This window comes from Panthera leo, chromosome A1, assembly GCF_018350215.1.
Source record: "Panthera leo isolate Ple1 chromosome A1, P.leo_Ple1_pat1.1, whole genome shotgun sequence".
NCBI lineage: Eukaryota > Metazoa > Chordata > Mammalia > Carnivora > Felidae > Panthera > Panthera leo.
Window position 1 is genome coordinate 26,587,617 of NC_056679.1, and position 144,179 is coordinate 26,731,795.

General features: G+C 37.8%; 2 protein-coding genes and 1 pseudogene across 16 annotated transcripts; 1 reads left to right on the top strand and 2 right to left on the bottom strand.

Moving 5' to 3' along the window:
- Nucleotides 1-12,106: 12,106 nt before the first annotated feature.
- Nucleotides 12,107-46,207, bottom strand: LACC1 (laccase domain containing 1). Of its 5 annotated transcripts, XR_006198741.1 has the most exons (8): nt 45,701-46,014; nt 44,370-45,006; nt 43,293-43,471; nt 42,389-42,554; nt 39,393-39,618; nt 37,841-38,002; nt 36,735-36,854; nt 12,107-12,177 (listed from the first exon to the last, which is right to left on the bottom strand). XR_006198741.1 is itself a non-coding variant. In XM_042924817.1 (7 exons), exons 2-6 carry the CDS (start codon nt 44,950-44,952, stop codon nt 37,882-37,884), a joined length of 1,275 nt encoding a protein of 424 aa, XP_042780751.1. In that variant the 5' UTR covers nt 44,953-45,006; nt 46,117-46,207; the 3' UTR covers nt 35,540-36,854; nt 37,841-37,881. The 5 variants fall into 5 exon arrangements, 4 of the variants coding, with proteins under 4 accessions (XP_042780751.1, XP_042780861.1, XP_042780938.1 ...); XM_042924817.1 differs by lacking the exons at nt 12,107-12,177; nt 45,701-46,014 and adding an exon at nt 46,117-46,207 and having other exon boundaries at nt 35,540-36,854; XM_042924927.1 differs by lacking the exons at nt 12,107-12,177; nt 45,701-46,014 and adding an exon at nt 46,108-46,205 and having other exon boundaries at nt 35,540-36,854.
- LOC122212316 lies at nt 14,292-14,650 on the bottom strand (annotated as a pseudogene).
- On the top strand, nt 46,128-78,076 carry CCDC122 (coiled-coil domain containing 122). Of its 11 annotated transcripts, none has more exons than XM_042925131.1 (8): nt 46,666-46,730; nt 48,375-48,707; nt 51,540-51,625; nt 55,509-55,597; nt 56,112-56,227; nt 65,717-66,115; nt 66,878-66,994; nt 77,596-77,745. In XM_042925131.1, exons 4-8 carry the CDS (start codon nt 55,552-55,554, stop codon nt 77,743-77,745), a joined length of 828 nt encoding a protein of 275 aa, XP_042781065.1. In that variant the 5' UTR covers nt 46,666-46,730; nt 48,375-48,707; nt 51,540-51,625; nt 55,509-55,551. The 11 variants fall into 11 exon arrangements, with proteins under 11 accessions (XP_042781664.1, XP_042781427.1, XP_042781351.1 ...); XM_042925263.1 differs by having other exon boundaries at nt 48,618-48,707; XM_042925493.1 differs by lacking the exons at nt 46,666-46,730; nt 48,375-48,707 and adding an exon at nt 46,373-46,427.
- Nucleotides 78,077-144,179: the final 66,103 nt, after the last annotated feature.

Here is a 144,179-nt window from a genome sequence, read left to right on the forward strand (position 1 = left end):
CTTTTTAAAGAGCAGTTTTAGGTTTATAACAAAATTGAGAGGAAGGTACAGAGATTTCCCATATGTCTCCTGCACTCACACATATATAACCTCCTCCATTATCACTCACCAGAGTAGCACATTTTTTTTTCACCAGGGATGAACCTACACTGACCCATCATAATCCCCCGAAGTCCATAGTTTACCTTATGGTTCACTCATGGTGTTGTACATTTGATAGATTTGGACAAATGTATAATGACATGTATCTATCACTATAATATCACATATAGTATTTTTATTGCCCAAAAAGCTGTGCTCTATTCATTCCCTAATGCTGGCAACTGATCTTTTTTGTTTGTTTGTTTGTTTTTGTTCAGTTTATTTATTTTGAGAGAGAGAGCACAAACAAGGGATGGGCAGAGAGAGAGGGACAGAGAGAATCCCAAGCAGACTCCATACTGTCAGCACAGAGCCCAATCTGGGGCTTGAACTCATGAACCATGAGATCATGACCTGAGCTGAAACCAAGAGCTGCAAACACATGTTTTACAAATGTACATGGAACATTTACCAGAGGTATTAGTTTCCTAGGGTTACCATAATAAAATATCATTTTATTTATACAAACTAAGTAACTCAAAAATGACAGAAATTTATTCTCTCACAGATATTGAAAGATAGGCACCCTAATCCACTATGACCTTATTAGATCTGCAAAGACCCTCTTTACAAATAAGGTTGCATTCACAGGTACCAGGGTTAGGTCCTGAACTATTTTTTGGGGGGACACAAGTCAACCCATAACACCAGATTAGACCACACTATGGACAAATAAAAAAGTCTTAATAAATTTAAAAAGAATGAAATAATGTAATATATGTACTCTAACTTCAATGGAATTAAATTAAAAATCAACAACAAAAATGTATTCAGAAAATCTCCAAGTGTTTGGCAGCTAAACAACACACTTTTAAATAACCCATAGGCCAAAGAAGAAATCATAATTGAAATCAGAAATTAAGCTGAGTGAAAGTGAAAACAAGATATTTAAAAATCTGTTGGATCCAGCTGAAGAGTGCTTAAGGAGTATCATATATTTGTATTAAGTGCTTATAGTATAATAGTCAAGTAGAAAGACTCAAAATTCATGACTGAAGTCTGTACCTCAAGAAAGTAGAAACAGTATATTAAGACCAAAATAGGGATAAAAAAGGACTTAAAATGGATACAAACAGAAATTAATGAAATAGAAAACAGAAAAGCAATAGAGAAAAATCAATGAGACAACAACCAAAAAACCTTGACTTCTTTAAACAAAATTTAATACAATTAATAAATTCTAGCTGGACTGATCAGGTAAAGAAAATACATAAATCACCAATATCAAGAGTGAAAGATCCTTGCTAAAGATCGTATAGTCATTAAAAGAAAAATTGGGAACAAGTTTATGCCTATAAATTCTACAACTTGGATGAAACCAAAAAATTCCTTGAAATACACAAATAACCAAAGCTCACCTAAGAATAGCTAGCCTAGATTACCCTTATATATTTTAAGGAAATTGAATTCATAGTTAAAATTCCAAACACATACAGCATTTTAAGAGTTACCTTTTATAACTGATTTATATATTTTAATTTTTTCCCCCAGCTGCTTTTAACAATCTATTTTTGGTGTTCTGTAGTCTCACTATAATGTTGTCTCCTATGTTTTTTGGCATGGGACTCATTATGTTTCCTAAATCTGAGGATTTATAGCCTTCCTGAATTCTGGAAAATTCTCAGCCATCCTGCCGGAAGTGGAACCTCCACCATTCACTCCTTACTTAAGTAGAGTTAGGCTATTTTTGGCCTATTAACTGCAGACCATATTAAGGCATAGGGCTCTTAACTTGCTCAAATTCCAGTTCTCCTAGGTATTCAATTATTGCGACTCTTTTAAATTTAGACAGACTCTTTCATAAACCACCAATGCCTTGTCTCTTATTAGTGGATTATTGAAAACCCGCAATCCTGAAGGAGACACATTCAGGGAACCTGCTGAGTCCCCGCCTCTTCTTTGTGACTGGCCTTTCACCTTCAACCCCTGCTGTTATATTTGTACTGCATTACCTCTTCTCCATTAATTAAGCAAATTGAAACAAAGATGGGTACCTCACCCAAAATGAGTTCCTTTCTTAGAATTTAGAATGAGAACACATGAGAGGGAGTCACTTAATGGAAGGCAAAAAGAAAAAGAAACCAAAACAAATGAAGCAGAGGCTTTTTGAAGGAAGGGCACTATAGCAAGGACCAGAAACTCCAACTAGTAGCATCCCTAGAACTGACACTCTTCCTAAAAGGATTAAATTCCAATAGATTTGAATCCTAAAATCAAACAAACAAAAAAACCCACCCAATTTACTTAGATAGGTGGGGTGGAGATATTCTGACTAAATCAGAAAGTCAGTATTCTCACAGCAATCCATTTTCCGGTCACAGGCCCTCAATCTTTGAGCCTGACCACGGGAAAGAAATAAAATAAATATATTTTTCACACGATGTTAACAATTTGAGTATTATTAGTGGCTGGTATATTTTTGTCAATTCTACCCTTTATTGATGTGTTACAGAAAGTGGAAATGGTTCCATGGGAGATTACTATCTTGACATCCTCTTTCCATAACACCAATATTCACTTTTATCAAATAAAACTGTTAATAATGCTGATTATCTGGACTCTGACTTTTCCACTGCCATAAATAAACTCTTTCAAAATAAATTTATTTTTAACAAAAAATATCTAGCTGCATAGATTTCAAGAACACAAACCACACACATTTTTATCTCTTTTAAGTCACTCACTAATTAAATTATTAGTTATTTCCAATTAGTTATACTATCTATACTTTTCATTATATATATATGTGTGTATATATATATATATATACATATATATGTATATATATGTGTGTATATATATATATATATATATATATATTTTTTTTTTTTTTTTTTTTTTTTAAGAGAGTGCAAGCAGGGGAGAGAGGCAAAGAGAGAGGGAGAGAAAGAATCTTAGGCAGGTTCCACACCAGTGTGGAGCTGACATGGGGCTCAATCTTCCAATCATGAGATCATGACCTGAGCTGAAATCAAGAGTCAGATGCTTAACCAACTAGGCCACCCAGGCACCCCATCATTATATTTTTATAATAAGATTTGATCCCTTCTTCTGGCAGAAATGCCCCTGAAAAAGTATCAAATAAAAACTAGTACTTGTAGTTGTAAAAGTGTGATTAGCATGGTCATAAGATATTAGAGAATTTCATTCAGAGAATTCACTGGAAGGATAATAATTATACATGCTCCTTTTGCCTCCTTTAGATACTAAATGGTCAAGTGCCCTATAGTACTACTGAGACCCATTCCTGGCTCCCAGGTTGATTTGCTCAGTGACCACAATAATGATTTCATTTCCTGTTCTTCAGTCTCAATAAGTAGAAATAATAATTTCACTTCCTATATGGGCAAGAGTTTTAATAAGAATGTGTTGGTGAGGCAATTTGAGGTCTCAAATAATTAAGAAGCAATTGCTAGGAGTCCTAGAAGAAAAAGGAAGGGTATTCTTACTATGAGACATTGAGGAATCTCTGCTTCCACTTCTCTTCAGTGTTGTTGAAATATCAGAAAGGGATGCCCAAACACTGCTGTCAATTTCTAATTATTTCTCGAATGCAGGAGCAGTTAGGCAAAGATGTGCACACTGATGTTGGAATTAGGGAAAATGAACTAGTTTATATGTGCAAACAAAACTCATACTAAATTCATATAATCTAACTGCAGATGAGCACTACATGCTAGGACCACAGTAGGGAGGAGGGAGAAGGCAAAGAAAACACCTTGGTATGGGTGCTTAGAGCCCCAAAGAATTCTCTTAGCTAAAGAAAATTACAGTGAGTGCATGCTGGTATTATTCCTACACACATCTGATTCCATCACCCCTTATACTGAAGTCCAACATTCTCGTAAATGGTTATACATAAAAGAAAACTAAGTAATTGCTTTGCTTTCTTAGGAAGAAAAAACATAAAAAGTTTAATTCATCACATTTTAAGAGAGTAATAAGATCAAATCATACTCAATACACAAAATATGTTCTAAATTATCTTTATAAATTACCCTTTAGTCCCAAGTATGGTCCAGTAAGGGGGAAAGGGGAAAAAGGGAGTGAGGAAGAGGCAAAAAGGGAGGGAGAGAGAGAGAGAGAGAGAGACGAGAAGGAAAAGGAGAAAGGCAGATAGAAAATGAAGGAGGTAAAGAGTAACAAAAAGACAACTATACCAATAAAAATAAAAGAGAAATAAGTGAAATGAGTATGGATAACAAACTTAATTTTGGGGGGTAAAAACTGAAGTAATTATAAAATACCTCTTCCTTCCATTCCTTTTACCCACTTATTTACTGAATTTGGGATGACCTTTTAATTTAAATGTTGATGATAGGGAACATATAAACATTTGAATTTTTTAATGTTTTAATTTTTAAGTTACAAAGGATAATAAAAACATAGTTACCTAGAAATTTTCAAATTTTAACAAGGTCTTTTTTGACAAAATATACTAACTTTGCTTCTTGCATTATTTGGAAAGGCATCATGACACAACAGTTCACAGTTGAAACATAGAAGGAGATGGGGGAAAACTTAGTATATTTTTTTTTAACTTTCAAAGTGCCTATATCTTTTTGACCAGAAAATGGACCCTGAGTTTATATTCAAGGTCATGTCAATTGTAGTCTCTCTGAAACAAAGAAAGGAAAAAAGATTACTACTTCCCAATGCCTGTGATTTAAAATACCATGAAATTCTTCTTCTTCCTTTTTTTCCTTCCATCCTTTCTTCCTTCCTTCCTTCCTTCCTTCCTTCGTTTTCCTTCCATTTTCTTTCTCTTTCTTTCTTTCTTTCTTTCTTTCTTTCTTTCTTTCTTTCTTTCTTTCTTTCAAGGGTTAAATTATCAGCCAATCTTTTTTTTGCCAAATCAGTCTGTTAGAATGTTAAATCAAATGAGTAGACAAGGGGTAAAAGTTGCTGGATATTTGGCCATTCATTTCCTATGTTACTCATAGCAGTGATTAGAGCAATACTATTTCTAAAGAAAGTTTGAAGTCATCAAATAAAATCTATATCAAAGGTTCCATCCTACATTAAGATCATGCCTAGTGACTACTCAAAATGGTTCGACTATCTAAATTTTCGTTTCTTTTTTTTTTTTTAATTTTTTTTAACCTTTGTTTATTTTTGAGAGAGAGACAGAGCATGAATGGGGGAGGGTCAGAGAGAGGGAGATACAGAATCTGAAACAGGCTCCAGGCTCCGAGCTGTCAGCACAGAGCCCGACGCGGGGCTCGAACTCACGGACTGCGAGATCATGACCTGAGCCGAAGTCGGACGCTTAACCAACTGAGCCACCCAGGCGCCCCTAAATTTTCGTTTCTTAACAGGTCAGATTTTCCTGATTTTGTGTTTGTATTAACAAACTATGATATTCTTATTTTGTTACTGTATAAAAATTCTACTATAATGTAGTGGTACTGAGATTTAGGTACAGATTCTCAGCTCTGCAGAACAGGACACTCAGAGGAGTCTTCCCTTGTAGAGAATGGGGCTCCCCAGGTCAAGTTTGGAAGAGGCACTGATTAATATTCTATCTCCTGGACTAATATTTCTCACTTATTTAAATTATGAACTCCCTTTACATTGAAATTTTTAAAATAATCCATATTATTTTATTTTTTTAATAAAAGCATACAACTAGATATAAATTCTTTATACTTTAAACACTTATGCAAATATGAAACCTAAAGAAATGTATACTTATATACTATACATATTAAAACAAAATCAGGAAAAATCAAGTTAGCAACATTAATTTAGCTTAATGTATGGTGTTTCTTTGCTGAAAGTAGAATTCTGATGTAGAAAAATCTCAACTCAGATCCAATTTTAAAATATACGCTCTCTAGATTGGTGGGTTACCAGGGGTTTGGAGGTAGAGGAGATGGGGTGATACCAATCAAAGAGTATAAGCCTTCCGGTATTTGATGAGTAAGTCTGGGTATCTAAGTCCAGCACTGTGCCTATAGTTAATAATACTGCATTATGCACTTGAAATTTGCTAAAGAATAGATCTTAAGCATTCTTATCACACTCAAATAAAAAATAGTAACCATGTGAGGTGATGGATATGTGGTAATCACTTCACATAGTATATGAATGTCAAATCATCACTTTGTATACTATAAATATATGCAATGTTGTCAATTATATCCCAATAAACTGAAAATTTTTTTTAAGTAAAATATACTCTCTCCCACCATGAAGAAGATCAGAGTGTACAGGATGAAGCCTAACTTCTTGGCATAGCATTCAAGACCCTCCACATAGACCCCTTTCCAATCTCATTTCTTTCTGTGTCCCCCCACTCACTGTTCACACACTTCCAACTGGACGACTTCCCATGATCTGCCACCCAGAACCTTGTCCTTTCACCTACCTGTGACTTTGCCCGTGCTGTCTTCTCAGCCTCTACCCTCAGTTGCCCACTACCATTCTAATTTTGCTCTCACATTCAGCTCCAATACACCTACTTCATAAAGCCATCTTCCAGCTCCCTGGACCTAACAACTACACCTTCCCCTGAGTTTCCAGACTGCATTGTTCATGCTGTTTCCCATTGCCTGGTATCCTGTTAGCTGTTTATAAATCCGTCTTCTATACTATATTGTTAACCTTATGAAAAATAACAGCTTTATTGAGATTAGTTCACAGATCATATGATTCACCCATTTGAAGTGTGCAGTTGAATGATTCTTAGTATGGTCACAGAGTCGTGCAACAATTACCACAAACAATTTTAGAACATTTTCATTACTGCAAAAAGAAACCCTATACCATTAGCAGTCACTCTGCACTCTGCACTCCCCTACCCTCAGCAAACCTTAATTTTCCTTCTTGCCTCTATAGATTTACCTATTCTGCACGTTTCATATAAATGGAACCATCTGATATATGATCTTTTACATACTTGTAAGTCTTTTAAAGGCAGAGACAAAGTCTTATTCTTGGAAGAAAGAGTTAATGAGCAGAATATGTGATATAATAGAAAGAGAATGAGTGTGGAGTTAGACAGACTGGAGTTAAAATCTCAGTTCAGCCATTTACTTGTGTAACTTTGGACAAGTCACCTCATCTCTCTGGGTCTCAGTTTACACATCTGCAAAAGGAGGACAACTCCTCTCTTGAAAGATCCTTGTGAGGATTAGAAAGAGGATATGCAAAGTTCCCTGAAAAGAATTCGCTCAATAAATGGAAGCCATTATCTGTAATTATCTCTGCATATCTACAGTAACTGGCATAGTAAACAGTAACGCAAATTGATGTGTTAATTAATGGATGAGTGATGAAAAATTCTGATGTCTTTCCTTCAGAGTGTCAATGAACTTTCAACAGCATGGGGGAAGGACATAGAGTTCCCAGGGCCAAATCTGTCCTGGAAGATCTAAACTAGCTTCCTGATATTTCTCAGTCATTGTTTTGCCTCGCAGACTGGTCAATGAAGAGAGACAACAGAGCCAATAAACAAATCTAGGATCTGAAATCAGAGAGGAAGAAGTTGGGTTCTGGCCCTGATACTGGCGTTCTGAAGGCACTTTGAAAAACAGCTCATCCATCTCAACCTCTAGTTTTCATTTGTTATACGCTTCTTCATTAAATAATCATTTCTGCTTTCCCTATTACAGGACAAAAGAAATGTGAGTCACACCTGATTACTTAACTCCTCCTAAAGGTAGACCAGGGGTACCATCTGAATCATGAGTAGAAAAAAGTACAGAAAGGGAAAGGCACAGAACAGGTGTCAATCCAAAGGAAAGATAAGTCCCATTACCATAAAATCTAGAGATATCCAAATAAATTAAATTGAATTAAATCTAGAAATATCCAAATAAAATAGGAACCTACATAACAGCAATAAGGCTCCCTCACAAGAAAGAAAGACACTAACGTATCTATCCAATTCTCAAAATAAAAGAAAGATATTTTTATCAAAAAATTATAATAATAATTTTAGTTGAATCATAGTTATATAGAGGATAATGACTGAATCAATGGCCTGAAAGAAATTGAATACTGTGCCTTAAAACAAAAAGGATATGTAAGTTATTCAATCTTTACGAGAGAGAAAAATGGTAGGATTTTTTTTTAAAGAAAGGATCTAATTTCTAAAAGATGCTAGGGTGAGTTACATGATTTTTCTGTAGGACGTACTTTTTAAAACCATAATCCTGAAAGTCATGGGGATAATTAAGGACATAATCACTTCATTGGGCAAACGACTATTGAAGCAATGTAGTTTTACCAAAAAAAGACCAAAAAAAAAAAAAAAAGTAGAAATGCCCTTGGAAACTTTTGCCATTTAAAAATTTTTTAAATATATATAAGGAGCCAGAAAAATTACCTTCAGCTAGATGCAACTATGTGAAATTCAGATAGAGACATCCAATTTTTGTCATGGAAATGCTTGAATTGATAAATTCCAGCCCTTACAGGCAGGCTGAGGAAAATTTGAAGTGTTGCCATGAGGTAATATCTATTACTGACATAAAGACAAGCTAAAGCATTCTCATTTCAAATTGCTCTAACTCTTTAATTTACCCTTTCTCAATAATTTATCCCATGCTGAGAGAATGTTTAACTTCTGATCCAAATAAAGAGGGCCAACAAGCCTTTTTATCCACTTATCTTTTTAAGAATAAGACAAAAAGAAAGATAACGAAAAGAAAATATATTGATTCTTAATAGGTCTAGTTCTTTATACCAGCGGCCTGCTCACGTATGTTCATAAACAAGTCATTATAAAACCTCAGGCCATCACCTCACCTCCTTTTTGTGTAATCAAATATTCTCTTAGGAGATAGAGGCAACCTGAACCCTCGTTTCTATATCAAATGTACACAGACAGGAATAGCTCCTAAAACTCTCTAAGGATATTTGCCCACTGTAAATAAGAAATTCTTTTGAGTATCTAGAGCTGAAGTTAAGAGTGATGTATATTTTTTTTTCTCACTATTTTCCAGATTCTATTAGAGGTCTACTGAAGTGTTTTCTAACAGATTTAATAGTGGGAACTCCCTGAAGAACAGGTCCAACTCAGCTCCAAAGCTCATTCATCAAGAAGGGGAAACAATGTCTGCAGCTTTCACTGGACTTCTGTTTGTGTAAGAAACTCTCAATACTGAGATGGACTTTCAGAACGAAGCATCCATGGAAGGGATCCCTCTGGTGCTGACAAGCTTGGGAATTGGGAAAGAAGAGGGTAAATTGAAGCAATAAAATGTTGGCATTTATCATTACATTAACTATAACTGAAGTGAACTAACATCCAGACCCCAAAGAACCAACATGAAACTCACTGCAAGAAACAAACACAACACAAACATCCTCCAGTATAAAATGATGGCACAGAAAAATTGTTCTGATTCAAGCTTCCTTATCCTTTCTAACATTCGTAATTATCCTGGTTCTTGCCTAAGCATTAAATGTGCTAGTTTCTGACAGGTCACATAAAATTAAGACTTAGTGGCTGGGTTTGTGTTTGTGCCCTTAACATTCCCCAAAAGTTTTCAAGAGCCAAAAGTCTACTATCCAAGCTAGTAGTTGCTAGACTCAAGTCCTGGATTCTTTCAGTGACTTGTTACTTTACCCAAGTGAAGAGCTGGTTTCCATCTGTCTTTTTTTTCTTTTAAGTTTCTTTTTTGTTTGATTTTTGAGAGAGAGAGAGAGAGAGAGAGAGAGCACATGAGTAGAGGAGGGCCGAAGAGGGAAGGAGAGAGAGAATCCCAAGCAGGATCTCTACTGTCAGCACAGAGCCCAACAAGCAGCTGGAACCCACAAACCGGGAGATCATAACCTGAGTTGAAACCAAGAATCGGATGCTTAACTGACTGAGCCACACTGGTGCCCTAGTTTCTCTCTCTCTCTCTCTCTCTCTTTTAACATGGTAACAAAACATGGTACCTATAATTTGCCTTAACAGGGTTATGGTGAATGTTCTGCAAACATTAGCTCATGGATATTCTTCTGCACAAATATGAAGAGCCATTTCATACTAAAACGGTTATTACACACTAGTATTGATATTGAACATTATACCAATAGCTTATGGTGGCTAACAGAGCTGAAAGTCATAATTATACATACCCTCTAGCCCTCAGGATACTTTATTGATGCCCATAATCCTTTTTACTTCTCAAGAATAGAAGCCCCAGTAGTCCATTTAGTTCTTCCCTTTATCATCACAATAGTTTATATTTACAAAAACTCCATCCACTAAAAGCCTATGGCCTGTGACTCAGATATTTTTAAAACTGACCAAAGTATCCTCAAGCATCTCAGATCTCTATTATCTCAGAAAGGTTAGTTTGATGGGGAATCTAAGACAAATAGTAGAAATGGCAGATTTACAAAGCAGGGGAAAGCATATGTAATCCACTCTGTACCCTTTATCATGGGATTCAATTCACTGAGATGTTGGCTTTTTGCTGTCTTAAGGAGACAAGGATTCCGGCGTCACATGAGGTATTACACGGAATCACTTTTGTGCTCATTTTCTGAGGAAGGTTGTACGGAATGACAGGTAGAGTTTAGGGTTTTAACCCTCTGCCCTAAAAAGAGGTGGGATTTCAGTTTTTTGGGTTTTTTAAAAAAAGTATATTTATTTTGAGAGAAGGAGCATGAGCAGGGAAGGAGAAGAGATGGAGAGAGAGAGAATCAGCACAGAGCCTGACAAGGATCTCGATATCATGAACTGTGAGATCATGACCTGAGCCAAAATCAAGAGTCAGACACTTAACTGACTGAGCCACTCAGGCACTTTGGGATTTCAGTTTTGATTGTTATATGATATTGGACATTTATCATTTAATCCTTCTTAGACTCAGTTTCTTATGTATAAAATGAAAATAATAACACTAACCCTAGAGAGTTGTAAATGCTTTTGCTGCATTCATCACATTAATTTTTTTCATGTTTATTTATTTTGAGAGAGAGAAAGAGATAACGGTCATGAGCAGAGGAGGGGCAGCGGTGGGGGAGAGAATTCCAAGTAGGTTCCATGCCCAGTGTGGATTCCAACTCAGGCTCAATCTCATGCTTGTGAGATCGTGACCCGAGACCAGAGACAAAATCAAAAGACAGTTAACCAACTGAGACACCCAGACGCCCTCATCACACTAAATTCTGATTTGCTTATAAATCTGTCTCTGAGCTTCTTGAGGGCAGAGACTGTCTCACCCATCTCTGTACCTTGAACGCCTAACACACACCAACAAATAAAAGTCACTCATTATACTGTACCGAGTCAGCAATTTGCACTGCTTTTGCTAACAACATACTGAGTATTGTTTTTGTAAAGAAGAAAATACCAGTTTTAAATTCAGATGGTAGATTAGATCACTGCTTAAGAAATATTCACCCTCATCCCTCTCCTTAATGAGAAGAGTATATTTTCTCACCCCTTAAACTTAGGCTTGATCATTTGTTTTGCTTTGGCTAACAGGATGTTTGGATGTGACATAAACAGAAGTTTGAACTGTGCTTGCACAATTGGTCTTGCTCTCTTAACTCCTGCCTTTTACCATAAGACAAGCGTGTCTTGAGTAGCCACTAGTCCAAAGAGGATGAGAGACACTTGCTATCAAGCCTTGGAGTCTGGGTATGTTTTTTTAAACAAGTCCCCAAGTGATACTGACACCAATGTAGATTATGCCTACAGATAGATTACAGATTAGATAAGTAGAAAGAAATTTTTGAAAGAAACTTACTAGCCTCAAGTATTCATCATGGCACCTGCATCAATCAGTTATTTAAAGAGAAGGTAATGGAGATAAGTAGTGAATTTGGTAAGTCAATTAAGTAGCAGTTAAGAAATCTCCTACTTTCCACCTCGTATAGTGCTGTATAACCGTTGCTGTAAATTTTAATTGAGATTATCACTGTAAAGTAGTCAGCACGGCGCCTGGTATATGAAAGCACTCAATAAATGTTATCATCATTATTTTAGTTTTCTTTGTGTTAATTCTAAAACTCACCCAACACAGCCACTAATCACCTCTGCATCTTCGTATTAAGTAATTTAATCACTCGGTCACGGAGTTTATTCATCTGTAAAATAAAGTGGTTGGAATAGATGATCTTTATTGTCTTTCTCTAAATCTAAAAGTCTCTAATTTTACACTGACAGGAATCCATCACATCTGTCTTAAGGTTTTATATTCACTGAGAGTGCTCCCCTTTCTGATCACAACTGTGATGTCCTGAAAATCTTGTTTCTTATTTATCTCATCGAAATTCCTCATCCTGTAGAATTTGTTTTTTTAAGTACATTGGACTTTAGGTCAGTTTCTACCCCTATTTATGCCTGGGAACTAAGAACTGAAGTACTATAAAGAGAAAAATCCAAACAGGAAAGGTTGTATTTTCTGTTGGTAGGGTCATACTTTTCCCATTTGGGTTTTCTCTGAGGCTTTCCTCAAGAAAACCAAACCTCCATTAGCAGACATGCTACAAAAAGGAAGCTGCTATTACTTTAATGATATGGGTCTAATTGCAAGGATGTGATAGTTTATTTACCATACACTGAAGAGTGTACATTTCAAGTTGTTCTAGGATTCGAAACCACAAATAATTCATTCAGATACCATTAATTTCACTGAAGGGTCACTGTCTAAAATTCTGTATATCAACATTCTTACTATCAGTATAACTTCACTTATATTATGCATAGTAACTTAATGATGAGAGAGCAAAATGGAGCAGAAATGAAATACACACTCGCCAAAATGGTTAATTTACCATTGCCCGTTTGCCTTCTTTTGCAATGCCTTAACTCTTTGGCTGAAAGTTAGGCTTTTACTGGAGGAAATGTGGTCTGCACGCACACTGAATCTCACCACAACTTGCCTATACGATAACCCCTCTCTCTTGCATCATCAGCTTTCTTTCTGCTGTATCTTTGTTCTCTGCACACAAAAGTGATGTTCTTTCTCCCATTTTAGAAAAATCAAAGCTTCTCTTAGTCACAGCCCTCTCTAGGTACTGCCTATCTTCTGCTTCCTTTCGTAGCAATGTAGTGCAAAGGTAGTGTGCACATTCACCCTCCCTTTCTTCTCCTTTCATTCTCTCTAGAACTTACTCCTATCAGGGTCTCACTATTTCAACAAAACTGTGTCCTTGATCACCAATTAACTTCTAATTGTCAAATTCTAAAGTTGATTTCTGGTCTAAGTTGATTGTCCTCCTTTTTGAAGTACTTTCTCAATTTGACTTCCAAGAACACTACACTCTCCTGCCTGTCCTTCTACCTCAGTGGCTGTTCCTTCTTGACCTTCTTTCCTGAATCCTCTTCAGTTCCCTACCTCTCATGCTGGAATGCCTCAGGGTTGAGCCCTCAGACGTCTCCTCACTAAGTACATTTCTTCCTTACATGATCTCACTTGTCCGATGACTTTCAATACCATCTGCGCAAATGATTCCAAAATGTCTCTAGCCTAGGCCTTCCCTGATCATTCTTTCTAAAACAGCACTCCCTCCTGTCATTTTTTTTTTCTATTTTTTTATCACTTTAAAAATCTACTCTCTCAGCAACTTTCAAATATACATTATAGTGTTACTAATGATAGTCACCATTATTACATTAAATCCTCAGGACTTCTTTACTTTATAACAGGAAGTTTAAACCTTTTGACTTCCTTCACTCATTTGCCCACCCCACCCCCACCTCTGGCAACCACCAATCTATTCTCTGTATCTATGGACTTGATTTTTTTTTGGGGGGGGGGGAGGAGTTTATTTTTATATATATTTTTTTAGATTCCACATATAAGTGAGATCATATGGTATTTGTCTTTCTGTATCTGACTTATTTCACTTAGCATAATGCTCTTGAAGTCCATCCACGTCATTGTAAATGGTAGGATTTCCTTCCTTTTATGGCTGAGTAATATTCCATTGTGTATGTGGATCTTCTTTATCCAGTCATACATTGATAGACACTTAGGTTGTTTCTGCATCTTGGCTATCATAAATAATGCTGCAATGAATATAGGGGTACATTTATCTTTTCAAATCAGTGGTTTTGTTGTCTTCAGATAAATATCCAGAAGTTGAATTTGTGGATCATATGGTGGCTCTTATTTAACTACTCAAAACCTTTTATTATAGTATGTGAGCTGGGACTGATGGGAAGGAGTAGCTGTAGTGGGCAACCACTGCCCTGATTAGCATTGGATGCCCATCCCGATGGCCATGAATGTGCCAAAGGTGCTGCCACCCTGCATCATGGTTTTCCTGATCCCACCATCAACTCCTGACCCCACACTTTAATCCTTTTCCTGAGGAAAAGGTGCCAGAAAGTGCCTCAGCCACCACACCCACTGCACAGCCCATCACAAAAGCCCATCTTCACGGGGTCGAAGCAGTTCATCTGCGGCTGTCTATAGGGCCCCGTCACCACCAGCATCTCATTCATGTCTTCAGTTACCCAGTTTTGGTTGCTCTATTTTTAATTTTTTGCGGAATCTCCATCCTGTTTTCCACAGTGGCTGCACCAATTCCCACCAAGTGTGCACAAGGCTCTCTTTCTTCACATTCTTGCCAGTACTTGTTATCTCTTGTCTTTTTGATAATAGCCATGCAAACAGGTATGAGGTGATGTCTCATTGTGGTTTTGATTTGCATTCCTTCACATTAGTGATTTTGATTAGTGATGTCACTTTCTATTCCTTTTCCCTGCTTTATGTTCCTTCACAGCACTTACTTTTTAGCAATAACTTTATATTATATGTCTATTCATTTGTTTGTTTTTCATGTTTCTTCTGGACTAGGATGTCAACTCCATGAGGGCAGGGATTTGGTCTTGTTCCCTGTTGTATCTCTAGCACATGCAACATCATGCAGTATTCGTATATATTAGGTACTCAATAAATACTTGTCAAGTGAATAATTGACAAAATCTTTTCTTTCAAATTGTTCAACACCAATTTCATTTGTGTAATAGTGACAGGTAATCAATAGTTTAAGCTCTCAAAGAGTGGGATTACAGCAGGCTGCCTGTGTTATACTCAGCATGGCAGGAAGGAGGATGAACTGAGGGGCACAAGGAAGGTGGCCCCATACAGTGGTAACAATTCTAATTTGTATCCAAACTGGGGAATGGTAAATTCGGTCCAGTCCAAATCAGGTGTTGGTTTTGGGGTGGGGAAACAATGGGATGGGAGGGCCCGAATGCAGAGACGCAGCTTTATAATATCAGGTGAAGACTGTCAACTTAGGTTTCTTTTTCTCTTTTCTTTTTTTTAACTTGTTTTCTTTCTTTTTTTTTTTTTTTATTTACATCCAAATTGGCTAGCATATAGTGCAACAATGATTTCAGGAGTAGATTCCTTAGTGCCCCTTACCCATTTAGCCCATCCCCCCTCCCACAACCCCTCCAGTAACCCTCAGTTTGTTCTCCATATTCATGAGTCTCTTCTGTTTTGTCCCCCTCCCTGTTTTTATATTATTATTATTTTTTAATATGAAATATATTGTCAAATTGGTTAGGTTTCTATCAGCAAACAAGGTCTAGGGAAACTATCAGATGTTCTGAAGCAAAAGAAAATGTGCAAAACTCACAAGAGACCTACCACCTTAAGGCCTGTTTCCTTAATTTCAGTGTAGGATCATGGCTGCCTACAGATGGCTTAATGTTCAGTCCAGTATCAGATGCGGGATGAAGCAGGTATTGTGTAAAATGCAAAATAAATACAACAAAATCTCTACTTTCAAAGTGCCTGTAGACTTACAGACGATGATAAGACACAGCTAATAAAAATAAGAGCATTATGTAACATGTAACCTGCTCCAGAGTCATGGAATCGTAGCAAATTATGTCTTTAAAGAGGCTATTTCTGGATTGTGTTTAAATATAGAACTAGTCTCTTGAGTCCAAGAAAAAAGAATAATTTACCAGTCACAGATCTCTTCATCGGTAAAATGTAAGCTTTAAACAGAACTCTTCTGTATGTTTCCTCCCAGTTCTAAATTGCTATCATTCTTAATTCATACACATGTAACCCTATATACATATACATACATACATAATAAAAATCTCATTAATTTGGACGTTGCTAAATGAAATTTGTGATTAACCATCAAAGTGAGCCTAGATGAATTTTAATTTTGCTCTAACAGAGACATTAGTAGCTTATTCAACAAAGAGTATAAACATATTATAAAAGGAATGCTCACAAAGTTTAAAGAACAAACTGTTTCCAAAGCATTCAGAACTCCTATTTGTGAACAAATAGCTAAAGTGGACATTAGCCATTTGGACGAGTGTTTTGATATACTTCATACAGATCTCTGGGCTAGGGCCCGCTGGACAGAAGGGGGTTGGCATACCAGTTCCCTGTCCCTCACCTCCACTCAGAGCATAGGAGTCAGCTTGACTTGACTGAAGGAGATGCCAGAGGAAATTGTACCCAGAAGAACCATGGCCTAACTGCTTATCCTTTGAGCCTCCTACTGTATTTCTTGTTCTGATAGTAAAAAGTGCTCTGCAAAGCATACGCCAGAAAAGATGCATTCTTTTCCTTATGAACAGGTTATTATATAAAACCAATTCATTTGAAAAGATTTATCAAATGCCTACCATGCAGGAGGCACTGATACATATCCTTGTCACATTACGGATGTTTCACTTCCACATTTATTTGTCCACAGCTCTTGAAAATATGTTGGACGTCGCTCCTTATCAGGGAAATACAAATCAAAACCACACTCAGATACCACCTCACGCCAGTCAGAGTGGCCAAAATGAAGAAATCAGGAGACTATAGATGCTGGAGAGGATGTGGAGAAACAGGAACCCTCTTGCACTGTTGGTGGGAATGCAAATTGGTGCAGCCGCTCTGGAAAGCAGTGTGGAGGTTCCTCAGAAAATTAAAAATAGACCTACCCTATGACCCAGCAATAGCACTGCTAGGAATTTATCCAAGGGATACAGGAGTACTGATGCATAGGGGCACCTGTACCCCAATGTTTATAGCGGCACTCTCAACAATAGCCAAATTATGGAAAGAGCCTAAATGTCCATCAACTGATGAATGGATAAAGAAATTGTGGTTTATATACACAATGGAATACTACGTGGCAATGAGAAAAAATGAAATATGGCCTTTTGTAGCAACATGGATGGAACTGGAGAGTGTGATGCTAAGTGAAATAAGCCATACAGAGAAAGACGGATACCATATGGTTTCACTCTTATGCGGATCCTGAGAAACATAACAGAAACCCATGGGGGAGGGGAAGGAAAAAAAAAAAAAAAAGAGGTTAGAGTGGGAGAGAGCCAAAGCATAAGAGACTGTTAAAAACTGAGAACAAACTGAGGGTTGATGGGGGGTGGGAGGGAGGGCAGGGTGGGAGGGAGGGCAGGGTGGGTGATGGGTATTGAGGAGGGCACCTTTTGGGATGAGCACTGGGTGTTGTATGGAAACCAATTTGACAGTAAATTTCATATATTAAAAAATAAAAATAAAATAAAATAAAATTTTATGCTCAACAGACATTGAAAATTCTAAAAAAAAAAAAAAAAAAAAAAAAAAGAAAATATGTTGGAAGAAGATCCCATTATTACACAGTTAGTTCTAATGGGAATTTCAGTTACATTGCCTCAAAAGGCTGCATGTGGACCTCATAGGCAAATGGGATGTTACCAAACATAGAAACTAAGGTGATTAGGGAATATAAAATTTAGCAAACTTTTAGGATGTAGGTCAGAAAAGTGGAAATTCACAATGAGATGAAAATTTTAAAAAGACAGCAAGGGAATGGAAAAAGAGATCATGGAAACTGCATCGCTAGAAATCTTCATTATACCTTAGAAAAATAATCACAAAGTGAACACTAAAGAGGAGGTAGGTGTGGGAAAGCAGGAATAGGAGTCAAACAACCTATCAGCCACTCTCTGTGGCTGAATCAAAAGACTAATCAAGATAGGCAGGCCATGGTCCTCAGTCTCCATTGAACACACTGAGGCCATGTCCAACTTAAGTGTTTTTCCTAATGCTGCTTTCCTCACCCATTGTCTGCTTTTCCAGATACTTTTTCAGATTCCTTATTGGAGCACTGCTGCAATTCCAGCTTCACCTTAGCCCTGATTCCTCCTTCCAAAAATGACAGCCACTTTCTGGATGCCCCACAATATCAAAATTTAGCACTAAATGGTTCTTTAATAGATGTTGAGTTCTTCCAGATTAGACTACAGATTTCTTATTGGTAGGACTCAGGCCTTATTAAACCTCTTAAAACTTATGCTTTTGAACTTATGAGCAAAGGCTTACAAGACATAAAAATTAAATCACATTAATTATACATTTAATGAATTGCCTCTATTGAAAAGAATAATATGAAAATGAAACTACTGTGGAAAACTTGGGATGTGTGGTCCACATACCTAGTGCACTTGACTCCTTATAAGACATAAAAGAAGCACTAAAATATTTTTGACAGACATGTTAATTGATGGATGTTTATAAGGGAGTTTTTCTTTACTGAGATCTTTCATTCTAACCTATATGTTCATAATGTATGAAGTTGATTAGTGAAAATAATCAGACAATATGTCCTAAGGTAAACTCAAGACATTCACCACCATCCTCTAAGGCTGTCTGGCCTCCTGCATCCTCTATCATATTTGATGACATCATCATTCACCCAGTGACCTAAGCCAGGAACCTGGCGGCCACCTAGCATTTTGTCCTTACTCTCATATTTTATTCCTCATCTGAATGTTCTGTAACCAATTCCAATTTGTGGGGAGAAATTTTCCCACACATCACCAAGCAATTCTCCAACACCAGATGGTGTCCTACAATTCAACTCAGTGAAGACAGTACCTGGAGATAGCATCCAATTCCACAGCCTAAAGGCTCAGTCTCACAGGACTGTGTTCATCCCCCATACCCATTCTTACCCTCACCCCCCTCCACTTTATTTGCCAATCCCAAATCCAGGTTGTCACAATCAGCTATAGATTGGAGGGTCCCAAGACTCCCTCCTCAAGTTTGAAAATTTGCTAGAATGGCTCACAAAACTCAGAGCAACATTTTACTCAGTGGATTACTGGTTTATTATAAAAGGATAGGACTCAGGAACAGCCAGATGGAAGAAATGCATAGGGCAAGGTATGGGGAAAGGGCAGGGAGCTTCCATACTATCTCTGTGTGTTCACACTGTGTGTTCACCAACCTGGAAGCTCTCAGAAACCCATCATTTTGGGTTCATTACATAGACACAATGGATTAAACCACTGGTCACTGACCGTTGGTGACTGATTCAACCTCTAGTCCTGGCTCTTTCTCCCTTTCCTTCAGGGAACTTTCAGTCCGAAACCTTTCAGTATTACCTCAGTTCTCCTGGCAACCAGACCCCATCCTTTGGTTACAAAGGAGTTTTCCAAAAGTCATCTCATTAACGTAAAAAAAGACACCTTTATGGTTCTCTGCTGTTAGGAAATTCCTTGAGTTTTAGCAGCTCCCTGCCAGGAAAGGGGAAAAAGACCAAATACATATTTCTTATTATAAATCACAATATCATATTGTCAAATTCTGTTGATGCTCTCAGATCCATCCCTGACTCTCTTTCAGCACAGTTTTTACCTTGGTTCAGGCCTTAATACCCCCCACCAGGTTCTATGGTCATTTCCTAACTGCTGGCCTTGTATCTGGTCTCACCTCTTTCCAATTCATGCCACATACACCTAGGGATGATCTTTCTAAAATACAAATCTGTTTGTGTCACCCTCCTTCCTAAATATTGTAATGACTTTTAATGCCTAAAGGACAAAGTCCTAACTTCTTTGCATGTCATTCAAGGACCCTCATAAACTGTCCCTTTCTTTTTAATTTCAACTTTGACCATTTACCTATACACATCATACCTTCTACCCATGCTAAAATTGTCAAACTTTGAAATACCATGCCATTTCATCTCACTATTCTTTTTTTTTTTTATTTAAAAAAAATTTTTTTTTCAACGTTTTTTATTTATTTTTGGGACAGAGAGAGACAGAGCATGAACGGGGGAGGGGCAGAGAGAGAGGGAGATACAGAATCGGAAACAGGCTCCAGGCTCCAAGCCATCAGCCCAGAGCCTGACGCGGGCTCGAACTCACGGACTGCAAGATCGTGACCTGGCTGAAGCCAGACGCTTAACCAACTGCGCCACCCAGGCGCCCCTCATCTCACTATTCTAAAACCACCTTTGACTCTACCCATTTATATTATCTGAGTTACCTTCAAGCCTAACTCAAGGACCAATTTCTTTCTCGACCACCACTGCAAGACTGATACTATGGTCTGGTAATTGCCTTCAATCTATTTTCATATACCCATTTTACCGACTAGATCTTCTTTACTCTCAAAAGGGTAGAGAGGGACATCGCAAATTCTGGTATGGAAACAGAGTATGTGGTTTGGCATTTCATATATTACCATCACCATAATTACCATTCAAATATTTGTTGGATACTGGTAAGTCAAGGATGAGTTTAAAAGAGAAGAAATTTTAGGGAAGGGAACAGCAGGAACAAAGGCTCAGAAGTAGCAGTGAACTCGCAGTAGGCTGAGACTAGCCCAAGGTATTTTTTTTTTCCTGACATTTCCTGACATTGCTAAATTGAAGGTTTTTATAAAGAAGCTAAAGGTGAGGGAAGGAACAGTGACTCAATCAGCAAAACATGAAACAGAAAAATAACTCAAAGACTTGTACCTGGGAGACTGGCAGATTGGCAGCACCTCAACAGAAAAGAAGTCTGGATTACACATTCAGACTAGTTCTCACCATCTCAGTTTGAAAAAAAAAAAAAAATGTCTACGAAGGAAAACTGAATGGTTACCTATAAACTGCCTAATAAATGTCCTTGCCAATTTGAGGACTTATGCCACCTGGTGGCAGTTTACCCAATTTTAGATTCAATTTTTTAAAGTGGTGTAAAGTATCCAAATTTGTACCTACAAACCTTAGCACAGTGCCAGGAACAGAGCCGCTACTCAAACAATTTTTGTTGAATGGGTGAATTAGTTAAGTGTATAAATCGATGATTAAACGAGGCAAAGCTCTGTGGTGAAAAGAGCTCTGGCCTGCAGGTCAAGAGAGTAAATGTGTGGTTCCACATCACTACTTGTGGGATGACCCTAAGAAAGTCACTAGGTCTCTGGGTCTCAACACTGGTATATGTAGAATCTCTAAGTAGATGATTTCTAATCTCCCATCCAGCACTAACATTATTGACTTTATATTGGGATTTCAGTTGGCTCATCTGGAAAAAAAATTAGGTAGTCAAAGTTAATGATATGTAAAAATCTCTTAACATTATATTATTTGATTTTTTGAATAAATGTGTATGGAAAAAGGGAAGGGTCCATTGTCAGGCAAGAGCTACAGAAATAAGATAATAAGAGTATTGGAGTTGGAAAAATAGGTTAGGGGAATTTAAAAAGGGCATGTGTATGTTTCAAGGAGTGACATATGAATCCATAAAATGCTGAGAGATGGGAAGAGCATGAAGAATCACTTATTTTGCAAATGTGTGTTTGTGGACATATTGGGAGGAGAGCCAACGTGGTTGTCAGTAAGTGGCAGGAAGTATTAACATTAAAATGTCTGTAGTCACTTCTAGTTAGGGGCTTGAGTTCTGACAATACTCTTTCTTATTATTTGATACAATGGCTATTTTCCACATAAAAATGTTTGACATCTTAAATTCAGTTAGATGGGGGGGGGGGGGTGGGTAGGTAATGACAAGAAACAGTATACATTCTTGAGTACATATCGCCACCCAGTGGATGCATGTGCATGATACACAAAGCATTTGCAAAGGGAAAGACAAAGGAAGATGACAGTAAGAGGTTAATTATGACCATGTTAGTGTTAAAGCTATGTTTATGCTCAGTGAAGGTCAGATATCATAGGTGACCCAAACCTGCATTACCACTCATTTAGAATGCCAGACTAGATCTTAATATACATTTTCGAAGTATTCTGATAAACATTATCAGAGGCTTTCAGCAATGAGAGAAAAATATTGAGCGTTCTTACCTCTGCTTTAGATACTAAAGTCTCATTAATGCCAATGAAACTTAATGTCCATGGATTTCCAATAAAACAAGTCAGGCGTATTTAACTTACAATAAGGCAGAAAGGGTTCTCAAGGCAGAGACTAGACATTTAAACCTTGACTCCCCAGGGTGCTAACAGTTTTGATCAATTACATTTTTGGCATAATAATCTTGAGTTTCCCTTCATCTGAAAGCAAATAAAGATTTATTAGAGTAGGGATATATAGAGACAATGGATGGAAGCTGGGTCATTTATGTATTGATGTCATGTTTATGGAGAGATTTCCTAGTGGTTCAACTTGAAGGGGCACAACAAATATACTTCTCATGGAATAACTCCATAAGATTCTTCTGGTATTCTGTAGACAAGTCTAAACCTATGTACTATGTTTTCTAAAAAGAATAATAAAATTCACGCAATTGGAAGGACATTGAAAGTCCAAGGAAAACTAGTTTGGGGTTTTATATCTTGCTATGTTTATGCAGTATCCTCATGAAGAGATTTATCCATCCACTTTTGAACAACTCTAGATAGGGAGTCAAGTAACTAGGGTGCCTGTTCTTTGCTGGGTCTGGGATTTATTCATCTAATCCTACTTATAAGCTAGTAAGTTAGCCTATCACTGTTTCATGAATGTTGACAGAAGACATGAGATGCCTGAGTCAGGCACAAATGACTTCATTATTCACAATTAGCAAGTAGGATGAAATTACATTTGAGTGAGTTTCCCTTACCGCCAAGTCCCATAGGCGCACTGGAGAGGGACCCAGGTGCACTCTTTGTACATCTATTTGTGTCCTATGTTAAAAATCTTTAACTCGGGGAATCCACCACTTTTACAATAAGTGGTAAGTAAGTATGCCTTTTGCCAATGGGATCAAACAATGCCTGTCTGGTCCAAGTTGGGAAGAGAAGAAGTTTTAAATTTAGATCAGATTGGACTCAATATTCCCAAATTTACTACGAGTTGGAAACAAGCAAGTCTAATGATGGGTAAAACAAAGCAAAACAAAACAAAAAACATGGCTGAAAGCCCTAAAATAGATCTCTATTGCAAAAGTTCTTTCTTTATAGTGCCTTTAATATATCATTATTTAAATAAGTTCAGCTAAACATTGAAGATATAAAAGTACCCAGTGAGCAGTGGTCCTCAACATTGGCTACACATTAAAATCATCAAGAAAGCTTTCAAGTACACTGATGTTACTGTGTAACACTCGTACCCACCATTCTAACTGAATTGATTTGGGGTGATTTTTAAAGCTTAACAGGTAAGTCTATTAATGCAGCCTATGTTGAGAACTATTGCTCTAGAAATAGAGTCTACCAAAACAAAACAAAATACTTTTACTACTTTACTTTCAAATATCAACAGAACTATTGACAAGCTATTGAATTTTCATGGAAGAGACCTACCTATTTGATCTTCACTCTATGGATCCCTGTCATAGTGATTTGATTAAATGAATGTATTCCTTTCATTAATGGGATGTAAGTAAGTTCATTCCATGGGGTCAGGGACCAAGGCTCTTGTGTAATATAAGATAAATACTAGAATATATTATTACAGGAGTGGAGAGAAATCAACAGTTTTGAAAACACATATTGATCTCTAACATACATCATTCCCATAGAAGACATGTTTTTTAAAGCAATAATTTAAAGTTTATATTGTTACATGAATTGGAAACTGGAAATTCTAATGTTTTAAAGAAACATGGATGAACACTTTAAAACAGATCTCCATCTTAGATATTCTTTCCTTAAAATGACATTAATGTATTGTTATAATTTATATTTAAATAAATTCAACTAAATATTGAAGATAGAAAACTACTTGGCAGAAAATGACAATACACACACACAACAACGCCCCAAATGGTTTATTATCTTTATCCTTTCAGACTTTGTGCTAATCAATACAGAATTCCTCCCCTTTTCCCTCCCTTTTTTCTTTCTATAGATATAGGTGATTACAATGTGTTAATCTTCGCTAGATATTTAAAAAATGAAGATGAGTTAAGACCTGGTCTTTACTCTGATAGAGCTGACATATACCAGTAGACAAGTAAACAGACCAACACTTAAAAATCAGTACACTGAGGACTATAAAAAAAAATGATACACAAGATAGTACTCAAGAAAATGACCAACAAAAATGTTCTGGAAAAGATGACCCCTGGTCTGAGTCTTAGAGAATGGCTATGAGTTGGAGGAGTCAACATGGCAGAGAAGTAGGGGGCCCGAAGTTCCTTCATCTCTCAAACACAGCAGTATGGAGGCCAGAAGACGGGCTACAGGGTGACAAAAATATCTCCAGGGGCCCACGGGGACAGCTTGGTGGGCCATAGGCATGTGATTGTGAATTGGGAGAGATAGAATGGGCCGCGTAGGCCAGGAGGGGAGGGATCCCCCTCTGTGGAGAGACAAAAGAAAGAGAGGGCTGATGGCTCGGAGCCTGGAGCCTGTTTCCGATTCTGTGTCTCCCTCGCTCTCTGCCCCTCCCCCGTTCATGCTCTGTCTCTCTCTGTCCCAAAAATAAATAAAAAAATGTTGAAAAAAAAATTTAAAAAAAAAAAAAAAAAAAGAAAGAGAAAGAGAGGCTGTGGAAGTGTAGGATTATATTTGGACAAGAGAAAAACCTCTCTGGGCCACATACCGGGGAATGGAAAAAATGGAGAAAGAACCAATTTCTAACTTGCAAACAGCCTTAGGAGTGACAAACCAGGGTTGTGGGACTTCCTCTGGACTGGGGCCAGCCGCCCTGTGCGTGCGCCTGGGGAGGAGGGGATCGAACCCTGGCTTGGTAGCGAGCTCAGAGGCGCAGTCAGAGAGCACAGTCCCCTCCCTTGAGTGCTGTGGGAAGAAGGCATATAGCCTCTCCAAGGACAAAAGATCCTGCAGGTGCCGGCCAGCCTGAGGCCCTTTGTCCCCTGGCTGGGTGGAGTGGCACTACCCTGGAACAGGGGCAGGTGAAGAGGAATTTAAGACATCAGGGTTTGAATCCCAGACAAGCACATGGGAGGCACGAATGACTGTAGAGCAAGAGAAGCCAGCCCATTCGCGACCACCCAGCACTGTGACAAACGCCTGAACACAGTGATTTGGGACACCCAGTCCAGGGAAAAGAGACTGGGTGTGCCATTTTTCTCTCCATCACCAACAAGGTGGGGCTTCAGGGAATAGGACAGAGGGCCACAGTGGAGGCGGGACCCACCTACACCAAACCGCGCCCCTCCATGCCTGGTAACTGCTACCTGCCAACCAAGATTGACACTGACTGAACCAGACGGCCCCTCCTCCAAACCAGCACAGCCACTGGTTCCAAGGCAGCATCAGATATCCTCCCAGCGTTTTTGCATTTTCTGGTTTGATTCTTGGTCAATTCTTATTTTGTGTGTGTGTGTGTGTGTGTGTGTGTGTGTGTGTGTATGTATATGTTTACGTGTATATGTATATGTATACACATACACACATATATATAACTTTTTTCTTTCTTTTCTTCCTCTTATTTCTTCTCTTCTCTATTCTAGTTGGTGGTTTGTTTAATGGGACATTTTAAATCTATTCTTTTTACACCTCTTCTGTATCTCCTTCTTCTTTATTTTCCTCTTTCTCTCTGGATTAAGCCATATAGTATAGTTTCTCTGATTCTCTGGTCATTTTTTTTTCTTTTCTTTTTCCCCACTCTTGTCATTTCTCCCTTTGTATGGAATAAGGCTTCTTCTACCACCCCCCCCCCCCCGTTTTGAATTTTTTCCAGGGTTACTTCAATGAACAAATCAAAGCACAAGTGGAAGAAGGTCCAAACCACCGCTATGAGTAGGGAGATAAAGCAACTAGAGTCAAAATAACAGAGAGCACACAACACACTCCAAAAACACCTCCTGAAGGGCCAGGCCCTGGACAGTGTATGACCCCTTTTTAATATGCGTAGTTCTCACAGTTGCAGGACACATAACAAGCTATTAAAACACGTAAAGGACAGAAAACCAAACAAAATGATGAAATGGAAGAATTCTCCTCAAAAGAAATTCCAGGAAATGACAGCTAGAGAATTGCTCAAAACAGATATAAACAATATATCTCATTAAGAATTTGGAATAATAGTCTTAAGATTAATAGCTGGGCTTTAAAAAAGCATAGAAGATACCAGAAAATCTATTGCTGCAAAGATCAAGGAAATAAGAATAGTCATGACAAATTAAGAAATGCTGTTAATGAGGTACAAAATAAACTAGTTGCAGTGACAGCAAGGATGGAGAAAGCAGAGGGGAGAATAAGTGAAAAAGAAGATAAAATTACGGAAAATGATAAAGCTGAGAAAAAGATAAGAAAATACTAGACCATGAGGGGAGAATTAGAGATCTAAGTGATTCAATGAAACATAATATCTGTATCACAGAAGTTCCAGAAGAAGAGAGAGAGAAAGAGGCAGAAGGTTTACTTGAAAAATTATAGCTGAGAACTTCCCTAATCCGGGGAAGGAAGCAGACACTTATATCCAGGAGGCACAGAGAACTCCCTTAAGAATCAATAAGAATAGATCTTAACCACACTATATCATAGCAAAACTAGCAAAATACAAAGATAAAGGGAATTCTGAAAGCATCTAGGGACAAATGGGCCTTAACCTACAAGGGTAGACACGTAAGGGTAGTAGCAGACCTGTCCACTGAAACTTGGCAGGCCAGAAGGGTGTGGCAGGAAATATTTAATGTGTTAAGAACAATATGCAGCCAAGAATCCTTTATCCTTCAAGGTTGTCATTCATAATAGAAGGAGAGATAAAGGCTTTCCCAGATAAAGGAGTGCATGATCACCAAACCAGCCCTGCAAATGATCCTAAGGGGGACTCTGTGAGTGGAATGCTGCAAAGACGACAAAGGACAAGACATCACCACTAGCATGGAACCTACAGATAACACAATGACACTAAATCCATATCTTTCAAAAATCACTCTGAATGTAAATGGACTAAATGCTCCAATGAAAAGACATAGGGTATCAGAATGGATAAAAAAACAAGACCCATCTTTTTGCTGTCTACAAGAAACCCATTTTAGACTTGAGGACACCTTCGGATTGAAAGTGAGGGGATGGAGAACCATCTATCATGCTACTGGAAGTCAAAAGAAAACTGGAGTAGCCATACTTACATCAGACAAACTAGATTTTAAACTAAAGACCGTAAGAGATGAAGAAGCGAATTATATCATAATTACAAGGTCTATCCATCAAGAAGAGCTGACAATTGTAAATGTTTATGCCCCCTAATTGATAGCACCCAAATATATAAATCAATTAATCACAAACATAAGCAATCTTATTGATAAGAAAACAGTAATCGCAGGTGACTTTAATACTCCACTTACAACAATGGACAAATCATCTAGGCAGAAAATCAATAAAGAAACAACGGCCCTGAATGATACACTGGAACAGATGGACTTGACAGATATATTCAGAACTTTTCATCCAAAAGCAACAGAATACACATTCTTCTTGAGTGCACATAGGACATTCTCCAAGATAGATCACATACTGGGTCACAAAACAGCCCTCAATAAATACAAAAGAATTGAGATCATACCATGCATATTTTCAGATCACAAGGCTATGAAACTTGAAATGAACCACAAGAAAAATTTGGAAAGCCTCAAAATGCATGGAGGTTAAAGAACATCCAACTAAAGAATGAATGGATCAACCAGGCAATTAAAGAAGAAATTAAAAAATATATGGAAGAAAATGAAAATGAAAACACAACAGTCCAAACCCTTTGGGATGTAGCAAAGGCAGTCCTAAGAGGAAAATACATTGCAATCCAGGCCGATCTCAAAAAACAAGAAAAATCCCAAATACAAAACCTAACCTCACACCTAAAGGAACTAGAAGCAGAGCTGCAAAGAAAACCAAAACTCAGCAGAAGAACAGAAATAACAAAGACTAGAGTAGAAATGAACAATATAGAATCCAAAAAAAAAAAAAAGAGTAGAACCGATCCATAAATCTAAGAGTTGGTTTTTGAAAGAATACGCAAAACTGATAACCCACTAGCCAGACTTCTCAAGAAAAGAGAGAAAACCCAAATAGATAAAATCACGAATGAAAGAGGAGAGATCACAACACCACAGAAATAAGAACAATTAAGAGAATACTATGAAAAATTATATGTCAAAAACTGGACAACCTGGAAGAAATGGACAAATTCCTAGACACCCACACACTACCAAAACTCAAACAGAAAGAAACAGAAAATTTGAACAGATCCATAACCAATGAAGAATTTGAATTGGTTATCAAAACTCTCCCAACAAATAAGAGTCCTGGGCCAGATGGCTTCCCAGGGGAATTCTATCAGACATTTAAAGCAGAGTTAATAGCTGTTCCAAAAAATAGAAACGGAAGGAAAGCTTCTGTGAGACCCTACAAAAAAGGAGAATTATAGGCCATATCCCTAATGAACATGGATGCAAAAATTCTCAACAAGATACTAGCAAATTGAATTCGACAGTATATCAAAAGAATTATTCACCATGATCAAGTGGGATTCATTCCTGGGCTGCAGGGCTGGTTCAATATTCACAAATCATTCAGTGTGATCCATCCCATTAACAGAAGAAAAGATAAGAAACATGATCCTATCAATAGATGCAGAAAAAGCCTTTGATAAAATACAACATCCTTTCTTAATAAAAACCCTCAAGAAAGTCAGGATAGAAGGAACATACTTAAACATCATAGAAGTCATATATGAAAAGCCCACAGCTAGTATTATCCTCAGTGGGAAAGACTGAAAGCTTTTCCCCTGAGATCAGGAACATGACAGGGATGTCCACTCTAACCACTGTTGTTTAACATAGTGTTGGAAGTCCTAGCCACAGCAATCAGACAACAAAATGAAATAAAAGGCATCCAAACTGGCAAAGGAATCAAACTTTCACTTTTTGCATGATACTCTACATGGAAAACCCAAAAGACTCCACCAAAAGACTCCTAGAAGTGATACATGAATTCAGCAAAGTCGCAGGATACAAAATCAATGTCCAGAAATCAGTTGCATTTGTATACACCAATAACGAAGCAACAGAAAGAAATAAAGAAACTGATCTCATTTACAATTTCACCAAGAACCATAAAATACATAGGAATAAACCTAACCAAAGATGTAAAAGGTCTGTATGCTGAAAACTATAGAAAGCTTACAAAGGACTGAAGAAGACACAAAGAAATGGGAAAACATTCCATGCTCTAGGATTGGAAGAATAAACATTGTTAAGATGTCAGTACTACCCAAAGCAATCTACCCATTCAATGCAATCCCAGTCAGAGTGCACAGAGCTAGAATAAACACCCTAAAATTTGTATGGAACCACAAAAGACCCCAAATAGCCAAAGTAATGTTGAAAAAGAAAACCAAAGCAGGACGCATCACAATCCCGGACTTCAGCCTCTATTACAAAGCTGTAATCATCAAGACAGTATATGGTATTGGCACAAAAACAGACACATAGACCAATGGAATAGCATATAGAACCCAGAATTGGACCCACACATGTATGGCCGACTAATCTTTGACAAAGCAGGGAAGAGGATCCAATGGAAAAAAGACAGTCTCTTTAGCAAATAGTGCTGACAGAACTGGACAGCAACATGCAGAAGAATGAAACTGGACAACTTTCTTACACCATACACAAAAATAAACTCAAACTGGATGAAAGACCTAAATGTGAGGCAGGAAACCATCAAAACCCTCGAGGAGAAAACAGGCAACAATCTCTTTGACCTCAGCCACAGCAACTTCTTAATCGACACATCTCTGAAGGCAAGGGAAATAAAAGCAAAAATGAACTATTGGGGCCTCATCAAGATAAAAAGCTTCTGCACAGCAAAGCAAACAATCAACAAGACGAAAAGGCAACCAATGGAATGGGAAAGATGTTTGCAGATGACATACCAGTTAAAGGACTAGTATGCAAAATCTATAAAGAAATTATCAAACTCCACACCCAAAAAGCAAATAATCCAGTGAAGAAATGGGCAGAAGACGTGAATAGACACTTTTCCAAAGAAGACACCCAGATGGCCAACAAGCACATGAAAAGATGCTTAATGTCATGCATTATCAGGGAAATACAAATCAAAGCCACACTGAGATGCCACCTCACACCTGCCAGCATGGCTAAAATTAACAAATCAGGAAACAACAGATGTTGGCAAGGATGTGGAGAAATGGGAACCCTCTTGCACTGTTGGTGGAAATGCAAACTGGTGCAGCCACTCTGGAAAAGTGTGGAGGTTCCTCACAAAGTTAAAAATAGACCTACCCCACCACCCAGCAATAGCACTACCAGGAATTTATCCAAAGGATATAGGAGTACTGATACATAGGGGCACAGGTACCCCAATGTTTATAGCAGGGCTATCAATAACAGCCAAATTATGGAAAGAGCCCAAATGTTCATCAACTGATGAATGGATAAAGATGTGGTTTATATATACAATAGAATACTATTTTGCAATGAGAAAGAATGAAATCTTGCCATTTGCAAACAATGTGAATGTAAGTAGAGGGTATTATGCTAAGTGAAATAAGTCAGTCAGAGAAAGACAGATATCATATGTTTTCACTCATATGTGGAATTTGAGAAACTTAACCGAAGACCATGGGGGAAGGGAAGGGGAAAAAATAGTTTCAAACAGAGAGGGAGGCAAAGCATAAGAGACTCTTAAATACAGAGAACAAAGTGAGGGTTGATGGCAGGGCCTGGGGGAGAAGGGAAAACGAGTGGTGAGCATTGAGGAGGGCACTTGTTGGGATGAGCACTGGATGTCGTATGTAAGTGATGAATCATGGGAATCTACTCCCAAAGCCAAGAGCACACCGTATACGATACTGCTTAGATATGGCAAAATTTTGTTATATTTTGTTGAAGGTAGACCTTTGAACATTAACATAGCCCCTCACCCTGCCTAATGGAACAAAAACTACTATTCTTCTATATATGACCTGGCATATTGCTGAGTATACACTACATTGACAACTGAATTTTGGTCAAATGTCTCCATGGAATTGGGGGGGGGGGCACTCCAGTGCTGTATCCATTCACTTAGATGTTTATATTATGTATGTCCTCGGTGCTGCTTGTTTTCTCAGGAGAAAACCTAAGTAAAAGTAACCTTGAGGCTAATTTGAGTTCTAGTCAGTCTTTGAATACAAACCAACCTCTGTGGTCTGACTGAGCTTAATGGTATATTCCAGGAAATGAAAAAAAAAAAAGCACAGAATGGATGGAATATGCAATAGAGAGTGGGGAGTGGTAGAAATAGAAAAGGTAACAAAGGGGTGAGATCATAATAGCTCCTATAAAAGTTAGTGAGTAGGGCTTCATCTTGGAGATAGCAGAAACATCATATAGTACAGAAGGATGTAATATGACCAGATTTGCATTTTAGAACAAAAATGGCAGTAAAAGAAGAGATTCAATGAAGGCGGACTAGTTAGAAGGCTGGTCAAATAATGCACCTGAGAGATGATGATCTGAATGTCTGGCAGTTAAGATAGAGAGACTTGGGAACAGATGATAGATTTATAAAGGCAGAGGTATAGGGGAAGAAGAGGTGAAGGAAAGGGAGACATTCAGAAACACTCTTAAGATTTTTGGATGAACAACTTCATGAAAAATGGTTTCATTCTGAAATAGAACATCAGAGGGGAAAAATTTTGGAGGGGAAATGGTGAGTTAAGTTTGAAGGATATTGTTTTGAGGGGCCCATAGGATATGTCCAATAAGCAACACTATACCCAAGTCTGAATATGTACTTGAAAGTATAAAAATTAAAGAATTAGGTTACCTTATGTAGAGGAAACATCAATTATAAACACGAGGATGATGGGGTGGGATAGAAAATAAACTCTAAAACATGTGCTTAAGGAAAGTAAAGGAATAGGGAAGTACTGATAATATGTAAATTGAAGCAATGTATAACGCAAAACTAGGAATTAAGAAAATGGAGGATAGGGGCACCTAGGTGGTTCAGTTGGTTGAGGGTCCAGCTCTTGATTTTGGGTTGGGTCATGATCTCATGGTTTGTGAGATCAAGCCCCACATCTGGCTCTGTGCTGATGGAATGCAGCCTGCTTGGAATTCTCTTTCCCTCTCTCTTGCTCTCAAAATAAAGAAATAAACATTTAAAAAAAAAAAAAGAGAAAAGAAAATGGAGGATATTAAAAACTCAAAACTCAATTGTCATGAACACATCTATTTTCCACAAATGCTTCTCATTAAATGAGAGAACTCTTTTTGTTGTTGTTAGAAAGGAATGTGACATTTTGAGCTAAAGAGTCTGCTGGAAGCTTTAATTATTTAATAGAATACAGTAACTGGACACCCCAGCCTTCTGAGAATTAAATAAAACAAAAAGCCTGCTCCAGATTTAGAAGGGACATAGTTTACCACAGGCACTTGGCACAAGGACACAGGAAATACGATGTAAGCATTTATTTCTCTAGAAAGAAAATCTATTTAAGGAGAGTAAGAAAAGTTTGTCTCTACACAATTGATACGTGATCATCATGAGTCCAAACTAAATGTGTTAATCTGGAAAAAGTAGTAGTGACAGATTCTATTTCCTTCACTAAGCAAATAGCTAGCACAGAATAACTCATTACTTGTAGCAGCCGCCCCATCTCTGATATCACAAGTTTAAAAACATTGCCTACGATGGAAACACATGTGCTCTAGACCACAGTTCACATAAACACATACAGTAAGCATATAAACTATGATTCCCATTCTTTACTGCACAAGTTACAAAAACTTTATAAAAAGAAATCCATAATTCCACTGCATCCAACATGTTGTGTGTGAATTTACATTATTTAGGGCAAACAGGCTATATATAATACATACACATTTCTTGCTTGCCATTTAGCACAAACACTCAGATCCACACACACACACACACACAAACACATAGATAACTGAGCAGTGCTTTCTTGAAAGTGATGGACTTCCATAGATTGGTGGCATCTAAGAGTTCACATAACAATTAGGATGTTGGGACACCAGGGTTGCTTAGTCGGTCGAGCGTCCGGCTCATGATATGGCTCAGGTCATGATCCCAGGGTTGTGGGATCAAGCCCCATGTCAGACTGAGTGTGAACCCTGCTTAAGATTCTCTCTCTCTTTCTCTCCCTCTGCCCCTCTCCCCTGTTCTTGCTCTCTATTAAAAAAAAAAGTAGGATGGATATATTTTAAGTATAACTTTAATACAACCAAGTAAAAACAATTATTAAATCTACTTTGAAATATAAAATGATATAATTCACATGTAATTGACATCTTATCCTCCAGCTTTTGAATCCATGGGTGTTATGCTTTTGTCATGTGTCATAGAATAAGCTTCTCTGAATTTCTCCCCCAAAATTCTACTTACAGAAAAGGAATTACTGGAGATTCTGTAGAAGTGAGATAGATCCAGGTGGGTGAGGGTTCCTAAATGCTTTTATATACTTGAACTACAAGATGGTCCATATATAAAGTAAGAGCAATACATTCATTAACTTTAAAAGCACCTCTTTTTTTTTTTTTTTTCTTTCCTGGTACAAATAAATACAGAGAGTAAGGTTGGTTCAACTTTATACCAAGGAAAAGAGCAAAGCTACTTGTAGAAATACTGCCTCCTAGTGGAAAGTTCACTTTTTCATTTGTTTTATAAAGCACTGGAGTACAGCACATTTATTTGGTCACTATACTACTATTCACAATTTAAAACTACAGTTAGACAAAGTTTAGTTTGATACTTAGTACCTTCAAAAGAATCATGTCATGAACTCTCATGTGATTTACAAACGTGATTCCTCTTCTTAATAAAATGACAACCAGTATTTCATATGCGCAGTTAGTAGCAGAGCTTAGATTGAAAACTAAACTTATTAAAAATAAAAATCATCATTGTGGTTTTACCCTCAAAGTACCAGAAACCTATACATAAATGCTTGAGAGTGACAAAGATCTTATAGAAACAGTAAGACATGATTATTTAACAACCTAGTCATTCTGTCTCTGAGTTAATCAAAACTTTTTCACTGAGTAAAACAGCAAGGAGACTTTTCATTAAATGCTTTGGAACAGATAATCCAAAATCATAGTCAAATATAATTTTATTTTGTTTTAGAATATTCTGGTACATAAAGTGAAATATGGTCACCTAATCCTCTTGGAAGTTTATAAATTTCCATTATAATTTATAAATAATGCATAGTGAAGAACTGGAAAATGATCAACCTTTCTTAATGTGTGAAATTATTCTTAATCTTCATTGTTATCATTAAACAAAAGTATTTTTCCTGAGTTTGAAATTGTTGTCCTATGTCTAATGCCTTCCCTGAACTGGAAGAGACGAGGTATTTAAATTTTACACTGTCTTACGAGTTGCATAGAAGAATTCAACTGAACAAGGTATCAGGTTGTGACGACTTAACAACACATATCACAGTATTGCAATTGCTGGTTTATTGACTGCCACCTTTCAGTAGACATTAAACCTCCTAAAGGCTACAAGTGTATTTTTTTTTAACCTATCCTAGTGCCTCAACAAAATTTTGACTGAATATATGAATGGATGATATTAACAGAACGTTGAAAATAAAAATTTAACTTAGATAGCTTTGATTAACTGTAAAATCTAAAATGAGATTTGAAGTCATAAGATGTGGGTTCAAGTCCTGCTTTATCACAAAGTATATGATTTTAAACCTCAATGAGACTTAAGTTTCCTCATCTGAATAAAAAGAATAACAACTGGCCTATGTATTTCAGAATAGCTGTCAAGATAAAATGAGGTAACGTATATAAAAGCCCTTTGTAAATACCCAACAAATGTAATTTTCCATTATTCTACTACCTGTTCATAGAAGACACATATGAATAAAATAAAAAAGTTGAAGATGTAATGAACTACTCACTTTAAAAATACACGCCACATATACCATTTTGCCCCATGTACACATAGCTTGACTCCTCTCTTCAGCCTACAAATATATTTAAAACTCCTGATCAAAAGAAAAAAAATACCCCTTCCTTTGAGATACACAGCCCCCAGTGCTTTCTCTTCTCTAGTAAATACTATCAAAGAAGAGTGGACACCTACGCATCCTCTTCCACAGTGTGCTGAAATCCGACTCTGCCACCATTGCCTATGGAACAGCTTCAATATGGTTAATCCACTGGTTTCTTCTCAGTTCTCATTTTCTTCCATCTCTGAAAATTTCTTGTACGCTGTGTCTCTGAAAATTCTGAGTTCCTCTCACATCCACACTGACTTCTTTCTTCAAAATGGGAATACTCTGGTTTTCTTCCCTTATTTCTAATTATTAATCTTTTTTTTTTTTTTTTTTTTACTGGTTCAGCTTCTTGGTTCTTCAAACCCAGGTGTTGTATGAGGTTTCACCCTCAAACCTCCTTTTCACTCATCGTGTAATTCTGCCTAGATGATTCAGTCTACTCCAATGGCCTCAGGCCTCATTTCTGCAAAGCCAACTTCTAAAGCTCTATCTTTCTCCCAGCTCCCACCAATGTGACAGGGCTGTATTTCTAGTCATTGACCAAATATTTCCATCTGGATATACTTTGGTCTGCGTGTCAAACTCATTATCCTTCTCCCTTTACCCAAACTTCTTTCTTCCTCTTGTTGCCACTCTTGGTAGTCAACCAACCAGAAATCTTGGAGTCATCAATGACTTCCCCACTCTTCCTCACCTGTCCTCTTCATTATCTATTAAGAGGATCTACTGATTCTATATCTGAAACGTCTCTCCATCTATTCTCCTCCATCTTAATTTCCATGGTCTTCATTTAGGCTTCATTATTTCTTTTTTAAAGTATCTCGCCTCTTAACTAATTCTCTCTGGCCTGGTCTCTTGCAATTTAAATCCATCCTGTTACAGATGTTGAGAAAATAAAAACACTCCCCTACTTTTTATGCCTACTCTTTAACTGAAAAATCAACTCTAAACTCTCTGACATGGCATGTGAGACCTTAACTGATCTCTTTCCGAACCTGTTTTTCCAGTAACTCCTGCCTACACACTTCTCTCTCTAGAACATGTTACACACTCAATTTCATGCCCTAGTTCATGGTGTTCCCTCTACCTGTTATGGTTGTTCTTCATTTGCCAAAAGCCTGTACATCTTTTGGGCCCATGTGATATATCATTTTCTATATAGCACTTTCCCTATCCTGCCTTCCAGAGAGAATTAATCCTCTCTTCTTCAGTACTCTTCCACGGCTATCAAAATTAAATTTAAGTATTATAAGTGTTTATCTCCTCCATTGCATTAGACTCAAGGGGAAAAATTATTACTTATTTTGACTCACCTATGCTTCACCAGTGCCTGACAAAGAGGGTACCCAATATATACTGAAATGAACAGACCTATTCCTGATTCATGCAACACAGAAAATAGACCACACTTTATGAATAATCCTCATCTAGATTTTGTTAGAATCAAATAAAAATCATTTGTTTTTGGATAATAGTGAAAATATACCTAAAGATGAATTATCCATTATAATCCTTTTGGTTTTAAGTAAATCAAACAGCTAAATTTGTCTCTTGTCATTGGTTTAGGAGGAGGCAGGAAACAGCTGTGTAAAAATCCAGTCAATATCTGTAAAAATACATTGAAATCAAATAAGAGACCCTTACTAATGTTATTGTAATATCAAGGTAAAAATCACTAAGTATACTAAAGTCTTTTGTATATTAAAGAATTAAAGACATTGTGAAGATTAAAAATAATATTAATTCAGTTAAAAGTAAACTTAAGGAAAATTAGATATGTGCTAAAGGGTCAGCACTAAATCGCTGTCATGAAATATTTTTTTATAACTCTGAGAAAATTATCTGAAATAAATACTAACTTAATGAAATTATACTCTGTCTCGCTCTATGACTATAGATCAGGTATCAGCAAATTATGGCCTGTGGGCTAAACCTGCCTGGCGCCTGTTTTTTTCATAAAGACAGTTTTATTGAAATACAGTCGTACTCTTTTGTTTCTGTGTCTTTCCTGTCTGCTTTTGCTGTACAATGGCAAAGCTGAGTAGAGACAGAGACTGCACATACTACAAAGTCTATTTATTATTTATCCTTTAAAGAAAACTAGCAAATTCCTGCTATAATCAGTTGGAAATCTAGTTGAAAACCAAGCCAGTTTGTGTATGTGAGGATTTTTTATTATTCTAGAATTTAGAATCTTTATGCAAAGATTTCTTCTCAAAAATCAAAAGAATAAAAAAAGAAAGGTATGAGGATGTTATGATAGGAAGTATACTGATATGAAATACAAAGAAGATAAATGGTATTCATACCGGATTTTTTAAAAAGAATAAATGATTTAATTTTATACTTATATGCTAGACTGATTATTCTTCATTAACTAGGAAAAGGAGTGGCTATTCTTTATATTATAGCATGTCACTAAAAATTAACTTTTCTACCTCTATTGCTTCAATAAAAAGTAGAAACTTAATTCTTCCTACAAGAACAAAGGGGTAAAGTTCAATATGATTAATTATTTTTAAAAATGAGGGGAGGGAAAGGTGGAAAGAGGAAGAAGGAGAGAAGGGAAAGACGAGAGAGAACCTACTGTACCTCATTCTCTAATTGATATGAAGCCAATCTGTGTACCAAAATTAAGGCCATCTCGGACGTGGGAAAAAAAACTTGTCAGGATGGCAGGATGTACAGATGTTGAGATCTTGGTTCAGGTCCTGAATATTCTGTGGTAGAATTCCTCCCCGTTCTAGAAGAATCCTTGGGATAAAGATTTTTTAAAAGATAGCAAGAGTTTATTTTACCAATAGACAAAGCAGTAATGTGTGTGTGTGTGTGTGTGTGTGTGTGTGTGTGTATTGGATATTGGTATAAAAGAATTCTGGGAAAGATCTGCTTCCCATGCAAGTTGATTTTCAGATACAAAACATGAACAAGTCCAGGAAATGGTAGATTTTATCACCATTAATCACTTAAATTCATATATAAACTGTAAAACCTTCCATATTGTTCTGCAGACATGACCTGGGAATTTTATAATCAAAATCAAGTACTTATTCAGAAGAAACTTCTAAAGTTACCAGGGTATTGGCAGACAAGATTTATTTGATTCAGAACATGCTTTTTAGTCATTTGGCCCTCCCTTCTCCTGTCCTCCTCTTAACCAGATTTTTCACAGAGAAGTTGTTTCTTCATAAACACTTTATGATATGAAATATGACTATAAATTAGTGACACTAATTCCACAAGTCACATTTAAGAATCAATTTCAATCCTTTCTACTTATGTGCTAAATGAAGCAGAATCTCAGCAAGGTTTTGTTGGCTGGAACAGAAACACAATTCAAATCAGACAATTTTCCTTTATAGGAATGATAATGGCTATTAACAGCAACACTTTGTAACTCAAAATTGTAAGAGGCCATAAAAAACCTTGAAAGTGACTATGTGCTTATATTATCTAACATTTTTTCTAAGAAATATATTCCTCTAGTTATAGAATAAAATAATTTTAAAATATCAGCTTTCTGATAGTTTATTGTATTTAGGACATTTTAGCTGAGGAATGTCTATTAAGTACATGGCAACTTTTCTACATGAAGTCTAAGTAGGTCTCTCAAAACTACATGGTAAATATATCCTCCTTCACTTTTAAATCAGTAAGAGGTACCAGACAGGAAAATTTCATTATTCAAACTTAAATGACAATGTATTTCATAATTAAAATAAGTTTTTATATATATGTGTATGTCAGCTACTTAAATACCTGCCACCTGAATTTTTCTTGGAGTTACTAATTGTTGTCTAAAGTACTTTTCATTTTAGAAACAGGGGCAGCTGGGTGGTTCAGTCAGTTGAGCATCCGACTTGGGCTCAGGTCATGATCTCATGGTTCATGAGTTTGAGCCCCACACTGGGCTCACTACTCTCAGCACAGAACCCAATGTCCTCCTCTCTCTGGCCTTCCCCCGTTTGTGCATTCTCTCTCTCTCTCTCTCTCTCAAAAATAAATAAATATTTAAAAATAAAATAAAATAAAATACACTGAGGCACTCATGCCATAGAAACTGTACATTAAAAAAAAAAAGAGAGAGAGAAAGAAACAATAAGCAATAACCAAACTTGCAGTTCTGTAATGAAGTCAAACCTACCTAGTGGCTTTACGAATGTCAACATAGGGATTTGGTGAATCAAATAACCGTACACATTCAGGATCAAGATTATGAAATCCCTTTGCTGATTCCCTTGGCAGAGTAAAACAGCAAGGTCCTACTGAAGGTCCCAGTACAACAATAATGTCTTCCAAACTACAGCCGTATTCTGTGATCAGAGCATGCACTGTAGCCATAGCAACACCTAACAAAGTACCTCTCCAACCTGGTAAATAGGAAGAAAAAAAGGTAAGGGAAGTTAAAATGTAACATTGCACCTTAATTTATATCTAACTTAAAAATGAACAGTTTGTGTATTTTTCAGTCCAGAAACAGCAAATAAATCACAAAATTCATTAAGCTAAATAATCAATTAACTAAAATACTGGTTTTTAAATAAGGTATGTTATGCAAAGCACCTGACACAGAAAACATATTTAATGAGGGGTCCCGTCCACTTTCTTTAAAAATATTCTACAGCTTCAGTTTCCACTGGGATTATATATAACTTGTTAGTATTCTCTCTCCTTCACTTTTTTCAAATTTTTTTAAATTGTGGGGAAAAATATGTAAAATAAAATTTACCATTTTAACTCTTTTTAAGTGTATACTTCAGCAGTGTTAAATACGTTCATCTTGCAAAACTGAAACTCTATACCCATTAAATAACAACTCCCCCTCACCACTTTCCCCTCGCCCTGGTACCCACCATTCTACTTTGTTTCTATGAATTTGCCGACTATAGATAAGCCATGTAAGTGGAATCTTAAAAGTGTCTCTTTGTGACTTATTACACTTAGCATGATGTCCTCAAACCCCTCATTCGGGTGTCAGGATTTCCTTCCTTTTTAATGCTAAATAATATTCCATTGTCTGTATATATCGCATTGTGTTTATCTATTCATCCATCTGTGGACTCTTGGATTGCTTCCACCTCTTTGCCATTGTGAATCATTCTGCCACGAGTATGGGTGTGCAAGTATCTTGTCAAGATCCTGCTTTTAATTCTTTTGGATATACCCAGAAGTACTGGATACCAGGACTTCTACCTAGAAGTAGAATTGCTGGATCATATGGTAATTCTATTTAAAAATTTCTGAGGAACCATCACATTATTTTCTATAGCAGCTGCACCATTTTACATTCCCACTATTCCCACCAATAGTACATCAGGGTTCCAGTTTCTCCACATCCTTACCAAAATTTGGTATTTTCGTTTGTTTTCAATATCAGCTATCCTAAGGAGTGTGAGGTGGTATCTCATCGTGGTTTTGATTTGCATTTCCCTAATTATTAGTGACATTAAGCATATTTCACATGCTTGTTGGCCATTTGCTTATCATATTTGGAGAAATGTCTAGTCAAGTCCTTTGCCTATTTTTCCTGGGTTGTTGTTTGTTGTTGAATTATAGGAGTTCTTTATACATTCTGGACATTAATCCCTTTTCGGATATGTGAATTGCAAACATTTTCTCCCATTCTATGGGTTGCCTTTTACCTGTGTTGATGCTGTTTGTAATTCTGATGAAATCCAATTTATCTATTTATACTTCTGTTCCTTGTGCTTTCGGTATCACATCTATAAAGCCACTGCCTCATCCAAGTTCATAAGGATTTACACTGTTTTCTTTGATGAATTTTATAGATTTAGGTCTTACATGTAGGTCTTTAACCCAATTTGAGTTAATTTTTATATATGATGTGAGATAAGGGTCTAATATCATTCTTTTCTATGTGAATATCCAGTTTTCTCAGCACTATTTGTTGAAGAGACTATCCTTTCCCCACTGTATAGTCTAGGCACCTTGTTAAAAATCTTTTGACCATATGCAAGGGTTTATTTCTGGGACCTCTGTTCTGCTCCATTGGTCGATATGTCTGTCTTATGCCAGTACCATACTGTTTTGATTACTGTGGCTTTATAATAAGTTTTGAAATCAGAGAGTGTCAGACCTCTAACTTTGTTCAAGAGTGTTTCATTTTGACAGCTTTAATCTTTGATATTTAAAAATAATGTTTCAAAACCTAAGAAGTAACAAATAAGATTTTTTTTATATCCAGGAACTAAGACTCAAACATTAAATAACATTTTGATAATGGCAAATCAAAATTTGACTTCTAGTCATCCAATCCCATAACTCTAGCTAGATCAAAAGAAAAATATGCCATTTTCTTATTTATCTTTTGTCTAAAAAGCAAAGTAGTCCTAGATTTACAAGCAGAAGGAAATCTGAAAGATCATCCCTTATTTCACATAGAGTAGTAACCAAAAGATAATTTAAATAGCATTTTAAAATACCTTTAGAAAACAAAATTCCATAACCTTAACACAGCATCTAAAAATCCTTTGTTCTTATCTTTAGATAATAAAGGCACTAGACTATAACGTATTAAACTAAACGACTTTTTCCAAACATATCTTGCTTTTTCTTACCTCCATACCTTTTACACATGCTGTTGTACCTTCCCCTTCATGAATACCTTTCTGCAGCATGCTTAACCTTCCTATTCCCCATTGCCCGGACTTCAAGGGTTCTCAACCAGAGGCAGTACCACTCCCTTTGGAATGTTCTGAAAAGCATGAAGGCTTTCTTTTTGTTGCTGCTTTTCTTACAACAACTGGGGGGGGGGGGGGGGGGGGGTTGCTACTGGCATTAAGAATTTTGGAAGCCAAGCAAACTGCAATATAAGATTATCTTGCCCAAAATGTTAACATTTTGGCACCCCTGCTGAGAAACATTGGTACCTAATCAGGTCTTGCAAATTCCTCAGAAATCAGCCTGGTTACTGCTTCCTTTGGGAATTCTACTCTGATTCATATAATTTGACTTAGGTACTGCCCTCACCTACTCCTATAATAAGAGTATGCTGGTTCTACCCCTTTATACTTAATACCATGTAATTAACTGTCTTGTAATGTGCGCCATAAAGAAATTATAATTTTGCCTATACTACAAAATTGGTAAAACCTTAAATGCTTCATTAAGGATACTTACCAGAGTGAGCAACCCCACATGCTTTTTTGACAGGATCAGCAAAAACTATTGGTATACAGTCAGCACCAAGAGCTGCTATTGTGACTCCCCTCTGATTTGTGGTGATTCCATCGTAAGATTCAGGCTCCTTCCTTCCCATAATCCAGACGTCATTGGCATGATCAGTCTAATACCAAAGATGTGTGATAAAAATATTTTGAAAGTAGGATTTCTCATACCATAAGCTTTTCTGAAAATACTCTTTTTGTACAAAATTAAACAATCAGTTTACTATTACCAGCAAGCATTAAGTATATCACTTCTGTATGTGGTAAAATACCAAATTTACTTATCACTTAACTTTTGGTATTATAATCTCTGCATATTTTAGTCAAAGGAAAACACACTTTAACACTTAAAAATTTAATACAGTACATCACAAACATCTCCTACCAGAGATGAGTAAATCTCTACTTGCAGCACTTTCCAAAGAGTATTATTTAAGGAATGAAGTTAATTACCAAATCAATGATATTTTTACTTTTCCTGATTCAAATAAACCTAGCATTCTGTAAGGAACAAGGCATCCATTGTGACCCTAGTTCCTCCTAATGTTGATTTAGAAAATAATAGCCTTTTTCTCCCATCATTCTGGAATCTTCCTTCTGAATCAAAAAGGGCAGTGATACCATACCCTGAGAATTAAAAGTACTTTTGGACATGAGTAGCTTCAGGTGAAATCTATCACAGAATTGATATTTAAGCTATAGAGTACAGATCTAAGAAAAACAACCATAAGCATTATCCTAACATTTTCAGTAAAACACCAGATGCAAAAGTTAAACAGCTTGATTAAAGTCCATGAAGTCATTAGCAGAGTCAAGAATATACTTTGCATCTTCTGAAACATGAAACAAAACTTTACCTTTATTTGGTAAAATTTCTCCACATTAAATCCTGCGGCATTCCCCAACCTACGCAGATTTTCTTGGACAACAACCTTGGGATCCCTCCGTTTGGAACTACTGAAGAGATTGAATGAGCTAAGAGTTGGTATGTAAGATATTCCACCTGTCCTCGTAGTAAATCCATGCAAGAAAATATCTATCGAATAGAAGTAGTGAAGATTAAAAATATGCTATACAAAGACTATAGAGCATTACCAACCCAGTCTCACAGTAAGACTTTCCCTGATCACCTCAAGCTGCATGTTTTTCTGGCTTCCAATTTCTACAGCACTGTGTACCTCCATGTATTCTTGTTATACACGATTTGTGTTTGCTCTACCTTCCCCATGGGACTATTGCTTTTCAAAGGGTATCTTCTGTCCCATTTGTCTTTGGTATTCCTCATAGCATACAGCTCACAGTAAATATCATTTAACCAAGAGTAAGATGGACTCTTAAATTTCATTCTTCTGTCTAAACGCCAATGAGTTAAGGTTCCAGAATTTCTAAATAGGAGATGCTTAGGGTCATAAATCTCATTTTAAAGGAAGCCTGGGATGGGGCGCCTGGGTGGCTTAGTCGGTTAAGCGGCCAACTTCGGCCCAGGTCATGATCTCGCGGTCCGTGAGTTCGAGCCCCGTGTCGGGCTCTGTGCTGACAGCTCAGAGCCTGGAGCCTGTTTCAGATTCTGTGTCTCCCTCTCTCTGACCCTCCCCCGTTCATGCTTTGTCTCTCTCTGTCTCAAAAATAAATAAACGCTAAAAAAAAAAAAAGTTAAAAAAAAAATAAAGGAAGCCTGGGGGATTTGTCTTAAATCACACACACAATTGCACAAAGCAAATTTATTTATTTAGGGTGGCTCTGAAGGGACTGTCCCTTGACACTGCTGACACTACAAGGCCATTCCTGATACTCCCATGTTGCAGCTGATGCCAATGAGCTTATAAACCCTACAGTCTACAAAAGAGAGGAGGGGGAAAAAGGTGACCAGCCTCCAAAGAAAGACTGTTTTTTTTTTCATGTATACAGTAAGAACAACACAGTGTTTAATATACCTGAGATTAATGGAGATGTGATAATGGTTAATTCTCCTTTCAGAGCTGGCAGACTTCTCAAATATGTTTTTATTTCATTCTGGATTGCTTCTTGTTCTTGATCTGTGATCATGTTTATTTCTTGTTCTTGATCTGTGATCATGATCATGGACTGTTTCACAAGACCTCCCCTCAAAGTCACCTGTAAATCTTCAAACTCAAAATTGTAAACGTTGGTGAAGAGTTGATCAATAAAAGCTTTCAGCAATGTCTTCCGGTGCTTGGGTACAATTACCTTAATGCTGCTCAAGTTTTTTTCATCAATTTTTTGTTTAATGGTATACAAAGAGGCAGCCATACTAGGATTGCTAACAGTCTCAAACTCTCTCAAGACAGCTGATAATCCATTGCTTGCTTCCAATTCAAAGTTATGTTCCCCATCCCTTTCACAGCTGATGCTATTACAACACATTATGCAAAGAAACTTGGCCTTGGCAGCATGATGGTATCGGACAGCATTCAGTGTCTTCAGTAATACCTGGTGACTGTTTTTCTGAGAGTTAAATTTCAAACCAAAGAAATCAATCAACACTGCTTCTGCCATCCTTCAGTAGGGTACGCAGCCCTTCAAACACTTCTGTGCCTCCTAAGAAATTACCTATAAAGAAAAATTAGCCTAAGAATGCAAAATTATATCACCTTCTTAGGGTTACAACAGAAATTTGTGCCTACATCAAAAAAAAAAAAAAAAAAAAAGGTTCACGGATCTAAAAATGTAGTAAAATAGTAAATCTAGACTTCTCCCATTAAAGCCAGTCCACTATCTGTCCTACGTGAACCATGAGAGGAGAACCATCTTTTAATTTGTTTTGTGAAAGTATCTGTACATCTTTTCAGCAGGACTACAGTTCCTCTGTGTGTGTGTGTGTGTGTTTGCACACAGCAAGTTTTAAGTAGGGAATTACTTGTTGACTTAGACGAAGTCTTGTTTTTTAATTACAGGGTGTCAGTTTATGTTATATACATCATTAATCTTGATGTGACTGGCATATTACGTCACACCTCTTCATGACACATTGGGGCCTTAAATTCAACAGACTAAAATGGAGCTGCACTAAAATTCACGCTTTTAAGGGGATAAAAGCTGAGACGATCCAGGATTTACAAAGCACTCCAAGTAGGGCAATGGGCACAAAGACTACCACGATTTGGATCAGACGCGCTGCCTACCCTCTTGCTTACTCAGGGCCCAGGCCCCGCCCAGAGTGGATCTTCACCCCTCCAGCCCCAGCACTCCCACCCCAGGGCCTTCGCTTTCTCTTCAGGGGCCGCTCCCAACCTCCACTCCATACCGTACTGGGCTCCCGCTGAAGTTCACCTCTCCAGTTTTGAAAAACATTGAGAGAAGCTAGGAGGGTGACGGCCTCCTTCCCCTCTGCCTTGGGAAATGCCACAAAAAGCGTCTGTCCCGGCCCGGTCCCACGCTCGGTCTCCACCTGCCCGAGCTCCACCACCGCCTCTTCCCCGCCCCTTTGGCACTTCCTGACATACGGACGTGCACCGTAGGCAGTTTTCCCCGTGCCGCCTGCCCACGCTCGGCTTAGACCTATACTCCCAGTCTGCTGCGAGCTCGGAAGCGCTCAGCAGCCACCGCCACCACCCCAGCCCCGAGCCAGGACGGAACCCGGAAGCCGCGAGCTGGGCACCTGGAATCCTAAGCCCCGCCCCGCGGCCCCGCCCACTGCGGCGCCCGCCCCACCTCACCCACCTCACGGCCGACCAGCCGCGGGGTGGTGTGCCGGCTTTGCGTGGACTCGACGGCCGGGGGGTCCCGCTGTTGCAGAGGCCCGGGCCCGGCCAGGCCGGCGAGCGGCACGGGGGCACGAGCGAGTTCGAGGGAGAGGGCTGGGCACCGAGCGGCCAAGGCGGGACGAGCCCCGGCACGGGGAAAGCCCGGGAAGAGCCGAGAGGCGGCCACCTCAGTAGTTCCGGGTCAGCGCGGCCCGTCGAGGCCGTCCTCCGCCGCCCTGTCTAGGCAAGAGAAACAGGAACCGGGGCCCTTTGGCCGGAGCCAGGCGGGTCACAGGGCGGGGGCCAGGGCGGCCGGCCGTGAGGGGGAGCGGGCGGGCGGGCAGCTAGACTGGAGGGCCCGTGTGAGGAGCTGGCCGGCGGGAGGCCGGACCCGTGAGGGGAGCGGGTCGGCGGGGAGGAGGAGGGTCCGGGAAGGGGCGGGCTGGCGGGCTGGGCCCTGTGCGGGGTAAGGCGGGAGAACGTCGTGGGGAACCAATCGCAGACGCCGTTCTGTGAATGGATTCCGTCTCCGGGAGTGGGCTTCCCCAAATCGGCACCCCCCTCCCGCCCAAGCAGTCCCGGACCAGCTGTGTGAGCCAGAGTTTTGGTTTCATCCCTAGAGCCCAACCCTGAGAACCTCCTATGGTTCAAGTAACAGGCCTTCCCGGGGCGGGGATTTGGTTTGTTGTTCTTACTTTTTGTTTGTTTGTTTGTTTGTTTATTTTTGAGAGACAATGTGCCAGCAGGGGAGGGGCAGAAGGGGGGCGCGGAACAGGATCCAAGGCTGGCTCTGGTCTAACAGCGGAGGGCATGATCTGGGCTGGAACTCACCAACCCGGAGAGCAAGACCTGAGCCAAGGTCAGATGCTTATCCCACGGAGCCACCCAGGCGGCCGCTTGCTGTTGTTTTTTACAGTGTGTTGTTTGTTCCCGGAAACAACTTGGTTGAACCTTCCTTTGCCTTTTTGCTGATTCCGCCTTACTTGCTGACGGGACCAAAACTCCATACAGCCCCTTGTACTGACTTTTTTTGTATGCCCGTTTAAAAATATGAGCCCCTTGTAGAACATTAGAAGGCAGTGACTCTTAGAAATGTAATAAATTAGCATCCCTTATCTAACCTCGAAGAGGGTAACACTCATTTAAAAATATTGAACAGCTGCTACATGGAAGGCAGATGCCATGGTAAAGGGAGAGTCAATCCGACCTTCACTGAGTAGGAGAAAGGGTGCTTCCTGTGGAACTGGTTATGATGGAAGGAGAGGTCCCTTTTGTCTTCATTGTTGCTTAGATGATAAATGCTGAAGAAATTTAACCTGAAAGAGAGAGCCTTACATATCTGGGAGTTTAGAAGAGCATTTGGAAGTGGGCAAGTGCTTCCATTCTATTTAACTCGGTGATGGGATCACCAGCCCAGAACAGGAACTTGCTGTTTAGTGTCCCTGGCAGGTGTTCTGTCCAAATTTGTATTTTCATGATTTTTGTTGGACATTTGTTAAAAACTCTGAGTGGTAGATGGTACACTTGATCAGAAGGTGCACTCTGCTCTCTGAGTTTTATGTTAAGTATTACCTTAAGTAAAATAGAAATCTTTGAGTTACAAAGCTGGTTTAAAACGTTTATCCCTGTTTTTATAGACAATGGTGGGAATTTATTTTCTTTTCCTGAAACAGTAGTGGCAGTAAAAAGTTTAAAAATATTTCAGGGGCGTGTGGGTGGCTCAGTCGGTTAAGCAGCCGACTTGGGCTCAGGTCATGATCTCCCCCTTGGAAGGTTGGAGAGTCGAGAGCCTGCATCAGGCTCTGTGCTGACAACTCAAGCCTGGAGCCTGCTTCAGATTCTGTCTCTCTCTCTCTCTCCGCCCCTCCCCTGCTCGTGCTCTGTTTCTCTCTTAAAAATAAATAAAGGTTAAAAAATTTTTTTTAATGTTTCAAAATAGGGAAGCTACCAGGAAAGTGATAGTTTGTCATCTTGTTGTATTTACATACTATTTCCTTTCACCAGTTGTTCCTAGACTACTATCTAGCCTCATCTCCTAACTCTCTCTTCCCTCATCCCGGTTTACCCCACTCCGGTGGTTCTTAATCCTGGCTGCATCTCAGAACTACAAGTAGAACCTACAAAAAAAATAAATAGATCTAGGGACTCCACTCCATATACATTTAAATCAGAATCTCTGGGAGTCAAGTCTGGGCTTGTTTTTCCCTGCTGTTTGTTTTCTTTTAATCTGTACAGATGATTCAGATACATAATTAGGTTTGAAAAAACAAATGCCTTATTCCCAAGCCATTTAAACTAAAGGCTGTTCCTTGGATGAACTACAAGATTTTTATCCTTTACATTTGCTATTCCTTTTTACTTAGAACGCCCTTCTCTTTTTACGCTTATTTGCTGCTTATTTAAGATCTTTAAAGCCAATCATAACTTTCCTTGAATCCCCATCCCCTCACCAGACAGAATTAATTGCTTCTTCCTTAGCATTTTGTTCACACAGAAGAAGCCCTCTCATTGATGTACTCTGGACCCATAACCTACTAATAAATTGAAAAAGTCAATTAAACATTGAAGGTATTATTCATATTTTTTTATTTTTTTAATATTTTTAATATTTGTTTATTTTTGAGTGAGACAGAGAGTGGGCAGGGGAGGGGCAGAAAGAGAGAGAGAGAGGGAGACACAGAATCCAAAGCTGGCTCCAAGCTCCGAGCTGTTAGCACAGAGCCTGACTCAGGGCTTGAACCCATGAACCATGAGATCATGACCTAAGCCAAAGTCAGATACTCAACCTACTGAGCCACCTAGGTGCCCTGAAGTGTAAACTTTATAAGAATGAACTTGATCGTATATGACTTTTCTCTAAATAAAGCTTTTTTAAAAAGTTTATTTATTTTGAGAGAGAGAGAGAGACAAAGAGCACATGCAAGTGGGGGAGGGGCAGAGAAAGAGGGAGACAAACAATCCCAAGCAGGCTCCCAGCTGAGTTCAATGTGGGGCTCTAACTCACCAATCCTGAGATCCCCACCTGAGCTACATGATCTGAGATGAAGTTGGATACTTAACCCACTGAACCACCCAGGCACCCCAAAGCTATTTTTTGTTTGTTTGTTTGTTTTTTGTTTTTGTTTTATGTGTTTTGGTCAGTTTAACCCCGAGAGTCGTGATAGAAATATAACATAAATATCTTAAACATTTTGTTTTAGCCTAAAACAACTATATGCTCATTTGCCAATCTACTGAGAAAGCCATGGCGTTTTCTTTGCACAAGTTCTGCTGATTAGAGTTTTGTGTGGCATTTCTTGCATAAACTACACCTCTAAACCATCAGCAAAGATTTCCTAAGATTTTATTCCTTTAAGAGGAAAATAATTTAAAGGCACTTGCAGAGCTGTCTGAGTGCAGATTTCTCCTTTATAATCTTTTATTGTGATCTCACACATTCAAACAACTCACAGTTTGGGGGTCTTTCCAGAATATTAAACTTTAGATTTTAAAGAAACAATGAAATTTATTTCCACACTATTTCATCACTTTACATATTACTAAATTATGAAAGCACAATAACAAGTACAACTGGCATAAACAGGTTTGGGAACAAACACAGGTAACTCGGTGTCAGATTGTACTGATAGGAGCAGAAGTAGACAGATTCACGGGAGAGTAGTTTCCTAACCAGTCAGCATGATGTGGGAATTAGCAGGTTATGATTTATAAAGGAAATAGAATGAGTTAATTGGTTAGAGTTTTTAGTGTAAGTAGACTAAGAGAGCAACTACTATACCTCTACATTTTAATTATTTTACTGTGTGTCTATCGCCTTCATAGAGACGTAGAGCATTCTGAGGGCAGAGATAGTGCCTGGCTATTAAAGGAAACTTTGGGGGAATCCCTAAAAGTTCTTCTGTCACCATATAAATCTTTAATCTTCTTATGAAAACAAATGAAATTCTGAAAAACGAACAGTTGTTTTTAAGACATTTACATTAATTCATGGGTCCCTCAAGAAAAGTAAATGTAATATTGCACATTTCCTTGTTAAAAGCTTATATTAATTTCCTAAGGCTGCCATAACAAATTACCACAAACTGGATAGCTAAAAGCGACAAAAATGTATTCTCTCGTAGTTATGGAAGCAGAAGTCCCAAATCTAGGTGTTCTCATGACCATGTTTCTTTCAAAGTGTCTCATTTTCGTTGCCTCTTCAGCTTCTGGTAGCTCCAGGTGTTTCATTCCTTGGCTTGGAGCTCCATGTCTTGAGCCTCCTATGGACTTCTTAATGTGCATCTGAATCTCAAATCTCCCTCTACCTTTCTGCTGTAAGAACACTTGTGTGGAAATAATGGCCAACCGTATGAGAATAAGCAAAGATTATTTACTCAGAGTTTGCTATGGCAAGGAAGTCAGCCACCATCACTTGTGGGTTGGCGAAGTAGGAAAGCTTTATAGTGGAAAAAAAGGAAATCTTCAAGTATACCCTGATTAGAGGCAATTGGCATGGGGAAGCTGTAAGTGGGCTAACTAGAAGCAAGGCATCCTATGCGATTGGTTAAGTGTGCATATTTGGCTTTCTCTGATTGATCCCAAGATAGAAGTGGTGACAAAAATTAGGGAAGCTGTCAGTTATTCAGCAAACCAGCAAACACTGGTCATTTGGGGCCAGTTGTTACAGAAGTTTTTGTTTGGCTTCTAGAATTGTTATTAGAGATAGTGATCTGGCTTCCTACAAGCCTGGCTTATAGACAGCAGGATGGTTTTCTGGTCTGGTTACTGTAGGAAACAGGTTGGTTTCCTGAGTTGGTTGCTGCCAATTGTAGGTCAGAATTCTGTATTTATATATGGTCTGCCCACTGTTTGCATAGCCCATCTCTCACCTGTCATTGGATTCAGGGCTAATCCTAAATCCAGGATGATCTCATTTCAAGATCCTTAACTACAACTGCAAACACCATTTTTCCAAATTAGCACATTCACAGATTCTGGAGTTTGGGACATGGACATATAGGTGTGGGGGCACCATTCAACCTACAAGCTCCTCTTGGTTTAGAAATCATGCTTACTTGTACACAGAGTAAAAACAAAAAACAAAAAACCTTGCTTCTTACTGTCCTGAATGAAACACGTAGGTAGGTTGTGACTGGATTTCATCATACACCTATCATTTCTATTTGAAACAGTTGCCTAGCTATCCCTTAAAACTTGGATTCAAGCTGCGGATCAATCTTTGTATGTTTACACTTTAAAACAAGACATCTTGGTAGTCTATTACTAGTGGACATTCAGAGAAATCTCACCTTTTGTAGAAAGCTAGAAGCAGGGTGGTTAATGTATTAATGTTGCCTGTATTGTCTTTGATAGGAAGTTAAGGAACACTGCAAATCCTGGTTTTTTTCTTTCTGTTTTCAGCATCCTGAAACCTTAATCACATTGCCTAGTCAAAGAAGAGAGTAATGACTACTCTTAGCAGATCCCAACACACTAGTATATAATAGGTATGAATACATTTTTAATGATCCAATTAATTAGTTCCTTTGGATGATGTTATAACTTCTCTTAAAAACATGTGGTTGAAAAGACTTATAGTCTTTTTTACCTGAAAAGTGTGTATTCTTACTTATTTGTGTGGTGGGTGACATTTTCCCCACTATTATCTTTATTTGTTAGAATTGAACCACCCAGATCTGAGTTCATCATGTTTATGGCAAATAAAGACCATAATTTAAAATTTGCTTGATTCCAGGGAACTCTTTAATCTCATCTTTCCCCAGGTTAATTTTCTTTAGCTTTCCCAGCTAAATATCAGCTTTAGATATTAAACTCCCCCACCCACTTAGAAAGCAAAAATAGTTTCACACAAAAATTATGTTTCTGGTAATATTTTCTGTTTTCTGAAAAGTCGCTATTTTAAAAGGGTAGGATGAAATTATAAGCTACTTTAACTGCCTAGCTGTCACATGACAGCTTTTCCCATTCAGAATGAAAACCGGTGCTTATATGACATGGTTGCACATACACAATTACCTCCTCGTAGTGCTTCTAAGCCAAAAGCTCTCAAAAGCCCAGAGGAGTTTGACAGTCTTGCTTTATTTTGCTCATTAACTTGGAAGAGGTACCAGATGATGAGTTTCCAAAAGCTGGAACCATGGCCTTTTAAAAATATCCCAAGGGTCAAATAGAGGGGCTTGCCTCTTCAATGCAAAAGAGATAATGCACAAATTATGCTTATCACAGTGCTTTCATACATGTTAAGTGCCTAATAAATGTGAATTTGAATCCTAATTGTTTCAAATTCCATCCTTCCTACTTGTTGGATATGTGACCTTTGGCTAATTTCTTAATTTCTCCAAGTCTTAGTTTACTCATCTATAGAATATAGGTAAAAATAGTATCTAGCTTATAGGATTGTTCTGAGGGAAAATACAGATAATTCATGTAAAAGCACTTAGAACAATGTCAGTTACTTGTAAGTACTCAATCAATGTTGATTATAGTTAATATAGAAAAATGATTATTATAGTATTTTTATTAACTTATTTTCTGTAAAGCTAATTTTTTAGTTGAAAGTATATTTTCTAAATGATTGTGTTTTATATATAGTTTGAACATTTACTATCAAATACTGCAGTTTTTTTTTTTAAATCAGAGTCACTTAATTTGTCTTTATATTCCTCAAAATACCTTACGTATTATATGTACCCACATATGTGGTTTGAATGAAAGAGTAATTGAGGGGCACTTGGGTGGCTCAGTTGGTTGAGCCTCTGACTTTGGCTCAGGTCATGATCTCACAGTTCGTGAGTTCAAACCCCGCGTCGGGCTCTGTGCTGACAGCTCAGAGCCTAGAGCCTGCTTCAGATTCTGTCTCTCTCTCTCTCTCTCTCTCTCTCTCTCTCTCTCTCACCTTCCCCTGCTCACACTCTGTCTTCTCTGTCTCTCAAAAATAAATGTTAAAAAAAAAAGAAATAAATTGATACTGTCTAGTCTCTAAACTCTTGTTTTCATTGATTTAAATGATTGTAATGAATTATCAGTAGATGGCAGTAGTTTGTTTTCTTTTTTATCTTTTGTCCTTTTTGCAATAGAGACCAGAAAAAACTACAATTTTCCCAATTTTAAAGCATATATCCTTTCACAAATAGTTGGTTTAAATAAATGTCACCCAAGGGTTTTTCAATTTATGTTGCTTTAGAAATAGAGATCAAGAAGTTATGTTATTTTTTATTATTTTTATGTTATTTTTTATTATTATAAATCTAATGTTTTCCATTTTTTGAGATTTCTCCAACAAATTTTTAGGGAATACAAAAATGAGTAAGACACTGTATGTGTCTTCCTGGAGCTTATAGTCTAGTGGGGAAATATGTATAAAATGATGGAAATAATAAGAATAAAAATTGTAGGGGCGCCTGGGTGGCTCAGTCGGTTAAGCATCTGACTTCAGCTCAGGTCATGATCTCACAGTCCGTGAGTTCCAGCCCTGCGTCGGGCTCTGTGCTGACAGCTCGGAGCCTGGAGCCTGCTTCAGATTCTGTGTCTCCCTCTCTCTGACCCTCCCCTGTTCATTCTCTCTCTCTCTCTCTCTCTCTCAAAAATAAATAAACATTAAAAAAATTTTTTTAATAAAAAAAGAAAAATTGTTAAGTAGCAGGAATTTGCTAAATGTTGTCATGCACTATTTGAGTCCTCACAATAATTCTAATGAAACAGGCATTACTGTTGTTTCTGTTTTATAGATAAAGAATCTGACGCCCAGGTTGGGCCTAATAAACTAGTAAGTGGTACAATCTGAATTCAAATCTGGCTGTGTCTTACTTTATGACCTAAACTGTCATCACAGGATAACAGATATAGAAAAAATTGCACCAGAAAGAGGGAGGGATTATATCTACCCAAAAAGATCAAAAAAGACTTCTTAAAGAAGATGCCATCTGTGATGAAGTTGAAAGATTGGTTGTGATGTTGACATGGCAGGAACAGTATTTTAGGAGATTCTATCAGTAGAACAGGGTAAATTGGAATGAAGATAGACTACAAACAGACACCTAGAAAGTGCCAGGCACTGTTTCAGGTCTCTACCTTTGTGGACCTTATATTAGTAAAGGGAGATGGGAAGAAACAAATGTATATAAAATATCAGTAGTGACAAATGCTATTAAGAAAAATGAGGCAGGGTCAGAAAATGGAGAATGAAGAAGGGGAGGTCATGTTTTAAAGAAGGTTATCAGGGAAGTCTTCTCTACTAAGATAGTATTTGGAAGTGCTAAGTAGTGAGTGAATCCTAATATAATTTAAAGAGGGAACTTCCAGGTTTTGCTAAAAGAATTGCATGCAGCATGTAAAAGAAAAGTCAAGATTCTGGCTTGTCCTTCGGGTAGATAATTGAGACAGAAGTCCTGGGCCACATATTTGGAGAGTATCTTAAGGGATTTCCCAAAGGGCCTATGAAACATCCACAATGAACTCTTATTTATGATTATCTTGAAGAAGTCTTGTTGAATTGCTGAGTGTTCTTTCTTTCTTTCTTTCTTTCTTTCTTTCTTTCTTTCTTTCTTTCTTGGAGAGGGAGCTGCCATTTATTTAGCTTTGCTCCCTCCTGTTCTATACTTTTTTAGAGAACTCCTTACTAATGTCTCCAGGGTTTGGGGCCTAAACAGGAAAAACTTCATTTATTGAGATGGAGGAGACTGCGAAGGAGCAGGTTTAGTGGTGGTGGTAGAGTGAACAGAGAAATCCATAGTTCAGTTTGGACTATATTAAATTGAAATGCCTGTAAAAACCCAAGTGAAGATATCAGGTAGGCAATTTTGGTATGAGTCTGGAGGTCAAGAAGGATGTTCAGATTAGAGATATGAATAGGATAAAACCTGTAAGTGGGTTTTAAGGCTGTGCAACTAGGTGACATCAGTTGAAGAGTGAGTATGGAGAAGATGCCTGAGGACTTAGCATTGGGACACTGACATAGATGAGAAAGCTGAAGAGGAACTAGCAAAGGAAACCCTAGACAAAGTCCATAATAATTACTCACTATATATGTCAGGTACTATGCTAAGCATGCTACCTATATTACGTTAATTATTATGACAGCACTGTGAGGCTTTATAGATGAGGACCCTGATGGTCAAAGAAGTTAAATTGTCTCAAGGTCATAACAGCTAAAGAGCAGGAGAACCAAGATTCAAATACAGTTCAGTTTTCCTCCAAAGCTTTTTCACTTAACCATTGTGTTTTAATTTTAGGAACTAATGATGAAATATCCTTGCCATCCCTTTGAGGTTTTTGACAATTAATTTGCTTTCAGGATCACCAGGATATATGACAGGAAAAAAAAAAAAAACAAAGAAAAGTGAGAAATTATCAATATTGATTATTTTATAGGCACAAAAAAGGTGAATCAAAAAGGGGGAAGAGACACAGAAGAATGTCAGGCAACAGAGAAATGAAGAGTCAAGGAGTTCCTGAAGAAGGTAATGAAGCAATCTTAAGAAATAAATAAAAGATAGGCAACAACAAAAAGGTAGTATGATAGGATAATTGTGTTAAAATTTATAGCCAAATAGAACAGAAGGGAACTGTTAAATTTCTCGAAGAAGGAACTTATATGTTGTTTAGAAAAGGCATAACAACCTGGAAATACAGGCCTATAATGAAAATTCATCAACTATAATCGCTATATAGTTGTTACGGTAGCACTGTATGTATATGTATAAATGGTCTGGATAAAATAGATAGGACAATCAAAATATTTCTACCGTTCCATACAGGAACAGGTATAACATTACAGTAGGTGATTCTGAATTGTGTATTATTATGGCATTTGATTTTGGTTTTGTTTATGGTCAGAAAGGGAATATTATCAACCCTAAATCTATTTTATTGATGACAAACATCACATTTTTCATGACTTTGAGTAAAGAAACACTAATTTTCTTTGAGTGTTTACACTTAAATTTGTATTACGTACTTTATTCTTTTGTCTAGCTCTGGCTAACCGAAGCACATCTTCATTAACTGCTGCTGTAGAGCAAGTTGCAAAGCAACAACAATCACAAACATCAGAGATAGAAAAAAATAAAAAAGTTCTATTCCATTTGCAGGTAACCTATTTCATATAGTTTTTAAATGAGCCTTTACTGTCTTCAAAACTATATTAAATTATTAATAGAGAAGTTATTGAGGATACTTAATTTGGGGAGGCAATTTCTAAACTTCTATTTTTCATGTTTACTCCTTCTTAATTATTCTTTTATCCCTAAATGAAGTGTATACAAGTATTCCAGTGTCATGGAACATTTTGCACACCCAATATACAAGGATTCAGCAATGTCATTGCAACTGTAGTATGTACATATGAAACCCATCTATCACACAGAATTATTTTAAATTCACTGCTATTTGATAGTTTTTTTCTAAAATGTTAAATTGAAGAAAAGTTAAGTTTTTAAGCTAGTGGGTTTTTAAAATTTTTTTGTTTTTGTTTATTTTTGAGAGAGAGAGAGAGAGAGAGAGAGAGAGCAACCAGGGGAGAGGCAGAGAAAGAAGGAGACACAGAATCTGAAGCAGGCTCCAGGCTCTGAGCTGTCAGCACAGAGCCTGACATGGGGCTCGAATTCACAAGCCGTGAGATCATGACCTGAGCCAAACTCAGATGCTTAACCGACTGAGCCAACCAGGAGCCCCTAAGCTAGTATTTTTAAAGCCATGGCTTGTGAGTTATAGTTGTCAGTGAACATTTCAAGTTGATAAGAAACATTTTTGTGTTCCTTATATTTCATAATCATAATTCCACTGCAAGGAATCTGGAAGCCATATTTGTTTTTTGTTTTGTTGTTATTGTTGTTGTTGTTTAGCATGCAGCACATTTAGATGAACTATACTCTGTTAATATAGCTAAAGAAGCAAAAATGGAAACCATATCTTTACTATCTGCTTTGTAAAGGTTATTATTAAATATATATGGAGGGGCGCCTGGGTGGCTCAGTCGGTTAAGCGTCCGACTTCAGCTCAGGTCACGATCTCTCGGTCCGTGAGTTCGAGCCCCGCGTGGGGCTCTGGGCTGATGGCTCAGAGCCTGGAGCCTGCTTCCGATTCTGTGTCTCCCTCTTTCTCTGCCCCTCCCCCGTTCATGCTCTGTCTCTCTCTGTCTCAAAAATAAATAAAACGTTAAAAAAATATATATATATGGAAATGAAAAGAATAGGCTCTAGAGCTCAGCTGCCTAGTTTGAAAGACAAAGTTTGCTACCTTTAGCTCCATGGTTTAATTTCTTTGTGCTTCCATTTTCCTATTTATAAAATGGAGATAATCATATGACCTACTTAGAAGTTTCATAAGGATTAAATGAATTAATATTTGTAAATACGTGTAAAGTATCCTGCTGGGGCCCTGGTGGACAGTATAGCGCTGGATTTTGATATTGCCTTTAGGTATTCGTTCATCATTAATATGATGATGATAATTATACTCTCAAGGTAATACGGATCTCCTACAAATATCTGCATTGCATTAGTCACTTTTAGAAAAGAATATATTTTTTGCAATAGAATATAATACAAAAATAATAATGTCTTAGCAGTTTATAAAGAAATTATCCGTAAAACTTCTCAATCTTCAATAAGTTGCACAGATGTTATTTCACTTATATTCAGGGCTTACTTTCTATTAAGCATTTTGCCAAGAATTGTCCTCACTCTTAAGTTGCTCATCATCTATTTATGAGGGAGACAAATAAATACATAATTATATGCAGGGAAGTAATGTCAACAGTATAGGCAGATTTAACACTGAAAAAGGAGTGATCACAAAGTGATTTTTCAGTTGAATTTAAAAGAAGTCAGCTGAAGGGACGTCTGGGTGGCTATGTCACTTGAGCATCTGACTCTTTGATTTTTGGCTCAGGTCATGATCCCAGGGTTGTGGTATTTATTGAGCCCCTTGTCAGTGCTGAGCATGAAACCTGTTTGGGATTCTCTCCCTCTTTCCCTCTGCCCCTCTCCCCTGTTTGCGCGCGCTCTCTCTCTCTCTCTCTCTCTCTCTCTCTCTCTCTCTCTCAAATAAAATAAAAACAATTTTTAAGTCTTAAAAAAAAAGAAGATAGTTGGAATTCACTTGGATAATTGGGTATCTGGGACAGGTTTAAGGGTTAGATGCTAAGGAGGATGGTATTCCAGACATCCAGACAAGATCCTAAGAAAATCCACAGGTGCATGTAGCATTGATACACTGATACATTCGTAGACCTACAGTTGACCCTTGAATAACAGAGTGTTAGAGGCGCCCACCCCTAACATATATAACTTTTGACTCCTCAAAAACTTAACTATTAATAGCCTATTGTTGACGAGAAGACTTAACCAATAACATAAACAATCTATTAACACATATTTTGTAAGTTATACGTATTAATTACTGTGTTCTTACAATAAAGTAAGCTAGAGAAAAAATGTCATTAAAATCACAAGAAAGAGAAAATACGTTTCCAGTACTGTACTGTGTGTGTGTGTATGTGTGTGTGTGTGTGTGTAAATCTTCCTATAGTGGACAGTACTGTGTGTGTATCTTCCTATAAGTGGACCCATGCAGTGCAAATCTGTGTGGTTCAAGGGTCAACTGTACATGTAGTTTGGTGGCAGTATAGCATAGGGTGTGTTTTGAGACATGGTGGGAGATATATACTGTGATCAGAAACCTGGATGTATTCTAAAGGTGATAGGAAGGTTTTGATGGGTTTGCAAATGATTACCTTTATATTTTAGAAAGAGAATTATAGATGCATAAAAAACACTTTTCATAACCCAACATCCATTCATGAAAAAAACTCTCAGCAAATTAGGAGTAGAACTTCCTTAATCTAAAAGGGGCATATATGTCCATTTATGAATCTTACAGCCAACTTCATACCTAATGGCAAAAGACTGTTTCTCCCTTAAGATCAGGAACAAGGCAAGGATGTATGCTCTTACCACTTCTTTTCTTTCTGTCATACTGCTGGTTCAAGCAAGTGCAATCATGAAAGGAAAATAAATAAAAGGCATCCATATCGGAAAGGAGGAAGTAAACCACTTTTATTCACAGGTAGCATGATTATCTTTAGAAAATCCTAAGGAATCTTTAAAAAAAACAGATTAGGACTAATAAGTGAGTTTATGAAGGTTGCAGGGTACAAGATTAGTATATAAATATCAATTGTATTTCTGTATATGAAAGAAACAACCAGAAATCAAAATTTAAATAGCAATATCATTTACAGTAGCATTATCATTTACTTATAGGTAAATGTGACAAAAGATTTGTGTTATGGACTGAATGTTTGTGTCCCCCTCACCCAAATTCATATGTTGTAGCCCTAACCCCCAATGTGATTGTATCTGGAGATGGGGGGTTTAGGAGGTAATTAGGCCTAGATGAAGTCATCCTCATGACATGAGTAGTGCCATTATAAGAAGAAACACCAGAGAGCTTACTCTCTCTCTTTTTCTGCTCTGAGGTTACAGTGAGAGGGTGGCTGTCTGCAAGCCAAGAAGAGAGCTCTCACCAGAACCTAACCATGCTGACACACTTTCAGCCTTTAGAACCATGAGAAATAAATGTCTGTTATTTAAGCTACTGAGTCTATGGTATTTTGCTATGGCAGCCCAAGCAGACTAAGACAATTTGTCTTAAGACTGGTATGCTGAAAACACTGATGAGAGAAAATAAAGACCTAAATAAATAGACAGATATACCATTTTCAAGAGTCAGAAGAGTCAGTATTGTTAACATGTAAGTTCTTTCAATTTTATCTATAGTTTAAAAGCAATTCTAATCAAAATCCCAGCAGGCTTTTTTTTTTTTTTTTTTTTTGGAGAAATTGCTGATTCTAAAACTCATATGAAAATGGAAAGGACCTAGAATAGCCAAAACAATTTTGAAAAAGAAAAACAGTGTAGAAGTTCATATGTTACCTGACTTAAAGATTTATTATAGAGCAATCAGGACAGTATGATAAGGAATAAAGATAGACCTACAGATCCATTGAACAGAACAGAGTATGCAGTAATAGCCCCACACATATCAATTGATTTCAAAGGTGCTATTATGGATTGAATGTTTGTGTTTCCTCTAGTGTGATGAAATTTTGAGGTAAGGTCTTTGGAAAGTAAGATGTGGGTGACTTTATGAGGGTTGTGCCACTATAATAGAGTTACTGTCCTTATAAGAAGAGGAGGAAAAGGGGCGCCTGGGTGGCTCAGTCGGTTAAGCATCTGACTTCAGGTCATGATCTCCCAGTTCATGAGTTTGAACCCGTGTCAGGCTCTATACTGACAGCTCAGAGTCTGGAGCCTGCTTCGGATTCTGTGTGTGTTTCTCTCTCTCTCTGTTCCTCCCCTACCAGAACTTTCTCTCTCTCTCAAAAATAAATAAGCCTTAAAAAAAAAAAAGATTAAAAAAAAAAAAAAGAAGAGGAAGAGAAACCAGAACTCTGTTTTCCACATGAGGACACAGGAAGAAGGCAACCATCGGCAAACCAGAAACAAGGTCATCACCAGGAACTGAATCTGCTGGCACCTTGATTTCTCAGAATTGTAGAAATAAATGCTTGTTATTTAAGCCACCTAATCTATGATGGCTTAACAGCCAAGCTGGCTAAGGCAGGTGCAAAGACCATCCTTTAGGGAAAGAATAATCTTTCAACAATGGTAGAGGACAGCCGCATGCAAAAAAAGGTGAACCTCAATTTTCACCTCATACCACATGGAAAAATTAACTCAAAATGGATTAGCAGCCTAAGTGTAAGAATTAAAGCTATAAAATGTCTAGAAAAAAACAGGAGAAAAGTTTAGTGACACTGAGTTTGGTAAAGATGTCTTAAATAGGACACAAAAATTTAAAAATTGGACTTCATCGGAAATATTTTTTAATTTCTACTCAAGAGACACTTTTAAAAATGAATATATGGTATATTTGTTGGGGCCCTATGGACATTTGGATTGTCATAGACTAGGAAAATTATTTGAAAACACATATGACAATGTGCTTATATTTACAGTATATAAACAAATCCTACAACTCAGGAAGGCAAACAACCCAATTAAAACCTGGACAAAATATTTGAATAGTCATTTTATTAAAGAAGATACCACAAAAGACAAGCAAATGAAAAGATAATATAAATATCATTCATCATTAAGGAAATGTAAGTTATAACCATCATAAGATACTACTCTATACCACTGGAATGACTAAATTTAAGAAGACTGACCATACCAAGTATTGTAAAGAAGATGCAAGATATGGAAGAATTGGAACTCTCAGATCCTGTTATTCGGAATGTAAATACAACCACTTAGGAAACAGTTCACAGTTTCTTAAAAGGTTAAAATATATTTACTGTATAACTCAGCCATTCAGCTTCTAGATATTTGTTTACCCAAGAGAAATGAAAGTGTATACTCACTGGAAAACTGCATACAACTAAAATACCCATCAGAACAAAGTGTGGTATACCCATACAATGGAATGCTACTCATCAATAAAAAGGAAGAGCTAATGGTGTATATAACAATACAGTGGTATCTAAAAGTAATTATGCTGAAAGAAGTAAGACTTAAAAAGTATATATTGTGATAATTTATTTATAAAAAATTCTTGAAAATGCAAACTTATCTTTAGTAAGAGACAGAAAATAAATGGTTGTCTGAGAATGGAAAGATGGGGAGGAAGGATGGATTGCAAAGCAGCAGGAGGAAGCTCGTTGGTAATGGATATGTTTATTATCTTAATTGTGGTGGTCTCAAGAGCATAAAAATAAATCAAAACTCATCAAATTGTAAAGTTTAAATATGTGCAGTTTATGTAAATTCTACCTCAATAAATCTATAAACAGAAAAAAAGAGAAGAGGGAGAGGGGAAGAAGAAGGGACAGAAGAAGAAAGAGGAGAAGTAAAAGGAGGAGGCATTGGGCATGAAGAAGAAGGGGAGGAGAGGGAGGAGAACAAAAAATATAGTTCTAGTGAAAGGATAGAAATGGATTGAAGGAGGAATTGACTAAAGCCAGGGAGAAACATTAATAACCTATTATATTAGTCCAGGAGAGAGAAGAAGTGATTACCAAATCAGTGGAAATATCTTTCCCCATATTGATCAATAGTGTTAATAGCCTCATCTAGCTGGCAGTGCATGTGTCCCTGTGCATCATTCATTCAATCATTTAATATTTATTGAGCACCTTCTTCGTACTAGGTACAATTTTAAGAACTGAGAACATAATACTAAAGAAAATAGACAAGGTTACTGCACCCAGGGGGCTTACTTTCTAGTCAGGGGAGGCAGGCAATAAAGAAATAAAATAAAAAAGGTAATTCCATTAATTGATGTGTTTCAAAGGAAATACAATAATGTATAGAGAGTAATGCAAGGAGAAGGATGGATGGTTAATCTATATTTTAATTCAGAGAAGACTATTTGAAGAGTAATAATAAAACTGAATTGTGGAAGACAGAGACCCCAATAGGTAATAACTAAAGGTAGACAAATCTAAGGTTGAGATCACAATTACTCTCCAATAGAAAGTCATTAGGCACATTTAATAAACAGAAAGGAAGGTGGAGGAGGGGAGAGTAGCATGTGAGAGGGATGGCACAGTAAATAGTGGCTAGAGGATATATGGCTTTGTAAGCCACATTAAGGAATTTGAATTTTATTATTAATGGAATAGGAAACCACTGGAAGGTTCTGAGCTGGGAAGTAACATGATATGATTTATGTTTTTGAAAGATTCTTCTGCCTGATATATGGAGCCCAGATGTGGGAGAGGGGGTGCGGAATGGAAATAGGGAGACCAGGCAGGAGTCCGGCCACATTAAAGAAATTGGTCAGAAGTGAATGTGGGATTTTATTTTGGAGGCCCAACCATCAAGTTCTGCTGAATTAGGCTGTGGGGAGTTAGGTAAAGGGAAGAATCAAGAATGAATTGTAGGTCTTGAGTATCTAGGTATAAGGTGGTGCAATTTATTGAAATCGGGAAGACTAGGGGAGGAACACATTGGGTGTGTCGATTATTTTCTGAACATGTATAATTGAGATGTCTATTGGGTATCCAAATAAAAAAATCAAGTGGGTATTTGAAATATCAGAACTGGAGATAAAAATAGAGGTTCCTCAACATATTGTATTTTTCTCTTTCTTGTCTCTGCCAGGAAAACGATAACTTGGTCTGACTTTTTAATGCATTGCCCCTTCCCAAAATTAAAAATTTATTTAAAGAGAATGGCCATACTAGACAAAAAAAGAAAAGGATGGATGATGGTCTGCAGAGTTGTTTTGGAGGGAGGATCTATAAAATTTGATTAACAGATATAGATAATAAGGAGGAGGAAATAATTAGGGATGGCTCCCAAAGTAGTACCATTCGTTAATTAGTTTGGGAATCCAGGGGTATGGTAATTCACATTTTTGGTCCCAATTCTTCATCCTTGTCTGTATTCATACCCTTCCCCATGTATCATTACCACGGGTGGGCATACTGTTACCCTTTGACTGTGAATTGCATCATATGACTAGCTGGGATGTTAACAGATGTTATGAATAGAAGCTTGAAAAAGCTCTTCCATAATTCCATAAAAAGGATGCTTCCATTCTTTTGCATCTGCTATCATCATGGGAAGGATATGCCTGGTCTGGCCCACTAGAGGGTAAGATATATATGAAGCAAAGCCAAGACATCACAGCCAGCCCAGTCAGCCAAGCCAAACCATCTTACAGCCAGTCAATTCTCAGACATTTGAGCAAATCTAACCAATGTCAGCATCTAGCCAATTCCAGCTGTGAGCAATAAGTATGTATTGTTGTATGTCACTAAGGTTTTGTGGTCCTGACAATAGATAAGTAATGCAAGGAAGAACACTATGGGAAGGGGAGAAAGATTAGTCTGATTTGGGGACGTGGTGAATTTGAAATGGCCAGTGATACCTGGGTATAGGACTTAACAGCCAGTTATGTTCTGTGAATCATTGGCATACATGTAGCTCTAGATGTAAGTATGGGTAAGATTACCCAAGGAATATACATAGAATGAGAGGAGGAGATGACGATGGTTGCACCCTGAGGAAGACCTATATTTGAAGGAATGACTGAGATTGAGAAGGAATGTTCAGGTATCTGAGGAGAACCAGAGAAGAATGGTGGTGTGAAAACTATGTTTTAAAAAGGAGGTGCTGCTGTTGGTGGGAATGCAAACTGGTGCAACCTCTCTGGAAAACTGTAGAGGTTCCTCAAAAAGTTAAAAATAGAACTACCCTATAAGCCAGCAATAACACTACTAGGAATTTACCCAAGGGATACAGGAGTGCTGATGCATAGGGACACACGTATCCCAATGTTTATAGCAGCATTTTCAACAATAGCCAAACTATGGAAAGAGCTTAAATGTCCATCAGGTGACGAATGGATAAAGAAGATGTGGTTTATATACACAATGGAATACTACTTGGCAATGAAAAAGAATGAAATCTTGACATTTGCAGCAACATAGATGGAACTGGAGGGTATTAGGCTAAGTGAAATAAGTCAGTCAGAAAAAGACAGATACCATGTGTTTTCATTCATATGTGGATCTTGAGAAACTTAACAGAAGATCATGGGGGAGAGGAAGGGGAAAAAAAAGTTAGAGAGGGAAGGAGGCAAACCATAAGAGACTCTTGGATAATGAGAACAAACTGAGGGTTGATGGGGGGTGGGGGAGAGGGGAAAGTGGGTGATGGGCATTGAGGAGGGCACTTGTTAGGATGAGTACTGGGTGTTGTACGGAAACCAATATGACAATAAATTATATTAAAAATAATAATTAAAAAAATAAAAAGGAGGTGCTGGTGGTGCACCTGGGTGGCTCAGTCGGTTGAGCGTTCGACTCCAACTCAGGTCATGATCTAGGAGTTCCTGAGTTCAAGCCCTACATCAGGCTTGCTGCTGTCAGCTTAGAGCCTGCTTTGGATCCTCTGTCCTCTCTCTCTGCTCCTCCCCAACTTATGCTCTCTCAAAAATAAATAAAACATTAAAAAAAAAAGGAGGTGCTGGTGAGAAATGCCAACTGCCCCAGAGAGGTAAGGCAGACATCTTTATACTTATTTATAAATGAATAAAGTGAGGTTTAGGTTTAGATAGGGCAATTAAATTTGCTATATATGATCATACCAACTAGTAAATGGAAGTAAGGGCCCTAGAATATAGATCTTTTGATTTTTAACCTAGGGCTTTATAATTTTCATCATATTATCTTTCTTCAGTGCATACTTTTGATTCCATAAATATATTATTTAAATGATTGTAAAGTACGTTTTAGTATGAAATGTTAACACAAATGATAAATTTTAATATTTTGAATTAGATGAACATTAAAAAGTAAGAAATATATAATTCTGGGCTCACTTCAAGATTATAAGATAATTTGTTACTTATTGAATGGTTCTTTTTGTATAACAGTTTTTCAATATCTGATAAATATGTATTTTTATGTTGTGATTTTACATCATGAATTATGGATCAAAACAATAGTATCCTCTTTTTTGAGTATCATAAATTAATAATAATAATATTGAAATATTTTACAGGATGAACTCCATGAGCTTGAAAAACAAATAGCATCTGTCTCTGCAGAAACTAAAGAAACAGAAAGGCAAATTTATCAGCAAGATGCTGCCATCGAGAATACCAAACTACAGTGTGGGAACCTGGAAACTCAAATCAAATCCTTACATACAGAAAATGTAAAGCTTAAATTTGACATAGAAGGAGCTCAAGAAGACTTTGAGGAACACATGATAAGATATAATGAATATTATGCAAAAATAAAAGAGCATAAAGATAGTTTGTGGGAGGCTGGAAGCAAAAGGTCATTCATGACTACACTCCATGAAAAACGAGATCTTGTTAGAAAACTAAAAACAATGAAAGAGGAACTTATGCAAAATCTCAAAAATCCAGAAGGAAACCACATAAAACAAGCACAGGTTTGAAATATCACTTACCAAAAGTTTTTCTATTACTCCTTTTTTCAAGCACACTTATTAAGTGATAAATTTATCATTAACTTAATAAAACACCCATAGCTGCTTTAACTAGATTTAGAAACTATTTTCACAACTTCTAAAAACTTAAATACATGAGTTATATAACAGCTATGCCAAATGAACAAATGCATAAAGGAATTGTTCTCAAATCCCATGTGGATTAATAAAAAAATTCAAACAATTGCAGTGAACAATTAATCCATTTTTTTGCAGAAACTGGTGACTCACAAAAATGTTGAAGCCCTAGCTTAAGCTAATGGATCCAACCAATTCAAATCAATTTAGTATGTGTAATGCTGTTATACAAACAGCATCAATTAATAATTGCACCTTAAGCATTTTCTATTTTTTAGAGTATTGTTTGAAGATGGGGAGATATAAATTTAAAATATCTATCATTTCTTGCTAGAGAATTTAAAAGTATCCTTTATACTGTTGCTGGGCAATTGCCACTATGACTACCACTTTTTTTTTATGTCTTATCTACATTTAGTTTTAATTTTATGTCTTTAAATCAAAGGTTTATTTGTTTGAATAACAGTTCTTTATTCTTTGTACCTATAGAAGTAATGTTCTAATCCTGTTTACCAAAATTAAATACGATGTCTAGTTTTTTTTAAATTATAGAAACATTGAAAATGTTGGACTTATATTGATCATTCATTGTTTGACTTGTATATTTTAAATTTTATAAATATGCAGGAAGACATTATAAAGCTGAAGGCTAAAATTATAGCTGTAAAAGAATCTATCATTGAAAAAACTTTCTTTCTTGAGGAAGAAGAAAAGACACATGAAAAATTAAGAAAAGAAATAGAGGTAAGTCTTAATTATCTGGATTTCAATGTTTTATGGTATCATTTCTTAACATATACTATATTTATAATTTACATAGTTTATTTTCAATTCCTAAAACAGCTAGAGAACAAAAAAGAACTATAAAAAGCAATAAAGTTCAAATCATTACCAGAAATAACTCTCTCATTCAGATACTTAAATATGTGAAATGTATTCAAAAAAGCAAACACTCATTCCTATTAAAATATGGCCTGGGAGGGTGCCTGTGTGGCTCAGTTGGTGAAGCATCCCACTCTTGACGTTGGCTCAGGTCATGATCTCACATCTGGGTTTCACTGAAGGCACAGAGCCTGGGTTCTCTCCCCCTCTCTCTGCCCCTCCCCCACTTGTGTGTGTGCTTGTGCATGCTCTAAATAAATAAATAAATAAATAAATAAATAAATAAATAAATACTTTAAAAAAATTTAAAATGTGACTGGGAATTATTCCAGGTCTCATTCCATCAACAACTTGGTACTCAATTAGTAGCTAGAAAGTAGAGGCTATCAAGTTACTAGATAGACATCACAAACTCCTTAAAATAGAGTAAAAGGCAATGGAAGTCATTAGTATCCTAATCCTTTCTGACTTCACATTTTCAATTATTAAGAATCAAATAAAAAAACTGATATGCAAAATTGAAAATGAAATTAAATTGGGGGTACCACTAGTAGACTTCTATGACCATTATTGTTTAAATAAATGGAGAACAAAAATAGAAAAGAATATGTTGTTGAGGAAATAAAAAATTATTTATTATTTGAAATTATTATGTGAAATTATTATTTGAAATAATATGTGAAATATTATGTGAAATAATTTTCACCCTTAAGACATTAATTTGAAACTAAAAAGATATGTTTGCTTGTGGCTAATTTAACACAATAAAAAAGCATCTGAGGAATTTGAAGATAAAAATCCTCACCTTTACAAAACATTTTCTAAGAAATACCATTACTTTATCATATATTTAGTAGTAACCTAAATAAATGATTACTTTTTTACCTTCTGGATCAAGATTTATTATAAAACTAGAAACAGTAAGACACTATCAGCGGCATCAAAATAGAAGTACAATGATTAATGAAATAGAAAAAAGACTCCGGATATAATCCATCATAAATGGTACAAACCAAATAAGTTAGCCATGTGGGAAAATAAAGCAAATTTGGAAATAAAATTATATTTCTATCTTATAACACATACAACTACTTCCAGGAAGATTCAAGACAATATAGGAAACAAACTTAACCATTTGTGTCAGAGAACTATTTATTTTAAAAGACACACACACACACACACACACACACACACACACACACACACAACCACATGATTAAATACTGCTTTTGACAATATCATAAATTTCTGGATTATTAAAATGTACCATTACAATAAAGAAGATAAGACTCATAGAAGGTATTTGTAATTTATACAAGTGACTAAGAGATGAAAGATGTCAAACAAGCCAGTAGAACACTGGATAAAATATGAAGTCTTATTTTTTGAAACATGAGTATACAAAAACACTGGTAAAATTGACAAACCTAATTAATAATAATGGATTGATAATTAAAACCACAATGGGGTGCCATATTTAGTCCCTTAGATTATCAATATTACAGTTGGGAAGATATGGAGCACCTGAATTTTATTATTTTTAAATATAATTTATTCTCAAATTGGCTTACATACAACACCCAGTGCTCATCCCAACAAGTGCCTTCCTCAATGCCCATCACCCATTTTCCCTTCTCCCCCATCCTCCCATCCACCCTCACTTTGTTCTCTGTATTTAAGAGTCTCTTATGGTTTGTCTCCCTCCTCTGTTTGTAACTAATTTTCCCCCTCCCTTCCTTCATGGACATCTGTTAAGTTTCTCAAGATCCACAGATGAGTGAAAACATGATATCTGTCCTTCTCTGACTGACTTATTTCACTCAGCATAATACCTTCTAGTTCCATCCACATTGCTGCAAATGGTAAGAATTCATTCTTTCTCATTGCCAAGTAGTATTCTATTGTGTGTGTGTGTACATTTTAATATAATTTATCGTCAAATTGATTTCCATACAACACCCAGTGCTCATCCCAACATGTACCCTCCTCCATGCCCATCACCTACTTTCCCCTCTCCCCCACCCCCCATCAACCTTCAGTTTGTTCTCAGTCCTCAAGAGTCTCTTATGGTTTGCCTCCCTCCCTCTCTGTAACTTTTTCTCTTTCCCCTTCCCTTCCCCCATGATCTTCTGTTAAGTTTCTCAAGATCCACATATGAGTGAAAACATATGATATCTGTCTTTCTCTGACTGACTTATTTCACTTAGCATAATACCCTCCAGTTCCATCTATGTTGCTGCAAATAGCAAGATTTCATTCTTTCTCATTTCCAAGTAGTATTCCATTGTATATATAAACCATCTTCTTTATCCATTTGTCACTTGATGGACATTTAGGCTCTTTCCACAATTTTGTTATTGTTGAAAATGCTGCTATAAGCATTGGGGTACATGTGCCCCTATGCATCAGCACTCCTGTGTCCCTTGGATAAATTCCTTTATTTATTTATTTATTTATTTATTTATTTATTTAATTTTTTTTTTTAACGTTTATTTATTTTTGAGACAGAGAGAGACAGAGCATGAACGGGGGAGGGTCACAGAGAGAGGGAGACACAGAATCTGAAACAGGCTCCAGGCTCTGAGCTGTCAGCTCAGAGCCCGACGCGGGGCTCGAACCCACAGACCACGAGATCATGACCTGAGCCGAAGTCGGACGCTTAACCGACCGAGCCACCCAGGCGCCCCAACGCTTGGATAAATTCCTAATAGTGCTATTGCTGGGTGGTAGGGTAGGTCTATTTTTAACTTTTTGAGGAACCTCCACACTGTTTTCCAGAGTGGCTGCACCAGTTTGCATTTCCACCAACAGTGCAAGAAGGTTCCCATTTCTCCACATCCTTGCCAACATCTGTTGTTTCCTGATTTGTTAATTTTAGCCACTCTGGCAGGTGTGAGGTAGTATCTCAGTGTGGCTTTGATTTGTATTTCCCTGATAATGCGTGACATTAAGCATCTTTTCATGTGCTTGTTGGCCATCTGGGTGTCTTCTTTGGAAAAGTGTCTATTCATGTCTTCTGCCCATTTCTTCACTGGATTATTTGCTTTTTGCGTGTGGAGTTTGATAAGTTCTTTATAGATTTTGCATACTAGCCCTTTATCTGGTATGTCATCTGCAAACATCTTTTCCCATTCCGTTGGTTGCCTTTTCGTCTTGTTGATTGTTTGCTTTGCTGTGCAGAAGCTTTTTATCTTGATGAGGCCCCAATAGTTCATTTTTGCTTTTATTGCCCTTGCTTTCAGAGATGTGTCGATTAAGAAGTTGCTGTGGCTGAGGTCAAAGAGATTGTTGCCTGTTTTCTCCTCGAGGGTTTTGATGGTTTCCTGCCTCACATTTAGGTCTTTCATCCAGTTTGAGTTTATTTTTGTGTATGGTGTAAGAAAGTTGTCCAGTTTCATTCTTCTGCATGTTGCTGTCCAGTTCTGTCAGCACTATTTGCTAAAGAGACTGTCTTTTTTCCATTGGATCCTCGTCCCTGCTTTGTCAAAGATTAGTCGGCCATACATGTGTGGGTCCAATTCTGGGTTCTATATGCTATTCCATTGGTCTATGTGTCTGTTTTTGTGCCAATACCATATACTGTCTTGATGATTACAGCTTTGTAATAGAGGCTGAAGTCCGGGATTGTGATGCGTCCTGCTTTGGTTTTCTTTTTCAACATTACTTTGGCTATTTGGGGTCTTTTGTGGTTCCATACAAATTTTAGGGTGTTTATTCTAGCTCTGTGCACTCTCACTGGGATTGCATTGAATGGGTAGATTGCTTTGGGTAGTACTGACATCTTAACAATGTTTATTCTTCCAATCCTAGAGCATGGAATGTTTTCCCATTTCTTTGTGTCTTCTTCAGTCCTTTGTAAGCTTTCTATAGTTTTCAGCATACAGACCTTTTACATCTTTGGTTAGGTTTATTCCTATGTATTTTATGGTTCTTGGTGAAATTGTAAATGAGATCAGTTTCTTTATTTCTTTCTGTTGCTTCGTTATTGGTGTATACAAATGCAACTGATTTCTGGACATTGATTTTGTATCCTGCGACTTTGCTGAATTCATGTATCACTTCTAGGAGTCTTTTGGTGGAGTCTTTTGGGTTTTCCATGTAGAGTATCATGCAAAAAGTGAAAGTTTGATTCCTTTGCCAGTTTGGATGCCTTTTATTTCATTTTGTTGTCTGATTGCTGTGGCTAGGACTTCCAACACTATGTTAAACAACAGTGGTTAGAGTGGACATCCCTGTCATGTTCCTGATCTCAGGGGAAAAGCTTTCAGTCTTTCCCATTGAGGATAATACTAGCTGTGGGCTTTTCACATATGACTTTTATGATGTTTAAGTATGTTCCTTCTATCCCGACTTTCTTGAGGGTTTTTATTAAGAAAGGATGTTGTACTTTATCAAAGACTTTTTCTGCATCTATTGATGGGATCATGTTTCTTATCTTTTCTTCTGTTCATGTGATGGATCACACTGATTGATTTGTGAATATTGAACCAGCCCTGCAGCCCAGGAATGAATCCCACTTGATCATGGTGAATAATCCTTTTTATATGCTGTTGAATTCAATTTGCTAGTATCTTGTTGAGAATTTTTGCATCCATGTTCATCAGGGATATTGGCTCGTAGTTCTCCTTTTTTGTGGGGTCTCTGTGTGGTTTAGGAATCAAGGTAATGCTGGCTTCATAGAATGAGTCTGGAAGTTTTCCTTCCATTTCTACTTTTTGGGACAGCTTGAGAAGGTTAGGTATTAACTCTGCTTTAAATGTCTGGTAGAATTCCCCAGGCAAGCCATCGGGTCCAGGACTCTTATTTGTTGGGAAATTTTTGATAACTGATTCAATTTCTTCACTAGTTATGGGTCTGTTAAAATTTTCTATTTCTTCTGGTTTGAGTTTTGGTAGTGTGTGGGTGTTAGGAATTTGTCCATTTCTTCCAGGTTGTCCAGTTGTTGGCATGTAATTTTTCCTAGTATTCTCTGATAATTGCTTGTATTTCTGAGGGATTGATTGTGATAAATCTATCTTAATTCATGATTTTATCTATTTGGATCCTCTCCCTCTCTCTTTTTGAGAAGCCTGGCTAGAGGTTTGTCAATTTTGTTTATTTTTTCAAAATGTCAACTCTTGGTTTCATTGATCTATTCTACTGTTGTTGTTTTTTTTTTTTAATCTATATTGTTTAGTTCTGCTCTTATCTTTATTATTTCTCTTCTTCTGCTGGTTTGGAGTTTCTTTGTTATTCTGCTTCTGGTTCCTTTAGGTGTGCTGTTAAATTTTGTATTTGGGATTTTTCTTGTTTCTTGAGATAGGCCTGGATTACAATGTATTTTTCTCCTAGGACTGCCTTGCTGCATCTCAAAGAGTTTGGATTATCGTGTTTTCATTTTCATTTGTTTCTATATATTTCTTGATTTCTTCTTTAATTGACTGGTTGACCCATTCATTCCTTAATAGGATGTTCTTTTACCTCCATGCATTTGGAGGTTTTCCAAAGTTTTTCCTGTGGTTGTTTTCAAGTTTCATAGCATTATGATCTGAAAGTGTGCATGGTATGATCTCAATTCTTCTGTATTTATTGCGGGCTGTTTTGTGACCCAGTATGTGATCTATCTTGGAGAATGTTCCATGTGCACTTGAGAAAAATGTATATTCTGCTGCTTTAGGATGAAAAGTTCTAAATATATCTGTCAAGTCCATCTGGTCCAGTTATGATTCAGGGCCCTTGTTCTTTATCTATTTTCTGTCTAGATGATCTGTCTATTGTTGTAAGTGGAGTATTAAAGTCCCTTGCAATTACTACATTCTTACCAATAAGATTGCTTATGTTTGTGATTGTTTTATATATTTGGGTGCTCCCAAATTCAGTGAATAGACACTCATAATTGTTAGCTTTCCTGATGGATAGACCCCGTAATTATTATGTAATGCCTTCTTCATCTCTTGTTACAGTCTTTAGTTTAAAGTCTAGTTTGTCTGATGTAAGTATGGCTACTCCAGCTTTCTTTTGACTTCCAGTAGCATGATAGATGGTTCTCCATCCCCTCACTTTCAATCTGAAGGTGTCCTCAGGTCTAAAATGGGTCTCTTGTAGACAGCAAAAAGATGGGTCTTGTTTTTTTAACCATTCTGATACCCTATGTCTTTTTATTGGAGCATTTAGTCCATTAAATTCAGTGTTATTACTGAAAGATATGGGTTTAGAGTCATTGTGTTATCTGTAAGTTTTATGCTTGTAGTGATGTGTCTGGTCCTTTGTGGTCCTTGCAATCTTTCACTCACAGTGTCTCCCTTAGGATCTCTTCTGGGCTGATTTAGAGGTGATGAATTCCTTTAGTTTTTGTTTTTTGGGAAAACTGTTATCTCTCCTTCTATTCTGAATGACAGGCTTGCTGGATACAGGATTCTTGGCTGAATCTTTTTCCTGTTCATCACATTGAAAATTTCCTGCCACTCCTTTCTGGCCTGCCAACTTTCAGTAGATAGGTCTGCTACTAACCTTAAGTGTCTACCCTTGTATGTTAAGGCCTGTTTATCCCTAGCTGCTTTCAGAATTCTCTCTTTATCTTTGTATTTTGCCAGTTTCACTATGATATGTTGTGCAGAAGATCAAGTCAAGTTACATCTGAAGGGAGTTCTCTGTGGAGTACCTACATTTTAATATACTGTTGGTATGAGTGTAAATTGGTAAAAAGTATTTTGGAAAGGAATTTGAAATTACCTAGTAATTTTTAACTCTAATATTCTTTCTTGAGGTAAATTGTTGTAAGAGTAGGTATACAAATGAAAAGGTTTAGTTTGACTAATTTTGACTAAGATATATATTTACACCTGTTATTACCATCACCTAGATCAGGATAGAACACCTACCCATCATGCTTACGAAGTTCTTCTGTGCTCCTTCCCCCAGGCTACCACTATTCTGGTTTTTAAAAATAACTTCATTGAGATATAACTTGCATACCATATAATTAATCCATTGAGAGTGCATAATTCAATGGTTTTTAGTATATTTATCAATAATTTGTAACCATTACCACATTTAATTTTAGAAATTTTCATCACCTCAAAAAGGAAACATCATACCCTGTAGCTGTGACCTCTTCTTTTGTCTATTTTGTTTACCTATATTTTTGCTCTACCATATTCTTCTTTCCTACCTGATGCTCTAAAATTCCTTCTTTTATCATTTCCTGTCTCTTTAGAAAAATAAATTCATTCTTTTTAGAATAGGTCTGCTGGTGACAAAGTGTTTTAGTTTTTTTTCATTTGAGAGTGTCTTGGTTTCCCCTTCACTCCTGATGGATATTTTTGATGCATATAGAATTCTGGGTTGAATATGTTTTCACTCATATGTGGGTCCTGAGAAACTTAACAGAAGACCAGGGGGGAGCGGAAGAGTGGAAAAAGTTACAGAGAGGGAAGGAGGCAAACCATAAGAGACTCTTAAATACTGAGAACAAACTGAGAGTTGATGGGGGGGTGGGGGAGAGGGGAAAGTGGGTGATGGGCATTGAGGAGGGCATCTGTTGGGATGAGCACTGGGTGTTGTATGGAAACCAATTTGACAATAGATTATATTTAATAAAATTAAAATAAAATAAAATAAAATAAAATAAAATAAAATAAAATAAAATAAAATAAAATAATTCTGAATTGAAAGTTCTTTCCTCATTTGAAAAATGCTGTGCCACTTCTTTCTGACCTCCATGATTTCTGATGAAAAATCCTGTCATCCAAATTGTTTTTCTCCCTATAGATGAGGTGTTCTTTTTTTAAATTGAAATTTGATTAACATACAGACTTCATAACATCATAACATAACATAACAACATCATTTTGGGTATTATGCAATATATCAGTTTTATACATTACTCAGTGCTCATCACAATAAATACATTCTTAATCCCCTTTACCTACTTTACCCATTCCCCCATCCAATATCCCTTCAGCAACCACCAATTTGTTCTCTGTATATGAACAATACGGAATTTTGCAATATATTTTATATAACATTCTTCTCAAAATAGGGTAGCAGCCATTTGATTTTCAAAAACTGTCTCAAATAGCACATGACTCCTTCACTTTTCTATGTGTGTGCTACATTCCTTACAAAACCCCTTCTAATGATACATGTCCTCCTGAACTTGCATTCTAGTTGGAGACATAGACAAACAATATATGTAAGTAAAATATATGGCATGTTAGCTAAGGATAGGATTAAGGACAAAAAAATGGAGCAGAGAAGGGAATATGTAATATATGTGGTGTAAGGAGAGAGAAGGCGAAATATTATATCTTCTAGCCATCAAAAGCTGCACTGAGAAGGTCTCTTTCAGCAAAAATCCTAAAAGAAGTGAAGGAGCTAGGCATGCAGATCTGAGTGAGAGCTTTCCAGGAAAAAGTAAATGCAAGTGCAAAGGTCTTAAGATGAGACCATTCCTGGGCTCAGAGATTAGAAGAGCAGTGTGGCTAGAATGGAGGGAAGGAAGAAAACAGTAGTGGATGAGGTCAGATTTGGCTTATACAGGGCCTTGTTTTCTTTTTGCCACTGTGTTTTGTGACCACCACCTCTCCTTCATTATTGCTTGTTTCTTCCTAGCCACAAACAGTAACTAAATGAGAGTAGTGGCCCATCCACTTCCTAGAGGCAAAAAGTTACTTTCTGTACAGAACCATTTACATCCTTGGCTGCCTACAGATAATCAAATTTGAACATTAAGACACATCTCAAAGTCTGAATGTTATCAGTAGAGGCTGAACAAATGGCTGACTTTCAAGAAGGCTCACAATGTGAACTTTGCCTTTACAAAGTCACTTCTTGTCTCTCTCCCTCTCTCTCTCTTTTTTCCCTTTCTTCATTTGTTGTATGCATGGGGGGGTTGTTTATTTGTTAATTTCAAGTTTTTATTTAAATTCTAGTTAGTTACCAGAGGGAAACGGGTGGAGGAGGGATGGGTGAAATAGGTGATGGGGATTAAGGAGTGCACCTGTCATGATGAGCACTCCATGATGTATGGAATTGTTCAGTAACTATATTGTACACCTGAAACTAATATAACATTGTATGTTAACTAGCTGGAATTAAAATAATACAAAATAAGACAAATGAAATATTGGCATGTGAAAAAGAAAAAAATAAAGTCACTTCTTGGCCAAACTGCCTTTTAGCCTTGTGAGCTTAGAAACTTAATCTTGTTAGTATCCCAGAGTTGCTTAGACATAGAGAGATGCTAGTAAGTTCACAAGAAACTGATGTATAAAACTCAAATATCAGCTTATTAATTTACAATAATAAAACTCTCAAGGAAACCAGATAACTTATGTCAGCCATTGGTGCTTCTCCCTGTAAGGGAACTACATTGGAAGCCAGGAGTTGGTTAGTGAGCATGGAAATCAAGTCAGTCATCTGAGTTTGAATGTTCTTGGCCTCTGGCTCTGGGTGCTCAAGGAGCCAATCCCCATAACACAATTATACTTGTCAGATAAACAGTTCCTACCAGCACATGACTCCTTAACTTTCCTATGTGTGTGCTACATTCTTCACAAAACCTCTTCTAATGATATATTCTTTCTTTAGGTGTATTAATACCTTTTGTGACATCTAGCTATGACTGGTGATCTGGAGTCCCACTAAGGGTACCTTGTACATCTCTACTCTGATCCATTGTGTATTAGTTTCGTAGCTTACTACTGAAGAATAATTTTAGAAGCATGCTACTATGCAACTGACCAAATTTACTGATTAAACAAAAATTTGTTTTAGTTATTTTATTGCTATGAATATATTCTATGAACAGCAGTATGTGCACATTCAGCAACTATTCTCTCCTTATGAATATATTCTATTTAATATACCAGTGGATATAATATATAAATATATTATGTATAGTGGGTATGTATATTTTTATATAGAAATATAGATATAAATATATATCCTCTTAAGTATATTCAATGTATAAAAAATCTTTTTGAATATAGTTTCACATCTAATATGATGTTTCAGTTTATATTAATTTATTTCTAATCCTTTTCAAGTCATGTTTTATTTTGTAAACATATTAGCAGGCTTAGTTCACCAGTTTCAATGAATTATCTGAACTTAAAGAATTAACAAAAATGAAAACTTAGAATGACATAAAGTTTATAGAACTTTATGTGAAGTGTCAGTTGACAAGTTTTCACTTTATCTTTATGGTAGTATTTTGATGTCTCTGTTCCCATTCCCCTGATGCTGTTGCAGAGCTGTATTTTGATATAATTTATTTTTTTATAATCATGTATGTCTTATTTTATGCATTAAAAGCATTATTCTGAGGAGTCCGTAGTCTTCACCATATTGTCAAAAGGACCCATGGCATAATAACGGTAAAGAAGGTCTGAGCTAAGGCAGGAACTTGGAAACAAAACGAGTGACCTTTGGTGGGGGAAAAGCAGAGGGGAGATTCAGGATGTGTACTCTTGTTTTAACAGGTACAACATAAGAGATATAATGCAATTCTTAAGCGTTTGCATTGTCAAGTGAACAAGCTTCGGTCAAATAGAAGACAATGGCAATCGAACATTCAACAACTGGAAAAAACTGCAGCTGAACTGAGAAAACGCATTGGAATGAAATACTAACGTGGCTAAAGGGCAATGTAGAACATAGACTGTGCCAACAAAACAGAAAATTCTTTGGATTCTTAACAACCAGCATCTACTACCAGAGGTCTGTCTTAATAACAGATGTATTTTCTCTCTCTCTCTTTTTTTTTTTTTTTTTTGAATCAGTTACCTGTTTACCTTCCAAGCCTACAATTGACAACAGTAGAGAGACAATAGGAATGCTTATGTAAGAATAGTGCAAGATTCTATATAAACACTTTGAGTGTATAAGATAAACTGTACTCATGATTCTTATTTTATAAATGTGTTGTTTGCACTATCATATGAGGTAAAAATTTAGAAGGAAAGAAACACTTGAAGTTATAATGATTTATTTTAAATGATTTATTTTAAATGATTTATTTTAAATGATTGTTTCAAACATTTTATTAAAACTTGCTTTTTTACCGCTGCCTTCACAGTAGTCCATAAATATTGACATTTATAATAATGTTGTTATATGTTCAGTGCTTCAGGTACTTTACTCAGTTTTTTATTCTGAAGGTAGCAATCATTTTTTTCTTTGTTATTAGATAACATAATTTTAGAGTGTTGCAATGCATAAAATTTTTTACTTTTCTGTCTGTAAATTTGTTAGTAATATTCTGTGATGAAATTGATGTTATAGCATCGTGCAAGGTAAATATGAGCTCTTAAAAAAAGAATATTAACCAGTATACACTACCATGTATTTTTTCTCACTGAAAGTCATATACTATGTCCATGGCAACATTTCAAAATTTAACTTGATACTAAGATAAAAATCCTCCTTCTTATGGCTCCATTGAATCAAATTTTTAGGAACAAAAAAGTATTGAAGATAATGGTTTTTAAATATTTACTTTTAGGACTTAATGCTTTGAAAGCAACAACATCAAAAAGGTATCTCAAGTCCATTTTCTCCTCACCTTTCTTTGTGTCTACGGCTAAGTAAGAGGATAGTTGATATAAAACCTGACATAAATAATCTTGTTATGTCTAACATTAATAATCCTATTATGAATTAGCATGGCTCAATATGGCTAACATGTCAAATATCTTTGCTGTTAACACAATCAGCCTTGGTGCATGACTCAGAAATGCAGTTAGACTAAAAATGGCTAAACCTGCAGATTGTAGAGAGTATCCACTATGCTCAGCGGAAGACAAGGCTGACACAAAGGCTGATGATATAAAAAATATTTCAGTGTAATTTGCATATTTAAAAGGTTATTTTTATAATTATACTTTATAATTTTATTTACAGTTTATAATAGGAAAATTCTAGCTTTCTAAACTTTTTAAGCTTATAATAGGTTTCAAAATATTTGTACGTGATAACTAAACACCTTGAGTTATATTTGTGAAAGTTATTTTTAAATTGAGATAGAAAAATAGGTTTAATCTGCTTAAGATAATGTGTTCTATTTGAGAAAGTTGTTTTTAATGTAGTTTTCTGAAATACCCATGATAACAATACATGTACCTATTTTAAATTTTGTGACAGATGAAAGAATTATTTGAAAGAGAAATTCTTTTCTTTCCTTTCTCTTTCTAATCTTGAAAATCATTTCAGATGATGGAGGCTTTCAGATTAACCAAGAAGAACTAAAACTTGAGGTATCCTCAAGCCTGATCATATAGTTAGTGGATATGATATCTCAACATAATCATAAACTATGAAGTTAGAAAATGAAGTAAGTTTTTAAATTTCTCTATAGACGAATCTAGATTAGAATATGAGCTCTTCTGCTTAATGGCCTTTGTCACATACACTTTTACCTTACAACTCAGTCTATTTTGAGTAATCATTCAGTTCAGATTCTCCTTCTTCTCATTTTCTTCTTGGAGGTAGTCTAAATTCCTGGAGCAGGGGATGGGCAGTACACTTACATTGTTTGTCATCAGGGGAAGGGTCCTGGTCCAAGCAGCATTCTCACTGGCCTCTGCAGAGCTGTAACCCATCTTCTTGGTCTTGAGGAGTTTGCCTATGCCACACCTGCAGTTGTTGTCTCTAATTAATGTGGTCAGCCTCCTCACCCAATCACAAGGTCTCTTCTGCTCATGTTTACTTCTCTTTTTCTGTATGTAGGACAAATTTTACCTCGTTGGGGCCTGTTATTCTACTCACGAATTCTTCCTTACTCTTTGATTCCTGGTATAAAATGAGTCTTTCAAGTCTCTCAGTGCTTTGGAGCTCAGCAAAGTTTTCTCTCAAAATGCCCCGTGTTCTGCAAAGGAAAGCTATGATTTTAACACTATTGTGTCTACTGTGGACTCTTTCAAAAGCCTAATGTGAAGCTCAAAGCTGATAAATGACTTCTAAATTCTGAGTAGTTGTGTCCTGACTCTAGCCTGCTAAGTTCTCTTATCTAAATGATCAGGAAAAGGTAAGTAGTACAAGGAAGCAGTGGGAGGAAAAAAACCTACAGTTATATATCAAAATATTACTTACTACATGTGCAATCTATAGGCAAATTATAGTTGACCAATGTGAATAAATTGATATCTACTTTTAAGTCATATATTAACAGTGGTGATTTCCATTGTCAAAGCAGCTATCATAGGCACTGTCATGGACAGTATAAATGATCTATATGTTATCTGTTAGGCCATGTTATTCTAGTCAATTGATTACTCATGTTATTTTCTAAAAGACTAAAGATATGAAATAGCAACAATAGTAACATAATTGAGCAACTATGCAATGCCCTATTTGGCAATTTGCATACATTAATTCATTTACTCTTCAGAATAATGAGAATAATGGCTTAAAGTATATATTATTGTCCTTGACTTACAGATGGGGAAACTGAGGCTTAGGGACTTGCTTAAGATCTTATCACACAGCTCATCAGGGGCAGAGTTGAAGTTCATTGCCCTATTTTTTTTAGCTACATAAAATATCCTGCAAGAAATGATCCCAAAGCAAGCCTCAATTTTACAATTTTATTATTAAATAAATATTTTATTTGCATATTTAATCAATTTTTAAAATAAATTACAAGGCATAAGACAAATTTAACTTAAAGGAGAAATCTTATGGTTAAAAAAAGGGGGGAGTTCCACATATAGGTCACCACACCGTCCTAACAAGTGAAAAGTTAATAGGCTGAAAAATCAATAACTCTTCTTGGATCCCTAAGAGGTGAGGACACAAGGGAAACCACTGTCTCTGAAGATGGAGACACAGGTAGGCAAATACAACAAGGCACTGCTGGCCGGAGCAGAGACTCACAAACCGCCATAGGAAACAGTGTCAGGACAGGAAAACCTAACTGTAATTGATAAATTTCTGGAGTCCTGGCGTACTCTAAGAGTTAAAAACCCCAGGGGAACCCAGGCAGAGGTAGGTCCCCACAATACTGTGAGATTTATCTCCAGATAAGAATTACAACTGACTTCTCCTCAGGAACCATACAGGCAAGAAGAGAGTGGTGTGAAATATTTAAAGTGTTGACAGAATAAAATCCACCAACCTAGAATTCTGTACCCTATGAAATTATCCTTCAGAAGTGAAGGAGAAATAAAGACTCTCAGACAAATTGAGGGAATTTAATGCAGTAGACCTACCTCACAGGAAATGTTAAAGAAGTTCTTTAGAGAAATAAAAAATAATATAAGTCAGAAACTTGAATCTGTATAAAGTAAGGAAGAGTATCAAAGAAGGAATAAGTGAAGGTAAAAGGAAACATTTTATTTTTCTCATTCTTTTTTTCTTTTAATTTTAGTTAGGTAACATACAGTGCAATATTGGTTTCAGGAGTAGAATTCAGTGATTTGTCATTTGCATACATCATCCAGTGCTCATCACAAAAAGTGCCCTCCTTAACACCCATCACCCAAGTGGCCCATTCCCCACCCACCTAATTCCACCAACCCTCAGTTTGTTCTCTATCATTGAGAGTCTCTTGTGGTTTGTTTCCCTCTCTCCTTTCTCCCTGCTTCCCATATGTTCATCTATTTTGTTTCTTAAATTCCACATATGAGTGAAATCATATGGTATTTGTCTTTCTCTGTTTGACTTATCTTGCTTAGCATAATACCTTCTAGCTCCATCCATGTCATTGCAAATGGCAAGATTTCATTCTTTTTGATGGTTGAGTAATATTCCATTGTATATGTATACCACATCTTCTTTATCCATTTATCAGTCAATGGATATTTGTGCTCTCTCCACAGTTTGGCTATTGTTGATAATGCTGCTATAAACATTGGGGTGCATATACACCTTTTGTATCCTTTGGGTAAATACCTAATAGTGCAATTGTACCCTTCTCAGGGTCCTCACCAACCCCTGCTGTTTCCTGAGTTGTTAATTTTAGCCATTCTGACTGGTGTGAGGTGGTATCTCATTATGGTTTTGGTTTGTATTTCCTTGACAATGAGTGATGTTGAACATCTTTTCATGTTTCTGTTAACCATCTTGACGTCTGCTTTGGAAAAGTGTCTATTCATGTCATTTGATCATTTCTTCACTGGATTATTTGTTTTTTTGGGTATTGAGTTTGATAAGTTCTTTATAGATTTTGGATGCCAAGCCTTTATCAGATATGTTGTTTGCAAATAACTTCTCTCATTCTGTAGGTTACATTTTCATTTTGTTGATTGTTTCCTTCACTGTGCAGAAGGTTTTTTATCTGGATGAAGTCCCAGTAGTTGATGTTTGCTTTTGTTTCCCTTACCCCTGGTGTATTTTTCTTATTCTTTTTTAAAAAATTTTTTTAACGTTTGTTTATTTTTGGGACAGAGACAGAGCATGAGTAGGGGGAGGGTCAGAGAGAGAGGGAGACACAGAATCTGAAACAGGCTCCAGGCTTTGAGCTGTCAGCACAGAGCCCAACGCAGGGCTTGAACTCACGGACCACGAGATCATGACCTGAGCGGAAGTCGGACGCTTAATCAACTGAGCCACCCAGGTGCCCCATATTTTTCTTATTCTTAATTGATATAACAGATAACAATTTGCTCAAAATAATAATGTTAGCAACAATGTATTCAAATATACATGCTTATATATATACAAATATGTTATGAATGGTTCTATATGTGAAATGAGTGACGGCAATGATAGAAGGTATGGAAGGAAAGAATTAAGATTATTTTGTTATTAAAAGATATTCATACTACCAGTGAAATGGTATAGTGTTACTTGAAAGTGGACTTGGTTTGGTTGTAAATATATATTTCAAACTCAAGGGCAAGCACTAAGAAAAGTTAAAAAATAAGTGTAACTGATATTCTCCAAGAAGAGAAAATGGAATCATATAAAATGCTTGACTAAAACCACAAAAGGCAGGAAAAAAAGTGAGAGACAAAAATGGGAACAAAACACAAGGGCAAAAATCAAAAACATTAACAAATATGCTAGATATGAATCCAGCTATATCAGTTATCACTATGAATGTCAATGATGTAAATGCACCAATTAAAGACAGAGATTATCAGAGTGGATCAAAAAACACAAGTCATATGTTGTCTATATGAAGCCACTTTAAATATAAATACACATACAGATGAAAAGTAAATGGATAGAGAAAAATATACCATGCTGACATTAATCAAAAGAAAACAGGAGTAGCTATATACTTTCATAACGGAGCAGACTTCAATGTAAGGAAAGTTATTAGAGATTAAGAAGGACATTACATAGTAAGAAAGGGGTCAATTCTTTAAGAAGACATAATAATTCTTAATGTGGATGCATCTAACAACAGAGCATCAAACTATGTGGGGCAAAAACTGATAGAACTGCCAAGGAAAAATAGATAACTCCACTATCATAGTTGCAGACTTCAACATAACTCTATCAGAAATGGACAGATTCACCAAAAGAAATTCAGTAAGGACATCGTTGAATTCAACAACGCCAATCAACTGGATACAACTCACACCTATACACTACTTCATCCAACAACAGCAGAATACAGATTTTTCTCAAGCTTACATAGAACATTCACCAAAATAGACAATATTCTGGGCCATAAAACATACCTTAACAAATTTAAAAGAGTAGAAATCATAAAACATTTGCTCTCAGACTATAATGGAATTAAACTAGAAATCAATAACAAAAAATAACTGGAATAATCCCCAAATAGGTAGAGATTAAACTACATACTTCCAAATAAATAGATCAAAGAAGAAATCTCAAGAAATTATAAAATATTTTGAACTAAATGAAAATGAAAACACAATTTATCCAAATTTGTGGAACACAGTAAAAGCAGTGCTTAGATGGAAATTTATGGCATTGAATGCATATATTAGAAAAGAAAAAAAATCTAAAATTAATCATCTAAACTTCCACATTAGGAAGCTAGAAAAAAAACCAGTAAATTACATTCAAAGTAAGTAGATGAAAAGAAATAAGAATTAGAGCAGAAATCAATGAAATAAAATGCAGGATATCAGTAGAGAAAAATCAATGAAACCAAAATCTGGTTCTTTGAAGAAATCAGTAAAATTACTGAACCTCTAGCTACATTAACTAAGACAAAAAGGACAAGTCACAAATTTCTAATATCAGAAATGAAAGAGGAGATATCACTATAGATCTCATGGAAATTAAAAGGATAATAAAGGAACACTATGAATAGCTCTATGCCCATAAATTTGATACCCTAAATGAAATGGACTAATTCCTTGAATGATATAATCTGCCAAAACTGACACAAGAAAAAACAGATGATCTGAATAGGCTTATATTTATTTAAGGAATTGAATCAATGATTCGTCACATTCCAAAACAGAAAGCCCCAAACCCAGAGGGTTCAGTGGTAAATTCTGCCAAACATTTAAAAATTACACCCATTCTCTATAATCTCTTTCCGAGGATAGAAGCAAAGGGAATACTTCTTAACTCATTCTATGAGGCCAGCATTAACCTAATACCAAAACCAGACAAAAAAAATTACAAGAAAATAAAACTATAAACCAATATCTCTCGTGAACATAAATTTAAAAATCCTCAACAAAATGTGAGCAAATCAAATCCAAAAAAGTATAAAAGAAATTGTATGCCATGATCAAGTGGGAATTGTCATAGGTACACAATTATGGCTCAACATCCAAAAATCAATTAACATAATCCATCACATCAACAGACTTAAAAAAGTAAAATCATGTGATTATATCAATAGATACATAAAAATCATTTAACAAATCCAAATCCCATTTATAATAAAAACACTTGGTAAAGTAACAATACAGGAGAACTTTCTCAACTTGATAAAGACTAACCACAAAAAAATTCTACAGCCAACATCATACTTAATGGTAAGAAACTCAAAGCTTTCCCATTAAGATTAGAACAAGGCAAGGATACTTTCTCTCACCATTCCTTTTCAACATCACACCGTAAGTCCTTGCTGATGCAATAAGGTGAGAAAAAGAAATAATATGTATACAGATTAGGGAAGATATAAAACTGTTTATAGATGACATGATAATCTAGGTATAAAACTGAAAACAACTGAAAAAAAGAACAAGCTGCTGGAACCAATAATCAATTATAGCAAAGTTTCAGGGTAATATAAAAAAGTCAATGCTTTTATATAACGATAGTGAACAAGTAGAATATGAAATTTAAAACAATACCAATTACTTAGCACCCCTAAAAATGAAATACTTAGGTACAAATATAATAAAATATGTGCAAGATCTATATAAGAAAAACTAAAAAACTCAGATGAAGGTGTTCAAAGAAGAACTACATAAATGGAGAGATATTCCATGTTCACTGGTAGAAAGACTCATTATAGCCAACATGTAAGTTCTTCCCAAGGTGATCTACAGATTCAATTCAATCCCAATAAAAATCCCAGTAAGTTATTTTATGGATATTGACAAACTGATTGTAAAGTTTATAGAGGGAGGCAAAAGACTACAGACTAGCCAGCACAGTATTGAAGAGTAAAAACAAAGTTGGAGCACTAACCTTATTTGACATCAAGACATACTATCAAGTTGCAGTAATCAAGATGGTGTTGTACTGGTGAAATAATAGGTAAATGTAACAGACAGCCACATAAAGAGACCCACATAAATGTATCAACTGATCTTTGGCAAAGGAGCAAAGGTAATACAGTGGGGCAAAGATAGTCCCATTCAACAAATGGTGCTGAAACAATTGGATATCCACCTGCAAAACAATGAACCTACACACAGACCTTACACCCTTCACAAAAATTAACTCAAGGAGTGTCTGGGTGGCTCAATTGGTTAAGCAACTGACTCTTGATTTAGTCTCAGGTCATGCTCTCATGGTCTGTGAGGTCAAGCCCCGCATTGGGCTCTCTGCTGACAGCACAGAGCCTGCTTGGGATATATTCTCTCACTCTCTCTCTCTCTCTCTCTCTCTCTCTCTCTCTTTCCCTGCCCCTCCCCCACTCAATCTGCTCTCTCTCTCTCTTTCTCTCAAAATAAATAAATAAATAAGCTTAAAAACAAACAAACAACAAAATTAAAGTGGATCATAGACCTAAACATAAAATGCTAAACTGTAAACTCCTAGAAGGTAACATAGGAGAAAATCTAGATGATGTTGGGTTTGGTGTTGCCATTTTAGATACAACACCAAAGGCAACCCATGAAATAAATAGTTGATAAGCTAAACTTCATTAAAATTAAAAGTTTCTATTGTGTAAAAGACACTGTCACAAGAGAATGATAAGACAAGCCACAGACTGGGAGAAAATACTGCAAAAGCTCCATTTGATAAAAGACTGTTATTTAAAATGAAGAACTCTTAAAATTCAATAACAAGAAAACAAACAACTAGATTTTGAAAGTGGACCAAAGACCTTAACAGAAACCTCACCAAAGAAGACAGATGGCAAATAGCATATGAAAAGGTGTTCCACTTTATATGTCACCAGGGAAGTGTGAATTAAACAATGAGATACACTACACACTTACTAGGATGGCCAACGTCAGGAACCCTGACAACACCAAAATGCTAATGAGGATGTGGAGCAACAAGAACTCTCATTCATTTCTGGTGGGAATGCAAAATATACAGCCATTTTGAAAGACAGTTTGGTGGTTTCTCATAAAACTAAACATATTCTTACCATACAATCCAGCAATTGTGCTGCTTGGTATTTATCCAAAGGAGTTAAAGACTGATGTCTACGCCAAAACACAGATGTTTATGGCAGCTTTATCCATAATTGTCAAAGTTTGGAAGCAACCAAAATGTCCTTCAGTAGGTGATTAGCTACATAAACTGTGGTATATCCAGACAATGGAACATTATTTAGTCCTAAAAAGAAATGAGTTATTAAGCTATGAAAAGACTTGGAGGAACCTGAATGAATATTACTAAGTGAAAGAAGCCAATCTGACAAGGCAGTAATACCGCATGATTCCAACCATATGACATTCTGAAAAGGTAAAACGATGGAGATAATAAAAAGATCAGTGGCTGCTAGGGTCGGGGGCAGGGGAGGGGAGGGATGCATAGGCAGAGAACAGAGGAATTTTAGGGCAGTAGAAATACTCTGTATGATATTATAATGATGGATATATATCATTATACTATTTATCCAAATCCGTACATAGTATAACACCAAGAGTGAACCCTAAGGTAAACAATGGACTTTAAGTGATTATGATGTGAAAGTACCATTCTGGTGAGTGAAGTTGATAATGAGGAAAGCTTTGCAAGGAGTATATGGGAAATCTTGTACTTTCCTCTCAATTTTGTAGTAAACCTAAAACTGCTCTTAAAAATAGTCTTTTTAAAAAGCACTCAAATGTAGTTAACACTACATCAAGGTCAGTATCAGTAAACATTTTGCTAAGTGAAGTGAAATCCTGCTTATAAATATTACTTTGGAACCTTTTAAAATTCATATAGGTGACTGCAATGAAAACTCTACGTTCCTGTATCACCTAACAGTGAATGTGGAATCCATTGCTCATATAAAAATCATTCAGGCCTATATTAATGATATGGAGATTTGAGACCATTTTTTTGGCAGGAGGAATCAGTAGATTGAGAAGAGCTTGTAGTTTTGCAACTATTTGATTTGTTAGTTGCTTATATTTTCAATATTACACATATTTTTCATTAAGCTAAGGATAACTAACGCTAATGAATCTAAAAATTATATGCCTTTCAAAAATAATCTATGTTGTATTTGTTTATTTGAATTTATAATGTATTTCTAAGGAAAGGGTTTTTTTTTTTCCTTTTCTGATAAATTTGGCAGTGTGAGTAATGGGTTTTCGATATCACATTATTTATCATATAATATTCTCCTGAATGTTGCTGAACTATGACCAAAACCAGGAAAAATAAATTGAAACAGATACTAATAGCAGGATAGCTTTATTCAATACATAGCTAAGAATGGGATGCTCCAAATTGCTTTTTCTTTTCTGTAATTTTCAATTTAAACGATGGCTTTGAGATCTAAAACTTTAGAAAAATAAAAATAGTATGTGATTTGGTAATGGCAGAGCTGTTTACATAATCTAGTGAAGAGAGACATGAAGTAATGAAATTTAAATCTCTTAATTAATGAGATGATGTATTCAAAAGGAAAATCAGAGTTCATGCAATAAATAGTTTTAAAAGGCTTATTACCCAAAAGTTCCCTGACATAACAGTCATGTCCAAATTGGAATAAAACACATAAATAACAGATGTGTTCCAGTATTGCTCAGTCCACACAGCACAAGGTAATTTAGAGACAGTGATAATACACTAACAATCTAAGATATAGTTTCTGTCCAAAATGTTTAACTCAAGACATATGATCCCCCTCATCTACTATTACTTATTACTCCCCTTGACATTATTTGACATAGTATATAGACAAATGTAATCACTTTGCTTGTATTGAAGAAGCTTCATCAAGGTGTTCTCAAGACTATGTATGTCTCCTTGAGTCCACAGTGCTGCTTTCTTTGTGTACCTGGCATAAATAAATAAATAAATAAATAAATAAATAGCTAGCTAGCTAGCTAGCTAGCTAGCTAGCTAGCAAGCCTGCAATCTGCATGAGTTGTTTTGTCTTCAGTGACTAATGTTAACTAACTCATGCACAGTGATCCAACCAGATGTCAGCACATCCAATTGGCTGAAAATATCACAGTTTTCTCTTCATCTGCCTGTTCCACAGAGACTGTATAGAGCCATCCTTAAGTGTCTGTCATTCTTTAGAGTGAGACCTCTTTGGAGACACTTCCATCCCTTAGATGTAACATTAACTTTGCTGGGCTGTTAGATAACGTTGATATTATTTTAATTTGTGGTTCATACAGATTTGTATTAAGCACTCACCTTGCAGAAAGGTCCAATCTTTTTCTAATCTTCCAGTAATTTGGGTTGTTCATCTTCTAAGCCTTTCAGTCTCAATCTGTCAATGTAATTTACCCCTGCACAGTTTTTTAATAACTAGTGTAACTCTCTCATTTTTCTTACATTCCTTTCCATTAAAAATGCCATGGCCTCATTCAGAGCTCACCTGTTTTCGGTCTCTGCAGAGCCATAGCTGTGTCATCTTCAGGCTCCAGTTCTCATTTTTGTTGTAACTCCAAAGTTTAATCCATGGCTTAAAGTTAGATCCTGAACATTGAAAACAATCTCTTCATTTATAACTGGCTTACGCAAGAGAATCTCTTTTTTCTACTTTGAGATGCTTCACAGAGATCAGCTTTCTCAGAAACACTGTGCAGTGGACATGGTCCGGACTCTGCCCAGATCCTCTCAGATCTTTCTTTTATCCTTTATGAGCATCCTTCTCCCAACTAAGACATGTTTTTGCCTCCAATAGCTCTCACCTAAGACTTCCTGTGGGAGGTTTGCTTCCCTCAAAAAAGACTTTGCCTGATATTGCCGCCTTGCTTGGCTTTCTCCTTACTAGTTTGGCTTCCCTTACCAATTTCACCTGGGAGGGCTTCAGTAATAAATCACTTGCTCAGAGTCTGCTTCTGGGAATCCCAAAGTAAGTCCCCTTGCAAAAATAATCACACACTGAAATCTATTTTCAAGAGATGACAATTATTCTACTCCTGCTGCTCATTCCAGATCAATCCCTCTCCCAGCAGTAGCAGCAGCAGCAGCAGAGAAAAAAAAAAAAAAAAAAAAGGGAAAAAAAAGGAAGAAACTTACACCTTTGAAATTTAATCACTGTCCCATTTAGCATAATTTTGATATAATTTATTTGCTTTAAATTTAAAAAGCCAAAAGGCACAAACTTTATTCCATATATTTAGTGTGAATATAAAATTACACTATTAGCCTTCAAATATAGTAAATAAATCACTATGTTGCATTTATCTTTTTTGATGTTAGTGTTCTTAGGAACTACTATGTTGCTGCATACGATAATTTATTAAATAAATCTTGATTCTGAGATCCCAATTTCAAAGTGTAGGATATTTTTCCAACTGTGTTAAAGTCACATGACTTTATACAGCTGTATTAGAAGACTCATGCAAGCAGACCAAAAGGGTAATATTTATGGAAAACATCTATGTTACTCTCATTCCAACCAGATGCCAAGACAGAGACAGGAATAAATCATGTGTGCACATCCACAGACCCTACTTCTTTATATAGTCATTCTGGTTCTCTCAAGCCATTCTTTCCCATCTTTTCCATTTTTTTTAAATTAGTAATTCTCCTTTTTAATAATTCATTATGCTACCTATAGCTCAAGAACACTGGAATAATAGTCTGTTGCAGACTAAGAGTAATTAACTCAGAAAACTACCAAGACATATGGATCTATAAGACAGAACATTGTAAATATGAAAGTCACAGCATCTGCCAGCATGGTTTTTTAAAATTTGTAACTTTGAGAGTATTTACTGCTAATAATATATTATATCTTTGTGATATTTTTACCATAGCAACATTCAAAATATAAAATTAATAATTCTCAAAAACAATTATTGCTGTTGTGAAAATTATTTTATCCTAAGCTAAAGTAAATATAATCCTTTTTGCTCTGAGCTTCAGAATGCTTTCAAAGTTAATGTTTCTGGTCCTCAAAACTTCTAGCTGATATATGAATAATTTAAAACTACTGCAAATGCAAGTGAGGCCCAGCAATAGGATCAAAACTTGAATACAGACTTTCATTTTTGTAACATCGTCTAAAAAAGAAGCTAACTAGTGCAGGTTATAGCTTAAAACACTGAACTAATTGCAAAGAAACAATTTTCAAGTTATACCTTCTCTGTGTTAGGTAACTGCCAAAAATAAACATGGCATGATTCTTTTCATCCAAGAGATCAATTTAGTTGGCAAGAGAGACATATATATAACAGATTCAAATACAATGTACAGCACCCTGCAATAGAAACAATTAACCCAACTTTGTGGAAACACAAAATGAGGAGCGCTTAATTCCAAATGGAGGCAGGGAGGCTTAAAAGAAGACATGATGTCTGAGGTGAACTGCAAAGCATTATAAGTTCTTGTGATTGTTTCCACTCATCAGACCCTGAAAGTTTTTTATTCCTGTTTGCATCTCCACAACCTAGCAGATACTTGGAGTGTATAAATAGTACTCTGATGTATGTTGAATGAGTTAGTGAATAAGATAATCAACCAATATTCTTATTGATATCTCCCAACATTCCTATCTTCCGTCTCTCTTAGCTCTAGTACTATTGTTAATGCTATTACTTGAGTTCTTTTCTATGAGTAAAAACTGAGCATGCAATGCTTCTCCTAAAAAGAAAGAAAAAAGAAAAATTTTACGTGGACACAAAATCCATTTCATCACTAAATAGTAAACACTTACAAATCTGTCCCAACCCGCTTGTTCACCCTCATTTTTTCCTGTTCAACCTAACAACCCTATACTCCAGTCAGAGCAAAATTTTGACTCTTCTGTAAGCATGTATTTTCACATATTATTCTCTTTGCCTTGAAGTTCTCGCCTACATTCAGGAATTAACTCTAACTCAGTCTTCAGCCTCAATTTCTCTGTAATGCCACGGCTTAGAAATACTAAGAAACCTATATTATGATTTCTGAATCAACACAAATATTTGCTTACAACTTAGAGAACTTATGTACAAATCCTTGTTTAAAACAGGTTAAGGAATGCCTGGTTGGCTCTGTCAGTTGAGCATTTGACTCTTGATTTTGGCTACAGTCATGATCGCAGGGTCACGGGACTGAGACCTGTGTGGGGCTCTGCATTGAGTGTGGAGCCTGCTTAAGATCCTCTCTCTCTCTCCAGAGCTCTGCCTCTCTCCCCTGCTGGTGCTCTCTGGCTCTCTAAAAAAAAATAAATAAATAAAATAATTTTAGTCTTCTAAATATTGGGCTTTATTATGAACAGTCTGGCATGGAATTGTTTGGATAATACCAAATAACAGATAATTTCATTTATCATCTATAAAAGAACATGAGAATTAGTTGTTCCATGACTATTCCAAAATCTACTTTTGTAATTTTAAATCAAAATGTGAATATTTATGAACACAAACTTTTTTGAATCACTGGGTTCTACTCCTGAAGCCAAGACTACATTGTATGTTAACTAACTTGAATTTAAATAAAAAAAAAAGACAAACTGTTTTAAAAAATGCCTTTCTAGAAAATGAAATTATGTTTTTAGTGTAGCCCTAATGAAAGTAAACATGCTTAACAAGCCACAAGAAATATGCTTTTTGTCTTCTTCAATTATAAATACTTTGATTGAACCATGCTTTATAAGAGTTTTATATATTGAAAAATTAGATAAAATGTTCTATCCTTTAAAAAGAAAGCTGGTAATAAGCTTTATGAAAATACAACTCAACAAATGAGACTGTATGGGAATAGAAAGAAAATCTGTATTAAAAATGAAAACCAGAATATTTCTCTTAATATTGTACATTAATCATAAATTTAATGCATACTTAGGGTAATTTGGGGAAATTTCACTTTGTTTTTATTGTTTCTCTATGGGTTATGCATAATTATGAAGTTTAACTATAATTTTAATGTAATTTTCCCAATGACACACTTTATATCTTTCCTAATTACATTTGTAGCAAAATCATTTTCAGGAAACCAGCTTTCTGTGTCTATTCTATTACTCTTTACACCACTGAAAATAGCCTCTCTGTTAATCACTTTCAAATATTCTTTACTTTTTCCCCTTAAATTACAATATTCCATTAGCTGATGGCACAGGGGTTTTGAGTACTTTTCAGAGTTTTGGCATCAGAGGTATCCTTAGCCATGCTTATTAGGCCTTAGAGAGTGCTAATTTTCTCATACAAAGGGAGTTTTGAGCTTTCATTAGGATGTTTCCCAGATGCTTTAATTTTCAGATACAGTTTAGTACAATTATGGCTGCTTTAACCAAGGTTATTTGAAAAATAATCTACGTAGAGAAATGGAAAAGCACCAAGTAGCTGATAAGCAACCATAGTAACGTGGTTTAATATCCCATGTACCAAAGAGAAAATGTGTATTCTGTGATATTAACTATTGTAATTGCTAATACATCATGATTTAGGCAAATAAGTTCGATATTTTCCTAAGTCCTTGAAATCGTAAGCATTCTTTGAATCTGAATTAAAATGTAGCACTATTTAAAATGACGGGCACTGGAGAGGAGGGAATAAAAAAGTGAAAGGCCAAATATACCTAATTAAATAATGGAAAAAAGAGCTTATTAATATGCATATTACCAAGAGTCTGAATTCATTGAGTTAAGACAAAATGTAGATTATAAAACATTATGAATGATATGTTCTAACTCCATTTTTTAAAAAGTGATAGTGAGTTTTGTCTCAAAAAGCTAGGAATATTTAGCCCATATCCAGCCCAAAGACTGTTTCTCTGGGCTAAATATTCCCAGTTCTTTTGTAACAACTTATATAAGTTCAAGTCCCTTCAACATCCTAGTGTCATCTCTGGTTATATTCTGCCTGGATATTGTCCTGTGAGAGGTACAGACCAGGATTTGATAATTAAGATATAGTCTCATCAGCTGCTTGTAGAAACATATTTCATCCTATATGAGGCTAGTTTTCTAATAATGCAAACTAAGTTTACAAGGGCAACTTAGGCTGTCATTGTTCCTAGGGTTTTTCAGTAGGTGGAGGTAGGAGATATCAGTATTTTGGACAAAAAAAAAAATTGAATTTATACTGTATTTTAAATTCAAAGATTACATGTAGTTTTTACTCAATTTTACCTTCAATTTCATAGGTGTATGTTTTTTTCCCTCTAATGCTGAAAATCTTAGTTGCTGAATCACATTATTATGAATATTTATTTTCAAAATATCATGATGTTATTTTTAATAATATAATTACAAGTTAATTTTTTCTGTAGAATCTAATTTATTTTTTATAGCTACATAGCTTTCCATTCTAATGGATGTCCATAGCTTATTCTTTTTTCTTAGTGTTTATTTATTTTTGAGAGAGATTGACAGAGAGAAACAGAGCGCGAGTGGGGGAGTGGGAGAGAGAGGGAGACACAGAATCCGAAGCAGCTGTCAGCATAAAGCCCGACACAGGGCTTGAACTCATGGACAGTGAGATCATGACGTAAGCCACAGTCGGACTCTTAACCAACTGAGCCACTCAGGTGCCCCTCAATTCAATTTTTTTTTACCCTCCCCTGACCCCTATAGCTTATTCAACTCTTAATGAACATTTGAGTTTTTTTCTAATCTTTTGCTATAATAAATAGTACTGTAATGAATGCCTCCTGTGAAAATGTCATTTTCTATTTTAGCCAGTATGTCTTTGGAATAGATTTCTAGAAGTGGAATTGCTAAGTTGAATTTTGTATATACTTTATATATATTTAATAAATACATATATTTATATATACTTTATATATAAAAATATACATAAAGTGTATAATGTGCACACAAAATTTTGCTTGATGTTATAAAATTTTTCTCCATTGTGTTGAACCATTTTGTATCCCTATCAACAGCAATGTAGGAGACTGCTTGCTTCTCCAAAGTCTTGCCATCAGAGTACATTGTCAAGCATTTGGACTTTTGCCCACATGATAGGAGAGTGAACTTTTATATAAATTCATTTTAATTCACATTTCTCTAATAATTGAATTTGAGCATCTTTCATATGTTCAAAGGCCATAAACATTTCTTTTTCTGTGAATTCTTTTTAAAATGTTTACCCCTTTAAAAAATTAGAGTTGATGGCTCTTCTCAATTCTTTGAGACCTCTTGTATAAGCAATAATAATCCTTTGTTGTTGTTGTTGTTTACTGTGGTAAAATATATATAACATAAAATTTACCATTTTAACTATTTTTATGTGTACAGTTCAGTAGCTTTAAGTACATTCACATTGTTGTGCTGTTAACCAGCAACTTCACTCCCATCCATATCCAGGACTTATTCATCTTCAACTGAAACTCTGTACTGATTAAACAGTAGCTTTCCATTCTTCCTCCCTCCTGTTTCTGGAAACTACCTTTCCATTTTACATCTCCATGAATTTGACTTCCCTAGGTACCTCATGTAAGTGAAATTGTGTAACATTTGTCCTTTTGTGTCAGGCTTATTTCACTTAGCATAGTGTCATATTGTAGCATGCGTCAGGATTTCCTTCCTTTTTAAGCTGAATAATATTCCGTTGTATGTATGTACCACATTTTGTTTATCCATTTACCCCTCCATAGACATTTGAGGTTTTCCTACTTTTTTGCTGTTATGAGTAATGCTGCTCTGAACGTTCGTGTTTGAGTCCCTGCTTTTAATTCTTTTTGAGTATTTACCTAGCAGTGGAACTGCTAGATGATATGGTAATTCTATATTTATTTGAAAAACCACCCTGCCTTTTCCACAGAAGCTGCACCATTTTATATTCCCACCAGGAATGCACAAGGTTTTCAATTTCTCAACATCTTTTCAACCGCTTATCTTATTTTATAATAGCCACCCTTATGAATATAAAGTGGTATTTCACTTGGTTTTTATCTTCATTTCCCTAATTAGTTATATAGAGCATCTCTTCATGTGCTTATTGGCCATTTGTATATCTTCTTTGGAGAAATGTCTGTTCAAGTCCTTTGTCCATTTTTTTTATGAAATTTTTTTAGTGTTTATTCTTGAGAGAGTGAGCAGGGGAGGGGCAGAGAGAGAGGGGGACAGAGGATCTGAAGCAGGCTTTGCGCTGAGAGCAGTGAGCCTAATGTGGGGCTCAAACTCATAAACTGTGAGATCATGACCTGAGCCAAAATTGGACACTCAACTGACTGAGCCACAATGGCGCCCCTGTCCATTTTTTTAATTGAGTTATTTTTGTTGGTGGTGGTAAATTGTAGGAGTTCTTTATATATTCTAGATTATTAATCCCATATCAGTGATATAATTCAAAAATATTTTCTCCCACTTCATGGGTTAACTTTTCACTCTGTCCTTTGATGTGCAGAAATATTCAATTTTGATGAAATCCAATTTATCTATTTTTTCATTTTGCTTGTGCTTTTGGTATCATGTCCATGAAATCCTTGCCAAATCCAGCGTCTGAAGCTTTTCCTCTATGTGTTTTCCTAAGGGTTTTATTGTTTTGGTTCTTAGATTTAGGTCCTTGATCCATTTTGAGTTAATTTTTATATTTGATGTAAGGTAATAGTCCAACTTCATTCTTTTGCATGGGAAAATCCACTTTCCAGCCCTATTTGTTGAAAAGACCCTCCTCTCCCCATTGAATGGTCTTCACACTTGTCAAAAATCATTGTCCATATATGTGAAGGTTTGTTTCTGGGCTCTGTATTCTACTTCATTAGTCTGTGTGTCTGTCTTGATGCCAGAATAAAGTTTTGTTTGTCATGCAAGTGGCAGATATTTACTTCAGTTTGTCATTTGTCTTTTTACTTTGTTTACAGTACTTATCTTTTCCACGCAAAAGTTGTTTAATTTTATGTAGTTAAATTCATCACTGTTTTTATTTATTTCCTTTGTATTTTGTCTCATAGGAAAATTTCCCTGCACTTTTTTATTTTAATTAATTTAATTTTATTATTTTTTAATTTCATATGTATTTGATGTATTTATGTATTTATGTATTTATTTTTAATATCATTTAGTGTCAAGCTAGCTAACGTACAGTGTATACAGTGTGCTCTTGGTTTCAGGGGTAGATTCCCGTGATTCATCGCTTACATACAACACCCACTGCTCATCCCAACATGTACCCCCCTCAGTGGCCACCACCCATTGTCCCTTCTCCCCCTCCACCCCCTGCCATCAACCCTCAGTTTACTCTCTGCATTCAAGAGTCTCTTATGGGTTTGTTTCCTTCTCTGTTTGAAACTGTCTTTTTCCCCTTCCCTTCCCCCATGGTCTTCTGTCAAGTTTCTCAAGTTCCATATATGAGTGAAAACATATGATATCTGTCTTTCTCTGACTTATTTCACTTAGCATAACACTCTCTAGTTCCATCCATGTTGCTGCAAATGACAAGATTTCGTTCTTTCTCATTGCCAAGTAGTAGTCCATTGTATATATAAAACACATCTTCTTTATCCATTCATCAGTTGATGGACATTTGGGCTCTTTCCATAATTTGGCTATTGTTGAAAGCTCTGCTATAAACATTAGGGTGCATGTGCCCCTATTAATCAGCGCTCCTGTATCCTTTGGATAAATTCCTGGTAGTGATATTGCTGGGTGGTAGGGTAGTTCTATTTTTAACTTTTTGAGGAACCTCCACACTGTTTTCCAGAGTGGCTGCACTGGTTTGCATTCCTACCAACAGAGCAAGAGGGTTCCCATTTCTTCACATCCTCGCCAGCATCTGTTGTTTCCTGAGTTGTTAATTTTACCCACTCTGACTGGTGTGAGGTGGTATCTCAATGTGGTTTTGATTTGTATTTCCCTGATGATGAGTGACGTTGAGCATCTTTTCATGTGTCTGCCTATACTTAACTTATAATGGAACATGCCCATGGTTTCATTTGTGCATGAATAACACTGTAAGGTTTTCAGAGAAAGAGTTGACCCCTTTTGGTAGAAACATGATAAAAGACTATACAAAGACTGCTGGTCAAGTTAGAATGTAATCTTCTGCTTAATAGTAATGGAGATAACCATAATGATAAGGAGGATGATAATGATAATAACTATCGAATGAATGACTTCATATTCTGTACAAGGCACTGTAGGAAGTCTTTGTATACAGTTAAGTATAGGGAAAAAAAAACTCAATTGTTAAGAGCTTTAACTTTGAAGTTATATAAGCCTGAGTTCTAATACATGTTTTACTAGATTAGTTCCAAACTATCACTTACAGGTGGTGCAACTTTGGGCAAATATCTTACATTCATTAAGTCTCAATTTTAAATGTGTAGGGTGGGAATAATAATAGGATTTACTTCATGGACTTGTTGTAGAATTAAATTAGATAATGTATATAAAGTCTTTAGAGATTAAAATTAAGTATTTAATATATATTAACTACTGTTAATAAAATTAGTACTAATTATTTCATAAATTTCTCAGTTTATAAATAAGATTACCAAAGCAATGAGAAAGTAGATAAAGTCAAATAACTAATAAGGTCAGAATTGGGATTTGAACCTAACCTTTGACTGTTTTTACTCCAAAGTTCCTATCTCTCTATTACATCAATTGAAAGTCATTTTCACATGAATGTTGATTTTTAGAAAAGCCTACAATAGATGGACTTGGTTATGAAGAGAATTGTCTTCTGATTAGAAACAATGGCAATTACATAAGAAACTTAGTGTATAAAAGCATAATGCCTGAATCCATGATCTTTGCCTCTTTTTCCACAAACTTTAGAGCTGAGAAGTCAGAGAAGATAAGGACTGAAAAGGTGTCACCAGAGTGAGTAATTAAGATCCTATGGTTGATTTCTGAGGCAGAAATCATGGTATGTAGGGTTTAGGAGTGAGTGTATTTGGCAACAGAAGGGCTGGCATGGTGGCTAAGATTAGACAAGCTTTCTGGGGCATAGCAGGAGTTGGGAGAAGCCCCAGCAGGGAGGCAGAAGATGGATGGTGTGGAACATTTATTGCCCGTGACTCATATTTCCATAAAGGGAAGAGAATGTCCAATCTACTCTCCAGGAATGGAAAATTATGGGAGGAACATTTTTAGCTTATCTCTCATCCCAGTAGATGAGTAACATATTTTTAATTAATTTGGAAGAAGGCTTAGCCCCTTTTCCCTGTAAGCTAGCCTGCAAACCAAGTGCAGACAGGGTACATTCTAGGCTGCTATGATAGGACACAATCCCATGTAATAAAGCTATTCGCCCAAACAGCTACAGACACATTTCCCAATCAGCTTTATCAATAATGAAGTTAATGTTTTGATGTGTATTTGTCCAAACATGAAAGGAGAAAAAAAGAGTGTAACAGAGGTCAGCAACAGGCAGAAATTGAAGCTGATAGGTGGTTGGCTTTAGTAAGTTCTAGTAGTAGTGATATAGGCAGAATCTAGTTCCAGGTTGGAGCACTTGACATGGAGATTTGAAACTGGGAATCTAAAGAGTGAGAGTTGCTTCCTTATGACTAGATTTAACCTAGAATCTAAGCACAAGCTCACTCCCATAGGACTGGAATTTGTGGCCTTAGGTGTGAGGACTGGAGAGATTCCACGCATCAAAACAAAACAAAACAAAACAAAAATCAGATAAATGTAGATAACATGTTGATTGCATTTTTGAGAAACAAGATACTAAATGAGAAGCCAAACATAAAACAATAATTTATAAAGTAGCCAAAAGGGTTAGGAAGAGGATTTTCTAGGGTCTGGGAAATCTGACCATACTTGTAGAGCTCTTGTAAAGGGCAACACTGCACATACGAGATGGGAAGAGAGGAAGAGAGGAAGGGGGTAGCCTTGAGGAAAAAATCACATCCGAGAAAGAATGGGGGAAAAAAAAAGAGAAAATAACTAAAGGAAAAGGAAACTTCTTTCTTTTTTATTGAAATTCTAGTTCATTAACATACAGTGTAATGTTAGTTTCAGGTGTACAATATAGTGAATCAACAATTCCATACAACAGCCGGTACTCATCACAAGTGCACTCTTTAATCCCCATCACCGATTTCTCCCATTTTCCCACCCACCTCCTTTTGGTAACCATCAGTTTGTTCTCTATAATTAAGAGTATTTTTCTTTGTTTGCCTCTCTCTCTTCTCATCCCTTTGCTTGTTTTGTTTCTTTAATTCCACATGAGTGAATGCCATTTGCAATGATGTAGATGGAGCTAGAGAGTACTTTGCTAAATGAAAAGAGTCAGATAAGGAAAATAAAATTTTATTTTTTAAAGTTTACTTTTTTATTTTAAGAGAGAGAGAAGCAGAGAGAGAGAGGGAGAGAGAGAATCCCAAGCAGGCTCCATGCTGTCAGTGCAGAGCTCCACATGGGGCTCCATCTCACAAACCGTGAGATCATGACCTGAGCCAAATCAAGAGTCAGACACTTAACGGACTGAGCCATCCAGGTGCCCCAGGAAAATTAAATTTTAAAGAGAGGAGGGAAATGGAAGGAGTTCTTGTTTAGATGGAGGAAGGATAAGAGCTGAGGGTGATGGTGTGGAGTTAGCACATTTGAGCGATGAAATGGTGTATAAAGCTATGAAAGAGGGATTGGCATTAATGGTCTAAGTGATACAGATTAGAGTAAATCCATAGTGAACCTACTAAATTCAGTTTTGCCATTTTTATTTTGGTATGTTCTGTTGTCCAGGATAAGGAAGCACAGCAAAATATGGGATGGAAATTGGATTAAATAAATTCAGTACATCAAACACATTTTAACATTTCTTTCTTAATAATTATGGATTTTAAATAGCTATTCTCTTATTATGGTAGTATAGTGCTAAATATATAAGTTATAAAAGATAAGGCTGAACTCAAAACATACCTGGGAAGTAGTTTGTTTGGTTTGTTGGTTTATTTTATTTTATTATTTTCTTTTATTATTTTTTAATGTTTATTTATTTTGAGAGAGAGAAAGAGAGCAAGTAGGGGAGGAGCAGAGAGAGAGGGAGAGAGAGAGAGAATCCCAAGCAGGCTCCATGCTGTCAGCACAGAGCCCAATGTGTGGGACTTGATCCCATGAACTGTGAGATCATGATCTTAGCTGAAATCAAGAGTCAGATGCATAACCAGCTGAGCCACCCAGGCACCCCTGTTGGTATATTTTAAAACTAAATTCAGTATCTCAGATTACAAGTGGAGTGCTAATATTTATTGAACACCTAAGAAATATTAGACATTTGCTTGGGCACCACTCAAATATGTAACTTGATTTAATTAAATATTCCAAGGTTCTGGATCATTTATTTAAAAGTTCTGGATCACTTATTCAACAATTGTGCATCTACTAACTGCATACCTCTGCAACATAATATAATGGACAGTACATAGTTCTTTCTCTCCTTTATCTTACACCCAGTTGTGCCAGTAATACATGAAACAGATTAATCACTTTAGCAACACTGAAAGGGTAAGTACAATGAAGTATCACTATGTTTCACAAATTTTCAGAGGAATGAAGAGCATGAGATGTTTTTGGAATGATGGACAGGATTTTGATGAAGTGGAGAGGAAAGGCTTGGATATTTCAGACCACAGCTGTTGCGTGCTAGAATGACCACAGTACATAGGTCTAACTACTTCTGGGAAGTAAAAGAGAAAGTTTGAATCAGATACACTGAGATTCAGAGGCTGGGTGGCAGGTGAGAGGGCTGCTTGGTGCAAAGAGAGAAGAGAAACATATCCCTGAGAGTCTGCACCATGGGTTCATCTGATAGTTGTAGCTCCTCTAGGTTGTTTTGGACATGAAATCCTGACTATGCCATGTTTTTTATATAGTGTTCTATGAACATTATTCCATCATAAGGATTTTCTTTTTTTTAAATGTTTATTTATTTTGAAAGAGAGAGAGAGCATGAGCTGGGGAGGAGCAAAGAGAGAGGGAGAGAGCGAATCCCTAGCAGGCTCCGTGCTATCAACACAGAGCCCAACATGGGGCTCAATCTCACGACCATGGCATCATGACCTGAGCCAAAATCAAGAGTTGGATGCTCAACTGACTGAGCCACCAAGGTACCCCATAAGGATTTTCAAAACATGAAGTCTGAGTCAGTGTTGTCTGTAATCATTAATGTAATTCCCTCTCCCCCAAGCAGTCCTCAGCTGACCTACCCATTAGTGCAAGTTAAACTGGAAACTACTAACTTTGGAGCAAGCCACGAGGCCTTCAAGTAACCTAGGATTTTTTTTCTTTTTTAAATATTAAACTATACTAAATAAATATGTAGCAATTTAAGTTTTTAAGTTTCTCTCCTAAAGCCAAAAACTGAGTTCAGATGTTTTTAGTATTTATAGCTTTAAAAGTAGCTAAGGGGTTGATACCATTTTATCATGCCTCTTAAAAGTAAAAAAGAAATAGCCTGGTAAATTTTATTTTGACAAATGGTTGAATAAAACCTTCCAGAATATATCCTATAATCCCCAACCTACACAAGGTCAGATAGAACACCATGCTGACTGTGAGAGAAAGCCTTGGACAGTTGCACGAGTTGTAAGAGGTCTCAGGAGTCAATGTAGGCCAACTCACCTCCCCAAATCCTTGTATTTTCATACAAGCAAAGCAGCTAGATCGGTAGGCTGGCCCATGCTGTCACACCTTTTGGCCCACACTTCCCACTACACCTAACATTTCAACAGATTCACTCATTTAACAAAAATACTTATGAGCAGTCACTCTGTGCAAGCTATTAGGATACAGTGTAAAAAAAAAATACATGTGCTCTCTGCAGTCATGCAGCTTATAACCGAGCAGGGAAAGCAGATGTTAAATAACTACAAGGTTAATTATTGAACTGTAAAGATGCTAAGTGCTCTAAAAAAGTAATACGTGGAGCTGCTAAGAGAATGACCTAGTCTGGAGGACTCAAGGAAGTCTTGAGTTGTCCAACTAAGGAATGCTACACATGTACCAATTTATTGCCCCATAGGCCCCATAGAGATTCCAGAATGTAAAGAACAAGAAAATTATCGTCAACAATGTCTCATACACTCTCATGAGCACTTTATGAATCTTAACTCTATCTTCATAACCTCCCTATGAAGCAGATGCTATTACTATCATCATTCTCATTTCATATGTGGGGAAACTGAGGCACATAGAGGCCAAGGAACTTGTGTATGGTCACAGAATGACATAATGGCTTAGCTAAGATTTGGATTCAGATGCCCTCAACCACCATGCTGTGATGCTTCTGTTCCATAGTCCATATAAAGCATAAGGGAAGAAGCAAGCACATCAAGGTATAAAATATGCTAGGATTAGCTTATGTACATTTGTCTTCTGCATCCAGTAGCTAAATTCAATCAAATCTAAGATCACTAAAATCCATCAGAAATCAAAATGGAGCTGGATAATATTTTGATATATGATTTACATTTTTTTCTCACCTATTTTTTCCTTTACCCTTTCCATATTTAAGCCAATAGCTGGCTCTGTGCTCTTATGCCTCAGGTATAGGAAGTTGTCCCTGTCCTTTCTGGCTTTTCTTTCTAAAAATAAAACAAAGCCCCTAGAAGAACTTCCAGTGCTTATAGAGGATGCATTAGGGAGAAAATGTTTGCAGGAGCAAACTTTTGAAAAGAGTAGAAGGAAGGAAAGTGCTTTCCCCAAGGACGGAGGTCCTGGGGCAGGAGTCAGATGCAGTCTTCTGGAAATGTCCAGGGAGGCAGAAGAGCCTAGTGTGGAACAGCTTCAAGTCATAGGTATGACTGTCAAGGAAGGAGAGCATGGTAGCATCAGCAGGCCATCACACTGGAAAGGACGGAGCATGTGGAACGTGACAATGAGCATGAATTCAGTAGGATCCAATCAGGAAACCACTGTCTTCATCTGTGTTCTGGTGGGTGTCTCCTCCCTACCACCTGGCAACATCTCAGAGAGATCCTATAGCATTTCTGGACAATTTCAACCATAGCTACAGTCTCCTAGGTAAGCAATAGGCCTAACTTTAATTTCCTGTTTTGACTAAAGCTTTTCTTCTGTCAGGTGAGGTCTGACTCTAGGCTTTAATTAGGTACTAGGAGTAGGACAGGCAGGCTGTCCCTACTGCTGTCTTCTAAACTTCAACTGCTGACAGGACCTTCTCTTCTCCTCACCCCAAGGTGGAGCAGGAGGGCTGAGTAGAAAGAGCAAAGGCCTATTTACTCAGAGGTCGCTGTTCGTAGTTCTGTCAGATGTAGAGTCTCTCTCTTAGGTTATATTTGCAGATTATTTAAATACCCCTCATTCAAGGAACTCTAGTCTGGACCTTTCCCTAGTGGATACCTTCCAAACGACCTCTTACCATCCCCTGCAGCTGTCGCCTTCTAGTGGTGCACACACAGCCTCTTTCTGCTGGGGTCCTTGAGCTGGCTCAAACCTGGCTCCCTGTGGAGTTCACTTGCTGATGTACAAAATCCCAGAACAGTGGCACATTTGGGGAAGGGGAAGTTTCCAAGAGAGGTGGAGGTTCAATTTCCTCACAAGCATGAACGATAGAAAGTCCAGAGTCAGAAATTAAGATGACTTATAGAAAATAAATCGATATTCATTGCATTTCTAAGTTTACAGTTTGAGAATCGCACCTGCTAAAATGGTAAGTCCCTTATATGAATGTTGCCTCTGGAATTGTGTAACACATGGCTCTAATCATCTATTAGTGTATGCCAAGAAGTTGTTGCCTATTACAATACATTTCCTTGGACTTTTTTGAAAGTTACATAGAAGTCAATTGCCATTGTCCTAGGCAAAGTAGGAGGTTGAAGGAACAATTTACTTTCTAACTAATTTTAATCACGGAAATTATGGTATACAATGAAGAGTACCTTCTGGTTTCTCATTCAAGATTAAAAAAGTTTTTTTTTTTTTAATTTATTTTTGAGAAAGACAGAGAGACAGAGCGTGACTGGGGGAGGGGCCGAGAGAGGGAGACACAGAATCTGAAGCAGGCTCCAGGCTCCGAGCTATCAGCAAAGGGCCTGATGCAGGGCTCGAACTCATGAACTGCAAGATCATGACCTGAGCTGAAGTTGGACGCTTAACCGACTGAGCCACACAGGCACCCCCTCACTCAAGATTTTAAAAACAGTCTTCTTTTAAAAAGATATTCATTCGCTAAACATTTATTCTGCTCCTACTGGATACAAGGGCTATAGGATTCAAAGAAGACTATATGGTTTAACAAGTAGAAGAGGGTATGACATGTCACAGATACTGAAACAGAAGGGAAAATATGATAAATGCCACCACAGAAGAGGCAGGGACAGAAAGCTCAGTGGTTCCCAACCAGAAACCATTTCAACTCAAAAAAAAAAAAAAAAAAAAAAAGTGTGCTCCTCATAACAAGAGTGAAAAACAGTCTTCTTTAGTAGAGCAATATGGAGAAAGAGATTTCTTTCCCTCCTCTCCCCACACTGGCCTCCCTCTTTCCTCCTTTGTCAGTAGTAGCTCAAAATCCTCAAGTTACTGCTAATCACTAATTGTCACAAAGTTGACTTTTGTTCATGATCCACTTTCTAGATTTTATCTTGTCCTTATTGTGGCATCAGGGGACCATGATGTTTTGATACTTTTCTGTTCCATTGATCTTCTCTTATAATTTTCAAGATAGTTACCAAGAAAACCTTGTATTCTGTGCTGGGGAGGAGAAACTGTTAGCTGGGCATTTTTACCCAATATTAACAGTTCTAAAACAACAAAATTTCATACTTAAAAGTATATGATGCTGTTGTGTCACTAGATTCCTCTTTATCACTAAAGAGGTATTAAATGTTGCTGGGTCAACTCGGACATGCTTAGTTAACGGGAAAGAGAGAACAAAGTAAATAAACCTACGTAATGGGTCTGCAAATTAAAAGGAAGGCAGCATGGTTGGGAGTCTCTCAAGAATCACACGTCTATGTGTTCTGCCTCTCACTCTTTCTGACTTGTCAAACCTTTTTGATTTTTCAATTACACATCCCTGAATCCTTAGGAAGGTAACAAAACCTAAACCTCTCAAATCTGTTAAAATTCTCAAAAAAAAAAAAAAAAAAAAAGAAAAGAAAAGAAAAAAGCAAGAAACAAAAAGCAAGGAAGATGGAACAGAAACAGAAATGGCTGTTCTCAGCTCCCAGCACATATGTTCTGGGAGGATGACATAGTTTTGCAGTAATTTCAGATCAATAGTTCATTCTATTCTTCCCAGGCTCATCCCTCAATTGGTTATGAGTTCCTTCATAATCATACTCTAAGTTCCCTAGATGTCCATAAACGCTTCTTCAGTGAAATTGGCAGATAAAAACTCTCATTCTGTAAATGTGTTTAAAAACACGTTTGATAAACTAATTATGTATTTCAGATATGCTAATTTTTCCTGATGAAGTAAATGTTAGACATGCAGATTTTAAGCCATCATCATTTCCATTGATTACTGACAGAAATATTAGGGATCCAATAGTGTAGAATAAAATTAAACGAAACAACTTCAAATGGATGGAGGAGGGCATTTTGTCCAAATATGAATCATTTTATTTTAGTGAAACCTATTACACACATATATTTATTAGCCATTCACATATCCCCTGCACACTTATGTGCTAGGCAAAGCAGAGTGATGGGCTGAGAAATATCCCATGCTATTGTTCTCAATGGTAATTAACATCTAAAATCTTGGAAACAGTGCACTGAGTGGGCACTAAATCGGGTTAGATGTGATAGCTGGCAACATCAGCCAGTGTGCAGTACATTTGAGTGGGAGTCCTATTTCTAAATTCCATTCAAAGCAACCCTCTCCTCACAGCAAATTACATCTCTTGATTCCTTCATTTCTCTGGCATTAAAGATTGGGAAAAATGCTTGGGAAGAGAGTATTGGTGAGGATTCTCAAGATCTCGTTTTACCAGAGCTTTCCATGTCATGCCACTTTATAATTAATGCATTAACAAAGTAGTTCTTAAACCCATTTAGGGCATCCCTTGCCTTGAAACCTTTAAAATACCTGAGGATTCTAGTATCTCCCTAAGGTGATGAAAGTAGGGTACAGATACTCTATATCACTGTCTGCTTACTTTTTGTAAATGTCTATACTTGCATTTATTAATTTTTAATAGTTAAACCTGAAGCCAAGAATTTTGACTTAAATTGGAAGAATAAGGCAAAATAGGATCTTCTTAGCTGAGCACAAGAAAAATGGAATGTTCTCGATTCTGGCTACATATTAGAATTATCTGAGAGATTTTTTTTTTTTTTTTTTTTTTTTTTAATACTGAAACCTTGGTCCTATTCCAAACCGATTAAGTCAAACCTATTTAGGAGGCTTGGAGATCAGCATTTTACAAAGTTATCCCAATGTTTCTGATGTGTAGCTAGAATTGTGACCACTGGAAAAGATAAACCAGCAATGATTGAGAAGCGGATGTGTCTTACAACTGTGGAAGACTCTGGGAAATAGGACAAAAGTTCCACTTGGATAATAATGGAATTGCCTCAGGAGCTGTTCTGTATAAAGGGAGTAGAGTGGAGAACCAACGAGAGCTGGATCGAATAAAGTACACAGGTTTCTAAAACCACTAAGTAAGAAGGACTTGATCTGGGATGGGGCTGAATCTGAATAAAAAGATAATAATGCCCAGAGACTCTCTTAATCTAAGACACACCCTACTCTGACTCTGTAATCACCAATCTGCAGAATAGTCAACAAACCCTACATTAAAAGAGACTTTGAATTCCTAAGGAGAGATATGAGAGGAAAAGTCACATCAAATGAACTATTTAAAATTTTTTTCAATGTTTATTTACTTTTGAGAGACAGAGAGAGAGAGATAGAGAGAGCAGGGGAGGGGCAGAGAGTCAGGGACATACAGAATCCGAAGCAGGCTCCAGGCTCTGAGCTGTCAGCACAGAGCCCGATGTGGGGCTGAAACGCACTGTCTGAGAGATCATGACCTGAGCTGAAGTCGACACTTAACCGACTGAGCCACCCCGGCACCCCTAAAAATCAGCTATTTATTAAGTACATGGCCTTTGCGGGATATTGTGGAAGATATAAATAAATATAAGACATGGTCCCTGCCTCCAATGAGCATATTTTCAATGGGCTGGAAAGATCAATTGTGATAACACTCATGTTACTAATCATCGCAAATTTTCACTTTTGAATCATTCTTCTTTATACTCTTCTTCACCACAACTTAAGAGCTATTTAAAAACAGTCTGTAATTGGTTGTCATGTAGTGGCTCAGACCATAAGGACTCTGCTTTTAGAGAAGGAAGAGGACACTATGGATACGACTCACCTAGGAGAAGGCTTCATAGGGGCTTAGACCCAAGCTAAGTTTGATGGCTGAATTGGGTGTGGATAAGTGAAAAGAGGGGGTTCTTGGTCCTGGAGATGTCTTCCCTGGTGTCACTGTGGTGTGTAGGGGTCAGAGACATGAATGGTTTGCTGATGCTCAGGAGGCCTCAATGCCTTCCTGGTGTGCACCAGCATTGCCAGGAGAGGTGATACCTCACATGAGCAAACTTCCACAAAGGGATAGGTAATCAAACCTCTGTCCACACTGCCACACCATTCACGGTGTGCTCTGTGATCCATGCACGCCCATCACCATAAAAGCCTCCATGTCTTTTTACCAAGTCAAAGTCATTGACGTTTTAACTAAAGGAAGAGCATCAAGTCTGAAAACCTAGTTAGATACAAAATAAATGGTTTATTGTTATCATACCAAGCATATGACAAGATAATATTTATGTTTCTAGACTTCATGGCTACCCCGTGTGCATGTAAGTTCATTAACAGCTAATGCTCTGGGAGAGGTTAGTTGCCATCAACAAGCTTTATCAAGAATGGGATAACTGAAAGGAATCAGAGTATGAGGACTAAGTGAAACGAGAGCGGCCCACAGGGGAGGCGGGGTGCCAAGAGGAAGAGGGTGCATTCAAAAGCCAGTGGGGAGATAGCCGGCAAATGCTGTCGGCTCCATGGTTTTCCTGAGAACTGTCTTTGTAGGATTGGTCCGGGAGTTTCCCTAGAGCAGCAGGATCACTGTGGACAGTGGTGGGAGCTACTCTGTGAATCAGAACCACTGACAGGAGACCCAGGAGTGTACAACTTTTAAAAGTACCACAGATGGTGCTAATGTGCAGGCACATCCTGTTCTAGAACAATTCTCCCAAAAGAGGCCTGGAATGGATCACTGGAGGCTCACCTACCTGCAGTTTGATCTTAGGCACCACAGAAGTTACAGAGTAAAGAATTTCAGGGTTCTAGACAGTGGTCATCAAGCTCCAGTGTGCATAAGAAAAGCCTGTTAAGTGAAAAGTGGGTGCCAGGCCAGAAGTTTAGGATTCAGCATGTCCTAGGACTAGGCTGAGAACATGTGTCTTTCATAAGCTCCTCAGAGGATCTTGATACAGGTGGACTGAGGACCACAATTTGAGAAACGCTGCTGGCATGTTGCCAGGGTGTGGCTCACAAGCCATCTTGTGTACGACCGAGGGCACGCTGGCTGGTAGAGAACTCAGATGACCCAGCACGCTGAGTCCTTCCGGGGAAGTGTTGGGGACGACACCTCCAACCCCTTCTTCTCCACCGTGTGTAGCATGAAATGAACGTTTGTACACACCGCTGGCTCTCCTAAGAAAAGTGTTCCCCTTTCCCTCCTTTTCTTTGTAAAGAAGGTAATACGTTGGCCTCTCGGGTAGATCAGATTGAGGATGGACCAGAGAGTTGTCAGCCGAGCAGAGGAGAGGGTTATTTCACAGACCTGTGGAGGTTTTCCTCAATTCTTATTTGATTATGCTTCCATGTAAGGTAATTTAATTTTCGTTCCAGAAAGTTTTTTTTTTTTTTTTGAATGTCAAAGTAGATTACTGTGAAGGCAATTATTTCTATTGAATATTTTTTTAAATACCAATAGTACAGTGACTTGGAATGTACTAGTAAGAAACAAACACAGCCATTTAAAAAATCTTGCAATCTTCATGACAGGTAACAAAGGGCTTTTAAAATTTATGTCTTATTTATATTGTGTGCACGTATTCAAATGTGCATAATTAAGGATCCTCTGAAAAACCTGTAAAAAAGAGAAAATTAAATCCCAGTAGATGGCACTGTTTGCTACTTTTTACAAGTTAATTCAGTAAGGAAACATTCCCCTCACCCCAAACCTATTTGTTTTTACAATAATATAAATCCAACCTCCATTTTTAAAAAGCATTACTTACAAGGAGCCCTATCATTATGTCCTTTTCCAGACTCACATTGAGTAACTCTGTCACAATTTATTAAACAGAACAGTACTTAAGGATTATTAATCATGTCTGAGAGTAGAAAGCATTTAACTTGCTCCTTTCTTTCACTTGCTGCCAAGATAGCTGTATTTCTCCTCCTCACTAGTCCTTATATACATTGCAGATACTCTGTCTTCAAAAACTATGTAGGTTAAAAATCAATTTCAGGCCAGAACGGCACCTGTGTTTCAATGAAATTATGTTTGTATTAGGATTACACCTAGTTCTCTCACTTCATTTTTTTCAAACAGTGTGACACATTATGAACAAATACTTTATCGTATTTTTTGACACGAGAATGAACTAATGTGCAGTTAATGTAGGTAGGTCACTGGAATCAGAAGGGGCACTGGTATGGTGCCCTAATCCTATGACCTCTAATCCCATGACCCTGGGTGCCCAGTTCAATGCATGATCCACAGTAGCTACTCAGACTGTTGTTTATGTTGTTCTATTAAACTTAATCTCCTAGAATCAGGGGAGGCCTTATGCAAAACTTTTAGAACTTCAGAAACATAAATTCCATTATCTCCATTAGCAATATACTTAGTCTCCACTCTCCCCCCACCACCCCCATCAACCTAAGTGATGCTAATTTACTGTGTTTTCTGATCATCAGCATCAAACGCATATTTTTAAGCTTCTTGGGCTTTAGAGGCACATAGAGGCAATTCAGCAAGCACCATTTACTGTTGAAGGTTAAAGCAACTGTACCCTGTAATCTCCTACCCAGCTGCCAATACTAATTTAATACAGAAAGGTGAACACGTGGCTGAAACATTTAGCACAGTATCTACTTTCCCCATCTTGGTTTAAGATTATGAAAATTATCTATTATCTACAAAAGTTAGTATTTCCAGTTAGTGATAGTTTCCCAACACCAGGGCACTAAATACATCCAAGTGCCAAGGTATTCTCTGAATGAAAATTTTATATCTGTAAGCATTCAATTTGATTAAAATTCAGAAGCAGAGCAGAAAAAGATTAACAAAATGAACAGGAATATTCAGAAGAAAGAAAAATACCACCCAGAAAAGAGAACAGAGAGGAGGGGAATCACCCTAACAACAACTTGAATTTTCTATATTTATCCATGTGTATTTGCTTCACTTGGTTGTCAATTTTAATTGGTCTGCAACATGCTGTGGTTCTAATGTATTCAGAATTTCAATTGTTGTTTCTGTCATCTATTATAGTATCCCCAAATGCAGTCTATTCCTAGTGAATAATAAGGGTTTCTCTCATTATAGAAATAAATAGCTTATTAAATCTACTGGTAGTTTTTATACCTGATGCCAGAACTGTTTAAAAGTGCAGAGAATGGGAAACTCTCTCTTCCACAAGTCATACTTATTTTACTAAGAGTAAGGATGATTTATCAAGGTCGGCCCAATGCTAATTAAGATTTTGCAAAGGTTAAGCCAGGCATGTACCAAAATGTCAGAAGTTCACTACTGATACTCCTGTCTTTCCAATGCAATTTGTGTTTCGAATGCCAAGACTATTTTTAAAAAGGAAAAAGCATCCTGCTGTGTGTGTGTTTGCACGTGTGCAACTACACAGATACATATTAAACCTTGATGGTTTTAAAATTTAACAGCCCACAGGATATACTGACAAAGGTATAGACCTTGGAGGAACACAGATCTGGATTCCTGGATACATACTAATCATTATTAGTCTTCTTACCTTGTAAACTTACTTAACCTTTCCGGAACAGAACTTTGTCATCTATAAAAAATGAGAATAATCATGCATGCCCTACAGAAAGTGTATTTTATCACAATACCTGAAATGTAGGAGAGGCTCAATACTTGATTAGAAATTAGAACAAAGGTGAGCCCTGAAACAACTTCATATACGAGAATCTGGCTAGACAACAACTAAAAACGAGTTGTTAATTACTTTTAAACACAACTTTAAGAGAAATAACAATAGAATCACTTTCAAAAGCATGTATTGGTACATTTGAAGTTTAACAAAAATAATGCTGTACAAAACACATTAAGTAGAGTGAAATATACTGTAGAATTAACAGAACACCAAAGGGAAAATCATGATTCTGCTGCTCCTAGGCCATTCATTTGTTCATTCCTATTAGTAAAAATGAGTTCCTCATCCTTGAGTAATACCTAACAAGTATTTTTCTCTGTTTTACTTTGAATAGGACAGGTTAATAGACATTGAGGTTTGTTCATTTAGCTAGTGTCAATATGTGTGTATGTATATTCTTTTGCCCTGTTCAGAGACATTGCTTAATGTGTGCCTAATCAGTACATGGAAATTAAGGTCAAGCACAATAAACATAAAGAAGACTTCAGGGAGTTAGACCCACTTTCTCCTGTCATTTTCTCTGATGTCTCTCAGATCTCTCACTTGATAGGAAAAGTTGGGTACATACCTAAAATTTCAGGTTTTATTGAAGGGTTAATGAAATTGAACTGGCACATGTTGATACTGGACTCACTAATGAATCCAGGGGTTGTATATTCTCTAATACTCAAAATGTTATTAGAATATATTACTATAAGTTATTCATTTTAAATAAGATTTTCTTCTAAGAGAAATAGTTTCATGTTTTGTGGATTTCTCTGGAAAATGAAGAACTGAACTGAGGACAGACATAAGGTTAGTTGTAATTTAACAATATGTGCGTTTTATAGAGGCTGTGTGGGTGAGAAAGGATTGTTGGTCTGTTGAGTTGGGTTTGATTCTAAGAAATAAGACTTAGTGAGTTCAACCACTGGCTTCCTTGATGAACCATTTTGAAAAGATAATTAGCCAAAATGCTACTAAAAGACTAAAATACATCTGCAAAATGACAGCATACATAGAAAGGATGTCGAGGATGACGATTTGGTCCCTAAACTAGTGCTCATATCAAATATGTGCAGTCATTTGATTCTGGCACCACTAAGACACTCTACAACTACTATATGAGCAATGCCTTCGGTTCAAATCTGGTCTAGCTACTTGGATTACTGACTGTTTCCTGCCACATCTAAGAAAAGTAGCCACTGTGTGCACAGCCATTCTCACACCCTTCCCTTCATTATTACTGTTCCCCAACTCATTTACTGCCCAATCCAGCTTGTGTGTTTCACACTTTTCCAAAGCTCAATATAGCACACAAATGTCTTAGACCTTCCATTTGCCATTAGCATGAACAGAGAACATTCATAGCAGACTCTCAATTGTAAGTCATGTGTGTCCTCGTATCAGTTTCTGATTTCTGGACAGCCCTGAAGATTTTAGCAGTCAACACATCACATACTTTCGTAATGAAATGAAAGGTTAGACGTATACTTTTTTAGACCCTTCATTTATTGGATTTTTCAGGTTATAGCCGAGTCTGTTAGAGAGGTAGTATGTAGGGGAGCTGCTGAACAGAGGTAGCAACCTGGTAGGAGAATGATAGGACGGAGAGTGGTACTGAAAACTGGCATCACAAGGGTCACTAAATGAAACAGAAAAGTAGCAATACAGAATAGTTTTGTGGGTCGAACAGCGGTCTGGACCGCAAGGACATCAGGACTCAATAATTAACTCTTGAGTCCCGCTGATAGAATAGTCATAATATTAATTAATTAAACAACTATTTATGAAGCACTTGTCGGCCAGGGTCAGAGTTAAGTGCTGAGACCCAAAGGGAAGAAAATAGATAAGCTTCTTGATGCTTCTTGACATGCTCACAGACCCGTCACGGTTACTGCTATGAAGTTCCTGCAGCATCAGCTGAGAAGACCACAGGGCAGAGACTGTGCAGGTCTGGATTCCCCTCCAGCTGTGCTGCTGACTTGCTGAGGGGTCTTGGATAAGGCATTTAACCTCTTAGTCTCACTTTCTGCCTTCATACAAGGAGGCTAACAGTAAAGCTGCCCTCTCTAGCTTCCTCACAATGTCGGTGTGATAGACAAACGAGATAATCGATATGAGAATGCTTTGAAAATTGTAGAGTACCCATTTTATTTTCACCTTTCTATACACAGAAATAATAATTTCCACCTATTCACCTCACATGGATGCTGTTGCTTCTTGGCATTTATTGAACAACAATGCTTTCTCTCTGATTTACAAATAGAATTAGACAGAGTTCCTGCCCTGTGATTTTAAACTAGGCAGACATGCATGATAAAAAGATGCGAAAACATTCAAGATAGACAATGTTGTGTGATGATCATTAATGTGTTTATAAAGGGCCAATGTGGTTCTTAGATGGAAAAATGCTATCAGCATTTTTCATAGTCCTTGGGATATTTGCTTACTGCAAAAATATAATCCCAATAATATAAACCAAGAGGAAAGGTACGGGAGGATTGAAAAGAAATAAAGTTGTTTTAAAAGAAGGGGAGGGGCACCTGGGAGGCTCAGTCGGTTAAGCGTCTGACTTCAGCTCAGGTCACGATCTCACGGTCTGTGAGTTCGAGCCCCGCGTCAGGCTCTGTGCTGACAGCTCAGAGCATGGAGACTCCTTCGGATTCTGTGTCTCCCTCTCTCTCTACCCCTCCCCCACTCATGCTCTGTCTCGGTCTCAAAAATAAATAAACATTAAAAAATTTTTTTTAAAAGAAGGTGATAAATAACATGATGTACTGAACACCTTACTACATGCTTTGTACCAGGCTGAGTCTTAGAAGAGTGAATCACTGGTGTGAGATGAACGAACAGCAGCTCACTTTGCAAATGCATTCTTTATTTTGCTCTAGAAACTATGCCAAGTAAATTAGTTCATGGTTGACTGTGTTACTATATTTAGCTTTGAAAATATTAATATTTTAAAATAGTAACAACTGTAGTAATACCCTCCAAATGTTTTAGCATTTATACGATGCCTTAGATTTTACAAAATTTTTATGTGAAAAATTCAATTTAATCTTCATAATAGCTTTGGGAGATGAGCATTACCATTTTCTCTAATTTAGAGATGAAAATACTGAGCAGGAGCTGGTAAAATAATTTACTCAAAGTAAGACAGTAAGTGGGAGACGCATGGCTTGAACCCAGGCTTTCTGACACAAGGATATATTTTCCATCTTCACTCCTCATAAATAAATCAACAGTCTACAACAAAGCACCATCATAACAGGCTAGGAAAAGAAAGACCTGGAAAATAAATTAAAAAGCAAATTCAAAGCATGGATTGAATTTGGAAGCATCGTCCCTTGTACCCCTCATCTTATTCCACTTGTAGAATTTATAAGTCAATTGCATTGGTTTCCAGAGTGATGCAGTCATTAGAAGGATTCTGTGAAATGGTAGTTCTGAGCAAACACTGCCTTCTTAAGGAATGTCAATTAAACCGTGAAGGTTTAATTTTTTTTTTTTAACGTTTATTTATTTTTGAGAGAAAGAGACAGAGCATGAGTGGGAGAGGGGCAGAGAGAGAGGGAGACGCAGAATGGGAAACAGACTCCAGGCTCTGAGCTGTCAGCAAAAAGCCCAACTCGGGGCTCGAACTCACAAGTGGCGAGTTCGTGACCTGAGCTGAAGTTGAAGTTGGACGCTTAACCGACTGAGTCACCTAGGCGCCCAAACTGTGAAGGTGTGATTGTGATTATGGTTTTGCATACCTATAGTACATATTTCTTTCATATATTTAAGATGCTCAAAAAAAGAGACGTGATGGGAGATTTACCAAAACATTTAAAGCATTTATTTTATTTGCATCCAGCTATAAGTAGTAATGTATAACATGGAATCTGAAAAGAGAGTAAAAATGGCTTTGAAAAATATAAGATAAACCCAAAGTCATAATTGACATTTCCACTGTAAGAATGAAACAAGGTTCTAGTTAACTGTATTAATGACAAAGATTACATGAGTAAAACACATACACATTCACATAATTATGCATGGTTGTTAGCAAGACGTTAATGATCCCCTGGAAATTCTAACAGTCTTCTAGTCCAAGAACAGATCACTACATGGCAGTTAAAGTAAAAGACAACAACTACTACATTAACTCTTGGGGTAGGGTCTTAGTTCAGGCTATTACAGAATAACACTGACTGGGTGGCTAAAACAACCAACATTTATTTCTTGCAGTTCTGAAGGCTAGTCAGTCCAAGATCAGGGTGCTGGCTGATTCTGGAGTTGGTGAAGCCTCTCTTCCTAGCTTGCAGATGACCATCTCTTCCATATACCCTCATAAAGTGGAAAGCAAGCTTTTGTATTTCTTCTCGTAAGGACATTAATCCCTTTCTTGAAGGCTCCACCCTCATGACCTTATTAGATGTATCCTCCCAAAAGTCCCACATCGTAATACCAATAACGTCATTTTAGGGGGTAGGATTTCAACATGTGAATTTGGGGGGGACACATTCCATCCATAGCAGGTAGACTGGCATATCATATTCCCTCTCTCCCCACCCTCCTACAATAAAAACAGTATCTTTAACACAAGATCATTTACCACGTAAGAAGAAAATCTTGTTTCTTCTCTCCCAGACTACTATCTCTATTCTAGAAATCTAAAATGGAGATTATCTCACTAAAACAGCTGCTAAAGTCCAACTGCTATTTATTTTCATTTTTCCTTCTATAATTGTCATGGAATAAAACCATTAAAATGTATCACAATAACATCTTGGTCTGGCTTTTCCTATACTACAGTATCAGAGAATCATCTGAGTAAAAGAGTACTTGAGGGGTGCATGAGTGGTCAGTCGGTTAAATGACTGACTCTTGATTTCAGCTCAGGTCATGATCTTGCGGTTTGGGAATTCAAGCCCCACATGGGGCTCTGTGCTGACAGCGTGAAGTCTGCTTGGGATTCTCTGTCTCCCTCTCTCTCTGTCCCTCCCTTGCTCACATACTCTATCTTTCAAAATAAATAAACATTAAAAACAAAGAGTACTTGATTGATCACTAATGTCTGGATTTAGTAAGTACTGTATATAAACACTTTTATTTAGACCTGTTTATAAAGAGCTTCATATGGACATATATAAAAGGACAATTCCACTGTCTTTCTTAACTCAATTTGGATAGAATCACTTTATCAGGAAACTCTTCTTCATACTTTGATTATAAATCCCTTATATGTCACAGATTAAGAAATATAAATATACACATGTTCCATGTGCAAACTCTTGGAGTATCTTAAATATGAAAAAGAAACTCAGTTCATTTATTTCCAAAAACTTGTGATTTTTATGATAGGAAGCACTGAATGTTTCAGGCTGGATCACATAGGATGTAACCCTTAATGAAACCTTCATGGTCTGGGGCTTGGTCCACAGTTTTGCAGTTTCAAAAAACTGCGTAGTGGTCTGGCCCTGAGGAACTGATTCATACTAGCTGAAATCACAAGAAACTGATTCCTTTCAGGGTGAGTATGTGGTATGACGTGAAGGGTGAGCAGAGTTGATCAGGAAGGAGGAGGGTCAGATGTATGCCTTTCTGCTTGGGTTGCTCTTTTACAGATGTCAGTGTATCTGAAAAACTGAATTCCAATAAATACTTTATGTATTCAGAATACAGTCTAGACATGGGAAGTAAGTAAAGCGAGACTATTTGTATTGAAAAATAGATGTTCCCAAGTCTGTGAAATGGAATTCTCTTTGGAGCGGAGGAGAAGCTATGATCAGTTGCACTGATAGAAACTAGAAGAGATAACTGACATTTTGAAGAAATGTAGAGAAAACAGACATGTGAACTCAAAAGTCCATTTGGTGGTGGAGGAAGGTATGCTGGTCAGGGTTCTGCAGAGAAGTAGAACCAATATCTATATTTAAAGAGATTTATTGTAAGGAATTGGCTCACATGATGATGGAGGCTGAGAAGTCCCACAATCCGCTGTGTGTAAGCTGGAGACCTAGGCAAGCCAGTGGTGTAGTTCTGGTTGGCGTTCAAAGTCCTGGGAATCAGGAGAACCAATGGTGTCAGAGGGAACAAATTCTCCCTTCTGCCTTTTAGTTCTATTTGGGTCCTCAGCAGATGGGATGATGCCCACCCACTTTGGGGAGGACAATCTGCTTTCCTCTACTGATTCAAATGCTAATCTCATCCAGAAACACTCTCATAGACACATCCAGAAATAATGTTTAGCCAAATATCTGGGCACCCTATGGTCCTGTCAAGTTGACACATAAAATTAACCATCACAGAAAGTAAACTCTATATGCCCTTAGTATCCCCCAGGGGCAGGTCAACATTGGGAAATGCTTAGTGTTGTCTCATTGATCATCACAAAATATTTTAACAGTTAGGTATTAAACTATCCCTATTTTCAGATGAAGAAACTGAGGCCTAGAGAGGTTAAGAAACATACCCAAGTTTACTCAGAGAGTGACAGACCTGTGACTTAAATCTAGCTTAATCTGATCTTAAATTGCATATTTTTATTTTTCTATGCTAACTATAAAAAATATTCTAGTGATTCTAATTTGTGAAGTTTAGGTTAAAGGATATAAAACATACCATATTTTAGCAGAAAGTAAATTAAAATTATTGTTGCATTTATTTCAATTTTTCTTAGTTCCTCTGGTCAAATGTTTTTATTATAATAATTCAAAGGCTGGTTTTTGAGAATAGAGTCAAACAAATTTAAAGTGCATAGCATCCATCTCTTGGAGCTTCAACCAAGCCGTGTATCACATACGAGGATCATTTCATGGCTACTCAACTCTCAAGGACTTGGTTCTGGAGCACTGGCCTCATCCTGTCTCCCAGTCTCAGATTTTCTGTTTCTGCCCTCACCTTACCTTTCAGATTTAATGGTGTGAACATGGCATCTTATGACATCTGGCACAGGAAAGAATCAAGGTAAGTAATCATGTGCAATAAGGGAATACCTTTCTAGTTGCTGAAACTCTCTCATTTGCTAAATTTGATGGCTCTCTCCTTTGATTAATGTCAGACACATGCTATCAATTCTTGGAAACTTTTTAATACATATTGTTATTCCCTGTATGCAATTTCTAAGATTATAGCTTGTCTCATATGTTGCATTTTATTATCTCATTATTTTCTTTTATGAGTTGTACATACAATGTTGTAACTTATTTACTTAAAACTTTCGTAATTCACAATGTAGGGCATATATTTCTCAGAGAACTATATGTAATTAATCTCACCTCGTTTTCTTTTTTTCTTTCCTTCTGTCAGTTCTTTAGCGCTCGTTTTAAGAGTGGTGGCAGAGGGCCTGGTCTCTTGGATTTGTAGGGGGACAGATTGGGTTGTGGTTGTTTTACTTTGGGAACCTGTAGCCTTCTGTACAACTAGCGAACCAGCAAAATTATAAACAAACATTGTTATATGTTTCATTAATAATGATAGCTTCTGGGTAAAATAGTGAACATGCTCAATTGCGAAAGTTGGAGATTCTACTGGAATTATCGCTGGCATTTGCATTGCGAAGGACTGTTTATAGACTCCTAAAAGCAAAATAAAACAAACTTCCCAAATTTTGCCTGCAGCAATTGACATAAAACATGAACTCAAATAATTCACCACTACACAGACCTTCTGTTGAACCAGTAGATGGTCACTCCAATGCACACTCTGGTTACTTATTGAAATCAAGAATCTTTTTTGCTCCATCAGGGAATGCAGTACCAGATCCAAGGTCAGAGCTGGACCTCATCTTGGGGGTGGAGGCTAAGTAATGCAAAGCACCCACAGAATGGCCAGAGGCCAAGGAGCAGGGCTTGTGACTCCAGATCACGTCAGCTCAAGGTGAGACTAAGTTTTTAAAGGGTCATTAAAAAGGACTCATTGTTAGAAGTGGTGAAAGTGGGGAAATAGGAAGGGAAGTTTTCTTTTTAAAAAAATCTTTTTTAATGTTTATTTTTGAGACAGAGAGAGACAGAGTATGAGTAGGGAAGGGGCAGAGAGAGAGGGAGACACAGAATCTGAAGCAGGCTCCAGGCTCTGAGCTGTCAGCACAGAGCCCTACATGGGGCTCAAACCCAGGAATGGTGAGATCATGACCTGAGCTGAAGTCAGTCAGAAGCTCACCGGACCGAGCCACCCAGGCGCCCAAGGAAGGGAAGTTTTCAAAGATGATTGGTTAAAATCCTGTTTAAGCTGCGTGATGAACAAAGGGCCCATCTTGGAAGAAAAGTGTATGAAAGGAAAAAACAAAACAAAACAAAACAAAACTGTTGAACTTTTTTGTGAACTGTTTTTACTAAAATGCTAGTATGCGTTTAAATGGCTGAACATTGACTTGAATCACTTTTTAAAGAATGAATCTATGCAAATAAAATGTCTAGAAGGATATATACCAGAACAGTAATGGTGATTGGTCCCTGAGAGGTGATGTAACAGCAATTTTTTCTTCCTTATACATTCTGCATTGCCTTTTTTTTTTTTTAAACCCAACGAACACATACACCACTTTTACAGTTAAGGGGAGGGGGCAGAAAACAGTCAACTATTCTTGATTTAAAAAATTACTATTGGTATTAATTTTTAAAATAAATGTTCACATAGGCAAGTTAGCAGGGCAAACCATCACTGGGAAAGGAGAATCTGTGTGACTGAAAAAAAAACAGAGACTAATTAAAAACAAATGAACACAAAAGCTTGGGTTTTGCAATAGCAGTAGAATTTATAGAATTACAGCACCTCTAGAATTATGGAACCCACAATATCCTGCATGTGTCTGTTTCTGCCAACTTTTAGTTGTCTGTGGTTTTCCTAAAATATCCTTGGAAGGGACTCCCAGGAATCATCAAATCATTCAACATTATTTGAGTTATCTTCTAACAAAAACTTCCAAAATTTCTGCAGGAGCCTCCCATTCATGTACGTGCTCCAATTTTCTGCCACATACATTTTTTAAAAAAATTATTATTAAGATCCAAGATTTCACAGAGTTACTTAGCTCCTACGACGTGAGGGATCCTTTCTCACGTTATTTCATGTAATTGTCTTAACCAATGAGTCAGTTATTATTATCCGCATTACACGGGAGGGCCACCTGATGCTTCGAAAGTGAGTTGCCCTGGGTCTCACAGTAAGCTGTCGGCCAGAATAGGATTGAACTTAGATCTTATGACTTGGTGCCCAGTACTATTTTTATATGATGCTAAGATGCCGGAAAAGTAAAAAGATATGATTGATGTTCCTGCTTTCCCCACATGAAAGCCTCTGGGGTCCTTGGGGAGGCAGGCTGTGTAAAATGTTCAACACGTGGATGGTTGGGCTTTCCACAGTTCTAATTTTGTGACTGGCTTTCTGTCTGTGCCACTGTATAAGTGGGAGGGGAATTCATGGTAACACTCTAACCACTGGAAACTTCTTGTTTCCTTATGTTGGTGCTTTTGTACTCTTCATAATTCTGTCATGAATTAAGTGAAGGAGTTGCAGTTTTAAAAATTATATTAACCAAAAGTAATTCTGTGTCAGCAAGCCAAAAGAAACCGTGAAGACAAAAATTAAGAAGTTTTAAGGAGAGTCCTTAGTAAAATATTATGTTAATAGTATGTTATGTTAAATAATAAATATTATAATATTTATTTTATATTTATATTCTATTCATTTATAATTTAAAATAAATTATGTAAAATTCTCCAAGAATAGACTGCTGGGTCTCTGTAGACCTAGACTTTTCAAAATGCATGGGTACCCCCCCTAATTCTTTGATCAATGGAAATATTAGCTCTAATATATCCTAATCAATTCCACTTTGCCCAGGGATCCTGTGATAGATAATCCATAGCTGCCATTGCCAATATAGTCCATTTTTTCTTGCCAGCAATTTTATTCTTACCTCTAATCTAAAATTCAGAATACAGCAATAAACTAGCTTTTTACATTATACATCATGCAATAGTCTAAGTGATTATTACTAGGGGTGTATGAATATAAAAACATGCATTTAGACATAGGTCGCTAATAACCAATTTTCAACGGAATGGTTTAACAATTGGTTTAAAAAGTTGTATTAGTTAATTCAAATTGAGGCTTGTTGTATCTGGTCAAGTGCTAAAGTATGCTTATGTTAGCTTTTTTGTTCCTAAGAATAATGATAGCTAGATGATAGGCTCTTTAAAGGCAGAAATAGATTGCACTTTATACTTTTTGGTAAAAACCACAGCATAAGGAACAGAATTAATTATGAAGTAGGTACTCAATAAATACTAGCTTGGTTTCCTGATTTGTTTATGCATCTCCTTGGTGTTGACAATCAACTAAATTATCAGGTTAAAAATAGAAATGAGGATATTAGTAAATCTACCAATTCATCTCTCTATAGCTGTAAATCTCAATGTGCAAAGGACGTATGTTAGGGATTCCTTACCTCAGTTTCAGAGTGGATTCCCTTAACTCCTGAAATTTTACTCAAATATGTTTTACATCTTCAGGGGAGCCTGGGTGGCTCAGTCAGTTGAGCGTCCAATTTCGGCTCAGGTCATGATCTCATGGTTCATGGGTTCCTGAGTTTGAGCCCCATGAGAGCACAGAGCCGACTTAGGATTCTCTGTCTCCCTCTCTCCCTGCCCCTCCGCCACTCACTCTCTCAAAAACAATCATTAAAAAAATTAAAAAAAATTGTTTTTACATCTTCATATGTTCACTTTCCTGAGGAGAGGATACATAGCTTTCTTCAGCTTCCAGGAAATCCATAACTCTATCAGAAACTATTAAAAATGGGTGTTATTTAATATATTCACCTGTACCACAAATGTCAGCACTGATGATGACAGAAACCTATCTACTTTTGCTTGGAATAAAGTATAACTTTTTTTTTTCTCTGATTTTTGACTTTCTTAAAGATCTTTATTCAGAATTAGCACCGTAAGTAGTACCAGGAATAAAGCAACGGATAAAAGCACGGATGCAAACAGGATAGCTCCTGTCTTCTCCTTGTTCCCGAGTGACACTCTGTACCAAAGTGGCACTTTGAGTCCAGGTGCAGGTCAAGGTTGTTGTTTTTTTTTTTTTTTTTTAATCATATAAAGTTCTAATGGACTAAGTGATCTGGGACCTGATTATGGGGGGAAATTACCTGTCTCCTTATGCATGCTCACAACCATTTAAAACCAACAGCAGCACTTCAACTAACGGTTCCTGCCACCTCACTTCAGAGAATGTGAGGCCATATGCTCCCAGCAGCAGAAGTTGACTTTAGAATCCATGATACATCTCACACCCAAAATTTATGAGTTCAGAGGTAGAAAGCTTTTTCTTTCTTTCTTTCTTTTTTTAATTTAGACTGACAGAATAGATTAGTTAGTTGTGGTCAAATCAGGTTAAAGTGTTTCTCTACCTACTCCACCTTTCCCCAGTACTATGTTCTTAAGAAAGTTAATGTTTGACTAGTGTATTGCATTGTTGCAAATTGAAAAAAGCAGTTACTGTTAAGGAGCATGCCCTTTTTAGGAAGAAAAATAGGACCTTTATGATTATGCTATTGATTCAGTCCTACTTATGATAACATATAACAGTGAATCTCTCAGCAGCACATTTTATTATTATGTAGTGTTTAAGTAGCGTGAGGGCCTATGGTTTATGGCATTTTGATCCTGGCTGTCCCTCTAAACTTTTATCTTTAAGTGGGTCATAAACACTATATATCTTAAGTTGTTATCTTTTCTGTTATCTTTTAAGTGAACATAAATTAAGATTGCTATAAGCCTACATTCTTATTTAAAAAAAAATTTTAATATTTATTTATTTTTGAGAGAGAGGGAGAGACAGAGCATGAGCTGGGGGGGGGGGGGGGGCTGGGCAGAGAGAGAGGGAGACACAGAATCTGAAGCAGGCTCCAGGTTCTGAGCTGTCAGCACAGAGCCCGACACCGGGCCCGAACTTACAAACTCACAAACCGTGAGATCATGACCTGAGCCAAAGTCGCACACTCAGCCGACTAAGCCACCCAGGCGCTCCCATTATTATTTTTAAATGTTGGCTTCTTCTCAATGCATTTATTTTTACAAAGAGAAGACTGCCCCCTTTGGTGGTCATCAGAGAAGTTAAAACTTGGTTACATTCTGCATCCCAAGACAAGCACTTGGGAAGCCTAAAGGCATGTCTCTAAGGAAAACAAAGCTTTAAAATTATTTTGCAAGACTTTGACTCATACCTATTTTAGGTTGGCTGTCAGGAACCCATTTGGGGTGTCAAGAGTTTTTTCTGCTCCTCCTGTAAGTTCCAGAGCTTCCTTTCAAGTAAAAGTTTTAAATATATAGGTGTTCTACATAACAAAAAAGCACCTGGCTTCTTAAGAAGATTGTAAACTGAGGGACAGAGAAGAAGTCATTTAAAAGGACCCCCACTAGAGAACACACTGGCAGCACCCAAACAAATCCATTTTAATTGTCACTTTATTTCCACTACATTTTAAAGCTGTGATATCATGAGTGGAGAGGGAAGCAGCTCATACAAGAGCCTGAGTTCAAAGAAATTGAAATTTAGCATGGAATGTAAAACTGAGGGCTTTTACTTCTAAGAGGATGGTTGTGGAAATACCAAGGGTGAAGGACGTGGGTTTGGTGCTACAGCAGAAATAGTCTGGGGTGACCTTGCATTGGTCAGTGTCCATGAAGTAATGCTCTTTATAAGAGAAAAGCTTGCACCCGACAAGCTAGTAGAAATGTGCATTTCTCTTAAAAGTTATTTTTTTCCTGTCCTTCCGTTCTAGAAGGGACATTATAAATTGCTAATGAACAGTGACTTTCACATTTTAAGAGATTAGATTCCCCCAGGACTAAAATAAAGTGTGCTTTAGCCTTCTTACACACAGGATATCCCATTGGGTTCCCTGCAGAGTGCTCTCTTCTTGCACCCTTTGGTAAGGCTGCACAATGGGTCACTATTGTCTGTAGTCTTTTTTTACATTGGGTCTCTGGCAGCCAGAGGGGAAAATAGTCACACACAGGGAAATGGTGCAAGTTAAAATCAAGTAAGCCTAGTGGGGTGGTAATGACTTTCCCATCATCCAAGTCTTTGCCTTCAGGATATGTGAAGCTAAAAAACAATGTCACTCATTCAACGTTTATAGAAAACACACAATGTACGAGGTACTGTGCGAAGTACTGGAGGGCATGCGAAAGTATGCAAAACACAATCCCTGCGTGGAGGAATCCCGCCAGGAAGGGTATTTTCAAGTATTACTCAGACCTTATGATCCTTCAAGAAATTCTTGGGTGAATAAAATTGCACTTCTAATTTAAAATAAGCAAGAACTGGAAAAGCAAGTAATGGAAAAGACGCTATGTCTTTTAGGAAGAAGGTATGTAAATGTGTCTAAAATTTTTGTTTCTAAGGTATACACAACGTGGCTTGGATGAATGAAGGAGTATGGGAGTTAACAGGCCAAGAGCGGCGCCAGGCTGGCCACAAGGGCCCCTTCTTGGCCAAGCCTGACTTCAAAAAGGCGCTGCTCTGATCCTGCACAGTTAGCTGAATCCGAACAAAGAGGCACTTTTACCTGGGAAGTGGATTAACTTTGAGGAAAAGTGGCCTCCGAGGAGGAAAAGAGGCAGCATTCTACCTGGAGTAAGAAGCGCCTTCCCTTCCCCCCGGACCGTGCAAGCTCACCTCCCTCCCGACTGACCTCACCCTTGCTCCCCGCCCCGCATCCCTACACTGGCGAGGCGGTGGGCCGCGCTCGGTGGGGTTCCACCGCCCACTCCACGCCCGCAGCGCTTGCACACGCCGACTCCCGCCGGTAGTCGGCCACGTGCGCTCCGGTCTCCGATCGGCCCACTAAGGTGCCGAGCGCCTCCAAGGTGGCAGTGGCAACCGTAGTGTCCCGATTTCTTTCCCTCCGCGCTTAGCCGAGAAGTCCGGACCGCGGCGGCGGTGGCGGGAGAGAGCGACTCGGCCCCTCCCTAGAGGGGGCCGCGCGACCGAGGGCTACGGGCACCGCCTCTGCTGCATCCGTGGCTGCGCGCTCCGCTCGGCTCAGACCCGCTCGGATCCGGAGCCCGCGCGCGGCGCTGCCTTCCCTTCCCCCTCTGCCGCCGCCCCGCGGTCAGCTCCCCCCGGCGAGACGCACGTTCGATCCTCCTTCGCCGGATTTACGGATTTCCGGGGGCAAAGAATTTTGCCTCAGTCCCTACCAGCATCTCTTGGCCTCTCCCCCCCCTCCTCGCGACTCCCCCACCCCGTGGGCGCGCGCGCGCGCGCACACACACACACACACTCACACACACTCACACTCGCAGGCGCGCGTGCGCACGCCCGCGCGCCCCGAGCCGCGGAGTCTCCAGCAGATCCCACTCTCTCGGGCGCCGCTACTCACACAGGCTTCCAGTCGCCACGGGGCGTCCTCTGTCTGCGGCAGCAGCGGCGGAGGCAGCACAGGGAACCGCAGCTGCAGCCGGGCCGCGTCTTGCAGCTTCGTGTCCGGGACGGAGTCCGGGAGAAGCGGACGAGGAGGACGACAAGGCGAGGAGGAGCCGCGCCGCGCCCAGCGCCCGGCTCCCGGCTCCGCGCGGCGGGCTGCCCCCGCTCCCGGTATCGCGGATCCAGGTAAGCAAGCAGCTCCGGGGCCCGCAGCATCCCTGGGGTGTCCGGGCTTGGTGCCGGGATTCCCCGGTCCCGCCCCCGCCATGGCCCCGGGACGGAGGCTTGGAGGGGAGTGGGCTCCCGGGAGGGGGAGGGGAATAGAGCTAGAGGTGAGGCTGGTGGGGAGGGGTACGTGGAAGCGTGGAGGCTTCCGCGCAGCCCCCCGCGCCTTTCCCCGCTCTACACCAGCTCCAGCCCTGTCACTTTTGCGAGCCTGGAGGTGCCCGGCGCTCCAGACAGCTGTGTCCTGCTCTCCCCGCCGCCGCCAGCCCGTGTTGGCTCTGGGCTCCGAGCCCGCCGCGCGCTTCCCACCTCCCCTGCACCTTGGACAGCGCACCCAGCCGCCCGCCGCCCCCTGCACGGCACCCGGGACGGAGCCCTGCTCGCGCAGCCCTCCCGCTACCCTCTTCTTGTCAGGTTGTCACCCTCTCGCCCTGCATCACTTGTCCTCTCTGTCTTGGCGGACTCCGCTGTGGTGCGGGCCGGAAACTTTACTCCCCTTCTCGTCTGCACTAGGTACTGTTGTTATTTTGTGACTGTCCCCTCACACGGGGAACCCGGACACCTTGGACGTGTCTTCTTCGGCGGGAGCAGGTCCTGGCCCGCCGAGTCGAAGGCAAAAGAGGCACTGGGCAGCTGGACTTGGTGGCTGCCAGGGTGCAGAGTCCGCGCCTCGGGTCCTGGACGCCTGCCGCCTCTCCGCCTCCCTGCCTCTCTGGACTCGACACGTGCGCGCCTCCCACGGACGCGGCCCCTCCCCGACCACCCCACGTCCTCCCCCTGCACGGCCACGGCCACCCCATAGGTTGGACACCCGGAGTTCGCGGGTCCTGATTGGTTGAAGGCGTAACCCCGCCTCCTTCCCGGAGGGGGTGGTTCTGGAGTGTTGTGGTTGTCATCCCGCGGCGCGCACATGGGGAAAGTGGGGTCGACAGGTGGGGAAGCCCGGGTTGGTAGGATCCCCGTGTCCCACCCTTCTCCTTCCGAATACACTCCTGCTCTTCTCCTTTTCTCTCAACATTTTGCTCCTGTAAGTAAAAAACAAAACAAAAAAACAAAAACAAAAACAAAAACTGGCTTGAAACCCTACTTTTATCAGTATTGCATTTGTTTGGTGGTAGAGATTTGGAAAGCATATCTAGAAGAATGAGGGAAACAAATGCATGTGGGGACGGTTCGTGGCAGACTGGGCTGCAGTTTGAGTCCAGTAGTTTGGAGAAAGTAATGGGTGGCTAAGAGATCTGAAGATGCAGAAAGTGGGAGGGAAATTGTTTCTTGGATAAAGGAAGACAAAGGTGGGTGAACTTGGGAAGCTAAGGGGAAAAAAAACAACTGGGTCATTTATGGGGTGACATGTGAAGGAGAAACCCATACGGGCACTCCCGGGAGGTGAGTGGGTTCTGCTGAAGAAGTCTCCGTTCCAGAAACGGGTAATTTTCGATAATATTTAGTTCATTATTAGCACACTTTGTTTCTGTTTTGCTGGCGTTGTCGTTTTGATAGGAGACTTTATAGTAATGATGTCAAGCCATGTAATGGATTTTGCTTATTCCCGTTTTGTTGTAATATATAGATTTCCAAGTGGCAATGAATTTCAAAAAGTGAACTTAAAAGCTCGTTTAGAGGGATGCACTAAATAGTTAAGGCAAAGTGCTTTTGAAATTTTGGGAAGGAAGACGGATGAGCATTGCATAAAATCCAAAGATTGTTCTGGCGTTATTTAGGTCCTTTGCAGCAATACATACATACATACACACACATACATATATGTATGTATAAATTATGTATAAATGATACTGATTTCTCTTTATTTCAAAACGTGATTGCCTCTAGCATTTTCAAGCTTTAATTCCTTCAGGCCGTTTTGATGTTGTGTCTGTACATCTAAGAATATTGTAATTCTTATCTTTAGAAGCCTTGTCAATGCAAAACAAACAGCAACTGATGCAAGTTAATGTTGACAACTTTATATTGAGTACACTGTGTGTTATTTTATTTGCAAGCTAGTGAAATATGCAAGAGTAACATAGCATGACTGTTATTCCCCAGGGACCCATATCAAAACAAAGTGGGGAATCACATGAGGCTATTCCAAGGAGAACAATTCAATTATTTTAAAAATGAATGTATTTTAAGATTCTTGGGTGTAAGCAGCAACAGTATTTTCCCATTTCAATTATTATCTTTGTACGCAGTGGTAGCACATAAAAACTCAATAAGTCCTACAGCATGTTAAATATGTTAGGTAATTCCAAAGTAGATAGATAGTGAAGGTTTTCCATTTGATATTATTTTTATATAAGTAGACAAAATTGATTTTATGATTGTAGGACTTTGTATGGAAGGGACAGATTTGATACATCTGGCAAACTGGAAATTATTGCTATTGTTGAAAAAATAGGTCTTACTATGTTTTTGTATCTCTAGGTCATACTTTGATTTGCCTTCAAGGGATTTAGATTCTAGTTTTTGGCCTATCAAAGTTAGATGGCTTTTGAGGTAGGTAGAAGATGAATGTATATAGTCGCACATATGTATATCTGCAAAATATATGTATGTATAGACCCACACAGCTATATATGTATACACGTCATTTTGGGGTACATTCAGTGTATTTATTTATATATGTGTTATTGTCATTCTTAAATTGTTTCTCATTTCTTCTTGTCCGAAAGGTGGCCCTGTTTTAAACTGTAGAAAGCATTATTACCAGTAGAATTGGCCAATAGATCATGGAAACAGACAATAGTATTTTGTTGCTTGGCAACCACCTACTGTGAATGAAAAACAAAGCAGTGACAGCTGCTTCCACATCCTGATACCCATACTGTAGCTCAAGCATCGAAGCCCTCCAAGTGAGACAGATCTAAGTTTCATTTGAGTCAGGTGAAGCTCTTTCTTTTGGGGGATGTTTTTAAAAAGAGTATTTACATTTTTTTGTCATAAGAATTACATTGTTACTGTGGGATGAAATGAAGCATCTAATTTCAGTTGCCCTCTTAATCCTAGTATAAACTGAAAGATGCAAGATAGGGTGACTTGTTTAGACCCTTCTCATTCTTCCCTTTATAGTCGTTAGACACTGTAAGCACATTTTCTGCTGCTGTCAGATGCTTTTGGGGTTTTACAAAAACTTGAGTTCTCCGTGACACCTAAATAGATAGCTGGATTTCACTGCTAGCAGGGAATTAGAGATTTGTGCTCTGGCCTCATTCTTTAATTTCGTGGGACACTGAGGCACAGTGAGGTCATGTGACTTGACCCTGGTGACAGAACCATCTCTAGAATGTCTTCCCTTGGGTCACATTTGGAAAGTTTCCCCCATTTCCTCCCGGGAATTATTCTTGTCCTTTAGTTACATAAAGTTTATAAAAAAAGATTTTTATCCTAATAAAGATACTTAGAAAATACAGCAATATTTGGGAGTACAAATTCAGTATTGACACCAGGCTAGATTATGGTGTTAGAGGCATTGTATAGCATGTGTTCTCCCTTCAATATAAAAAGTCCTAGGACTCCTGTCTTTTTCCCCCCAAGTGGGGAAGCCCCATCCCTTGCTTTGGTAATTGTTTATACTTTTGGACAATCTTTAATGATCTATTATTCTCTGAGTGAATTTTAAACAGGGATGAGATTGAAGATTGTGTTGGTCAGCTTGTATACCAGCGAGAGTTTAAACATTACAGCTAATTAATCACTCGTTCTGGTGTTCTGTCTGCAACGTGGTGGAAATACTGTTGGCGTAGTGATTTGGGCTCTTTAAAGTACATGGGGCAGACTGTGTCGCTACAATATTCATTTCAGTCTTTTATCAAAGCTGTCTTGCCAAAGATGCTACCTGAAGCGTGTTGGTGGAGGACAAGTCGCGTATCTGTGGGAGATGTAATCGTGCCAATTGTTTCTTAACTCTAAGATGATAATGAATAAATTACTGGGTGGCAAACTTGGATCACAGATGCATCATTAGGCATTTCTTCTGAACTTAGGAAATGTATTGCCTGTGTGATACATTTTGAGGTTCCTTATGCTATTTTAAAGAATCTGTATTTCATTGTTTATTATTTATGTCAAAGATAGGCATTTAACTTTAATGTAACAATTGCAGTAGAAAAACTTGAAGTGGTCTGGTTGGAGAAACAATAAAGTGACAGTATTAAGTACCATTGAAGAACCATTTTCACCAGAAAAGCATGCACTTTAGCAGATTTATAGGGGGGAATAAATTGATTTAGAGCATGTTTAACCTAGTTTTGGAAGCCTGCTATTAACTTGTTCTAGCTAGGAGAATTTTCAAGCAGAATAATAATTTGGCAGATTCAAGTGAACTTCACTGAATTTTTTAAACTATTTTCCACAGTCTGGTTATAGTTTGACCAGGGCAAGTACTTGTTTTGGATCCTCTAGGATTAATCGGAATTTCAAGATTGCTATTATTATTTTTTAAAATTTCTGAGCCATTTTTCTTTGCAAGGTGGGATGTTAAATATTCTGTCATTCATGCATTTAATTTCACTCACTGGAATCTTGATATTTAACTTCCCTATCCTATCTTCAAGTCCAAGATAATGTGTGTGTATGTGAATGTGCAAACACACAATACTTACATTTCCCCCCTTTTGTTGTTTTCATCCTTGTAGTAGAACACTAAAAGACTTGATTTATGGTTTTTTTTCATACAGTAAAGAGAAACTTTAAACAAAAGATATTTATGTTTTCAATTTCCTTATGTCTGTTTCCGCTATTATAACATGTAAACTCTCACCCACACTAATAGGATGATTGCTAAAAACAAGCATATGTATGTGTATATGTGTGTGTGTGTATATATATATATATATATATATATATATATATATATGTATATGTATATATATACGTATATATACATATATATGTATATATATTTATATATATGTATATAGGTATATATACGTATATATAGGCAGCATCCCATTTGTTACCCTCCAAGCTAGCCAAGAAAGCATATTTTCTTATTTTTAGACACACATATCCTTCCACACACATACCTACATAGACATTGAGTTTAAGGTCCTATAGACTCTTCTAAGAGTGGACAGGAATAGTGTGTTTATTGGGAGCTCTGTGCATGGTAATGCTGGTATATTTAGTAAAGTGTATATATTCAGATTTTCAGAAATATAGTAACATAGGAAGAATTTCATTGAATTATTCCCTTTGTAAGATTTCCAAATTATGCTGAGAACATAACCCACAACCCTTACGACAGTTCCCAGTACCTACAATAGAGCCTGGCATGTAGTAGACACACAGTACCTATTTTGTGGAATATTCACCTGCCCTCCTTTTGTATATATAATGTTGCAAACACTTCAGTCGGTGTCTGCATGAATAGTATAAGTTGAGAAGATGGAGAAGAAATTACCGTAGTTTTCTAATTGTTTCTGGCACTATATTAAAAAAATAACTTAGTGAGATATTGTGGAATATACTTCTTGTCAGTGTAGAAAGTTATACCAGGAGTATTGATTTTTCACAAATACAGCCATCCTAAGTACAGAATAGCTCTTTAATAGCCCACAGCAGCAGAACAAAGGTTATGGCAGCTAGTCCAAAGGAATACTTTATTTAGTTGGAGCTAGAGGGTGAGGTTTGCTAGCCCCAGTGTAATTATCCAGACTGGAATGTGGCCAAGGGGCTGTGGTTAACATCGCAAACAGTGGGAAAAAAGCCATGGATGAGGTCTTTAGTGACTGTGAGTGGCCAGACCTCTCCTTTGGTCTCATTTGCAAGAGAGCACTTTTAGTAGCTTAAAAACCACAACAACTGTTTTGCACTTAAGGGATTGAGCCCAGAGTTACCATTCTAGATCCCAGGTACCAAATTTCTGGTCATTGGATGAAGTCATAATCCCAAGAGTTCAGTGACATTGAAATAAGTCTTTCTTCTTTGTCCTGTGCCATCCTTGTGAAGTAGGTGGAGAGTGATAGTGTCTCTGGGGACAACCATGGCAGGATCACAAGGTAGGTAAAGTTTAACATGCTTCCAATTAGTCTCAAACATCCTTCAGCTTTCCACCACTACCCAGCTGTTTATCTCCCTTGTAGGGCTTAATTAATAGTTTCGTATCAGCAAAGCTCCAGCAGACTGCTTCCTGAGTTCCCTTTTTCTGTGAGAGAATTAGTCCTGCTATGTTTTTAAAAAACACCTCTCCCATGGCCGACCTTGGGTCACTCCAGGTTGGGGAGAGGGAGCTACCACATCTGTTGACCAGGGCCAAGTCATGTCCCCTCTTTGCCCATCTCTATCAAGACTCCCTTTTGGGGGAAAAATGTATTAAGGTGTATACTGTTAAAAGGCTATAATACTTTCCTGGAGAGATTCCTGAGTATGTTGCATACACTGGGTTCTAAATATAATTATGTAATATAACATATATATTAATATAATTATGTGTTTAGTTTCACTAGTAGAATTGTACCTACTATTTTGATGCATAGGGAAGGTAGTTTTGTCCAGGGAACACTTAAATAATATCGTATTATTTTCTTTTAGGATTATTTCTTTAACAAACATTTATTGAGCATTTACTGCATGAATGGTACAGTATTTGGCCCTGGGTATCATAAAGATTCTTAAGGCACAGTTCCTGCTCATAGACGAGAATATGCTGCTTGCAGGGAAGTTGCACAAATGTGACTTTAAAGGTAACTATGCAGGAGGATCAGTAGGTCTGGAGAGCAGGACGGGAGACACACAATGGCGGACCTAGTGAAACCCATACAAGATTTTGAGCTTCATGATGTTAGTTTCACAATCTGCCTCTTGAACACAATTCCATGCAATTCCTGCTATACTACTGATTCCTGGGTCCCACCCCAGACCCACTGTACCAAAATCTTCAGGGACATGGCCTGTTGGAGCAGACATGGTCAGTGTCATACTTATTTGCCCAAATGCTCGCTGCTCCAGTTCATGTCTGCAGAATGCTTCTGCAAGTACCTCTTGTTCTCTACGCGAAGGCTTTTTCTCCCACATGTAGGGCAGCGTGGTTGGGCAGTGAAGTTAATGGCCTCAGGACTGGACCTAGGCCAATGACAGAAGGGAGCTTGGAGGTAACACACTAGCATCTTGGACTTTCTGGTGTGATAACTGACACACGTTCCACACTGTGTCCCCAAATTGCCTAGTGAAACTGAACCTCAGTTGCCCATAATGGCAATCTGTTAGATATCTGTGCTTTGTTGACTGTCTCTCTTTCCTCTACCAGTGCTTCTAGGATCCTCTGCTAAATAAATAACTTGTACTTACATTCTGTCTCAAGATCTGTTTCTGGAGGATCCCAACATAAGATACTGAAGAATCTGCTTTATTTAATTTTATTTTTTATTAATGCCCCCACTGGTTTTTATAAAGAGGCAAATTTGGGAGACTTGGTCTCAGGTGATGATGGAGAGCCACTGAAGGATTAAGACGTAGGCATTGTCATTTTTCATTTGCTTCTTAGCAAGATCATGCTGGCAGGTGTGTGGCAAGCGGATTCATGGAGGAAGAGTCGGGAGCCTGGAGATCAGTTAGGAGGTGGCATTGCCCAGTTCGTCAGCACCAAAGTGAAGGTGGCAATGTCAGCACCAAAGTTAAGGTGGCAACTGTGGGGATGGAGGTGGGGGAAGGATGCAGGATGGGTTGTGATGGAAAGCTGTCTGGAAAAGTCAACAGGACATGGAGGCCTGCATGTGTGTGGTCACCTAGCTGACTGCCGTTCCAAAAATGAGATTTTAATCCTCTCTCTGCCATGCATCGTGGCCCTGCTTTGTGCATTAAGCTCAGCACCCCTGAAGGGCTGAGACTCCTGTGCCTTGCCTGTAATCTTGGTCAGACTTTCTAGAGTTAAGGAGCACAAGTCTGGGAATAAATAAAAGAAGACAAGAAGATAAATTGAAGAATATAAATAATTCACTACTAGATCATTAAGGGAAGAAAGTTATATTTTACAGGAAGGATTTGTGGAGTTATAGACAAGGAGAGTTGCAGAGATGCCTGTGACGCACGTCCTTTTCTGATGAATAGTGATTCCCCCCCCCCCCCCCCCCCCCCCCCCCCGCCGCCGTACTCTTGACTAAGAGGAGATTTTCATCCACCATCAGTTTCTGGAAGTCCTAGTCTGTACTTAGGTCTATTGTTTTTCCTGCTTCTCTGAGACCCTGTATTTTAGCTAAGTGAATGAGTGGTAGCTGGGGTTGGGGCTGGTTCTTTTCTCTTGCTCTGTCAAAATGCCAGGCTTTTCGTTGCAGTTTCCCCTGCCAGCTCTTAGGCCACCAACTCCCAAAGGAGACCAAAGGGTACAGAGGAGGGCAGGAGAAGGGAAGAGCAAATCCGTAAAAAGAGCTCTTCTGAATTAAATGCTTAATCATGAAATGAACAGGTTAAAGCTTGTTAGTTGATATGAAATAAAAGGAGGCAGCCTTCTAATTGTCCCAATTACAAATGCTTACATTCTGGCTCTGTCTGTAGTCAGACATGCCAAGGCTGAATCGTCAAACAAGAGCAACTTGACACCATCACATTTCTGCAAAAGTAGCCTTGAGCCGATGACACGGAGAAGACTGCATTATAAGAAGCTATAGAATGGGTCAGCAGAGAGCTTACTGGGCCTTGCTTAACAGGCAGAACAGAGTCAAGGTAGTGGAAATACGGGGCATGTGAGCATAAGGAGGCTGGAGAGACTGTGTTCAACACAATTCAAGGAGAGCAGCCTTAGAATATTATGAACGTATTTATGATATTTTTAAATTAAACTTTATTCGGACATTGCTGTAGATTCCCGTGCGGTTACAAGAAATAACCCAGGGAGATTCTGCGTACACTCTGCTCATTTCCCCCCAATGATAATATCTGGCAAACCTATAGCACAATATCATAACCAGGATATTGGTTGATAGAGTCCATCATAGCTTCTTCATATTTCCCCAGTTTTACTTGTAATCATTTGGGTGCATGTGCCAGGTTTTTTCTATTCAGTACTCAGGGGATACTTTTTTACTTTTCAAGGAGTCTTTTTCATTCTAAAATTTTGAAAAAAATTCACTTGTTGGACTTGTGCTGGCTTAGCTGTAACTGAAGAAAGGGTAATGTAGAATAGATTCCTTAACCCCCTTCCAAGTCTGGGATTCTGCAGAGTGGAATCAAGGGCCACCTAACATGGCAGGAAGGTCAGTAGGCCATGATATAGCTTCCACTTTATTACTAGGTAAACACTTTATTACTGGCGCCTTTCTATGGCAATACACAAACCTTTTAAAAGTATGTCTATTGCAAAAGAAGCTTGCTTATTAAATCCTATTGTAACTCATCTTTCTTGTACCAGAGTTTCTGTCCTTTTCTTCTGGCATTCCTTGCCCTCCCCTTTTCCACTTTGTGTCGGAGGGGGCTCACCCTTTCAGGTTGCTCCTAGATTCCTGAGTCAGCTGGCCTGCTGTCTTCAGCCTGTGGGAGGCACTGGTAAGAGAGGGCAGGGAGAAGGGCAAGACCAAGGCATTTTTTTCTTTTCTCTAGCTTTGTGCAGCATCCCTGGCAGTGAGAATCCCCCCCTCTGTAGCACCACTCGTGCTTGACACACTGGCTCTGGTGCTAGCTGCTCACAAGTGACCTTGGCCCATGGACCCCAGAGACATACCCTCCTGCCATTGTCTCTTCAGCCTTGGGGAGGTAGCAGCCTCCTGCTCTTGCTGATCTCTGGATTGCCTCGCTATCCTGTTAGGCTCTCTGCTCCACCATCACCTGAGTAACCAAGTCCCTATATTAAATTTCCTTTGTAAAAAATGCTTGAAGAGATTTCTGTTTTCCTAGTTAGATATTCTGCAGTTCCTCAAAGCATGGAAATGGTATAAATCTGGAGAGGTTTTCTGTTTCCGACATTCTGGCGTATTCCAAGGGAAAAATCTTGCGAGCTCTTGTCAGGGCAGAATTTGTAACTTGTAATCTCACCTCTCCCACCTGGAATCTCAGTCTCTTTACTGATTGTTCACCTGCTCCCAGTCTTTGGTTTTCCAACCTGATTTCCCTTTGTCTAATATATTTGGTAATTTTGCAGCCTCCCCTAGTGTCTTTGTTATTTTGTCCTCGGGCCGCTCTTTTACTAATCTTCCCTGTCTTATTTTTTGCTAGCGGTTCTTACTGACCTCATCTCCATGTGTGATACCCTTATGCCCGTGTTAACATATTGGTCTCATGACTCGCTCCTGAATGTTCTTTGGTTTATGGGGCATACATCTGCTACATTAGGATTTGGTTTTGCTGTCACTTCACTTTCTTGCATGAGGATGCTATTTGTATTACAGGGGTCCTCCGCCTCTTCTCCTATAAAAGTATATGTGACTCTATAACAAAAACAATGGTAAGAATTTGAATAAGAATGTCTTTGTCAGAAGGTAATAGGACTCCGTAGAATCTTCAGGTATAAAGCATATTTAGAAGCCATGTCACTGAAAGCAAAGGTGGGAACCACCATGATGGCCACACATACTACCTTAAGGAAGGGACATGAAAGAGAAACAGTATGCTTAGGGAAGGCGTTGGGATGGTAAGGTTGACCACTCAGGCTCCTTCCCCGGTTGGAGAGCAGTCTTATTGGTTGCTACCATATTGGTCTCATAGTCGGTCACATTGAGCAGCTTTGTCTTTTCTCCAGGCGGGTCCCCAGGTGAGCACAGGGAACTGGGAGTTGGAGCAAGGAAAACGCTTTCAAGCTATCTCCAACTAAGATGTGTAAAAGGTCACACAAATAACCCAGTTGTAGGTGCCCCATCTTCCAAGGCCAGGAATAGTACCCTTAGGCATTGCAGCACACATGGGGGATACTCTTTAAATGGATAGCCATGCAAACCACTACTGGGACTGTGGATTAGGGTCGGGGAAAATCCAAAGCTTTGGCTGAAGAAGAATTTAAATATTGAAAAGTAGCCTGTGGCATGAGCTCTGGATGTGTTCAGGTCCTGATGTTCTTCTGTCCTTGTGGTGGACACAGGGCTGGGGAGTGTTTTGCAGCTAGTGCACACAGTTTTGAACAGATGGATCTCTTTGGAAGCTGGAAGGCCACTTGCTTGCCTCTGCTCTCCATAATGATCAGAAGTGGTGAGCGTTGGGCAGGAGAATTGTAGATTAGGCGGCTCTGGGCAAGCTGACAATGGAAAAGAAATAAGGTTATTTTAAATGGGCATAAGCTTTGAAGGCAAGTAATAAAGACATATTTCAGCCTCATGGACAAATTAGGGTTCTAGTTAATACACGTGCAAGATCGGAAAAAAATAAATCACTTGCTCATCTATAATCGCTAAAGAACAGTTTGTTTAGTAACAAAGTACCAATCATGCCTGCTCTTATGCGAGTTTCTCCTCTATTTCCCTTTTTCCTACATCTCTCAGAACTGGCTGAGTTCAGGGTCCTTTTCCCCCTGGGGGTACTCTATACAGTTTTATCCTGGAAAGTGGAACCTATGTGAGAGCCGCCAACAAGTTTCCCAAGACATCCTTCTGAATCCTGGTCTTTTACCCACCTCGGTTCCATCTTTCTGTAAATATATAATCCCTGTTTCTTTCCTCATTACTCAGTAATGTGCTGTGGCATGAGGAGAGAGTTTTTAAATGGAATTTTCTTGGGCATTAGGAACTTCAATCTATCAAGAAGCACAAAGCAGGCACTGTAGAAGTGAGAGTTGTTTTCTGTGCATTGGTTGTGCACTCTATTATGTTGAGTTGGCCCTGAGTAGTCTCTGATTTTTCTCATCTAGTTATTAAAAGAATAATGTTGGTAGATATATATTTAAATCTCACATAATATTGTGACCTAGCTTCGTACTCATTCTGTAGTAAAGACTTAATGTTTTTGGAGGAAAGCATGCTGCATATTCCTTCTGCCCAATGAATAGGCACTTATTGTGCCAAGTTCATGCTAGGTGCTGGAAATACAGCAGTGAACAAAAATGATCACTGTTCCTGCCCTTCTGGGAGCCCCCAGTTTACTGGAAAGGACATTAAGTAACCCCAAATAATTCTGTAATTGGAACTCTTGACAAGAACTTGGAAAAGACCAGGTTTCTCTGAAAGGGTATAGAGAGGATGAAGTAGTCAGAGAAGGCTTATAGAGGAAAATAATTTACAAATGAAGATCTGAAGAATGATTGGGGCTATCCAGCTGGGGAGTACCATTTGTGAAGCCCTCACCTGAGAAAGATCTTGGGTTTTAGAGCCATTGAAAGATAACTTGGGTTGGTGCAGTGCAGTGAGTGAGGGTAGACTGTACCTGGGGGGGAGGCCGCTGAGATGTGGCTTAGGGCCTGGTTATGCCACACCTGCTAAGCCATGCTGAGGACTTTGGATTTTATCCTAAGTGCAATGGGAAGCTATTGAGAAGTTTTTGGATTTTTTTTTTTCTTTTTTAAAGTTGAGATGAAATTCACATAACACAAACTGTGTGAAAGTGAATAATTCAGTGGTATTTAGTACATTCACAATATTGTCCAACTACCATTGGTATGTCTGTTCTAAAACATTTTCATCGCCCCAAATGGAAACGCCATTCCCATTAAGCAGTCATCGAAGAGTTTTACAAGGAGTGATGTGTTACCTGTAGTATGTAAGATCTTTCTGGCAAGTTCTGGAGAAGGGATTGGAGAGGGGAAGAGTGGAAGCAAGACAGCAGACTTGGAAGTAGTGGTCAAGTTCAGATGATGGTGATGGCTTCCTGGACGAGGGACAAGATTAGTGAAGAGAAGAGTGGAATGATCCAATATGGAGTTATATAATCAAGTTTGATTATCTATGTAAGTGACTTAGTCACTGTTTAACTATCTACATAACTGTTTCCCAAAGGATAATTCATCCCCTATTCAGATCTAGGTAGTCTGCTTGTTAAAAGTACAGGTATGTAAGCCCACCTCAAGGTACTGATGCAAATGGACTAAAGAGGGACTTTAAGGGATTCTTCTCGGAACTGAGGTTTGAGAACCATTTATTGTTGTTTGTCATTCTTTCTCATTCTGATGCCCTTTAAGATTGCAGGCTGTCAACAGTCCATCAAGGTGGGATGAATTAGAATGAGACACAGAATAAACAAATGGATAACCTAGTGTATGCTTGTAATTTTGAGTGGATGGATGCTTTTTGGAGATGAATCTTTAACTTGATCTTAAAGACAAGTATGTAATACAGACAGTTCTATGGGTGGTGTTTATTTTTGATTCTTTTCTTTCTTGGAGTGTGTGCCTCTCCCAGAATTAAATGGTGACTGACTGAGAACAATGACATTCTTATGAAATATAGTGTAGGTACAGTGTAGTAATTTATGGTAAGAGACACATACAACTGCTGGAAATTAACATATAAAACCAACCATCCTGGTATTTTTTGCGGTTACCTTGTATCTACAGGATTCCTATTAAAGACATGTTCACTCCAATTAACTGAATTTAGAAGCCAGAGTTTTTTGAGACTTTATAGTCAGAAAATCCTACAAGCTTTGGTAAAAATCAACCAATCAACAAATCAAGATTTTGTCTTTGACTTCTGGTTTCTGTTTGCCGTCGGTAGGTTTTTCTAAGCCATTACTACCTTTTTAGAGCTGTTAACTTGCAGCCAGAGTCTACGACATTCAGATGTTACTGTCCCGTTCAAATAATTCCCTCCCCCACCATAATTTCGCTAACATGTTTGGTTAAATTATAATTTTAGAACTGAAAGATATTACAGAGAATTTAGTTTTCTGTTGTTGTTTTTGTTTTTGTTGTTGTTGTTGTTGAAACTATTACCTTTGGAGATCTTAAAGTAAGTGAAAGAAGACTCCTACTAAGGGAGTGGCGTTAGGTCCTTGGGCATTAGGGTCCCTGAGGAAAGGGTGTGGGTATCCAGCAGCAGTCAAGGGTTAAGCCCTCTATTTTACCCAGCATAACAGCACGCCAAAGTGGTTGTAAGCGACCTCAATGGTACCTGCTCTTCCTGCAAGTAGCTGGTGTCTCTTGCCATCCTTGCAAGAGATCCCTTCTTCCCTCCCCCACTAGGACTTCCTCTGTTTGAGTATGAAGTGCTCAGCTCCTACAAGATGTTTCATTTTGATTAATATTATTTCCACTCTTCTGGAAAGACACTTGGGCACCTCTGGCTGTATTTCTTTTTCAGCATGTACAAATTCAGATCTTAAAGTGGTTTCATTGCTTCATCATAGAGTTTTATAATGAAATAATATTTTGAGTGCCTGATGGGTTTTGATCTTTTTCCCTGGACCACTTAGGTTTGGAGAGGGATCTGAAGAAAAGTGGTTCATTTATTTTCCACCAAAGATAAACAGAATCAGTAAATAGCCAGCCTTTTTCAAAGCTTAGTTTTTCTGTTCCACAAAAATGCATGTTGTTGTGTAAGAGCATACACTATAGAAGAATACAAAAAGGAAAGTAAAATTCCTCTGAAATACTAGAGTTAGCCATTGTTGACATTTTTGTAAAATTCTTCCAAGTATAATTCTCTATCATCTCTATTTATGTGTGTCTATGTATATTCTATGTACAGATGAAGTTCTCAGTAAATGGGATTTTGCTGTATGTGTTATTCTGTAGTCTATGTTTTTCTAATAACATGTGGTTGGCAACTGTCCATGCCAATAAATATATGTTATCTTTTTAATAATTGAATACTCTTATTGGATGCTTTTCATGTAAGCAATACAAATCCCAGGGCAAAGTAGCTTAAATAATAAGAATATAGTGAAAATCCAGTGGGTAAGGGCTTCAGGCATAATTTAATCGGGACTTAGGATTTCTCTCCTTTATAGTTTTCTTTTCCCTACTCTTTTTCATGCTCCTCATGGTAGCAAAATCGCTGCAGCTCCAGGGGCTCATTATCCAGAGAAAGAGAGCCTCTGCCAGTCACCGAACGAAAATCCTGGGCTTCTTCTGCCTGGATCATCTTAGGTAATGTGACCAAGGGAATGCCATTACTCTGATTGTTTCAGATCTGGGTAACAGTTTATGCTAATCCCATCCAAAATTTGTGAATAAGGAACTCAGAGTTCTGCTGGAAAAGAAGGTGAAACAACTTGCAAAGGAGGCAGCTAATGGTTTCTGTTAGAGTTTACTCTGGGCTTACTGATAGACATTTAAGTTGTTCCCAGTTTTTCAGTCTAAACACTATTGCTGCCCTAAGCTTGCTTGTATGTATACTTTATTCTTTTGCAGTAATCTCATTTGGATAAATTCTTATTAGAGGAATTTCTGGGTCAAAAGATATGCCCATTTTACATTTTTTAATTGACATAAACCATCCAAGCTGGAAAACCATACTCTTGCCAATTATATTTTGAAATCCCTCAACTGCCTGTTGAGAGGCTGTTGTTTGTTTGTTTGCTTTTTTTGTGTGTGGTTTTGTTTTGTGTTGGTTTTTGGTTTTGTTTTTTTGTTTTTTGTTTTTAGCTTCTGAACTGAAGCAGAATTTCAGGCGTCACAATTTCTCCAGGCAAGACAAACTTGACATGACATAAGTGGAGGTTAATCAAAGCTTCCGTGTATAAGATGTTTCACCAGGAAGGCAAAGAGGGAAGGATGGAGAGGAATACATTCTTCCAGCTGCAGGCCTAGTTTTTGGTGGGCGATGGCTCAGGAATTGACCGGGTGCCCCTGAGTGCCACCCTGTGTCTTCTCAGTGGCATGTGCTCTCCAGTCACTCTGCATTGTCTACCTCTTCATTCCCATCTGTGTTATAAAGACCAGCCAAGCATAATTCAAAGTGCTGGCGGATGGTGGCCATTCATGCAGTTAGTCTGCACTTTCTATTGTACCTCTGAAGTTCTTGAACTTAGTAGAAAAAGCTAACGCAGAAATCAGTGATCTCTGAGATGGTGGGACCTTGGTCATTGTTTTGAGGAAATGAATGGGGCAGCTCATGGGTGACACACTTTCAGGGAACCAATGACAGATGTGATTTGTTAGGATGGCCTGTATTAATGTGAATGAGAAGGACATTTGAGTGGAAACTGAGCAGAAGACCTCAGAGTTACAGTGAATGTCTCTTTGAGTATTTTCTGGCACAGTTGTAGATGCCATGCTGTTTAATCCTCATAATAACCTTTTTTCTGTCAACAGTAAGAGGAAACCAAAACCCAGGAAGATTAACTTGTCCACTGTCATAGCTAGTATGCGGAAGAAGCAAGAATTTTGAACCTTTTATCCCACCACATTCTGCTCTATAAGGGTCCCTCTCTCCCAAATAGAAATTATTAATAACAACTGGCTTTGTTTTATTTTAACTGATGATGCAAAAGAAGGAATATAGTGGTTAGTTCTAAAATTAAGACGGCATTAAAGAGATTCACTTGAAATTTTTAAATGATAAAAATTAACCCAAAGTGCAAATGACCTAGATAAGATGTGCAACCTAGAAAATAAGGAATTTGGATCAATAGTGACAAAGGGAACAGGCTCACTTGTGGGCACTGAGAGTTGGGACTTTCTTTCATGAGCTTGAAACATGAGGAAAGGGGCCAAATGGTAAAAATAGATAAGATTAAGTGCATGGTATATGTGAGCATGTTCTAAAGCTGTGAATATGCTAAAGAAAGAAATTATTATTGTTAAATTGGAAAGGTTTATCACGGAAGCCTATTTACATGACAGAATTTTATTACAAAGTAGAGAAGTATAGAATTTTAGAGATGTGTGAACTTGGCTGCTCTGTCTTTTGGGCTCAGACTGCTAGATGGACATGAATCAATTAAGTCAAACACCATCCTGATCAACAAGAAGAAAAAAAAGCAACTTATGTTTTTAAAAAGCAAAAGTACATTTCCACTAAAAAAAAAAAAAGACTGTTAGGGTGTATGCAGCATGTTTAGTAGAGAAAAGCAACAGCTTAAATTCACAGGAATGGAATTACGTAGCACAGGGTCAGTTCTTCTGTCACTTCGAAGAAGGAAGAGTTCCTTGTGGGCAGGGGCCAAAAGGAGAGCTCCACCTTGTGCAGTCTCTCACCACCCTCCGCCTCTCTAATTGCCAAATGCCAGGGGAAGCTGGAGGGCACTGACAGATTGAGTGGTCTTGGTGAGTCTTGTGTTGCATCTGGCAACAAGTGTATTGGTCTTGGGCTCCTGGCGGCTGCTATGCACTGCCCGTCGTTTGTGGTGTCTTCCAATGGACAGCCGATTAAGAGCCATGGGGCAGAGGACCTGGCTTTGGCAAATGGCCAGCTGTATATGGCAGACCCTGCTCGCTGTAAGTGCTTTGGTGGGAACTGGGCACGTTCTTTCCCACTGATGCTGTAATGAACCGATGACAGAATACCTGCTATAGTGTCTCCTTCATCACCTTCCCTGGGAATTGACTCCATTGCCCGATTGCACTGATCATGAAAAACTTGAAGTGTGCAGTCTACACTTCTCTCTCCTTGGCTCGAGGCGATTGCTGCTTGCCCTATTTGGCAGTCTCGAGAGTAGCTGTGAGCACCAGTGAGGTTATTGGCTGATGAGTTAAACAGAAGCTGAATAAAGTGTGGCTCCCTGCATAGTCAGGGCAGAGTTTCTAGTCCCAGGGTTAAAACAACACGGAGACAGCAACTGAAAATGTCACTGAGCAGTGCACCATGAATAGCCTTTGATGCCCAATGGGGCCATCCATGCCTCGGTGCTGAAGTGCTGCTGCAGACTTCCAAAGCTCCAAATTTGTGCTCAAGTTTC

Coding starts and splice junctions, on each gene's coding strand:
- LACC1 (XM_042924817.1), bottom strand. CDS start 44,952: ATGGCAGAAGCAGTGTTGATTGATTTCTTTGGTTTGAAATTTAACTCT. Junction 42,555..43,292: donor AGAAATTTTACCAAATAAAG/GTAAAGTTTTGT, acceptor CTTTGGTATTAG/ACTGATCATGCCAATGACGT. Junction 38,003..39,392: donor GACATTCGTAAAGCCACTAG/GTAGGTTTGACT, acceptor CTTTATCCCAAG/GATTCTTCTAGAACGGGGAG.
- CCDC122 (XM_042925730.1), top strand. CDS start 55,552: ATGTCAGGCAACAGAGAAATGAAGAGTCAAGGAGTTCCTGAAGAAG. Junction 55,598..56,111: donor TCAAGGAGTTCCTGAAGAAG/GTAATGAAGCAA, acceptor TCTTTTGTCTAG/CTCTGGCTAACCGAAGCACA. Junction 66,116..66,877: donor ACCACATAAAACAAGCACAG/GTTTGAAATATC, acceptor ATAAATATGCAG/GAAGACATTATAAAGCTGAA.